Source organism: Bos mutus, chromosome 7 (assembly GCF_027580195.1).
Source record: "Bos mutus isolate GX-2022 chromosome 7, NWIPB_WYAK_1.1, whole genome shotgun sequence".
NCBI classification, from domain to species: domain Eukaryota; kingdom Metazoa; phylum Chordata; class Mammalia; order Artiodactyla; family Bovidae; genus Bos; species Bos mutus.
In genome coordinates, this window is record NC_091623.1 from 56,575,399 (window position 1) to 56,705,518 (window position 130,120).

At 54.5% G+C, this 130,120-nt stretch overlaps 9 protein-coding genes across 19 annotated transcripts; 5 read left to right on the plus strand and 4 right to left on the minus strand.

Moving 5' to 3' along the window:
* Positions 1-7,799: 7,799 nt before the first annotated feature.
* On the minus strand, positions 7,800-11,104 carry LOC102281680 (CD209 antigen-like protein C). Its single transcript, XM_005890744.3, has 8 exons — positions 10,956-11,104; positions 10,731-10,805; positions 10,525-10,614; positions 10,166-10,255; positions 9,827-9,904; positions 9,442-9,593; positions 8,845-8,957; positions 7,800-8,235 (listed from the first exon to the last, which is right to left on the minus strand). The coding sequence occupies exons 1-8, from the start codon at positions 10,993-10,995 to the stop codon at positions 8,094-8,096; spliced, it is 780 nt and encodes a 259-aa protein (XP_005890806.1). The 5' UTR covers positions 10,996-11,104; the 3' UTR covers positions 7,800-8,093.
* Positions 11,105-29,459: 18,355 nt separating this feature from the next.
* Positions 29,460-62,267, plus strand: EVI5L (ecotropic viral integration site 5 like). Of its 5 annotated transcripts, XM_070373759.1 has the most exons (21): positions 29,460-29,635; positions 42,396-42,575; positions 43,946-44,129; positions 45,391-45,580; positions 45,911-46,135; positions 46,217-46,291; positions 46,876-47,001; positions 48,143-48,286; positions 48,426-48,515; positions 49,656-49,753; positions 49,841-49,901; positions 52,881-52,934; positions 53,761-53,793; positions 54,811-54,951; positions 57,807-57,935; positions 59,222-59,362; positions 59,442-59,597; positions 59,684-59,830; positions 59,909-60,004; positions 60,088-60,183; positions 60,357-62,267. In XM_070373759.1, the coding sequence occupies exons 3-21, from the start codon at positions 43,993-43,995 to the stop codon at positions 60,639-60,641; spliced, it is 2,424 nt and encodes an 807-aa protein (XP_070229860.1). In that variant the 5' UTR covers positions 29,460-29,635; positions 42,396-42,575; positions 43,946-43,992; the 3' UTR covers positions 60,642-62,267. The 5 variants fall into 5 exon arrangements, with proteins under 5 accessions (XP_070229860.1, XP_070229861.1, XP_070229858.1 ...); XM_070373760.1 differs by lacking the exon at positions 42,396-42,575 and having other exon boundaries at positions 43,950-44,129; XM_070373757.1 differs by lacking the exon at positions 42,396-42,575 and having other exon boundaries at positions 60,357-62,265.
* A 2,531-nt stretch (positions 62,268-64,798) lies between these two features.
* On the minus strand, positions 64,799-77,975 carry PRR36 (proline rich 36). Its single transcript, XM_070374727.1, has 10 exons — positions 77,880-77,975; positions 77,665-77,710; positions 77,329-77,583; positions 75,238-75,319; positions 74,204-74,518; positions 68,651-68,925; positions 68,439-68,538; positions 68,091-68,203; positions 65,775-68,009; positions 64,799-65,609 (listed from the first exon to the last, which is right to left on the minus strand). The coding sequence occupies exons 1-10, from the start codon at positions 77,973-77,975 to the stop codon at positions 65,101-65,103; spliced, it is 4,026 nt and encodes a 1,341-aa protein (XP_070230828.1). The 3' UTR covers positions 64,799-65,100.
* LRRC8E (leucine rich repeat containing 8 VRAC subunit E) lies at positions 74,271-81,232 on the plus strand. Of its 2 annotated transcripts, none has more exons than XM_070373764.1 (3): positions 74,271-74,409; positions 78,027-78,169; positions 78,965-81,232. In XM_070373764.1, exons 2-3 carry the CDS (start codon positions 78,032-78,034, stop codon positions 81,215-81,217), a joined length of 2,391 nt encoding a protein of 796 aa, XP_070229865.1. In that variant the 5' UTR covers positions 74,271-74,409; positions 78,027-78,031; the 3' UTR covers positions 81,218-81,232. The 2 variants fall into 2 exon arrangements, with proteins under 2 accessions (XP_070229865.1, XP_070229864.1); XM_070373763.1 differs by lacking the exon at positions 74,271-74,409 and adding an exon at positions 77,518-77,781.
* A 2,539-nt stretch (positions 81,233-83,771) lies between these two features.
* MAP2K7 (mitogen-activated protein kinase kinase 7) lies at positions 83,772-93,499 on the plus strand. Of its 2 annotated transcripts, XM_070373765.1 has the most exons (12): positions 83,772-83,977; positions 85,845-85,892; positions 88,780-88,921; positions 89,080-89,146; positions 89,267-89,380; positions 89,483-89,602; positions 89,698-89,805; positions 89,900-90,079; positions 90,175-90,255; positions 90,379-90,521; positions 91,097-91,142; positions 91,256-93,499. In XM_070373765.1, the coding sequence occupies exons 1-12, from the start codon at positions 83,854-83,856 to the stop codon at positions 91,388-91,390; spliced, it is 1,308 nt and encodes a 435-aa protein (XP_070229866.1). In that variant the 5' UTR covers positions 83,772-83,853; the 3' UTR covers positions 91,391-93,499. The 2 variants fall into 2 exon arrangements, with proteins under 2 accessions (XP_070229866.1, XP_070229867.1); XM_070373766.1 differs by lacking the exon at positions 85,845-85,892.
* Positions 93,500-93,650: 151 nt separating this feature from the next.
* On the plus strand, positions 93,651-97,820 carry TGFBR3L (transforming growth factor beta receptor 3 like). 4 transcript variants are annotated; one of them, XM_070373770.1, is made up of 7 exons: positions 93,651-93,990; positions 94,922-95,058; positions 95,134-95,448; positions 95,783-95,909; positions 95,997-96,155; positions 96,337-96,409; positions 97,684-97,820. In XM_070373770.1, exons 1-6 carry the CDS (start codon positions 93,921-93,923, stop codon positions 96,402-96,404), a joined length of 876 nt encoding a protein of 291 aa, XP_070229871.1. In that variant the 5' UTR covers positions 93,651-93,920; the 3' UTR covers positions 96,405-96,409; positions 97,684-97,820. The 4 variants fall into 4 exon arrangements, with proteins under 4 accessions (XP_070229871.1, XP_070229868.1, XP_070229869.1 ...); XM_070373767.1 differs by lacking the exon at positions 97,684-97,820 and adding an exon at positions 97,251-97,387; XM_070373768.1 differs by lacking the exon at positions 97,684-97,820 and adding an exon at positions 96,868-97,023.
* Positions 97,267-100,616, plus strand: SNAPC2 (small nuclear RNA activating complex polypeptide 2). The gene is made up of 5 exons (XM_005890743.3): positions 97,267-98,014; positions 98,968-99,087; positions 99,239-99,307; positions 99,568-99,898; positions 99,988-100,616. The coding sequence occupies exons 1-5, from the start codon at positions 97,832-97,834 to the stop codon at positions 100,308-100,310; spliced, it is 1,026 nt and encodes a 341-aa protein (XP_005890805.1). The 5' UTR covers positions 97,267-97,831; the 3' UTR covers positions 100,311-100,616.
* A 1,147-nt stretch (positions 100,617-101,763) lies between these two features.
* On the minus strand, positions 101,764-104,836 carry CTXN1 (cortexin 1). Of its 2 annotated transcripts, none has more exons than XM_070373772.1 (2): positions 104,726-104,836; positions 101,764-102,823 (listed from the first exon to the last, which is right to left on the minus strand). In XM_070373772.1, the coding sequence occupies exon 2, from the start codon at positions 102,801-102,803 to the stop codon at positions 102,555-102,557; it is 249 nt and encodes an 82-aa protein (XP_070229873.1). In that variant the 5' UTR covers positions 102,804-102,823; positions 104,726-104,836; the 3' UTR covers positions 101,764-102,554. The 2 variants fall into 2 exon arrangements, with proteins under 2 accessions (XP_070229873.1, XP_070229872.1); XM_070373771.1 differs by lacking the exon at positions 104,726-104,836 and adding an exon at positions 103,185-103,371.
* TIMM44 (translocase of inner mitochondrial membrane 44) lies at positions 103,930-116,941 on the minus strand. Its single transcript, XM_005890742.2, has 13 exons — positions 116,790-116,941; positions 114,901-115,002; positions 112,884-113,054; positions 111,589-111,669; positions 110,513-110,662; positions 109,383-109,522; positions 108,996-109,081; positions 108,198-108,290; positions 107,979-108,103; positions 107,097-107,147; positions 105,353-105,442; positions 104,726-104,836; positions 103,930-104,420 (listed from the first exon to the last, which is right to left on the minus strand). Exons 1-13 carry the CDS (start codon positions 116,832-116,834, stop codon positions 104,301-104,303), a joined length of 1,365 nt encoding a protein of 454 aa, XP_005890804.1. The 5' UTR covers positions 116,835-116,941; the 3' UTR covers positions 103,930-104,300.
* Between the last annotated feature and the right edge of the window lie 13,179 nt (positions 116,942-130,120).

A 130,120-nucleotide genomic window follows, 5' to 3' on the forward strand; every position in this document is an offset into this window, starting at 1 on the left:
AGGCCAAGACCACTCTGATTTCCATTCTTGCCAAAGATGAGAAGCTCACTATTGACCAGGGTACCTGGTTTGGTGCAAAGCATATCTTGTGCTTTGGTCGCTGATGTTACTTTTGGCTTTGCCTTTTTATTATTAAAAAAACTAAGCATGTACAAAGGTTAAATATGAAAACCCCCTTGCCTTCTACTCAGCTTTATCAAGTACTGACTTCTTTGTGTTTTTGAGATCTTCTTAAAAGTAAATAAATTGTAGCTGATAGTCTCATATACCCACTCTGGTTTTATTTCTCTCCTTCCTTCCTCAAAGAAGATGCCCTCCCAAACTTTGTGTTTCTCATATTAAATCATATCTGAATCATGTGTGCATTTAAACAATTTATTGGATTGTTTCATACATCTGAAAACTTTGTCTAAACAGTACCATGTGGGATACATCCTTCCACAATTTATTTTTGACCTTTCCACATTGCAGTTACAAAATATATCTATTCAATGCTCATTCTTCTTAAAACACACACACACCCACACACACAAAACAAATGCTGAGATAAACAAAGAACGGGATAAAAATTTCTTCTTTTGATAAGTGAGAATTTCTGGGAACCCACAGAAATGGCTTACTTATGAATTAACACAACATTATAAAGCAGCTATGGGGCTTCCTCAGTGGCTCAGTGATAAAGAATACACCTGCAATGCAGGAGACTTAAGAGGCTTGGGTTCAGTCCCTGGGTTGGGAAGATCCCCTGCAGGAGGGCATGGCAACCCACTATAGCATTCTTGCCTGGAGAATCCCTTGTGGGTCTAAGTCCCAAGCTGAGTTACATAGTCAACTTATACCATGGGATGAAGCTGAGACCACAGAAGTGAGAAATGGAGTATTTCTTGCCATATCAATAAACAAGGGTGTCACAGTCATCAGCAATTGGAGCCTTCCAGGGCAACCGGGAAGAGAACAAAACCTGTGATCCGACAGCCATTAGACTGCAGCCACTCTCCATTGTGAGCCCCAAGGGAGTGCAAGATGTGAAAACACAGGATACTGGCTCCAGACAGCTGAGATGCATATGGAAGGAATGATTTTCAATGAGCCTAGACTCTTGCATCTTACCATGCATAGGTAAGCACTAAATTCCTTAACCTGGGATATCTGGTTTTCTTTAATTAACAATAATCTTCTGATGTTTAGACTACTGACCCTTTGTTGCAACACTTCTATATAACCTGGCTCCTCTTCTCACCTCCTTGGAGCAGCTCTTTCAAGCCTACTTGAGATGCTGCCTCCTGGCCTTGAAGTCCTAAAAATTCCCATGGAATAAAACATAACTCTTAACTTTTAGATTTTGACTAATTTTTAAGTCAACAGAAGGTAGAGATGGATGAGAATGGGGTCAGAAACAGCATCTCTGATCTGCCGAGGACCACTGTAAAAAAGAACTTACAGTGAGCCACACCAATTAATCACTCACTCATTCTTTCACTCGTATTTCTGCTGTTATTATGTTACTGCTGTTCAGTTGCTCAGCTGTGTCCGACTCTTGAGACCCCATGAACCGCAGCACACCAGGCTTCCTGTCCTTCACCATCTCCCAGAGCTTGCTCAAACTCATGTCCATTGAGTCAGTGATTCCATCCAACCATCTTGTCCTCTGTCACCCCCTTCTCCTCTTGTCTTCAATCTTCCCGAGCATCAGGGTCTTTTCTAATGAAAAAAAGGCTTCTGCACCCATGGGCCCCACAGGGTCCTGCTCAGTTTCAGTCCTGAACATGGAGATAATTTAAAAATACCTGCTTTATCTTGAGAAAGAATAACAGAGATGGGGCAATCAGGCTTCCTGAGCTTCAGGCTATATTACAAAGCTACAGTAATCAAAACAGTATGGTACTGGCACAAAAATAGAAATGTAGATCAATGGAACATAATAGAAAGTCCAGAGATAAACCCATGCACCTATGATCACCTAATCTATAACGAAGGAGATAAGAATATACAATGGAGAAAAGACAGTCTCTTCAATAAATGATGCTGAGAAAACTGGACAGCTACATGTAAAAAATGAAACTTAGAACACTCCCTAACACCATATGCAAAAGTAAACTCAAAATGAATTGAAGACCTAAATGCAAGATGGGACATTATAAAACTCTTAGAGAAAAACATAGGCAGAACACTCTGACATAAATTGCAGCAAGGTGTTATTGATATACTTTCTGGAGTGATGAAAATAAAAGCAAAAATAAACAAATGAGACCTAATTAAGCTTAAAAGCTTTGCACAGCACAGGAAACAGTAAACAAAATAAAAAGTAAGCCCTGGGAATGGGAAAAAATATTTGCAAAAGAAGCAACAGACATGAGATTAATCTCCAAAATATAATAATAGCTCAGGCAGCTCAATATTTAAAAAAAAAAACTCAATCAAAAAATAGCAAGGAACTTCCCTGATGGCACAGTGGGTAAAGAGTTAACCTACCAATACAGAGAACACAAGTTCCATCCCTGGTCCAGGAAGATCCCACATGCCATGGGACAGCTAAGCCCATGCACCACTACTACTGAGCCCACACTCTGGAGCCCATGCTCCACAACAAAGAGAAGCCACCACATATGAGAAGCCTGGGCACTGCAATTAGAGAGTAGTCCTTACTCACTGCAGCTAGAGAAAGCCCAAGTGCAGCAAAGAAGACCCAGCACAGCCAAAAATTAAAAACTTAAATAAAAACAAACTAATTAAAATTTTGAATTAAAAAAAATGATAGTTAAGAAAGACCTACTGTGCAGCACAGGGAACTCTATTCAGTAGTATGTAATGACCCATATGGGAAAAGAATCTTAAAAATAGTGGACGTACGTATGTGTATAACTGATTCACTTTGCTGTACACCTGAAACTAACACAACATTGTAAATCAATAATATTCCAATACATTTTTTAAAAATTCAGGTCTCCCCTCCTATTTCTGCCACAAACAGAACAAACAAAAACAAAATCCACTAAATTAAGTCGATTTTGCTGCATTGGCATAAGTGGGGACCATCGAGCTGCCCATCTGAACAAAAGGACAAAAGTAAATTCAGAGAGAGTAATTGGAAGCACCTCGAGAAAAAGGAAGGAAAAGAAAAAGATTTCTGACAGAGTTAAGGCTTTTATTGATATCCAGAAAGTTCTCAAATAGTATCTAATCAGATCGAGTAACAACCTGATTTGTTCTTGTAGACATTATATATGTGTTAGTGTGTGTGTGTGTTTAATTCAACTTTCTAAAATTTGGTTTTATGATGTCTATTGGGCTTCCCTGGTGACTCAGATGGTAAAGAATCTACCTGCAATGTGGGAGACATGGGTTTGATCCCTGGGTTGGGAAGATCCCCTGGAGAAGGGCATGGCTACCCACTCCAGTATTCTTGCCTGGAGAATCCCCATGGATAGAGGAGCCTGGCAGGCTACAGTCCATGGCATCACAGAGAATCAGACATGACTGAGCAACTAAGCACAGCACAGAATGAAAATACAGACAAAATTAACAAAGGAAAAAGTTCCTCTGAAGTGGAATCAGGAAGTAGAAGAAAACGGTAAGTCAACACTCCAAAGAGAATCAAATGTAATCCAACAAACATTTCAGATATGAAAAATCACTATACATCAAAAATTAAAAACTAGGGATTTCCCTGGTGGTCCAGTGTTTAAGACTTCACCTTCTGATGCAGGTCCAGTGTTTAAGACTTCACCTGACCAGGGATGAAACCCTGTCGGGTAACTGAGATCCCAATAGGGATCTGGCTGCATTCTGCAGCCAGATTTTTTTTTTTTTAATTCAAAAGCTAAAGAGCCAAGTACTGATGTGATGAAGAGATATTTGAATCAACTAGGGAAAGATATGGCAGAAAAAGACAAACTTATTTCAGAAATGCAGACTAAATAAGGTACCCAAGAGAGAATAAACGCAAATGAAAGTATAATAAAAAGACGTTGGAAAAAGACAGAAAAACAACAAAGAGAGTGACAATGACATAAAGAGGAAGAAATAGAAAAGCTTCGGAGGTGGGGAGAAATGAATGGCAATGGAATTTTGGACATTGAAGGAGAAATACACACTTTTGGGGATCCTTGAAGAAACAAAACAAAACAGCAAATATTTAAAGTCATAGGGAATCCCTTGGCAGTCCAGTGATTGGGACTCCACACTTCCCCTAGAGGGACCATAGATTCAATCCCTGGTGGGGGATCTAGGACCGTGCATGCCACACGGGCAAAAACAAAAATTAATCAATTTTTAAAAGGTAACATATGGGACTTCCCTGGTATGCCAGTGGTTAAGAATTCATTTTGTGATGCAAGGGATGTGGGTTTGATCCCTGGTCGAGGAATTGAGATTCTGCTGCTTTGGAGCAACTCTACCTGGGCACTACAACTACTGAGCCCACAAGCCATAGTTGGAGAGTCCGTGTGCTGCAATGAAAGACCCTGCCTGATACAAGAAAGACCCAACACAGCCAGATGAATGAAGTAAAATCATAATAAAATTTTTTCCTGAAATAGAAAATCACCTGAAATTACACATTGAGAGGGCTGACTAGGTACCTGGGAAAGTAGCCCAGAACGTCAACTCTGAGGCATATTCCTATGTCTATTTGACATAGGAAAAGCTACTTGATTTTGAAGATTAAGATAAAATTCTTAAGGTCTTCCAAATCAAGAAATTTATGAAGTCATAAGAATTATACTGGTATTAGACTTTTCAAAGCTAATATTCAAAGCAATACAACAATGGAGGAACATTAAAAATTACTCAGTGAATGAAAGTATGAACCAAGGATTTGATATCCAGCCCAGCTGTCTTTCAAACATGTACAAGAAATTAAGGAATTTAATCTATGTATGTGTGTGTGTGTGTGTGTATATATATATATATGTACACACGAACACACATGTGCTTAGTCACTCAGTGGTGTCCGACTCTTTGGGACCCCATGGACTGTAGCTCACCAGTCTCCTCTGTCCACGTGATTCTCTAGGCAAAAATAGTGGCCTGAATAGCCATACCCTTCTCTAGAGGATCTTCCCTATCTCCTGCAGCTCCTGATTGCAAGTGGATTCATTACCATATGAGCCACCTGGGAAGTCCCAATCCCAGGTGGCTAGGTGCTAAAGAATCTGCGGGTCAATGCAAGAGATGCAGGAAATGCAGTTTCAATTCCTTTATCAGGAAGATTCCCTGGAGGAGGAAATGGCAACCCACTCCAGTATTCCTCCCTAGAAAAATCCCATGGATGGAGGAGCCTGGCGGGCCAAAGTCCATAGGGTTGCAAAGAGCCAGACACACCTGAGCATGCATGAAATGCACAAACAGGAGGGTGGTGGGGAAACACCAGGCAAACTCAATCTGAGGAACAGTGTACAGAAACATTGACCAGCACTCATCAAAAATGACAAGAGCATGAAGGTCAGGACAAGATTAGACCATTACAGATTGGAGGAGACTAAGAAATGACAATTAAATGCGATTTGACGTCCTGAGCCAGGAAAAGAACCAAATAAGTTCTGTAGTTTGGTTAATAATAGTGTATCAACATGACATTTCCTGGGTTTGATTATTATACTATGGTTGGTAAGATGTTAACATTGGTGGAATGTGGATGAAGAGTATTTGGGAATTCATGTCTATTTCCCCAACTTTTCTTCTAAGTCTTAAAATCATTTCACAGTACAAAGTAAAATAAATAACTGCACTCCAGTGCTTATTTCACTCACAAATTTTATCTTAGCATAACGTTTCTATTGAGTTTGTGCCTTTAGTGGTTACCCACCAGCTGACCCCACACTCAGGCGTGGTTTATTTGGGAGATGAACCTGAGAGGCATGAGTAAGGCAGTGGGGATGTGAGAAATGGAAAAGTGGGAATTAAGATAACAGATAGAAATAAGGTCTTTAATTGACTTATCTGAAAATAGTGAGTTTAGACTGCTTATCCAGTGTGTGTGTGTTCTTAGTCGCTTCAGTCATGTTCAACTCTTTGCAATCTTAGGAATAGCCTGCCAGGCTGCTCTGTCCGTGGGATTGGAATGGACGCCCTCCTCCAGGGGATCTTCCCAACCCAAGGATCGAGACTACGTCTTCTGCATCTCCTACATTGCAGGCGGATTCTTTACTGCTGAGTCACCTGGGAATCCTATGCTTATCCAGTGGGACCAATGTAATCACAGGGTCTTTTAAATGTGGAACAGAAGAAGCAGTGTTTGAGCCACACAAGGTGAGAAAGACTGAGTCATGGCTGGCTCTGCAGATGGAGGGAAGGAGCCCCCAGCCGACAATTGCTGGCAGCCTCTAGAAACTGGAAAAGGCAAGAAAGCAGATTCTCCCCAGGAATATTCAGAAAGGAAGGCAGCCCTACTTGATTTCAAGCCCGCGAGACCCATTTTGGACTTCTGACTTCCAGAACCGTAAGATAACACATTTGTGTTGTCTGAAGCCACTAAGTTTGTGATAATTTGTTACAGCACCAATAGGAAGCCAATGTGTACTTAGTCACTCAGTCATGTCCAACTCTTTGGGACTCTATGGACTGTAGCCTGCCAGGCTCCTCTGTCCATGGGGATTCTCCAGGCAAGAATACTGGAGTGGGTTGCCATGCCCTCCTCCAGGAGATCTTTCCAACCCAGGGATCAAACCCAGGTCTCCCGCATTGCAGGCCAATTCTTTACCATCTGAGCCACTGGGGAAGCCAAAACACATGCCTAGAAATAGTGGGTTTTTTCAGATTCATATGAAGAAAATCATAAAACTTTACTAAAGGACATTTTTAAAGTACCTGAATAGGGGAGGGTAGGTGGGGAAGGGATAGACTGGGAGTTTGGGATTAGCAGATGCAAACTGTTATATACAGAATAGATAAACAACAAGATCCTACTGTATAGCACAGGGTAATATATTCAATATCCTGTAATGGATTATTATAAAAACATTATTATAAAAACCATAATGGAAAAGAATACAAAAAATATATATATGCATAAAATCACTTTGCTGTACACTAGAAACTAAGACAACATTGTAAATCAAGTATACATTAATAAAATAAATTTTTTAAACCAAAGTACCTGAATAATAATTGGTTCATGAATAAATGAACACATAGCTAGACAGACACATATAAACATATACATATTGTATATATGCATATTCCCAATCAAAATTACAAACTGATTCAAAACCCTATCTGGGGACTTCCCTGGTGGTCCAGTAGTTGGGAGTCTGCCTGCCAATGCAGGAGACAGGGCTTCAATTCCTGCTCTGGGAAGATCCCACATGCCGAAGCGCAGCTAAGCCCGTGTGCCACAACTTCTGAAGCCTGTGGGCCCTACAGCCCAAGCTCTGCAAAAAGAAGCCACTGCAATGAGAAGCCCTCGTATTGCAGTGAAGAGTAGCACCCCCCCATCCCATTCCCCACTTACCACAGCTAGAGAAAGCCTGCATGCAGCAACGAAGATCCAGCACAGCCAAACATAAATAATTTAACTAAATTCAATAAAAACTGTATCTGGGGGACTTCCCTGGCAGTCCAGTGGTTAAGACTCCATGCTTCCAATGCAGGGGGAGGGAAACACAGGTTCCATCCCTGGTCAGGAAACTAAGATCTCACACGCTACGTGGTGCAGTCAAAAAACAAAACAAAACGGTATCAACTACACAAAAAAGAAAAGCGTATTGAAAAAAGACAATGTCCTCCAGTACATCAAACAGATTATCAAACTACAGTGACTCAAACAGTGGCAAAGGAACAAAAATAAGTTCAATGGGACACATAATGCAAGGTATGACTTTATTAGGGGGATATCATGGTGGGACAGAGCGGGGAGCTGAGCCTATCGATAGATGAAGAAAAATGGTCTATAGCTTGTGGAGAGATTGGTCTTAGAGAATCTCAAAGTCTTCTGAATACTAAGGGGATGGGCATTCACCAAAGGGGAAAACAGAAAGGGGTGGGGCCCAAGAGGAACCTCGGAGTGCATGTTCCAGTTGGCTGATCTCTGCTAACCGGGCAGGATCGGGGGTGGGGCGGGGCGGGGCGAGGTGGGATGGTGGAGGCAGCAGCCCTCAGAGGACTGGGCAGGGAACCGAGGGCTTCTCACAGATCCAGGGGTTTTCTGTAACACATCTGCCATCATTCCAGCCATCGTTGTGCAGTTCCACACAGTCCTCATCTCCGTGGTTGTTGGGCTCCCCTTTTTTCCAGAAGCTGTGAACCGCATCAGTGCAATGAGACCCCTACTCCACCCAGTGCCCACCCCCAATTTTGGAGGGGCTGGTCCCTGGACTTTGACAGCAAATTGCCAAGTACCAGCCAGATGTTGGTGAGGAATTCGGAGGCAGGGTTTTTGAAATGTGGGTTCAAACACCACATCCACCAATCAGTTCTGGGAAAGTTAAATGTGGGCTTCCCTGGTGGCTCAGATGGTAAAGACTCTACCTGCAATGTGGGAGACCCAGGTTTAATCCCTGGAGTTGGAAAGATTCCCTGGAGAAGAAAATGGGTACCCATTCCAGTACTCTTGCCTGGAGAATTCCATGAACAGAGGAGCCTGGTGGGCTACAGTCCATGGGATTGCAAAGAGCCTGACACAATTGAGTGATGACACTAACACAAAATTAAATGCAGATTCCTGGGCCTGTACCTAGACGTATAGAATCAGACTCCCACCCAACTCCTACTCCCTACCCCCAGATGAAGGCAGCACTCTGCATCTTCACCAAGCTTCTCAGGTGATGCTTTCCAGTCCAGAGTCTGAGCACCCTTGGTCTGGAGTTCCTGCCCACCTCTCCTGGGACATTGTCACTGGGAGGTTACCTGAGTTGGACAGGACTGTCATCCACCCACCGCCAGGAACCCTCACTGTGGTGGTCACTGAGGCCGATCCAGGTGGGTTTATTATTTCTGGGATACCAAAAGTTCAGGAATTTCTGGAGGTGGGTGGGGAGAGGGGTATCAGGAGGAAGATCCCTGGACGCCACACATCCCATGTCTGCCCACATCTCCATGGACCCCTACCTCCCACAGAAGTTCTTCTCACAGTCTAGCCTAGAGGCCTTACTCAAGTTGTATGTGTTAACATGTGCATGGAGGCTGTGGATGTGTGTTAATGTAATACACATGTGGATATGACTTGTGTCTCAGTTAACATGCATTGTATATGGCCTCAAGGGCACTCTGAATTCCCTTCCTGTCCATACATGGGCTCCTCTCATCCATGTTCTTCTCTCACATGACCTTCCTGAGTCCATTATGATTCCTCCTCCCAGAAGCCTTCCCTGATTGTATCTCACCTCTCATCCCCCCGCCACACCCCCAGCTGCCCATCTCTCAGAGGGCAGAAGAGGGAAGCAGAAGGTTCTTTCTTGACCTGGCAATATGGCCCAGCCTCTCGGGGGACCTTGCCCAGCCCACCTCCTCCTCAGTACTCTCGATGATAACTAGGTGGGCCCCAATAAGCAGACAGGCAGAGACGGCAGATCTCCAGTCACTCTGGGTCCAGGAGAAGAAGTAGCAGCTTCCATCGAAAAACTCCCAATTCTGAGGACAAGGATGGCACAGGCCAGCTGGGGAAGAGGAGTGGAGTTGGGACAGAGACATTGCTTGGCTCCTAGGCTCCAGATCTTCGGAACCCAGGGCTAGGCCCTTCTCTTCAGCTGTCAGCTCAGTTCCTCAAGAAACCCATGAGGAACATTCCAGCTCTGCTCTGCCCTCCTCAGCCTGGCAGCTGCAGCAGGTGTGGCCCAGCCCCCACCCACCATCCTGTGACTTCCTCTTGACGTTGGTGTGGTTCCCTTACCCAGGGTGGCATTCATCTGGGTCAGGCGCTGTAGGATCTTCTCCAGGTTTGATTGCATCTGCTTCTCTGCAACTTCAGCTGGAGGGAGAGGACGTCAATTATTAAGCACCTACTGTGTATGTGGTGCAGAGAGCCCCATGAGAACATCGTGTGTGGATGTCAGGTGACCCAGAGAGCCCATCATACAGATGAGAAAACTGAGGCTTAGAGAGTGACTTGCCCGACATCGCCAGCTCACCAGGACCTCTTGCAGGGGTCCGATCCCCTCCCTGACTCCTGCCCTCTCTCCTCCACCCCTGGCAGTGGTGGCTTGTCCACAGCCATACAGCCCCTCCCTACTCAGACTCCGGAACCTGGTGTCCAGCCACTTATCCAGGCTGTTGTTCTCACGGTCTCCCGAATCTCTCTGCAGACACTGGATCCTGGAAACTACAACGGAGCAGAGAAATCCCTCTTTAAGCACTGACCCTGAGCCAAATCTGCTTTCAAGGTCTCCCCACCGGGAGGATGAACCACCTTTCAAATAAGGAAGCAGACTTAGAGAGGGAGAGTTACTGGCACATGGTCACACAGAAGGTGACACAGAGCCCGCACGACCCAGCCCTAGTAGGTCTAGGGACTGTGGAAAAGGGCAAAGACCATCTCAGAGAGAAAACCCAAAGGGACCGAGGACTCTAAGCCCCTAGATGCTCACTCACCTTGAACCAGAGTGGTCAGCTGGAGCGTGAAGAAGCCCAGTGAGATGAAGAGGAGCAGCAGGAGAAGCAGAGGGCCCCAGGTCAGACACTCTGCAGGACCAGCAGATGGCTGGGGCTTGGGGCTGGGGGCAGACTCTGCCCCCACTCCACCCCCTGCCTGCCCCCGTTCCCCTAGCTGCCTGCTCCTGAACCAAGCACTCCCGTACCTGACAAGCTCCTCAAACTGTGTAGTGGTCGAGGGTGTCTCTCAGCCAGTCTCTGGCCCCCAAATGTCTCCTCCTCTGGACAGAACAGAGCACATGCACTTGAACTTGGAAGTCGGCTGAGCCCTGCTCTCAGAGTTGCAAGCTGGCTGCCAGGCCCCAAGCACCATCAGGAGCCTGGGACCCTGTCATCCCCACTATCACCCCAGACTGGGGGCCCAGCCTCACCAGAGTCATCTGGCTCCTTGTGTTCATACATCTCTGCCATCCTTCTTCCCTTTCTGTTCCTCTTCCCAACACTTCTCTGGACTATGGTTTTTATAACCTCATGTATTTCCCTCTGTAGCCCCTCCTCAGACCTGTTCTTTCTCAACTCACAGAGAATGAGGAACACGATAGGGATAACACTTCCTCTCAGAAAAATCTGGGGACCCGTGAAGCGGCTGACACAACTAAAGAGAGGTCACTTCGGGCGGGGCAGAGGCTGGGCAGTCAACTTTGCAGCCAGAAGGCACTATTCCAACCCCTGTCCAACCCTGGTACCTTCAGCCTCATGTTTCCAGAGCCCCAGTTCCCTCACCTGGGAAATGGGACAATGAGCCTGCCTAAAGGAAACTGACCCTGAATATTCCTTGGAAGGACTGATGCAGAAGCTGAAGCTCCAACACTCTGGACACCTGATGCGAAGAACTGACTCACTGGGAAAGACCCTGATGCTGAGAAAGACTGAGAGCAGGAAAAGCAGGTGACAGAGGAGGAGATGGTTGCAGGGCATCATTGACTCAGTGGTCATGAGTTTGAGCAAAGTCTGGGAGAGAGTGAAGGACAAGGAAGCCTGGCGTGCTACAGTTCATGGGGTCACAAAGAGTTGGACAGGACTTAGTGATTGGATGATAGCAATCCTGCTTCACATTATAATTATGAGGTTGAATACAGTGCACTAGTAATGGATATAAACGGCTTATTCTAATGATAAGTACTCAGTAATAACAGCACTTGAGCATGTGCCAACCATTCTCCTTGGTGTGTGTTCTCCCTCACTGCCCCCAGTAATAAATCCAGACTCGTTAACCACAGTGGTCTAACAGTTCTCACAATAGCCCTATGAGAAAGGTAGTTACTATCCTTCTTTATAGATGAGGAAACCGAGAGGGCAAGGAACTGCCTGAGGTCACACAGCTCAAAAGCAGTGGGGCTGGGAGTTGACCCCTGAATCCCTGCTTAACCACTACACAGGGCAGTTACTTTTTCCCCCTTTGTAACTACTAAATATAATATAGATAATCACTTTGAAACTTTGTGTATCGAACTTCCAATTTATTTCTATACTGACCCTATCTGATTCAACTGAGTATATACAACTATCCTTTTCCCCTTAATCTTAAAGTGAGTCTTTTGTAGACAGCATATAATGGGATCATCTGTTTGATTCTTTCTGTCAATCTCTACCTTTTAGTTGGAGAATTTAACCCTTTTATATTTAACATAATTACTGATATGTTAGACTTTTTATCTGCCATTTTGCTATTTGTTTTTCATATGTCTTATTTCCTTTTTATTCCTCGGTTCCTTTGTTACTATCTTTTTCATGTTAAGTAATTTCTTCTTTTTTAAAAAAAAAAGAAGAAGAATTGATTTACAGTGTTAACTTTTATGTGAAATGGAAAACCAAAGAATTTATGTGGTTTGCTTCATTGCAGTATTTGCTTTATTGTGCTAGAACCAAAATTCACAGTACCTCCAAGGTATACCTTGTAATATAATATGGCAACTATGGATATCATATTCTACCTCCTTCTGAAGGTTTGTTGCCATTGTGATTTTCCATAGTAGTTGTTTCTTGTTGATTTAATGATTTTTCTGAATTAATTCTGCAAAGTCTCTATTCTCTGTCATGTACGATCACTTAAATCTCTACTTAGCTTGGTGTTTAGCAAGTGATTGAACAAACTTCCTTGAAAATCTGAAACTAAAAGTCTCCCAGTCTTCATCCAGGATCTCTGTATGTTTTGACACACAGTCAACACTCAGTCAGGAAACTTGCAACCCAGCCTTATCTGCCACTTCCCGCTTTCTTAGAGCCTTGAAGTCAGCCAGAATTAAGAGCTTAGGAACTTGTCAGATCTTTCCTGAGTATGCACACAGCCCTCCACATGCATGTAGCCTTCCAGATTCCCAGGAATATGTTGGAGCTTTTCAAAGCCTCTTATGTTCATGCTCAGTCTCTCAGTCATGTCCAACTCTGCAATCCCACGGACTATAGCCCACCAGGCTCCTCTGTCCATGGGATTTCCCAAATAAGGATACTAGAGTGAGTTGCCTTTCCTCCTCCAGGGGATTGCCCTGACCCTGGGATGGAACCCTTATTTTCTGCATCTCCTGCATTAGCAGGTGAATTCTTTACCACTGAGCCACCTGGAAAGCCCTTTCAAAGTCCCTAGGGACATCTCATTCCTTAACTTTTCTTTTTAAGACTGTTTGGTTAGGTTATTATTTGTCCCAGCTGTTATCCACCACCTCAGGGAGCTGTGATGTTAAAATATTTGACAGACACCCCCTGGGGAGAGGTTTTTAGCATTGGGCAAGTTCGAGTGAAGTCAATGAAAGATAATCTTTTCAAGGGTGGTCTTCCAGGGAACCACTAGATAGATCAGGTAATACTATTCCTTGGGAACAGGGCTTTATAAGAGCTCTGACTCCGTTTTTCTTCCTGTACCAGAAATGTGACCTGTTATTTTTTAAGGCTATCTTGTTTTTAAATTTTATTTTATCGAAGTATAGTCAATTTACAATGTTGTGTTAATTTCGGCTGTACAGCGAAGTGGTTCAGTTATTCACATATATACATTCTTTTTCATATTCTCTTTCATTATGGTTTGTCACAGGATATTGAATAAGGCTCCCTGTGCTCTACAGTAGGAACTTATTATTTACTCATTCTATATATAATAGTTTGCATCTGCTAATCCCAAATTCCCAATCCTCCCCACCCCCTTGGCAACCACAAATCTATTCTCTATGTCTGTGAGTCTGTAAAGCTATTTCTGTGTTGGAGAGTGAGGAATGGGACTAGGGTGAGTTAAAATTCCACCAAGCTCACTGTTCTTTATTGAGATTCAGCCGTATTTCTTGTCTAAATACTCCCTGAATTACTGTAAGCTTTTGGTTGATTGCCAGTGTTCTAAAAGTGTTGATTCTGACAAATTCTTCAGTTTTTCCATTGCTTTCATGGAAGGGCAAAATTTTTACTCTGCCATTTTTGCTGACATTTCTTTTTTTTTTTTTTTTCTTTCTTTCTGTTTTTTTGATGGTTAAAGTGTCTTTGATTTGGCTAGTGGGAGCCTTTCTCTCTGGCTCTGTGTCCATTCAACATGTGCTTATCAGTTTTTTGCTGATCAGGCTTTCCTTGCCCAAACCCTGGAATCACCCATTTTCCAAAAGAGACCCGGTTGCTTTTAAGTGGAGAATGACATTCAGAACCAAGACCTGAGTGTTGAGTGCATCGTTATTATTAGGGTGTCATTAATCCCAGGACCTCTGAGTAGACAGACAAGAAAACAGATACATGCACATTTATTTCTCTATCAGTTAGTTCAGTCGCTCAGTCATGTCAAACTCTTTTTCGACCCCATGGACTGCAGCACGCCAGGCCTCCCTGTCCACCACCAAGTCCCAGAGCCTGCTCAAACTCATGTCCATTGAGTCGGTGATGCCATCCAGCCATCTCATCCTCTGTTGGCCCCTTTTTCCCCTGCCTTCAGTCTTTCCCAGCATCAGGGTCTTTTCAAATGAATCCGCTCTTTGCATCAGGTCACCGAAGTATTGGAGTTTCAGCTTCAACATCAGTCCTTTCAATGAACACTCAGGACTGATCTCCTTTAGGATGGACTGGTTGGATCTCCTTGCAGTCCAAGGGACTCTCAAGAGTCTTCTCCAACACCACAGTTCAAAAGCATCAATTCTTCAACACTCAGCTTTCTTTATAGTCCAACTCTCACATCCATACATGACCACTGGAAAAACCATAGCCTTGACTAGAAGGACCTTTGTTGGCATATTTCTCTATATATATCACAGAGTTGGAAACAACTGAGTGACTAAGCACACACACACATATGTTGAAAACCATGAGTTCACACCAACACTAAATACAGTAGAGTTCATTTCTAATTTGCCCTCCATTCTTTTTTTTTTTTTTTTCGGTCACACAGTTTTCAGCATCTCAGTTTCCCAAGCAGAGACTGAACTGGGGCCATGATAGTGAAAGCCTGAAATCCTAACCACTAAGCCACAAGGGAATTCCCACTCCATTCATCTTTGTAACACTCTTCTCTGATGGTGGGAAACCTGGTTCTCATTATCCTGGGTGCATTTATTTACTCATTTCATCAATCCCACCATATGTATAGCCAACCTCATTTTCCCATCACCATCCCTTATACTATGTAGATGCACTGGGCACTCACCCGCTCCTGCCAGGTAGACAGGCCCTCCTGTTGTTGTCCTTCTTACCTCACTTGGGCTCTGACATCGCATACCACTCATCTCTCCACTAGGATGCTCTCCTCCCCAAGTCTGGACTCCAGCACTCTCAGATCAGATCAGCCGCCATTTTGAATGCTTCCTTCTGTCATCTAAGAACTGGCTGACTTACCTTGTCCCCAAAACACCTCTCCATCCATGTAAGCCTGTCCATACCCAGAGCTTGTGCCTGCCTGTCCTCTCGTATAGAAGCTGCAACTGCTGTTGGATCACCTACAAGGAGTTTTTGTTGTTGTTGTTAATTAAAAAAAGAAAAAGTCACACCACATGGCATGTGGGATCCCAGTTCCCTGGTCAGGGGTTGAACCTGTACTCCCTGCAGTGGAAGCACAGAGTCTTAACCACTGGACTGCCAGGGAAGTCCCTGAAGGGCTCATTTTTATTTCTGAAACCCAGCTCCTTGAGGCTTCCTTGCATTTACCACTTTGACTAGTCCTATTGAAAAGTGTGGAGTCTTCTAGTTATCACCGTAGAAAGGAGGGTCTTTGGGAAATTTCTGCATTCTCACCAGTGGAAATCCTGTCATCACTCTTTCAACACTTACTTTGTGCTAAATGCTTTTCAGACACGACCTCAGCAAATCTCCACAACACAGCTACTACTGCCCTCATTTTACCTATGAGCAAACAGATCCAAGGGCTTCCCGGGTGATGCAGTGGTAAAGAACCCGCCTGTCAATGCAGGAGGTGAAAGAGATGTGGGTTTGATCCCTGGGTTGGGAAGATCCCCTGGAGGAGGAAATGATAACCCACTCCAGTATTCTTGCCTGAGAATCCCATGGACAGAGGAGCCTGGCAGGCTACAGTCATAGGGTTGTAAAGAGTTGGACATGACTGAGCAACTGGGTATACACATACATACAGAGGTTCAAAGGTCACATCAAATGTCCATGATCCATCAGCTTATAAATGCTGGGGGTTAATCCATGAAAACACATCATTTTCTTTTCTTATGTAGGTTTTGTTGTTGTTGTTGTTATGTTTTATTTTTTTAGTTTTTGGTCATGCCCTGCTGCATATGGGATCTTAGTTCCCCCAGCAGGGATGGAACCCACACCCCCTGCATTGGAAGCACAGAGTCTTAACCACTGGATCACCAGTGAAATCCCAAGCACATCATTTCATTCATCGCTGTGTCCCTCAATTCAAACCAGCTCAAAAAATACCCATTGGAGTGCGGAGTGAGAATTGATAGCTTTGCATCTCTTAACTGAGAAGTCTAAGAGAAAGAGAGCTCCAAAGAATTGATGTTTTTGAAATGTGATGTTGGAGAAGACTCTTGAAAGTCCCTTGGACAGCAAGGAGATCAAACCAGTCAATCCTAAAGGAAATCAGTCCTGAATATTCACTGGAAGGACTGAAGCTGAAGTTAAAGCTCCAATATTTTGGCCTCCTGATTCAAAGAGCTGACTCATTGGAAAAGGCCCTGATACTGGGAAAGATTGAGAGCAGGAGGAGGAGTGGGTGACAGAGGATGAGATGGTTGGATGGCATCACCGACTTATTGGACATGAGTTTGAGTCAACTCCGGTAGATAGTGAAGGACAGGGAAGCCTGGTGTGCTGCAGTCTATGAAGTCACAAAGGGTCGTACACAACTGAGTGACTGAACAACAACAAGAAAAAGAGAGAAGAGGACAAAATTTGAACCTAGGTGTCTCACCCAGAAGGTAACCTTCTAGACCAAAAATTGGCAAATGTGTTTTCTGAAAAGGACCAAATATTCTGGGTGTCATTTCTGCCACAGTTACTCCCACTGTAACCCTGTAAAAACCGGGACAATATGTATCAGTGGCTGGGTGGGGCTGAGTTTCACTAAACTATTTATAAAAACAGCTGGAGCCAGCTGTTCAGAGGAAGGAGACCAACTCTGTTTTATTCACTACTACATCCCAGTGTTAGGAACACTGACTGGCAAGTAATGGGCAATTCAAAGATGATAATAAACGAATTATCACTTGTATATTCTTTTTTTCCCTTTATCTCTTTCTTTTTTTAAGTTTTTTTTTGGGGGGGGGGGAGGGGCACGCCATGTGGCTTGAAGGATCTTAGCTCCCTAAACAGGAATTGAATGCCCGCCCTTAGCAGCAAAAGCACAGATTCCTAACCACTTGTTGTTGTTCAGTTGCTAGGTTGCGTCCGACTCCACCACGCCAGGCTTCCTGTCCTTCACTATCTCCCAGAGTTTGCTCAAACTCATGTCCATTGAGTCGGTGATGCCATCCTGTCGCCCACCCTCCTCCTGCCCTCAATCTTTCCCAGCATCAGGGTCTTTTCCAACGAGTCAGCTCCTCGCATCAGGTGGCCAAAGTACTGGAGCTTCAGCTTCAGCATTGGTTCTTCCAATGAATATTACCTAACCACTGGACCACCAGGGAAATCCCATTGCTTGTATATTCTTGATGGAAAAGTAGTGATACAACCAGAGTGAGCAGTGCTGGTGGGATGGTTGGACAGAGCATGGGAGATATAGCTGTGCAACATGTTCAAGGTGTTTTGGAGGAGTTTTTGCTCTTTAAAAAAAGGAGCAGGAATGGGACTCCCATGGGGGTCCAGTAGCTGAGATTGTGCATTCCAATGCAGGGGACACAAGTTCGATCCCTAGCTGGGGAACTAAGATCCCACAGGCTATGGCCAAAAAAAAAAAAGTTTTTTTAAAGAAGAGAAAGAAATGAATTTTATTGGGCAATTGTTTGGTGCCAAGAGACCTAACTTTTCTCATGACAGACCTGTGAGGTGGGTCTGTATCATAGACTGAATGCTTGTGTCCAACATCCCCACCTTGGTATTCCTACTTTGAAACCTAATCCCCAATGAGATGATATTCAGAAGTGGGGTATTTGGGAAGTAATTAGATCAAGAATGGGATCAACACTCTTATAAAAGAGACCCCAGGGACTTCCCTGGTGGTCCAGTGGTTAAGATTCCAAACTCCCAAAGCAGAGGACTACATGGTTCAATCCCTGGTCAGGGAACTAGATCCCACATGTTGCAACCAAAGGTTCATACGTTGCAACTAAGACCCGCACAGCCAAATAAAATTTTTTAAAAATTTTATTTTAAAAGAAAGACACCAGAGAGCTCTCTCCCTGCTTCTGCCACCTGAGGACATAGCCAGAAGGAGATGGTCTTCCATGGATCTGGAGGCATATCCTCAGGTTGTGCTAGTGGTAAAGAATTTGCCTGCATTGCAGGAGGTGAAAGAGACATGGGTTCAGTCCCTGGGTTGGGAAGATCCCCTGGAGGAGGAAATGGCAACCCACTCCAGTATTCTTGCCTGGAGAATCCCATGGGCAGAGGAGCCTGATGGGCTACAGTCCATGGGGTCACAAAGAGTCAGACACGACTGAGCACACACACAGAAAAACACAAAATTCTCAGCAGACACCAAATTTCACCACATATTGATCTAATTTATTTTATTTTTTGGCTGCACTGGGTCTTTGCGGCAGCATGTGGGCTCTTTGTTGTATTGGGCAGGCTTTTTCTAACTTAGTTTCCAAGCTCAGTCTTAGTTGCTCCATGGCATGTGGGATCTTAGTTCCCTGACCAGGGATCGAACCCCCTGTCCCCTACATTGAAAGGTGAATTCTTAACCACTGGACTCCCAGGGCAGTCCCCTCACATGTTGATCTTAGATTTCCAGCCTTCAGAACTCTGAGAAATAAATGTTGGTTGCTTAAGCCCTTAGAAGTCTATGGTATTCTGTTATAGCAGTCTGAATGGACTAAGATGATCTGTGTCCCCATTTCTCATATGGGGAAAACTGAGGCTCAGGAGTTGAGGAGACACACCACTCATGGCCTCAGAGCTAGAGACACAGTTTGGAAGGTGGTGGCTTTCTCATATCCAAAGACACATCAGCAGAGTTGGAACACCAGCCTCTCAGAAAGGTGAGACAAGACACTCTATTGGATGGGCTGTTCCTACTACATTCATTACAAACCTCTCTGCCTTGTAGGGCTTCCTTGGTGGCTCAGCTGGTAAAGAATCTGCCTGTAATGCACGAGACCCAGGTTCGATCCATGGGTTGGGAAGATCCCCTGGAGAAGGAAATGGCAACCCACTCCAGTATTCTTGCCTGGAAAATCCCATGGACAGAAGAGCTTGGAGGGCTGCAGTCCATGGGGTCACAAAGAGTCAGACACAACTGAGCAACACACACACACTGCCTGGGGTTCAATATTTTGTGATGGGATCCTGAACTGGCCACCCCGTTTTTCTCTCCTGGGGCTGCAGATGCCTGCTGAAAAACTTTCTGTTCCTCTAGGAAGCCACATTCTCTTTCACTTCCCAGCCTCTGCACATGCTGATTGCCCTAACAGAAAACACCCATTCTCCAACCACCCTGTCCCATCTCCTCTTGAAAAATCAGTCCTTCAGGATGTAACCTTTCCCCTAGAACATGATCTTAAGAAAGCTCTAGAGTATTTTCCAGCATCCTCGAGCCATTCTCCAAGTCTCACTGGACTCCAGTGGGATGTCCTGCAGACTGAAGGCAGTTCTGACACCATCCACCTGGAGACCAAATGAGATCTGTTTAAAAAAAAAAAAAGCAACTGCGTATATGTTAAAGATCTCGTTGGCTTTATCCAATGATGCATGAATCAGGCAGCATCCAGTTTAGCAGACAGAAAGGAGCTCTGAAGGGCTGTACAAGGCTAGAGGTTTTCTAGGCAGACAGGAGCAGGGTCAAGGAAGTTGTACCTGAAAAAAAGTGGGTGGGTCATTGCAAAGTTACTTTCCAATAGAGGGATGGCAGGGGTCTATCAGATGATTCCTGATTGGCTGGTTTAAGATTTCATTTCTGAAACAGCTGAAACTGTCATGAAGGCTGAGTTAAGCTTTACTGAGGCTTTCACTGGCTAAGTCAAAGATCTCCCTTGGTATTAATAAATGTCACATTGCACTTGAAAATATGTGGGTTATTTTAAAATATTTTTGACATTGATTTCTGACATAATTCCACAATGATAAAAGAACAGACTCTGTATGGTTTCAATACCTTTAGACCACGAAATTTTTGCACCTGGTTTTATGTCCCTAGATATGTTCCAGTGTCTCCTAGTTTATAGTCTATGGGAACTTGAATAGAATTTGTATCCTACTGTTGTGTGAAAATTGTATAAATTTTAATTATGTTGGATTGGTTCATAGTGCTTTTCAGGTCTCCTATATCCGTCTACTTTTTTGTATATTCATTCTATTAATTTTTGAGAGTTTGATATTGAAACTCCAGCTAAAAATCTTAACTTATCTACTTTAAAAATTTGTAATATATGGTGGAACAATTGGAGAAGGAAGTGGCAACCCACTGCAGTATTCTTGCCTGGGAAATCCGATGGACAGAGGAGCCTGGCATGTTACAGTCCATGGAGTTGCAAGAATTGGACACAATTGAGTGACTAAACCACCACCACCAGGTATATGTAACTGTTCTGTATTTTCCAAGTCTCCTGTAAATGTGTTATCACACCTTCATAATTTAAAAAAAATTTTAAAAAGGAAAGAGAAAGAAAAGACTGAGTTATGTGTCATGAGACTTACCATAAGTAACTCCACTTTTGGTCTATTGTCTTATTATTTTTTAAATATTTATTTCTGTGCGTGCATGCTAAGTTGCTAAGTCATATCCGACTCTTTGTGACCGCATAGACTGTAACCCACCAGGCTCCTCTGTCCATGGGATTCTCCAGGCAAGAATTCTGGAGTGGGCTGCCATGCTCTCCTCCAGGGGATTTTCCCATCCCAAGGATCAAACCCACGTTTCTTACGTCTCCTACACTGGCAGGCAGGTCCACTAGCACCACCTGGGAAGCTCCAGTTATTTATGCACGTACCTTTATTTTTGGCTGTGTTGGGTCTTAGTTGTGGCAGCGGGCTCAGTAGTTGAGGCCCTCGGGCTTAGTTGCACCCCAAGCATGTGGGATCTTAGTTCCCTGACCAGAGATTGAACTCGTGACCTCTGTATTGGCAGATGGATTCTTAACCACTGGACCACCAGGGAAGTCCAGATATATTTCTTATTCTATCACAAACGCTGTCCAAGGTTCCCTCCAGGCTGGGTCAGGTGCCTCTTCTGGGCAATCCCAACCCCTTTTTCAGGTATCTCACAAAAGTTCTGTGCTTTCAGATCTGTGTCCCCCTCCAGATTGTGAGTTCCACAGAAGACCGTGTCCTTGGAATCAAAGCAGGTGTTCGACAAATGTCTAGTAAACAGATGAGATGAGTGAAGAAATGTCTCATTCTATTGCCTATTTCATCTTTACCGCCCAGACATGTGTAACTGCCCAGTCCTCCATTCCCACCCAGAATCTCACCTCTCTCTTCCACTGACAAATCACATCTTTTAATACCACCTCCTCCAGGAAGCCTTCCTTTCCCACCCACTCGGAGCCCCATCCAAAACCAGGTGAGGAGCAGACTCTGTCATCCCTTAGAAGGTCTCACCTGACAGCAGGAAGATTTCCCCAAAGACTTGCCCCAGGTTAGACCCCACCTTCCTCCACAACTCTCAGACGAGTGCCACCTGCTGCTTTAGAGGTGTCATTGAAATAGGGCTCAATGGGCTGGGCTGGCCTTACAGAAACTTGCCAGCACCAGAATTCCAGAACCTCAGCTAACATCCTAGACCAGGAGAAGACCTATTGGGTTTCTCTCCAGGCTGGACAGCGCCACCCAGTGGTCAAGAAGGCTTCGACATAGGTTAACAGAACAGACACCTTCCTGCCTCCTTGACTTCGCGTTGGCTGGTCCTTTTGCCTGGCATCCCGCCCTTCCTTCGTCTCTCAATGTCTTACTTGCTCTTTAGAGTGACATCACAGTCCTCCAGTTTGCTTGTTTCCTCACCTTGAGCCTTAGCTCCTCTAAAGCCCCAGGAAGGAAGGCATGCCCCACCACAAATTCTGCCCTGCAGTAAAATGTCCTGAGTCAGCTGTTCCTCCAGCCTCAACAGCTCCACTCCTGGTCATGTGGGTAAATTGTGCCCCACGTCTTGGAACAGGAATTCCGGGAACAGGACCACGCTTCCTCCATCTTTGGGGGAAAACCTCTGGGTATCATCACACTTCTTAGAAGAGGTGTTTTCATTCCTGCCTTCACCCCCTCCCCAAATCACCAGTGACGGTATCTACCTTTCCTTTGAGAAAAACAGCAGACCCATTTTTGTCTTGGTCCCCCCTGTGATAGAGGTGGCCACTTCTTCCTTCCTGCCTGAACTCCACTTTCCTGGGACTCCTCTGATAGCCTCACCTTCGGTGTCTCCTTCTTCCTCCTGGGCTGCTCCTGCTCCATCACCCTTCCTCTTCTTTCGCCTGACCTTGCAACTTGCCTGTCATTGATGAATCTTTGCTATCCAAATCCTCTTCTTCTGTTGGGAGGACAAGAAAGGAAGAATGCCAGGGATGGACTAATTGTCCAGTTTCTCCAGGATTGCAGCCAGCCTGAGGTTGTAGAGGGCAGCAAAGTCAGAGGGAGACACCAGGGCCAGAGCGTAGTAAGAAATCACCCAAGATCCAATAGGTCAAAAGTGAAAGCCCAGGGACTTCCCTGGTGGTCCAGACTTCACGCTTCCAGCCCAGGGACCTCCCTCCTGGCACTAGTGGTAAAGAATATGTCTGCTAATGCAGGAGATGCAAGAGACACGAGTACAATCCCTAGGTCAGGAAGGTCCCCTGAAATAATAGGAAATGGCACTCTGCTCCAGTATTCTTGCCTGGAGAATCCCATGGACAGAGGAGCCTGGCGGGCTACAGTCCATGGCATCATAAAGACTGAGGACACGCACACCTGTGCAAACACACACACACACACACACACACACACACTTTTCCAGTGCAGGGGGCATGGGTTTGATCCTTGGTCAGGAAACTAAGATCCCACATTCTGTGTGGTGTCACAAAAAAAGCAAGAATGCCCAAACTGGTTTTAAACACCAAATGAGAGTACTGGAGTGGGGTGCCATCGCCTTCTCCGTATAGGGAGACCAGGGTGAGGCTATAAAACCACCTTATCCTGATGCTGTTTCAGGTACTTGGTCTTTAATCATCTTCCTTTTTAGTGTCTCCTATGATGTTTAGTCTGCTCAGTTTTCAAACCTCTTCTTCTTGGATCCTTTCAGATATCTTGTGTCATTCTATGATCTATTTCCAAATTGTTCTTTGATTTGTTTGTTTCAACTCTGGCTCCTCTATATAAAAGTTATCTATCATTGTATAACTAATTGCTACAAACTGAGTGGATTAACACACATTTATTATTCCAGGTTTTTGTGAGTCAGGAATCTAGCCATGACTTAGTGGATCCCTTGCCTAGGATCTTTCTTGATGACTTGGGGGGTGGGATGGGGAGTTGGAGGGAGATTCAACAGGGAAGGGATGTATGTATATGTAGGAATAGGAAATGGCACTTTGTTCCACAAAGCTAAACCCAAGAATACTGGAGCAGGAAGCCTATCCTTTCTCCAGCAGATCTTCCTTACCCAGGAATCAAACTGGAGTCTCCTACATTGCAGGCGGATTCTTTACCAACTGAGCTATCAGGGAAGACCAAAAATATGTGAAAGTGAAAGTCACTCAGTTGTGTCCAACTCTTTGCAACCGCATGAACTATATATATATAGTCCATGGAATTCTCCAGGTCAAAATATGGGAATGGGTAGCCTTTCCCTTCTCCAGTGGATTTTCCTGACCCAGGGATTGAACCGGGGTCTCCTGCATTGCAGGCGGGTTCTTTACCAGTTGAGCCACAAGGGAAGCCCAAGTATACTGGAATAGGTAGCCTATCCCTTCTCCAGGGGATCTTCTGGACCCAGGAATTGTACCGGGGTCTCCTGCATTGCAGGTGGGTTCTTTACCAACTGAGCTATTAGGGAAGCCCACAACCATTGTAGAACAGTTATATTTCAGTAACAAAATAACTACCTTAAATATCAAGCTGGAGGACTCATACATTCTGATTTTAAACAATGCAAATCTATGGTAACAAAACAGTTCAAAACAGTGTAGTTCTGACCCAAGAAAAGATGTATTACCAATGGAAAAGAATTAAATGTCCAGAAATAAACCCATACATCAATGGCCAGTTGATTTTTCACAATGGTGCCAAGTCCATTCAAAGGGGGAAAAATAGTATCTTCAACAAATAGTACTGAGGCAACCGGATTTCCACAAGCAAATGAATGAAATTGGACACTTGGATCACATTGCACATAAACATTAACTCAACGTGGAACAACAGCCTAAATATAAGAGCTAAAACTATTAAACTCTTAAAAGAAAGCATAAGGGTAAACCTGTATGACATTGAATTTGGCAATAGATTTTTAGACATGACATGCAAAGCACAGGTGACCAAAAAAATAGATAAACTGGACTTCATCAAAATTTAAAACTTTCATGCATTAAAGGACATCTTCAAGAAGGCGAAAACAACCTACTGAGTGAGAGAAAATACTTGTAAATCGTATATCTGATAAGGGCTTGATATCCAGAACATATAAAGAAAATCTGCACCTCAATAACAACAAAAACATACAATTCAGTTAAAAAATGGGCAAAATACTTGAATAGACATTTACCCCAAGATGATGTACAAATGGCCAATAAGCACGTAAAAGGATACTCAATATTATTTGTCATTAGGTAAGTGCAAGTCAAAGCCACAATAAGATAACAATTCACACCTACTAGAATAACTATAATTTTTTTAAAAAATTAATAAATATTGGTAAGAAGGTAGAGAAATTGAAACCCTCAGACTTTGCTGCTGGGGATTTAAAATGGTGCAGCCACTGTAGAAAACACTTTGGTTGCTCCTCAAAAAGTCAAACATAGAATTGTCATATGGTCCAGCAATTTCACTCCTGTTGTTGTTCAGTCACTCAGTCGTGTCTGACTGTCTGCAACCCCATGGACTGCAGCATACCAGGCTTCCCTGTCCTTCACCATCTCCCAGAGTTTGCTCAAACTCACGTCCATTGAATCAGTGATGCTATCCAACCATCTTGTCCTCTGTTGTCCCCTTCTCCTTCTGCCCTCAATTTTCCCCAGCATCAGGGTCTTTTCTAATGAGTCAGCTCTTTGCATCAGGTGGCCAAAGTATTGGAGCTTTAGCTTCAGTGTCTGTCCTTCAAATGAACATTCAGGATTGATTTCCTTTAGGATTGACTGGTTTGATTGCCTTGCAGTCCAAGGGCCTCTCGAGAGTCTACTCCTGGGTATATATCAAAATAATTGAAAACAGGGACTGAAATAGACACTTGTATACCTGTGTTCATAGCAGCATTATTCACAGCAGCCAAAAGGTGGAAACGACTCAAGTGTCCATTCACAGATGAGTGGATAAGCAAAATACAGTTTATGCAAACATCAGAATATGACCTACATTTTAATAAAAAGGACAGAAGTTTTAACACAACATGAATGAACCTGAAAATATTTGCTAACTGAAATAAACCAAACACAAAAGGACAAATATTGTACGATTCCACTTAGATGAAATGCCTAGAATAAATTCATAGAGACAAAAGTGAAATAGAGGTTACCAGGGTCTGGGCAGGGTAGGGGGTGAGTAATGGGGAGTTTTAAAATAGGGATGGAGTTTCTACATGGGAATGATGAAAAAGTTTTGGAAGTAGGTAGTAATGATTGCACAGCATTGTGAATGCACCTAATGCCACTGGATTGTACATTTAAAATGGCAAATGTTAGGTTACATATATTTTACCACAATCAAATATTCTAAAAAAAAAAAAGGAGAAGAAGCTGCCATGTCTCTTAAGTTCTAGGCTCAGAACTAACTAGCCCAACATCACCTCTGATGTATTCTGTTGGTCAGAACAAGTAACAAAACCAGCTCAGATTCAAGTGATGGGAAAACAGACTCCACTTCTTCATAGGAGGAGCTATATGTATTATCCCCGTTTGCTCTTTATAAGACAAAGTATCAAGTCTGAGCCCACGGTGATCAATATTCACAACAAACAAATTTTGAGTTAAAATCTTAATCTCAAAACAAATTTTTTTGTGCTAAAACTTCTTATCCACTAAATACTGAGAGAAAAGTAACTTAATAAGTTGAAAGATGCAAAATTTGACTCTGAAGAAATGATAACCACCTCCCCCCCACTGAAAAAATCACAGAGGGAGAATTGACAGTTGGTAAAAAAAAAAAAAAAAAAATTGGACAAAAAGAACCCAATGAATCAAATGTTTACTGCAAAGATCACATGGAAAAAATGTTCCTGATAAAAATGATTTCAATCAAATAAAAGTAAACACTGAAAAAAAATTGGGGGCAGTTTTAAGTGCACTGAATAAAAGCAAAGTTATCCAGGAATCTAGTTGGCCAGATGCAGCTTAGGGTTCAAAATCTTTTCCAACAGAATGTGTTGGATTTTTTTTTTTCTCACTGAGCTTTTAAAAATGGAATCAAAGTGTCCCCAGAATAAAACCATCCTTTGTGTGAGCATGGCAGGGTGAGCAAGAGAGGGTCAGAAGCCCTGGGCATCTTTCTGGCATTTAATTTTATTCCCCAGACACCAATTATCTCCTAGGCAAATTCCCAGAAACAATCCAGTCCTTACGTCTTTCTGGGCTTCCCTGGACCCCACCCAGGTCTGTGTCTCTGCAGACCCCTGTCTCCCACCTCCCAACAGTCCAGGTATTTTGTTCCTTGGAAGTTGTAGGTCACACTAAACTGTTCTTTTCTGGGGGTGAACCCCAAGATTTGTCCTCACTCCTCCACACTGGGAGACCATGGGAAGCCAACTCAGAGATTATCCCTTGCTGGTTACGTGGCCCTCACCACATCCTGGGTATTATTCTTGCCCTCCTGACTTGAGACCATGTGTTCTATCTCTAGGGCTCACCTAGTGCTTCCCAGGTGGCACAGTGGTAAAGAATCCACGTGCCAATGCAGGAGATGCAGTTTCCATCCCTGACTTGGGAAGATCCCCTGGAGGAGGAAAGGCAACCCACTCCAGCATTCTTGCCTGAAGAATCCCACGGACAGAGGAGCCTGGTAGGCTACAGTCCATGGGATTGCAAAGAGTCGGACACAACTGAGCAACTGAGCACAGACGCACATTCCGTATCTAACTATGTCCACAGGGATCCTCCCCCCACCTCTTAAGTCTGCTAGGAATCAATGGACAATGTCCATGAGGTTCACTTCAGCTTCATATTCTGCAAATACAAGGCCACCTTGTGACTATGTCAGAACTGAAATGTCTAGCACATAAATTTTAAAGGAAGGGAGCAAATAGAGACTTCCCTGGTGGTCCAGTGGTTAAGGCTCCACCCTTCCACTTCAAGGAGCATGGCTTCAACCCTGGCCCAGGCAATAAGATCCTCCTCCCTAAAAGGAGCGGTAAGGCAAAGATATGCTTTTTTTGGCCATGTGGCATGCAGGATCTTAGTTCCCCAATCTGGAATCAAATCCCAGGCCCTCGACAGTGAAAGCACGGAGTCCTAACCATTGGACTGCCAGGGAATCAAAAATATGTTCTTTAAAAAAAAAAAGAGAAGTATGGGGGAATATGGGCATGTGCAGGAGAAGGAATTCATTATAATTATTTTTACCATTGAGTTTTTAGAAATATGCTTCAAAGCTTTTCTGAACAGTTCCAGAATTTTAATAGATGCAATGTACAATAGATAGTAAGAGAGAGGGGGAGAGAGAAGACACCCAATGAGGGAATATAGACAGTGGCAGAGAGGGTGTAGACAGATTCAGAGCGGGGACAGAGACAAAGAGAGAGAAGGCAGGCAAAATGTAGATTAGACAGAGTGTAGACAGAGGCGGAGACAAATGACAGGGGCAGGGAGCGTGGCCCGATGTCGTTCACTGCTCCCCAAACCAGAAGGTACCCCCTACCTACTATTTAGAAGACTGAGATCTCAGACCTCAGTAGGTCCTGACATGGCCCATCTTGGGTCCCAGGCTTCCCGTTCCCTTTTCTGTCTCTTTCCATTTTCAGCTCCCATTCTGAGCTGACGATGTCACCCTATCTTCTGTGACAGGGTCCTTCTTCCCTGCCCCAGCCCCTCCAGGACCCTTCCCTGCATCTTGGGGTGTAAGCGTGTCCTTTTTGCTAAGTCTTGCCCCCTGTCAGTAACTCCCCAGCCTGAATGCTCCTTCCACCCGTCCCTTCCCTGTTAATCATCTTGGGCCCGCCATTCATTCATTTATCAAATATTTTATAAGCAGTCCTATGTGCCGGGCCCCTACTCAGCAATGCTGGGGACCGCGGGAGGAAACCTGACCTAGGCCCTGCATCACTCCCACCCTGTCCCCGTGTGTCTAAGAGGTGTGGGGGGTGTGGGAGTCATGTAAGCAGTGATAACGGCATGCTCAGAGTTTGATGGAGGAACATTAGACACTTAAGAGAAGAAATTTAACCTGGCCTAGACTAGAGCAGGCCCTGAGTCCCCGGTGTGACACCCCAACCCCCCCAAAGCCCCGCCCCCAACACAAATTGGGCAGTGTGAAGATGCTGTCCCTCAGCCGCAGGGACTTCTGGTAACGCCCCTTCTCAGACCCAACCCTTTAGCCTCTACCTGCTCAGCCCCTGTCCCAGGGCTGATCTAGGCCACGCCCCTCTCAGCCCCGCCCCTATTTCATTCAGGCCTTTCATTCAGGCCTTAAGTCCCACCGCCCGGGAGGGCAACTGCACAACAATATCGCAATCTCATTGGCCAGAAAGCGTTACTTCACCGCCCTCCTTCAGTGTCATTGGCTCGCTAGATGTCAATTTTCTTTATAGCGGCCCAACAGTTGCCATGGCCGAGGTTTGAGGGACAGATAATAATGGACGACCCAGGACGCCTCGTTATTGGGCAAAAAGCCCGGCTGTGGGCGGGGCTTAGCGCCAAACGCTCGCCTGCCTCTGTCTGCGGTTCCTCAGGGACGCAGTCTTTCCTCAGAGACACACCCCTCTCTCCTCGCTATTGGTCCTGCCAAGTGTTGATCAACAGGGCGCCACATTTCGATAGGCAAAACTACCCGTCCTTCACTGCTTCCCTAACTTCAATTCGCTTCTCTCCTTAAAGGCGGCAACCTTCTGGCCGTAGCCAGGGCCCGCCTTACGGTATGACCACAGATTGGCCAAACACGCCATCACTCCTTGACAGTGGGCGGAGCCAGAACGGCTGGGGGCGGTGAATTGGCTGACTGGGCCTCGGGGGCGGGGCAGCGGCTCCTGTCAGCGGGTGAAATGGCAGCGGCGGAGCCGGCGGCGACCGCGGTCCCGGGGGGCGGCTGAGGGGGCCGGGCCGGGCCGGGGCTGCGGGGCGAGCGACACGGCGGGGATCCGGCGGCGCGGCCCGGGACGGCGACACTCGGCATGGCGATGGCGCGCTCTTTACAGGTAGGTAGGCGGCGCGGGCCGGGCCTCCCGGGCGCCTTCTCAGGCCCGCGGCTCCGCGTTGCGGCCCATGGGGGCCGGGCAAGACCGGGACTCCGGGCCTCTTGCCCCGGCACCCGCCCCGGGAGCCCTCGGCACTCCCAGCACGGACACAGGCCGTCAACCTCGGGCCCTGGCCCCTGCACATCCTCGTTCCTGGAGCTTCCCGACCCCTCTGGGCCCCTCCCAGGACCCTTCCAGGTGCCCTCCCCCCCAACACCGCCCCCTTCCCGGGAGCCCCCACTCAGGCCCGTGACCCCCGCTCACCCTCTTTACTGACCCTCAGGACCCCTTTCCAGGCCCTTCAAGGCTCCCCCAGTCACCACCCCACAGACCCGCCCCCTACAAGCGCCACCCCCCCCACCGCCGCAAGCCCAGGACCCACGTCCTCTCTCTCTCCGGATCCCCCAAGACTCCTTTCATCTGTAGACCCCTGGTCACGCCGTCCCTCTCCTCACTTCGTATCCCATCCCTGGGCCCAGACCTGCCCCCACCCCCTTAGATACCAGCCTTAGAGCCATACCCCTCCAGTCTGACCCCTCCTCAGCCTCTGTAAATCTGGATTCCTGCCCACAAGCCTCACTTCAGCCTGCTGGCCCATCTCCCACCCCCAGAAGCCCCATGCCCAAGGGCACCCCTGAAAACCACTCCTGGGATACTCCCCACACACACCCCTGATCCTGATTCCCCTCGATTCCAGCTTCCTGAAAATCCACCCTCACCTTGTGCTCGGGACAGCCCAACAGATAGTCTGAACCCCCTCCCCAACCAGTGACACCCACCCCTCTGAGGGCCCCACTCACTTGCACAGACACACACACACATACACACACACACCTGAGAGCCAACAGAGGGAAAGCTGTGAATCCTCAACAGCTCATACTAATATGAGTATGAGGGGCCCATGGTGGGTGTGATAGACAGACTGGACCCCTCATACACAGACATTCAGGAGCCCTTCACACAAACACACACACACAGAGTCTGACTCTTGGATCCCCAACACACACAGAAACACTTAAGACCTTCAACACAGACCCAGGCAGTTGGGAACCCCCCCAACTTGCCTCCCATACACACACACACACACACACACAACACACACACACACTTGCCTCCCATACACACACACACATGTGCATGCGCGTGCACACACACACACTTGCCTCCCATACACACACACGTGCATGCTTGTGCACGCACACACACACACACACTTACTTCCCATACACACATGTGCATGCACGCACGCACGCACACACACACACACACACACACACCTCCTCAGCACTTTAGCACTCCTCCTTGGAATTCATCTGCCCAAGTCCTCCTGGAAGCCGCCACCAGCTCCCAGCTCAGGCAGAGACTCGGATGTCAGCTGCCTGCCCTGCCCCAGGTGGCCAGCCTTTCCGTCCACACCAGCCTGCCTGAACTGGTGCCCCCACTGGGGCCTTGCAGGTGGCGGAGTGACCCAGAATCTCCCAGCATCCCTGTGGACACCTGCCCCAGACCTCTTCCCATTCATCCATCTCTCCCTATTTTTTACCCCTTCAGAGGAAAGGGTGCTCCCTCTTTCTCTCCCCTACCCCAGTCTCCCCCAAAGACCCAGTGCCTGCCCCCTGATTGATGCCACCCGTGGCAGAGGATGGGGTTGCCGGCTGCCCCTGGCCCCAGTCCTGAAGTCTGACCAGACTGGTAGGACCAGCATCCTGACCCCATCACGCCTGCTGGCCTCAGATGGCAGCAGCTACCCAGGTGCCGCCCCTGACTGACCCAGGAATTCCTTCCCCCATGGCCAGTGTGTCATGAGAAAATGAAACAGCTTCCACCCACCCTGGCATTTGGGACCCGGTGGGGCTGGGTTTGGGCCTGCCAGAAGCAGGCAGCTCTTTGTTAAGGAATATTTTCAGATGGAAAAATGTGCTGAAGAGGCTTGTGTGGAACACGAGTGAGGAGTCGGCTTGGTTTTTGTTGTTTTTTTCCCCCACCTTGGCCTGACTGGGATGGAGCTGGGGGACCTGTGTCCACATGTCTTTCTAGGTGCTCTGGCTCTTTCAGCCCAGCTGGCCCTGGCTGGCTGACCCACAGCCCACCCCGTCGTGTCCAACCTGTGGGTTCCCCTGGGCTTCAGCGGTCTCCCACAGGTGGTCCGGCCCTGGCACAGGAAGGGGGAAGTCACAGAGCGGTGCAGATCAGAGAACTGGGGAGACAGCGTGTCCAGGACCACAGGGTTGAGGAGGAGCCCCAGGTCCCCCCCAAGGGGAATCTGGATCAGTCCAGTGCTGCCTGCTGTCTCCTTCATCTGACCTGAGCCTGCCTGGAAAACCCCAGAGAAATAAGCCCAGCTTCTCTGTGGACATTCACCAGTGGTTTCTGGGTGGCTCTGGGGAAAACTGCATCTTGGCTTGAGGCCTTGACTTACTCATCTGGAAAATGGGGAGAGAAATCCCACGACCAAGACTGGGACTTCAGGGGAGCCAGCGAGATTAGGATGTGTCCCTCAGTGTCTCCCTGGGCACCATGTGGAAGAGGGATCCAAGGGGTCTGTGGTGCTAGTAGAGTCACTGGCCTTCTCGGTCCCCTGGTTGTAATTCGCTGATGCCTCGGTGAATAGTGGCTGTCCTTCCATGGCTGGGCTATGCTTAGGGCTGAGAGACAGTCTGTTATGGGATTTGTGGTCACACAGGAACCTCCCAGAGGGACAGAGGGCAGTCGGAGGCCCACTGGCTGGCAATGCCCACGCCCCATGGAGCCCTCTGACGTGGGGCAGAGCGAGGTTTGTTCTGTCCACGTGCTGAAGGGAGGAGAGAAGCGGAGACTCCTGAAGGTCACAAGGCACACAGGAAGCAAACTCCACAGCCTTGCTGGGGAGGGGGAGACTTTGTGCTGATGCACTGGAGTCAGGAGCCTCCCAGGACAGACTGTGAGCTCCTCAGGAAAAAACGAGAAGGCTCCCAAGGAGGGCTGGTGAGCCCTTTTACCCTGGTCTGGGGTCCGGGGTGGGTCTTTGTGTCTGTGCTGTTGACATAGGGTATAGGGGGCACAGAGGATCCTGATCTCAGTTTCCCCTTGCAGAATACAGGTGCTGGTTGTTCCAGGTGAGGCCCCCAACAGTGAACTGGGAATTGAGCCAGGGGTTAGGGTGTGAAGGAATGTCAGGTGTGGCCCATGCCCTGTGTCTAAAGCCCCTCTCTATTTCAGGAGGCCAGAGCTGAAACCAGTAGCTCATGCCAATCAGGCTGTGCCATGTGCCATGCCTGGTGCCAGCCCCATTTACATATCATCTCACTTAATCCCCCCAAACCACCCAGAAGAAGCGGCATTCCAGCCCCTGCCCTGACCACCACATCCCCTGTGGAAGCAGGAGACAGATTAATGGATGGCATGTGCTGGGAGCAGAGGGAAGGGCCCGGCGCATCCCAGAGGCATCAGGGAAGGGGGAGCAGGGATGACGTATGAGTTGGGAGAGGAGCTCTCTGGTTCTCCAGGCAGGCGTGGCTGGGAGGGGCATTCAGGCAGCCCGAACGCTTGGCCCAAGGCCTGGGCAGCAGGAGCAAGCGTGGCGAGTACAGGGAGGTGCGCCTCCTGGGTGGGTTTCATCCTATACACCTTCATGTCCTGCATGCAGTCCACGGGGCACATACTGGGGGACCCTCCCTGGTCAAAGGGGTCAGTATTTGGAACTGAACTTGGAACAGCAGTCAACCCTACCCTGCCCAGGGATGTCTACAGCACACATGCTGTAGAAGCCGAACACAGGGCAAAGGGGAGGTGAGTTAGGAGAGCTGACTGCCAGAGCCAAGGAAGAGATTGGGCCCTCCAGGGAGATCTCAAGGACCTCACTGGCACAGTTCACCTGCACTTCTATTTCATTTCTCATCATGATGTGTTGGTGAGATAATTTCTTTTCTTTTTCTTTAATCTTTTGGCTGTGCCATGCGGCATGTGGGAACTTAGTTCCCCAACCAGGGATCAAACCCATGCCTTCTGCATTGGACACATAGAGTCTTAACCACCGGACCTCCAGGGATGCCTCCATGAGATTGTTTCATTGGCGGCTGTTTTCCAGTCCACAAGTCCCACAAGGGCAAGGCACATGTCTGTTCATGGCTGAGTCCAAGGCGAGAACAGGGCATGCAGAAGATGTTCAGTAAACACTTGGTTGATTTCAGGAGCTGAGCATCCTCCCTATTCACTCACTTCTGCAAGAGGGCCTGGATCTCTTCTGCAGAAAGAGGTTGTGTCCATCTACTTGGAGAGCCCCCTAAGACAGGGAAGATGCACCCCACCCCAGCCCCCAGCCTAGCCAGCCTTCACAGCAGGAAAGCTACCATCTTGACTTGAAGAGCCAAGAACCTGCACAGGATGCCATTTCTCTTACTCACTTGTCCCTGGAGGGCTTCTGGGGGCTTTAAATTGTTTTCTTTGTCATCCTCAGGGACACTGAAATATAGAGAAATGAAGGATTTGCCTGGAAGGAACTTGTGACAGTGGCAGGAAGTATTAGCTGCTAACATGAAGGATAGTAAAGTTTTGGGGGTTTTTTAGGTCAGAAGAGATTCCAATGGTCATAATGGTCATCTGCCCCTCAGATTTTAGCCTGAGGTTGTTTATTGCTGCTGCTGTTACTACTAATAAAGATGATTATAGTTTTACTGCATTTAACATTTAAACAGAGCCACCACAGAAGGGATGGGCCTGCTGAGGAGGAGAAGTTTGTTTCTTCAGTCCACAAATGTCAGATGCCTGATGGTCCACTGGATGCTGGGGATCCAGTAGTGGGCAGGTCAGCCCCTGCCCTCATGGAACTTTCCAGCCAAGAGAATATTACAGGCCAGTTCCCCTCCTAGGCACTTGACAGGTTTTAGCTTGTACATTCCTCCCAACAAAACCCATGAAGTCGGTACTATCATCAGCCATGTTTTCAGATGAGGAAATTGGCATAAAGTGCATCATACCCAGATCAGAAAGCAAGAAACTGGGAGAAGAGGGATTTGAACCCAGGCTTCTGGCCCCAAAGTTCTCCTTGGAGACCAGGAGACCTGGGATCGTTATCTACACACATGACTGGGGTGGGAGGTACATGGACATGGAAACATTCTGTGTGGCACAGAGGAGAGGCTAGAACTGGGGATGAGAGGAGGGCTGGCAGTGACCCCTGGATTCCAGCAGCCATCCTTGTTACCCAAGGGGCAGCTCGCCCATCAAATGCCCACCCCATTGCCAAGGGAAAAGAGCCCAAGACATCAGAGTCAGGGTGGTCTGTGTGGCCCACCTGACAGTCCATCAGGCTGGGTAGATGGAGTCAGGTATCTTTGAAGACTTCAGGTTCAGAAATGGTTCTATGTCCCTATAATCATTAGAGGTAGAGCAGGGGACCTCCAGGCCAGGGACCAGTACTTCCTGTCAAATCAGTGGCAGCATTAGATTAGAAATAAAGTGCATGATAAGTGTACTGTGCTTGAATCATCTTGAAACCATCCCCCCGAACCCCCGGTCCATGGAAACACTGTCTTCCATGAAATCAGTCTCTGGTGCCAAAAAGGCTGGGGACTGCAGAGGTAAGAAGCTGGGGTGGGGGCTGGGGGCCAGAGGCAGAGCAGGTAGGGAAACAGAATTAAAGGGACTATGGGGTCTTTTTTCCTGCCTCAGAATGATGGAGCACACACACTCACTCTCCCGGGTGAAAAAGGGTAACTCATTTACAGAGTGCCCACTGCACTCCATGTTTTACGTGAGTTATTTCTAAAGTATGCAGAGAGTGGCAGCTCAGCAGATCAGCTTGGGGTCAAGACTCTAGAGTCAGAAATCCAAGTGAAGGGAATTCTCTGGTGGTCCGGTGGTTAAGACTCCGTGCTTTCAGTGCTGAGGGCTCAGGTTCGATCCCTGGTCAGGGAACTAAGATCCCTCAAGCCATGTGGCGTGGCATGAAAGAACAAAATGAAGTGATTTAAAAAAAAAAAAAGTACTTGAGTCACTCAGTATTTTAAAAAAGAAATTCCAAGTGTAAATCCTTCCCCTAGCGCCTCATCTGGAGACCCTGTGAGTGACACTCTACCCACAAGGGGGCCTCTCACTTATTACCACTGTCCTGGACTTTTCTGTCTACCCTGGTACAGAACCTTCTCTCTCTCTTTTTAAAAAATTTTTAAATAGGCTTTAGGGACTTCCCTGGTTGGTCCAGTGGTTAAGACTCCACAATTCCACTAGTTGTAGTGGAGGAGGCACTAGTTGTATCCCTAGTCTGGAAACTAAGATCCCACATGCCTCATGGTACAGTCAAAAAATAATAAAATTTTAAAATAAAGTAGACTTCGTTTTCAAAACAGTTTTAGATTTACAGAGAAATTAAGAGAGCACAAAGTGCTCACACAGAGCCCACACCCACACCCAGTTTCCGCATTAGTAACGTTATCTGCTATGTTTGTTATAATGAATGGACCAGTATTCAGTTCAGTTCACTTGCTCAGTTGTGTCTGACTCTTCGTGACCCCATGGACCACAGCACGCCAGGCCTCCCTGTTCATCACCAACTCCCGGAGTCTACTCAAACTCATATCCATCGAGTCTGTGATGCCATCCAACCATCTCATCCTCTGTCATCCCCTTTTCCTCCTGCCTTCAATCTTTTCAAATGAGTCAGCTCTTTGCATCAGGTCACCAAAGTATTGGAGTTTCAGCTTCAACATCAGTGCTTTCAATGAACACTAAGGACTGATTTCCTTTAGGATAGACTGGTTGGATCTCCTTGCAGTCCAAGGGACTCTCAGGAGTCTTCTCCAACACCACAGTTCAAAAGCATCAATTCTTCGGTGCTCAGCTTTCTTTACAGTCCAACTCTCACATCCATACCTGACTGCTGGAAAAACCATAGCCTGATTAGACAGACTTTTGTTGGCAAAGTAATGTCTCTGTTTTTTAATATGCTATCTAGGTTGATCATAACTTTCCTTCCAAGGAGTAAGCGTCTTTTAATTTCATGGCTGCAGTCACCATCTGCAGTGATTTTGGAGCCCTAAAAAATAAAGTCAGTCACTGTTACCACTGTTTCTCCATCTATTTGCCATGAAGTGATGGGACCAGATGCCATGATCTTCGTTTTCTGAATGTTGAGCTTTAAGCCAACTTATTCACTCTCTTTCACTTTCATCAAGAGGCTCTTTAGTTCTTCACTTTCTGCCATAAGGGTGGTGTCATCTGCATATCTGAGGTTATTGATATTTCTCCTGGAAATCTTGAGTCCAGCTTATGCTTCATCCAGCCCAGCATTTCTCATGATGTACTCTGCATATAAGTTAAATAAGCAGGGTGACAATATACAGGCTTGATGTACTCCTTTTCCTATCTGGAACCAGTCTGTTGTTCCATGTCCAGTTCTAACTGTTGCTTCCTGACCTGCATACAGATTTCTCAATAGGCAGGTCAGGTGGTCTGGTATTCCCATCTCTTGAAGAATTTTCCACAGTTTATTGTGATCCACACAGTCAAAGGCTTTGGCATAGTCAATAAAGCAGAAATAGATGTTTTTCTGGAACTCTCTTGCTTTTTTGATGATCCAGCGGATGTTGACAATTTGATCTCTGGTTCCTCTGCCTTTTCTAAAACCAGCTTGAACATCAGGAAGTTCATGGTTCATGTATTGCTGAAGCCTGGCTTGGAGAATTTTGAGCATCACTTTACTAGTGTGTGAGATGAGTGCAATTGTGTGGTAGTTTGGGCATTCTTTGGCATTGCCTTTCTTTGGGATTGGAATGAAAACGGACCTTTTCCAGTCCTGTGGCCGCTGCTGAGTTTTCCAAATTTGCTGGCATATTGAGTGCAGCACTTTAACAGCATCATCTTTTAGGATTTGAAATAGCTCAACTGGAATTCCATCACCTCTACTAGCTTTGTTCCTAGTGATGCTTCCTAGGGCCCACTTGACTTCACATTCCAGGATGTCTGGCTCTGAGTGAGTGATCACACCATTGTGATTATTTGGGTCATGAAGATCTTTTTTGTACAGTTTTTCTGTGTATTCTTGCCACCTCTTCTTAATATCTTCTGCTCTGTTAGGTCCATACCATTTCTGTCCTTTATTGTGCCCATCTTTGCATGAAATGTTTCCTTGGTATCTCTAATTTTCTTGAAGAGATCTCTAGTCTTTCCCATTCTATTGTTTTCCTGTATTTCTTTGCACTGATCACTGATGAAGGCTTTCTTATCTCTCCTTGCTATTCTTTGGAACTCTGCATTCAAATGGGTATATCTTTCCTTTTCTCCTTTGTTTTTGGCTTCTTCTTTTCACAGCTATTTGTAAGGCCTCCTCAGGCAGCCATTTTTCTTTTTGCATTTCTTTTTCTTGGGGATGGTGTTGATCCCTGTCTTCTGTACAATGTCACGAACCTCCATCCATAGTTCATCAGGCACTCTGTCTATCAGATCTAGTCCCTTAAATCTGTTTCTTATTTCCACTGTATAATCGTAAGGGATTTGATTTAGGTCATACCTGGATAGTCTTGTGGTTTTCTCTACTTTCTTCAATTTAAGTCTGAATTTGGCAATAAGGAGTTCATGATCTGAGCCACAGTCAGCTCCCAGTCTTGTTTTTGCTGACTGTATAGAGCTTTTCCATCTTTGGCTGTAAAGAATATAATCAGTCTGATTTCGGTGTCAGTCATCTCGATGTCCATGTATAGAGTCTTCTCTTGTGTTGTTGGACCAATATTGATACATTATAATTAACTAGATGGTAACATGGTAAAGAATTCACCTGCAAATGCAGGAGATTCAAGAAATGCAGTTTTCTATCCCTGAGCCCAAAACTTTCCCTGGAGTAGGAAACTGGCAACCTACTCTTAGTGTTCTTGCCTGAAAAATGGACAGAGGAGCCTGGAGGGCTGCAGTCCATGGGGTCACAAAGAGTCAGACACGACTGAGCGCCTGGGCACACACATGATTGACTAAAGTCCGTATTTTATTCAGATTTCCTTAGCTTTTCCCTTTTTCTGTCTTAGGACCACATCCTGGATCCCACAGGACATTTTGTCATCACATCTCCTGAAACTTCTCTTATCTGGGACAGCTTGCTTAGGCTTTCCTTGTCTTTGATGACTTTGACAGTTCAGGAGGACTAGTCAGCAATGCTCTAAAGCATCTCTTACTCTGGACTGGTCACATGATTTTCTCATAGTCTTGGGGAGGAAAACACAGAGATGAAGGGCCCTTCTCATGTCAGCATATTAAGTGCACATGCTCTCCACGTGACTTATCACTAATCCTGTTGACCTTGATCACCTGGCTGAGTGACAGAGGGACTTTTCTCTTGATTCATCCAGCAAAGACATGGAGTACCTGCTAACGGCCAGATGCTGCATTAGAGGCTTGGATTAAAACATTAAGAAGACAAGCTTTTGCCCCCAGTACGTTTATGACCCAGTAGGGCAGGCCGGTGGATATACAAAGAATTGCTGTAGAATGTGTCTTGGGGGACTTCCCTGGTACTGCAGTGGTTCAGAATCTGCCTCCCAGTGCAGGGGATGTGGGTTCAATCCCTGGTGGGGGAACTAAGATCCCACATGCCTGGTGCAGGTAAGCCCGTGCGCTGCAGCTACTGAGCCTGTCAGCCTCAACTAGAGAAACTCATGTGCCACAGCAAAGATCCAGTGCTGCCAAAAGAAACCCAAAAGTGTGTGTTGGGCTGGGGTGTACGGTTAGATATTTTCAGAGAGAGGGGAGAAAAGTGAGCCTGCATACTGGGGGCGGTGGGGTGGGGGGATTTACCAGGAAAGAGTTCACCAGAAAAAGTCTGTTCCTTTTTATGGGTGAATACTATTCCGTCATATAGATAGACCACATTTCACTTACCCATTCATCCACCAATGGACATTTGGGTTGTTTCCACTTTCTGGCTATTGTGAACAATTGTATACAGGTTTTCATGTGGATGTATATTTTCCGTTCTCTTGGGTAGAATTCCTAGAAGTGGAATTGCTGGGTCATATTGCTAACACTTTTTTTTTTTTTTAAGAGACAGCCTATTTATTTATTTGACTGCACTGGGTGGGCCTTAGTTGCAGCACACAGGATCTTTTCAGTTGCATCATAAAGGATCTTTAGTTGCAGCATGTGGGATCTAGTTCCCCAAATCGGGACCAAACCCCAGTCCCCTGCACTGGGAGCATGGAGTCTTAGTCACTGGACCACCAGGAAAGTCCCATATTGGTAACTGTCTACCTTTCTGAAGAACTGCCAGACTGTTTTCCACTCTTGTTGTTCAGTCGCTAAATCATGTCCTAATCTTTGCTACCCCAAGGACTGCAGCACACTAGGCTCCGCTGTCTTTCACTGTCTCCCAGAGTTTGCTCAAACTCATGTCCATTGAGTCGGTGATGCAATCCAACCATCTCATCCTCTGTTGTCCCCTTCTCCTCCTGCCCTCAATCTTTCCCAGCATCAGGGTCTTTTCCAATGAGTCAACTCTTTGCATCAGGTGGCCAAAGTATTGGAGCTTCAGCTTCAGCATCAGTCCTTCCAATAAATATTCAGGGTTGATTTCCTTTAGGATTAACTGGTTTGATCTCCTTACAGTCCAAGGGACTCTCAAGAGTCTTCTCCAGCACCACAATTTGAAAGCACCAATTCTTCAGTGCTCAGCCTTTGTTATGGTCCAACTCTCACATCCATCCATGACTACTGGAAAAACCATAGCTTTGACTAGGCGCACCTTTGTGGGCAATATGATATCTTTGCTTTTTATGCTGTCTAGGTTTGTCATAACTTTCCTTCCAAGGAGAAAGAGTCTTTTAATTTCCACTGTGCCTCATCTTTTATTCCATGGGTTTCTCTCAATCAGTCATAGTAAGCTCAGGTGATCATTTCTAAGTCTCTTCTCCTCCCTGTTCCACATGCTCTGGGCGGGCAGGGGGCTGTGTCTCTCTTTGCCCAGCAGTCTTCAGTCCTCACCTCGGTGAGGTGAGGAAAAAGAAGGGAAAAGCTAGGGACATGGGCGTCACAATCACAGACAAGCCTTTCTGTTCATTTAAGTCCTGAAAACACCACCACCAAGGGCCTGAAGGGATAAGGGCCAAGGCAAGGCCTGTGGAAGAAGGGGCCTCTCGCTGGGCTGAGACAGAGGGGGAGCCCTAGGAGGCCAAGGAGCCCAGTGTCTCAAAACTATATGGGAGTGGACTTTGAGAAGGAGAAAGTGTAGGGGATTTCCCTGGTGGCCCAGTGGTTAAGACTCCAAGCTCCTAGTATAGTGGGCACGGGTTCCATCCCTGGTCAGGGAACTAAGATCCCACAAGTCACATGGCATGGGAAAAAATTATATTAACAGAAAAAAAAAAGTATCGGGAGGAAGAAGCACGGTTGTCAGTGTCCAAACGCTCCTGCAAAGGAGGAGAAAAGAGAGGTAGAGGGACCCTGGCATCTGGACCTTTTTGTACCAGCCCCACCCCACCCCTGGCCCCAGCTCACCAGCAATCTCCTCCCACTCCTCTGGCTTGGCTCAGCCTCCAAAGCCATGCAGCCAGCGTTTGGGGGCATGGAGGGTAGTGGTGCCAGCAGAGGCTGTGTTAGGTGGCCCACCACCCACTCTTTAGGCCGGGACCCTGCTTTGGGTGGCCACAGTGGAGCAGAAACAAAGGGCATTGAAGTTGAAGCTCTTGAGAGGCTGGGACCCCAGACCTGGACGGTCTGTGTGTGGATCTCAGAAGCTAGTGGCTCCTCAGCACTCGAGGGGACCTGCCTTGTCTCTCTGTCTCTGTGCCCAGCCAGCAAAGGGTGGGACGGCTGCATATGCCCTGAGGAGGTGGGGGCTCATTCACCTTTCCACTCCACATCCCTGTCCCTAGGACAGTGCAGGCCCTCAGACAACACCCAGTAAGTGCCAGGGGAGGAGAGGCTGAGCCAATAAGAGTCCAGGTGCTCGGAATAGAGGGGGGTGGGAGACAGGCCTCCTCACAGAGCTCCGAGGGCAGAGAGCCCGCATCCATTCCTGTCTACTGGATTCAGGCATGGGGAGCCTTGATCAGTGCAGGAAGGGTGTGTGTGAGTGTGTATGTGTGCGTGTGTGGGCAAAGGGGTGTGTGGGTGTAAGATAGCGTGTGAATGTGTATCTGAGTGTGTAGGCGTGCGATTGTGTGTGTATCAGAGCATGTGTGCATGAGCATGCAAGACTGTGTATTAGTGTATCCGTGTATTGATATGTGAGATGGTTTGTGAGTGGGAATAGATCTGAGTGTGTGGGGTGTGAAGTGTGGGTAAATGTGAGTGTGTGAGTGTGAAGTAATGTGCGTGCATCAGCTTTCAGGCTGCACAGTGTTTAAAGAGTTGGGGGTGAGTCAAGAGAAAGTGCCTGAGGGATTGGAAGATCCCACCTCTCAGACCGCACATTTCAGCACTGGGTATGGGATCAGGTTTATTTCTTGTGTGAAATACACATTAATATGTGATAAGTATCTGAGCAAACTCTGCGAGCAGATGGCCCGAGTTGTTTCTTTTCATCAGAAACCCAGAGCTGAACCACTGGGCTCTTTTCAGGCCAGGGTGTTGGGTAGTGGGGGTAGGGTGGGGGAAGGCAATGCACTTCTGAGATTAGGGTTCCCCTGGGCACAGCAGGGAAACAGTGGGCCCCAGCCCCAGCCACATGTGGCCTTTGTCCCCGAGCCCCACATGCCTCCTCAAATCCAGCTGTGCTTCCAGGGCTCTGATCCTTCTCTCCACCTCTCCTCTCCCACCCCAGTCCTGATGTCAGGAAACCCACACAGCCTTTCCTGCCCCTGCCTGCCCACAGAGAGCCTTCCAAGTCAGCACTTCTTGTCCGCAGCCCATCTCTGTCCCGCAGCCACAGACTGACTCTGCGGGAAGCCCCAAGCGGCCCCCACGGTCCCTCTCTCAGGAATGATCAGCTCCTGGCTTGGAGGTGTGTGTGGCTTGGTCTTCAAGGCAGGTGGTCCCCGGGCCAGGCAATGGGAGGAAAAGTTCTTCCGGTTCTGAGGGGAGCCATCACCTCAAGTTTGTACTGCTCACTAAAGCTAGAGCCCTTGGTGCCCACCCAACTCGGGGGGCCCTCGGGGGCCAGAGGGAGAACCAGTTCCCTGGGGAGCCACAGAGTCCTGGGGTGAGAGAGTTCTGGGCACCCCTACGAGGTGAAAGAAAAATGGTGTCCCTCTTCCACCCCATGACAGCCCTGGGAAAGGAGACTAGAATCAAGTGCATGGCCAGGGTCAAGTCCCACCGACCTGTGGGCTTGCAGGTGTTGGTAGGGGGCTGAACTTGGGCTGTGGGAAGGTGCCCAGTGCCCTGAGGGTGCCAGGCAGCTATGTTTTTGTCCTGTCACTGTCCTGCTGCCACCTAGGGGACAAGATGCCCCTTCTCCAGAAACTGGCCAAGAGCCCCTCTGTGGTTGAGCTGTCTGAACCCTCACTGGGGTCCAAGGGAGCCTCACTTCAGACGCTGGTCCATTTGAGTCCAGAGCCTCTGTTTTTGGCATAGTGCTGAGCCACCTCTCCTGGGGCTGGCAGAGGGGAGATGCCAGTGTCCCTGAAGCTCCCAGGAGGGTGGGATCACACCCTCCACAGGCGGAACAGCAGAGATGGGCCAGCATCAACCTGGTACATGGCAGGCCAAGATCAGGACACTGACCAGAGCCTGTGCCTCGCTCTGCGGCCGCCAGAGCACAGATTCCCAGCACTTGGACGTGCCCCTGGCTTCCCAGCCCAGGAAGAGTTGGCTCTTCCGGCCATTGGCAGCACCAGACAATTAACAGTAGAGAATAATTGCTTTCTGGCTGTGCCAGCAGCCCACTCTGGTTGATGAGACAGGGCAGGTCGGATGCTGAGGCAGGGCTCTCAGGTCAGACCACAGCTGGGGACAGGGACCAAGGCTGACTAGAACAGGCACCAGAGCAGGGACGTCTGCAGGTCCTGGCAGGGGCCCTGAGTAACAAGCAGCCTTGGCCCCTGGCCCTGCTGAAGACTCAGGGGTGTCCGCTGAGAGTTGGTGTCCATGCCCAGGGAGAGCAGAATAGCACAGGCCCTGGCCGTGGCCCTCCTTACTCCTCGCTGGCGTCTGCACCATAAAAGTGGGGAGCCTAGTAGCCAGCACCTGGAGCAGAAGGAGCTAGCAACTGGACCGGGGTGCCTGGGACAAGGGGTGACCAAGTGGACAGACCCAAGGTGGGAAGCCTGGGGTGAGGAGATGTCTCAGGTGATCAGCAGGCTCACTGGTCCAGAGCCAGCAGGACAGGGCGGGCACCCCTCCCAGTGCTGACCACGCGTCTCTGGTCCCCAGACAGTTCTGTGACCTGACCCTGCTCACAGCTGAGGAGCCTGACCGCCATGGCGAGCCCCACTCTGAGCCCCGACTCCTCATCCCAGGAGGCCCTGTCAGCCCCCACCTGCTCCCCCACCTCTGACTCCGAGAACCTCAGCCCCGATGAGCTGGAGCTGCTGGCCAAGCTTGAAGAGCAGAACCGGTGAGTTGGTCCCTGGGGGACCAGGTGGGGCCCCAGGGTACAGCCTGGGCCCCAAACGGAAGCTCCTGGGTGCCCCCTGCACTCAGAGCCCTAGGCCAAGTAACACTTCCACTGAGGCTAGCATTTGCCATCACCTCCCAACAGACGTTCTCCCATTCAGATGAGAAGATCATGGGATCAGGGCCCAGTGAGCCCCGCCTGCACTTTCAGGCCTTTGTTGAAGGAAAGCGTAAAGCTTCTGACTCTGGAACTGGCCCTTCCCAACCTTCTTCTCTGGCTCAGCCCCTGTTTTAAAGTGTGGGTTTTATTATTATGCCAGGAAGTCGAGGCCAGCAGATCAGGAGATGACCCCAGGAAGTCTGGGGACTTCCCTGGTCAGCATTTAGAATGTTCAATCCCTGGTTGGGGAACTAAGATCCTGCATGCCATGTGGTGAGGCCAAAAAAAAAGACAGTTTGTTACTCACAGATTCCAAGAGGAGGGGCACAGCACACCATGAACCCTGTAGGGCCACCCGGGGAAGCACCAGGACCAGTCAGGAGGCAGAGGGAATGAGAAAAATGTAGGTGAGAGCTTTTATTGTGGTTTCCGCCAGGAGTGGTGAGGCAGTGTAATCAGGGTTAGGACTGGCTAGTCTGAGTAACTTCAGCAAGCTGGGGCGCAGGATCTGGGCCTATTAGTCTAGTATCCGGCCCTGGGTAATTAGGGCAGAGGACAGTGGCCCTGAGTGCTAGCACCTAACAGAGGTGGTTGGTTTGTGGACTCTGGATTGGTTGGTTTGCATATGATAGGTGCACTGACAAGCAAGTCTGTAACCATTTCTGCCGATCTGCTAGGCCCGGGAGGGGCTGTCCCTCCAGGGTCAGGGAGGCCCCAGATGTCAGAGCATCAGAAACAGCTGGTTAATGCAGCCTCTTGTGAGCCGTGGGCCCCCAGCTAGCCACTCACCCTCTCTGTACCTCATCTGTAAACACATCTTAACAAAGCCTGCCCCTCGGGACTAAATGAGCTGATCCCCAAGCTTCTCAGCCCAGGGCACAAAGTGGGACACATGCATGGCAGCCTCTCCAGGGACCCAGGATCAAAACCAGGGCTCAGAGAGGTTAGGGCACCAGCCAAGGTCACACAGCAAGTGCCATGCAGGAAGAACAACTAAGACCCAATCTGGGACCCTAGGGAGGAGGGGCTGGGCTCTCTGGGGTCCAAGGGCTGGGGCTGGAAGTACCTGCAGCCACCCCTCACCCCCTGCCTGCCCACCTAGGCTGCTGGAGGCCGACTCCAAGTCCATGCGCTCCATGAATGGCTCCCGGCGGAACAGTGGCTCCTCGCTGGTGTCCAGCTCCTCAGCCTCCTCCAACCTGAGCCACTTGGAGGAGGACACGTGGATTCTGTGGGGCCGGATCGCCAACGAGTGGGAGGAGTGGCGACGCCGGAAGGAGAAGCTGCTGAAGGTGGGGGGACTGTGGGCCCGGGGCAGGCTGGTCAGTGGCTGGGGGTGGGCAAGGTCCAGGGCTGGAGGTGTGCCTGGTGGAGGGTGGGGAGGAGGGAGAGTGGGCGGGGCTGGCCTCCCAGACACCCCCACCTGCTTCCCACCCGTGTGCTCCGTGACAGGCTGGAGCACTGTGGCACTCTGTGCCATGAGGTGGCTTAGCCAAGCTCTCTGGGCCTCCGGGGAGGCGTGGACAGGCCCCATCTCCAAGGCCCGGCTGGACGGCCCTGGGGAGGCCACTCTGGGACTGGATCCAGCCCGGTCTTCCGCTCCCCCTCTGACCGGTCTCCAGGAGCTGATCCGCAAGGGCATCCCACACCACTTCCGGGCCATCGTCTGGCAGCTCCTGTGCAGTGCCACAGACATGCCGGTTAAGAACCAGTACTCAGAGCTGCTCAAGATGTCGTCCCCCTGCGAGAAGCTCATCCGCAGGGACATCGCCCGCACCTACCCAGAGCACGAGTTCTTCAAGGGCCAGGACAGCCTAGGCCAGGAGGTCCTCTTCAATGTCATGAAGGTGAGCCCTGGCCCTGGAGAGATGCCCTGTGGTTGCCAGCCCGGTGGGACCCCGCCCTGACTCCCGTGCGTTCCCGTGCAGGCCTACTCGCTGGTGGACCGGGAGGTGGGCTACTGCCAGGGCAGTGCCTTCATCGTGGGCCTGCTGCTCATGCAGGTAGGTGGCCTGGGCTAGCCCAGCCCACTCTGTCGGTCCCCTGGAGGTGGACAGAAGCAAGTGTTCCCTCCATCAGTGTAGGCCTGGGGTCAGAGCTTCCCCCTGCCCGCCTGTGACCTCTGACAGTCTCCCAACCAAGCACAGAAGGCTGGCAGCTGGTCCTGACCACTATCCCATCCTGCTCGGTCACCTGCCAGGGTCAGATGAGGAACCCAGGTGGGAGACTTGGTTTGGCCAGTGCAGTGTTTATGGGGCTAGGGGTTTCCTGTGGAGGCTCTGGCAGGCTCAGGAGGGGAGAATGGTGGGGACTGGACGAGAGGCTGCCTCCACCGTGGGCTCTGGGGTTCAAGTCCCAGCTCCACTGTTTCTTGCCAGGCGGCCTTGGGCTCGCGACTTCAGCCTCTAGATGCTTCCCATCAGTGAAACGGGGACTTTATTGACCGGAGGTTTGCCATGGGGGTCCAGGCAGCCTGGCACCGTCTGTGTTCAGTCAAAGTAAACAGCAGAAACAAGCAAAGTCAGGAGAAGAGCAGCGGGCACCCCCTCCCATGCTACCCCCACTCACAGACACCCCCTGCCCCCAGATGCCCGAGGAGGAGGCCTTCTGTGTGTTCGTGCGGCTGATGCAGGAGTACCGCCTACGAGAGCTCTTCAAGCCCAGCATGGCCGAGCTGGGGCTCTGCATCTACCAATTTGAATACATGCTACAGGTGAGCAGGCCCAGGTGGTCATGCCTACCCACTCTGCCCCCCCATACCCTGCCAGCCCACACTCACGGGTGCTGACCTTGGCCCTCCCAGGGAGTCTCTTCGACTGAAAATTCCAGGCCTGAGAACCCACCCAGACATACCAGGGCAGAAAGGGGTCCTACTCCCCAGGGGGCTGTGGAGCACTGCCTGAAGGATGCTTCAGGGGCCAGTCCTTACAGTGGGGGCTTCTCAGAACTCAGGGTTCCCAGAGTCATTCAGGCCAGGATGGAGAGGTTGGCCTGCCTCAGACACACCCCCACACTGTCCCTTTCTATCTGCTCCCCAGTGTGGTGGAAGGGGGAAAGTGTTGTCTGCCTGCCTTTGCTGATTACTAGAGAGCTGTAGCCGCCTATTTATAAATAGTAGCCCCCGCAGGGCCCGCTCCTGGCTGGCAGACAGCACCGGTGTACACACACACACACACACACACACACACACACACGCACTCTGGCCTGCTCCGGAAGCCGGTTGCAGGTGGGGCTGTGTGGCTGGGCACCAGTGGGCAGGATGCCTCTGGTTGTGAAAGCCCGCTCCTCAGGCCTGGAGGACCAGGAGGTGCTGTCGGTCAAGGGGACCGGAAATGCCAGCCAGCAGGTGGCCCAGGGCCACAGAGAAAGAGCCGAGAGCTCCCATGGCAAAGTAGCTGGCCACCACCAGAGAGTCCCTGAGTCCAGAGGAGGCCCAGGGCAGGCCAGGGGACAGCCAAGGGTCCGTTCTTCCTGTGAAGGACCAGCAGGGCCTCCTAACATCTCCAGCCTCAGTTTCCCCAGTTTCTGTCACTTTCCAGCTGTTTAAAGTTCAGGCCAATCAAACATCCCTTAAGCATGTCTGGGCACAAAATGTAGAGCATTGTTGGGGGTGGTGGTGAGCCTCCCCGGGCAGCTGGGCCGCCTGCTGTCCCTGCCTGGGTCCCCCCTCGTGCTGCTCAGAGCTCTGGGGTGCTTCTGCCCCACCCAGGGACAGTGTGGCAGGGGGGCTGCCCAGGGTAAGTCAGGGAAGGCTCCCTGAAGATGCAGGCACTTCCGGGTAGAGAGAACCTGAGGGTGTGGACTGCTGTGCCCAGCGCCCTCCTCATGGTGTCTGGCCTCCTCCCTGACCCCAGGAGCAGCTCCCGGACCTGAACACCCACTTCCGCTCCCAGAGCTTCCACACGTCCATGTATGCCTCGTCCTGGTTCCTCACACTCTTCCTCACCACTTTCCCACTGCCCGTTGCCACCCGTGTCTTTGACATCTTCATGTACGAGGTAAGGACCCCTTCTTCTCCTGGGCACTCTGGATGGAGTGACTCAGGTCCCCACTGGAAATGATCCCAGGGCTCAGGGAGGGCTCAGAGGCCCCTGGGAAAGCAGAACTGGAGATGCACTGCCCCCGCTGCCTTTGCAGGGCCTGGAGATCATCTTCCGGGTGGGCCTCGCCCTGCTGCAGGTGAACCAGACGGAGCTGATGCAGCTGGACATGGAGGGGATGTCCCAGGTGGGCAGGGGTCCAGGGTGGTGGGTTTGCCCCCAGCAGGGGCACCTGGGCAAGTGAACCCTTCCTGAAAGATGGGGAGACCCTGGACTTCCTGAGTGCCCTGATCCTTTCCCATCATCTCTGCCCCCTAAGATCTCCCTGAAGGGCCAGGGCTGAGGCGGGGGCAGTGCCTGAGGAGCCCCCAGCTCTGCCAGAGTTGGGCCAGGGCCAGCAGCCTGGCAGCAGGGAGAGAAGAATGCCAAGCCCGGAAGTCCACCCCCCTTCACCTGCCCCCAGCTCCAGGTCCCCTAGAGCCTAATGTGACAAATAGCAATACTGCCCACACCTGGAGGCCTTGGGTGTGGTTTCAGCCCCAGCAACTAGGTCAGACGAGGGCCCAGGAGGGAGTGAGGGTCTGGGGCTGACCCTCCCCTTGCCTGCCCCGGCTAGCTGCCCTGCCTGCGGAGAGAGGCCAGCCTGCTTCTCACTGCCATGTCCCCATCATGCAGGCCCCTGCCCCCTCCCAGTGTTCTCCAGCTGGTGGTTTGGGGAAGAATGCACAAAGGCCACAGTTGTGTTCACGAACACGGGCACCCATTGTCCGCAGCTGCCAGAGGGGGCCAGCTGGGCTGTGGAGCCCAGCCCAGTCCCAAGCCACAGAAAGCTATGTCCACCGGCAGCGTGCGCTTAAACTCTGCGTGGAGGCCCCAGGGGCCCTGGGCGAGCAGGCAGGCCCCCAAGGGCTCCTTCTTTCAGCTTCCTCCCTGCCACCCTGATCCTTCAACCTCTTCCATCTCTTTTCACTGCCCTGGGTCAGCGGCATGGCTCCCCCTGCCCCCGCCATGAAGGCCCCTCTTCTCAGACCCCACCCCAGCCTTCCCCCTCAGGAGCTCCCGAACCCTGCTTCTCCTGCAGACAGAAGTCCTGGCCACAGGCAGCTCCTTCTCACAATTCCTGCTTCTCATACTTGCTCATTTGATCCACATACACTGATGGAGCGCCCACAGAGGGCCAGGCCATGCAAGGCCCCAGGCCAACGGGCTCTGGCTGACACTTCTGGCATGCCCAGGCCCCTCCTCCAGGGAAGCAGGGCCTCCCACGGGCTTGGGTGGCCCCAGGTGGTCAGGGCCCACATGTCAGTGACCACCCATGTCCCCACAGTACTTCCAGAGGGTGATCCCCCATCAGTTCGACAGCTGTCCAGATAAGCTGATCCTCAAGGCTTACCAGGTCAAGTACAACCCCAAGAAGATGAAGAGGTCAGTAGCGGGCATCCGGGGTGCAGGCAGTAGGGGGATCCCTGAGAGTGGGACAGTGAGCACATCGGCCCTCCCCTCTCTCTGCAGGCTGGAGAAGGAGTATGCGGCCATGAAGAGCAAGGAGATGGAGGAGCAGATTGAGATCAAGGTGAGTTCAGGTGGGATGGGCCAGGCTGGGGCAGGATGCCCCGGAAGCCCCCTGATGAGGGTGGCCCCACCCAGCATGGGCCACACAGCAGGGTGTCCCATGGCCTCAAGGGGTGATCCCTTGGCCCAGCTGCCCTTTCACTCACCACCAGGCCACACAGAGTGAGAGCCACCCCCACCCCCTGAACTGGGGACATGGTTTAACAGGTGGACAGTTCCCTGGGCCCGGAGATTCAACTCCCAGCCCTCTCCCTTCCCTGAGGTCAGGCAGAAAGTTCCAACCCTCTCATCACAGGATCTGGTCACCTGGCTACCAGCCCCATGCTTAGGTGACCTGGGGGATTTCCAAAAGTCACCTCATTAACATAACAAGTGACACTTTGATTCCTTTCTAAGAAAATTCCCAGGGTTTTAGGAGTGCTGTGCCAGGACCAGAGATGAAGACCAAATATATATTCCTGGTAGGTCACAATATCAGAGGGGCTTTCCTGGGCATGCAGAGCCTCTATACACAGACTCCCTTCCATCTCCTTCCCTCTGCTTTCAACCCTCCAGATGTGATCTTGGTTATCTCTCCACAGGGATCTAGCAGGCATCTACTATGTGCCAGAATCATGGCAGAGACTGAGGGCCCCCAGTCCAGTGGGGGTGGGGGTCAGACACAGATGCAAACCCCAACACAGCCTGGCTCTGTCTTCTTCAGGGACAGATTCCCACAGTGCCTGGGCCTGGCATCCCACAGACCAGAGTTCAAATCTCAGCTCTACTACAAACCAGCTGGGTGACCTGCCAGGAACGTGAATGCACCTCTCTGAGCCTCAGTGTCCCCTTCTGCAAAATGGGGATGACACTTGCTCTACTGTTCAAATTATTATTTTGAACCACCACCATCATCCCAGCTTCCTCTCAAAAGACAGAAACAGAACCTAGATTATAATCCAGGTTACCTGCTGCCCATATCTGAGTGGGGAAAGAGGACCTTATTGTCCTGGCCCTGTTGGTAGGTTTTCTGAGAAACAATTCTGTGTCCTAAACTTTTAAGCATCTCCCTTTCTCAGGAATGGCAGCATTACTGATGCACCAGTCCAAACATGTACATGTGTCTTGCTCATGCAGACAAGGGCATGCTCTCACCTGGTGGCCAGGAGGGCTCAGCAGTAGGGAGGGATGCAGCAGACCCTCAGACCACATGTCCAGCCTGGAAATGTCCCACAAGACAAGCCTGAGCACCCCCAAGGGCAGGGCAGGACAGATGCCTTCTCCCTTGTCCCTGCCCTGTGCTGTTTCACCTTTTGCCTGTTTTAAAGCAAACCTGAGATTTGTTTTCATCAAGTACAGTGAGGAGACAAACACAGACAACCGCCTTTAGAAGGACAGTTTGTTACTCACAGTTCCCAGAGGGGCGCACCTCTGCTGTGTGTGCAGGGCCACATGGGGAAGCATCAGGGCAGGGCAGGAGAAAAGCCTGGGCCAGAGCCCGTGCTGGGATTTCCATGGGAAGGGTTGGGTCAGGGTTCAAGAGGGTGTGTAGGCAGGTTCAAGAGAGTCAAGATTGGCTGGTTTGAATAATTTCCAGGGCTCTGGCCTATAGGAGTGGTCACCACCTGTCCTGGGACAATTGAGGGCATGGGAAATAATGGTTTGTGTGTGAGAGGTAAGGGAGGTAGGCAGGGGTGTGACCGCTTAGTGTGTAGAAGGCAGACCAGCAGGCATGCTGTCTACTGTCCCTAGGAATTAACTAGTCCTAGGAGCAACAGTATCACCGGGATTAGCAAGGCAGCAGGATATCAAAGTATCAAAAATACAGAACAAAAAACTTTTCAGTACTGTGATTAGTACGTAGGCCCCCACAGTCCTTGTTCACACCCTATCGGGTTTTCTCCTGGGAGGAAGAGGAGCAAGGTGAGGTGTGGTCAGCACACTCAGCTCCTCCAAGGAGGGCTGAGCTTGGCCATCCGTGCGTTGAGGCCAGAAAGTAGACAGAACCCAGGGGTCAGGGGTCAGGACTCTGGTTCTGGATTCCTGTGACGGACAGAGACCCAGGCCTGCAACAGCTCTGACTCCGGCAAGCCAGGAGCCTCCGGCAAGACCCTGCCTGCCTCCAACTCAGTTTCTCTTGACATGAGTCAGCGCCCATCAATCAAGTCTGTGATCCTCTCTGACATAGCTGCTTCCAGGGTGTGTTCTGCATGTTTCCATCACCTTCTTCTCTCCGGAAGAATGTCCTGTGTGATACACAGGGAAGCAGGACTCTCGCTGACCTGCTGATGGAAACGATTTCTGTACCCACTGCTTAAAGGACTCGGGGGTAGAAACTAGGGGTGAGGCGGATGTCAACCTCCCCCGCTTCCCAGAAGGCTGCGGGGAAACCTACAACCACGAGTACCCCCACCAAAACCACCAGCACAGCATGGAAGGCGGAAGGAAGACTGCCTTGAAAATTAGAGGGGGTGGGGGCAACGGTGACAACTGTCGGGCGCAGCTGGTTCTCAAAGGGACGCAGAAATGTAGTCATCAACAGCACGCACGTTCGCAAGACCCCTTTCCTTTCCTGGACCTAGACTCCAAGTCTGTCCTCTAAGCCCTGGGGCTCAAATCCAAGCCGTGAGGGGTGGGGACTGTCTGCCAGCAGCTTCCCCCAGAACACAGAAGGCTCTGCCCTTGACAGGCCCAAGGCGACTCCACAGGAGGACACGGGTGCTGACTGCCCCCTCCATACCCCCTCACACAGTGCATATCCACCCAAGCCATCACATTGGTTTTCCTGAACCAAGATTTGTTTGTTTTTTTTTTTAAATACCTAGTGGGCCATTCCAAATGAGAACTGGCCTTGACTGTTTTATGGAATCACTAACTTGGACCATTAAACGCTGGTGCCCTCCTGCCTGAAGATGGCCTGGCTCCAAGGGGACAGACTTCTGGGTGCACAGGAGCAGGACATGGGGCTCTGACGCACTCTTCCCTCTTCCCCCCACTACAGAGGCTTCGGACGGAGAACCGGCTCCTGAAGCAGCGGATCGAGACCCTGGAAAAGGTGAGGGGTGCAGCCGCCAGCCTGTAGCACCAAACCCTCCCAGTCCTGAGCAGGACCTAGCAGCCAGAGGGCCGGCCAGCCAGCCTCCCGCCCCAGGCGCGACCCCACCCTAAACTCCCACCATAAATCCCACGGGCCCCACCATGTGTTTCCCTGAGACTTCGGCTGCTGTGTAAATTGGGGACCAAGGGGAAGCTTTGCCTGAAGGGGGACTGAGTTATAACCCCATTAACTGCAAACACAGAAATCCATTTGGGTCTGGCGCCCTCCCGGGCTGCCTGGGTGTGGGCTGCTTATACAAAAGAAAGGAGAAGAGGGTGGCTGTGCACCATGGAGGGGGTGCCATAGCCTTGACCCTTGCCCCCAACCTGTTTTTAAATATGAGAGTAGAGACGGGGGCTCTCAACTTCCAGCTCCCTGCTCAGTCTCACTTGACCCACTACTGACCGCAGGTGGAATTTGTCCTTGGCCCAAAGCCTTGAGTCTTGTTCTGCCTCCAAATTAAAACTGCACTCACGGGGCCCAGGGCTCCCCCGCCAACCCTCTTCAGGTGAGGCCCCAGCCCCGCAGCTCCCATGGGTGACCCTGCCCCCACCCCCTATTCACACACAGACTCCTCCCCAGGACGGAGCTTGCTCTGGCTTTGGTCTTCCTCCCGGCCCTCTCCTGCTGGTTCTCTGGTTCTCCGGTCTCACTCCTCTCTCCCGCTTCTAGAGATAGCCCACCGCGTTAGTGACATGTGGTTCTTGTCTGTCTCCCCTCTCCTGTCCCCGCGCCTTCCGCTCTGCCTCCTCCCCCTGTCGCTCGGAACCCCTCCGCCGGGTAGGAGAGCGCTGCTCTGGCTGATAGGTTAATACAGGTACTGTAGCTTTTCCTCTCCCTCTCCCACTTCTTCCCAGTGCCCACACATGACCACCAGACACCTCTGCCCTGGCCGCTGCCATCCCTTGGGGGAGGAGGGGGGAGGGGGCAGACCTGGCGCTGTGCATGGGGGCGGCTGGGGACCGCTTCTCCAGGAGACAGAGGCTTCCCTCTGGGGGAGGGGGCATGCGTGTGAAGGCCTGGTGCCTGTGGGCGCGTGTGAGCGTGCACGCAATGCACAGGTTTCCTCTCTCCAGGGGACCCTGGTAGGGATAAGGGTGGGGACCCTGAGGCTACATTAGCAACAGGCCCTGGTTGGTGTGTGCACAGCTGAGCCACCCCAACACACACACACACACACACACACTCCCCTACCCCTTATGGCCCCTCACGCTCTTCTCTGCTCCAACCTGCAAGGCCTGTCCTCTTCTCTCACTCACCTGCTTCTGCTGCTGCCTTATCCTGAATGGCTTTCTCTGGAAGCTCCTGCCTCACCACCTGGTGGCTCTGAGCCTGGAATGGGGGGCCTAAATTGGGGGTTGAGGGGATGAGGCTGGGGAGTCTTAGTCTTGGGCAGGTGGAACTCTGGGGGCCAGGACTGAAGAAGATTGGGGGAGAGGTGTACCCCCCAGCCTGGCCCCCAGGAGCCCGTCCTGAGCCCCCTGGCCCTCGGCTGTCCCCAGATCCCCATCATTCCCAGCAGAGCCTGGCCTCTGCTGTGCTGTCCACCCTAAGTGGACAAGGACTTATTTCTCCTTACCTGGGACAGATGCTGCAAGCCAGAGCCTGGGTCCCGGGTGGGTCTGTTCCTCCAGGTTCCTCCTGGTTCCTGTTCCTGCCTGCCCCCCCAACATCCCCAGGCCCTAGGGGGCACCCCATCCCAGGCTCTTGAGTGTGGGAGGTCCTCCTCCTCCCACCCCGCCTCCACCCTCTCTGGGCCTCCCCACTGGCAGGCCCCAGGCAGAGCTGGGGGTGTGAGCAGAGAGTCACGGCACCTCATCCTCGCTGTCCTCAGGGGCAGGTGACACGCGCACAGGAGGCAGAGGAGAACTACGTCATCAAGCGGGAACTGGCTGTGGTGAGGCAGCAGTGTAGCTCGGCAGCCGAAGACCTGCAGAAGGCGCAGAGCACCATACGGCAGCTGCAGGAGCAGCAGGTACCAGGCCGGTGGGCGGGGCCCAGGGCCAGGCCACGCCCTATGCCTGGCTGCCTGCAGAGCTCTGGGGCACCTGGCCCCAATCAGCCCTGGCCCTCCTGTTCCTTCCTTGGGGACAGGGGACCCAGAGTCTCCTCCAGCCCCACACCCGGGGCGATCCTGTGGTTTCCCTTTCCCACCCCGCAGTGGGGCATCCGGCCTACCATATTACCACACTGAGGGCAAGACAGTCAGCCTCCACCCATCCCCCAACTGTCCCTGCAGGGACCCCGCCCTCCACTGATAGAGCTGTGATTCCTTGGGGGAGCCTTGATGTCTCCCCAGGGTCTGAAGGGCTGTTGGGCTGTTACCAAACCAAACCTAGGTCCACTCATCTGACATGCAGCAAAACCAGCTACCAACACGGCTTGTGGTGAAGGAAACCACAGCATCTTCTGCAAACAAGGAGAAAGGGCAGCTCATGCTCAAAAGAACCCAGAAAGTCCCTGATGCCTTTTCAGCAGGGGATTTTTTAGTATTTTCATTTGTTTATCTGGCTGAATCAGGTCTTGGTAGTGGCACTCGGGACCTTCCGTCTTCACTGCAGCACGTGGGATCTCTAGTTGCAGCATGTGAACTCTTAGTTGTGGAATGTGGCATCTGGGTCCCCAACCAGCGATCAAACCCAAGCCCCCTGCATTGGGAATGTGGAGTCTTAGCCACTGGACCCCCAGGGAAGCCTCTAGGCAGGGTCTTTTTTTAAGACAGTGCCAGAGGAAAGGGTCCAAGGACACAGGGTCAGCTCGTGGACCTTCTTCTGATTGGTTGGTGGTGAGGAAACAGGGTCATGTTTAGGGAACCTCAGTCATCATCAACCCTCTTGCTACAACCAGTCTGGGGTCTGGTGCTGGTGGTCAGTGTGTAGTCACCATGCTCCACCTGGCTGGGGCTCTTAATTTCTGCAGAAGAACTCAAAGACCCATGTCAAGTAGTTATCTCTACTCCTTCAGGAGGGCCTAGGCATCCTGGGACTCTATGATCCTTATCATTTACTGCCTGAGGCTGCTTTCTGGAACTCAGCAGAGGTCTTGGAGACTACAGCCTTTTTCTACAAACAAGAAACAGGGACACGGAAGGGCTTTTGTACCCAGGAGGGCCCACGGGATCCTGCTTGGTTTCAGCCCGCCATTTTCTTTGAAACTCAAGGGAGGCACAGGAAAGGCAATAAAGTTTTGGGGGATAGAGAGGTTAATCATACACTCGGGAGGGGAGCTCAGTTTCAGGGCTTCCTCAGGGGGTGGGTAGGCAGCCATGCATGGTAGGAGCTGGGGTGAGGGAGGGTAACCCCCTCCAGTGCCCAACACCTTGCCCTCAGAAGAGGGTCTGGTCTGTGCCCGCCACCCTGAGCTAATGGGTTGGAGATGAGGTGGGGGCAGCCCAAGTCTGTTTTGGAGTCATGAACTCAGGTGGGTGGTGGAGAGCCCATGAGCTGAAGCATGGCAGAGTCCACTTCTCCCAAAGAAGGCTTCCAGAACTCTCCTCCAGCCACACCCAGCAGCTGCCTTCCTGATGTGGTAACACACTGGCAGCTGTGGCCTCCAAACTCAGCAGGTATGACTGAGCACAGGCCCTGAGGGGCAGGGAAGGGCGCTGTCGGCTCCCCATACCCCAGGGCTGAACCAGCAGGGCCTGGCAGTGAGGTGAGGGTCCCTGATGTGGAGAAACCACAGGGTGCTTGAGAAAGGGTGAAGAGAAGGAATGGTCATTGGCTGAGGAGAATCCCTCCCCTACGTGTTGACCCTCTGCTCCTGGGGACAGAGGGGCAGAACTTCACTATTGCTGACCCGCATCCACCTCTGGCTCAAGTTCAAGTGCTGTAGCCCCACCTGGCTTTAAAGCAGCCAGGCCAGTGGGGAAGCTGAGGCTGGGCTAACCCTACCCATGGCACAATGCCCTCCATCAGGCCAGTTGGAGAGACATTCACCTGCCCCCTCGGGGCTCCTGCCCTTAGGCCTGCTGCAGAGCTGGGTGAGGCAGGGAGGTCACTGCAAGGCAGAGGGAGGCCGGGAGGGAGTGTGGGAGATGCTGGTGGGGCCCCTGGAAGAGATGCAGCTGGGCAGAGCTGCCACGGGGCCCAGAGCCCATCTGGGCCGAGAGAGAGCCACCCACACCCCTGGACTTCAGAGACCCCCAGTGGTCAAGGGTAGCAAGCAGACCTGGGCAGTTAGGCAGGAGGGCCCCATAAATAAGACCTGGTCAGTGGGGAAGCAGGGGGTGGGGCAGCTGAGGAGCAGGGTGGCTGGGGCAACTTGCCAGAGAACTGCCCTGCCAGGCCACCCAGGCAGCAAGATGCAGGCTGTGCTCCGACCCCAGGGGCTTCCTCCCTCACTGTCGAGGTCTTCTGTAGGGGGCCCACCCATCACCCCTGGGACTCCCAGGTACCTCTGAGAAGCCCCTGGACACTGACCAAGAAAGTGGTCTCAGCCAACTCTTTCCCCATCTGCCCCTCACAACCCCCATGGTGTGGTCAGGCCACAGACCACACAGCAGGAAGCAGCGCCCAGAGAACTCGTTCTGCATACTCACCCCAGTGATCCTGTGAACCAATCATTGGTGTACCTCAGGGGGCCTCCTGAGGCCATGTGTGGTGTCCCCAGGACCCCAAGACAAAGCATCAGGGCCCCCGTGGTGTTCTGCCCTTCCAGGGGATATGGGCTTTCTCCTTGCCCTCCTCTCCACCCACAACCTAAGCCCCCACTCCTGGCCATGGGGGTGGAAGAGGTGGGACCAGGCCTGGGCCCTCACCTGGCTGGCAGGAAAGCTGCCCACCTCTGGCCACAGCCTGTCGCCCAGCACAGCCCTCTGCCTGCCCCCAGGATAACCCGCGCCTCACCGAGGACTTTGTGGCCCACCTGGAGACGGAGCTGGAGCAGTCACGGCTTCGGGAGACCGAGACCCTGGGGGCCCTTCGGGAGATGCAGGACAAGGTTCTGGACATGGAGAAGGTGCGACTGGGTGGCCGCTGGGGGCACCCTGGAGACGGGGCAGTAAGGGCGCCCCTGGGAGGTGACCACCGGGCCCTTGCCAAGGATAAGGGGGGCAGCCCCAGGGACCTGAGGGCCAGGCCCTGGAGTCAGAGCCCTTCCCCTGCCTCCTCCCCCATAGTCTCCACAGCACGGTATGTACCACTCAAGCCCCGGAGGCGCGCACACACACACACACACGAACACACACACACACAGCAGCAGCACGACTCCGTGAGAGCCACGCCTGCCCTCATATGCCAGACATCAGGCCAGCAGCACAGTAGCTGTCATGGGCCCCCTGGACAGCCCATCCTGCCTGTGTATGTCCCCCTCAGGCCCTGAGCTCCAGGGGGAAGGGAAGGCGCAGGCCCATCAAGGCTGCTCCCCTCCACAGCCCCACCACCCAGGGGGCCGCCTTCTCCCACCTGCAGCCCTGCAGGGAGCACCAGGCCTCTTGGTACCTTCCCAGTTCCTTCTACCCTGGTTATTGTCTCAATTCCCTTGAGCCGCCAGAAGGGAAATGCCCTGGCCACCAGAGGGCAGTACTCACCCACTAGCAGAAGCCACGCCCCCCCCAGCTTCAAGCTGCAGTTTGGGGTGTCCTCCTAGGTGGGGTGTCTCTGCCACAGCCTTGCATGGGGCCATTGGCCTCACAGTCCCTGTTGACCCACCACCCAGACTGGGCTTTCCTCTCTCCTCTCTACATCAGAGGGAAATGTGGGCCCAGAAGTTCCACCACCCTCCCCCCAACTCCCAGACAAGAGGCAGCGAGAACCTCCTGCAGCGAGTTGGCTTTTGGTCCAAGAGGCTGGAGCACAAATCTCATCTCTGAGCCCTTGGGAGGCCAGGATAGGGCCTAGGCCGGCCCTCTGTCCCCAGGGACAAAGCCGAAACCTGCCATCTGCTCAGCTTCTGCTGGGCCAGGTCTGGGCTGGGAGGGCGAGGATCTCAGATTCCCAGGTGAGGAGCACCTGGCCTCGCTGCCCTCCTGGTGTTATCAACAATCACGTGTGGTGTGGGGGTTGCCCTGGACCAGCCCCCTGAGAGAGCAGGTGCTGTTACTACAGCCGGCTTTACAGACCAGGATTTCCAGCAGGGGCTGCGAGGGTGGGGTCTCCTCCCCTGGGGCCTCCTCCTCATTCCCCTGGGCATCCGGGCGTCCAGGGTGCACCCTCTCCCAGCCCGGCTGCCAGTGGTGAAGCCCAGAGGAGAGGGGGTGGGGGAGTGAGGCCTGCGGGCAGCTCTGAGCGCTCCTCTCCCCGCAGAGGAACAACTCGCTGCCCGACGAGAACAACGTGGCTCGGCTTCAGGAGGAGCTGAAGGCGCTCAAGGTTCGGGAGGGTGAGGCAATGGCCTCGGCACGGGAGCTGAAGCTGCAGCTGCAGGAGCTCTCGGACACCTGGCAGGTGAGGGCGGGCCTCGTTCCAGGGGGTCGAAGCGGCCTTGGGCCCCGGGCGCAGGCCGACCGCCGACCTCTCCCCGCAGGCCCACCTGTCCCGCGGTGGCCGCTGGAAGGAGTCCCCGCGGAAGCTGGTCCTGGGCGAGCTGCAGGACGAGCTGATGAGCGTGCGGCTGCGAGAGGCCCAGGCGCTGGCCGAGGGTCGAGAGCTGCGGCAGCGCGTAGTGGAGCTCGAGACGCAGGTGGGCCGAGGCCGGCCCAGGGAGGGAATCCGGCGCCCGGGGTCGGGCCCTCGGCAAGGCCTTGACCCCCGCCCATCCGCCCCCAGGACCACATCCACCGCAACCTGCTGAACCGTGTGGAGGCTGAGCGCGCGGCGCTGCAAGAGAAGCTACAGTACCTGGCGGCACAGAACAAGGGGCTGCAGACGCAGCTCAGCGAGAGCCGCCGCAAGCAGGCTGAGGCTGAGTGCAAGGTGCCCGCACCCCCACTCCCCCCATCCCCTAAGCCCTGCCGCGCCCCTTGACCCCTTTTCCCCCACCCCCGCCCCCAGAGCAAGGAGGAGGTGATGGCCGTGCGCCTGCGGGAGGCGGACAGCATGGCGGCGGTGGCCGAGATGCGGCAGCGCATTGCGGAGCTGGAGATCCAGGTGAGCGGTGAGGCCAGGGCGGGGCGCGCTGCGGACTGGCTCGGGGACCGGACCCCGTGCTGACTGGCACGGCCCGCCCTCAGAGAGAGGAGGGCCGCATCCAGGGCCAGCTGAACCACTCGGACTCGTCGCAGTACATCCGCGAGCTCAAGGACCAGATCGAGGAGCTGAAGGCCGAGGTGAGCGCGGGCGGGGCGTGAGAGCCCTGGTGGCCGCGACCAGTGATGGGCCGGGCGTCGGCGTTTCGGGGAGCGGGAGAGGAGGAGGGCCCGGCGGCCGGACTCCATCCATGGGGACATCGATGCACGCCTCCAGCGCGCGGGTCCCACCTCACCCCAACCCCCCGCCCCAGGTGCGGCTGCTGAAGGGCCCGCCGCCCTTTGAGGACCCGCTGGCCTTCGACGGGCTGGGCCTGGCGCGGCACCTGGACGAGGACTCGCTACCGTCGTCCGACGAGGAGCTGCTGGGCGTGGGCGTGGGCGTTGGCGCCGCGCTGCAGGACGCGCTCTACCCGCTGTCCCCGCGCGACGCGCGCTTCTTCCGCCGGCTGGAGCGGCCGGCCAAGGACAGTGAGGGCAGCTCCGACAGCGACGCCGATGAGCTGGCCGCGCCCTACAGCCAGGGCCTGGACAACTGAGGCCGTGCCACGCGTGCTCGGAGCCAGGGCGCGGGGGTAAGGGGGTAGGCCGCCGCCAGCCCGCTCCTGCGTCGGCGCCAGCTTTTCACAGACTCCACGCCCTCGGCAGTTTCACCCACCCAGAGGGCCAGGCCCAGCGCACAACCGGGCACAGAGGGCAGGGCCGGAGGCTGGGGATCCTCACAGTGCCCTGGCAGGCCCACCCTCCCCAGCAGTGTTTACCCATCTTGGTCTGTTCCCTTCTCGGCCCATTTACCTGGAAGGTCTGCCCCTCTTAACAGCCAGGGCCAGGACGACCCAAGGGTCCCAGGACTGCACCAACGGAAGCTGCCCCTCCTAGCCGGCCTCCTCCTGGGACAAGAGCGGCCCTGCTGGGAAGGGCCCAGGCTCTGGGGCAGGCCTGAGGAGGAAGGTGCCCCTGTAGGCCGGACTTTACCACCCATGAAGGCCCTGGGGATCCTTGGCCTCTGGAGACAGATGGCCAGGCAGGGCTTCCCTGCCTGGTTGCAGGCATTGTGGCCCCTGCAACAGAAACCAAAGTCCCTCCTACTGAGTGCAGGGCTGCCAGGGTGTGAGTGGCCAACTGGAACCAGCCAGGGCCTGGGCAGTATCTGTCCCTACTTCCTAGGGGCCAGAGCAGCTGTAAGGAAGTGGAGACACCTCCCCTTCCCCAGCACCCCACCTCTTCCTCTGTGGCAGTCCCATCACCCCAGCTTGGCCAGTGACGGGGGGAGAGGGGCTCCTCATGCAGGCTAGCCTCCTCTCCAGGGGGTCCCCAGCCTCCAAGTCCCTTCCTCCTCTGTATCCCTAGCCCCACCATCCAGCCCCAGGGGAGGAGGCCTCCTGGCTGAGTGCCCCCCCTACCTGCTCACAGTGGTCCCGTGGTCTCTGCTGAGTCAGAGCCAAGAACGGTGCCAAAGTCCAACGATGCCCCCAGACCCGACCCCCCCGGGACCTCATGACCCCCGGGCTGACCTTCTCGGTGCTCCTGGAGCCTAGAACAGCATCACAAAGAGTCCCCCTGGCGCTTCCTGGGGTGGGGATCCATGCTCAGTCCCCCCTTCCCGGTCGCCCACTCAGTGTTACAAAGCCTGGGGACCAGGGTGGGCATCCCAGGGGCTCACCCACATGCCCCCCGCACTGCCCACCACCATTTTGCACACTGCCTGTTCACACTCCACATGTCGCCCAGGCGGGAAAGATGGAAAATAAAGTGTATTTACACAGTCACGACAAGGGGCGCTGAGCGGGGCAGGCCTGGGGGTCCCTGGCCCCTTGTGAAGCAGCGGGGAAGGGAGGAGGCTGTCTATGCCCTTGGGAGCCTCCCACTGTCTAAGAGAACCAGAGGCACAGGTCACAGCAGGCCAGCAGGGGCCCAAAGAGGCTGCCCAGGACGGGGTGCAGAGTGGAAGAGCAAAGTTCACACCGTGCATGTGAACATTAAGTGTGGGGGTAGGAAGAGATAGGTTGGTATTGGAGGAACAGGTCAGATGCACCCTTAGAGCAGGCATTTTCAGGAGGATGGCTCTGGACATGGGGAGAGTGGGCCATGATTTTCCACCAGGGCAATTCAGCCAGGGCCTCCCTTCAGAGTCATGAAGAATGAAGGGGCTTGGGCTTGGGGCCTCAGGAGGATTCAGGATCTAGTTTCCTCCATTCGGCATGTACTTCCTGAGGCCTTTAGGGTTTTCTGCTCTGAGTCTGGTTCTGAGGGGTCCCAAGTGCAGTGGAGGAGACAGACACTGGGGGGGCGCGGTGAGGGATAAGTCTGCGCTAAGAATGGTGAGTGCCTAGATGAATGTGTAGGGAGATCAGGGAAGGTTTCTTGGAGGAGGTGGGGGTGGGGGGAGTGCATCTCCAAGGGCAGAAGCATAAGGGTGAGATGTGGAGGGATCAGCAGGAGACATGTGAGATCTGTGAAGAAGGAACAGGAGAAAGTGGGCATGGCCAGACTGGGAAGGGGGTTTTCAAGTCAGGAGAAGAAAGACTTTGCACTTTGAACTGAGGGTACTGGGGAGCCATGGAGGGCTTAGGTGAGAGGGGCACCATCAGAGGGACTACAGTCTTGGGGGTCAGCACAGAGACAAAACTGAGCCAGGCAGTGGGGACTGCCCTGGGGAAAGAAGACCCAGAAAGGCAGGTCTTTTGTAGGATTGCCCACAGAGCTGAGGCGTAGTCCCAGCTAGCACAGGGAGTCAGATCCAGGGATGGCAAAGAAGGCTTCCTGGGGGAGACATTTAACTGGGTCCAGCCAGATACCAGCCTGGCCCTGACCTCTACGCCCGGTGTGGACCCACAAAGTGTGCCCTGCTCTGCTGCATGATACCTGCGGAGCAGCGAGCAGGACACCTGTCATGCACCAGGACAGCTGAGCCCTTCTCACACCACAGCTCCTGTGGACCCATCATCATCCCCACCACACAGTTTGAACACTGAGACCTTGACCGTTGCTGCCTGCCTCTCCTGCTCCCACCAAGTAACTCCACCCGGTTAGCTCCCAGGATGGGGCAGGAAGTTGGGAGAACTGGGGCTCTGCCCTGCTCCTTCTCGAGGGCTGGCCTTGGGGTCTCAGCTACCCAACATGTCACGAGTCAGCCCCTACCCTCGGGATTGTCTCAGCATCTGGAAACAAGGACACCCGGGTCCTCACCAGGGCCCAGCTTAGAAAAGGAAGCTCTGTAGTTTGTCACCTTAACTGATTGGCTCCCAGGGATGGAGGTGACAGTATCCCATCAAGACTGGGCCAATTTCTCTTCAGATCCTAGGTTGGGAGGCAGTTGCTTCTGGAGTGGGGACCAGCAGGAACCCAGCTTCAGGGACTGGGTCTATAGACAGAGAAATAGCCCCACAGGGGGTCCTTCTCTGTCCATCTACCTGTCCTGAGGACTGTGGTTCCCCTCGGGCTGCCATCATTTTGGGTGTAAAGCAGGACACTCTTGGGGAGGAAAGGCCTAGGGGATCCATTTCCTGCACGGGTACTTGGGAAGAAAGAGGGCCTGGGCTGTGGCTTAAAGGAGCTAGAGTCAGGATGACTGGACTCTGGGAGGAAGGGCAAGGAATTCTGACTCGGGGAGATAAGCAAAGGCAGTGGTTGGCTCTGGCAAGGACCCTCGACACTGGTGCACAGGCAAGGATGCCCGGCTAGAGGGCTTGGGGGGACACCCTAAGTTGAGATGAAAGGCGAGGCCCATGGCTGGGAAGCAGGCCCAGAGGGGCATGGTGAGGGCTCCTGGAGAGGAGTGGGCAATGGAAGCATGCCCAGATCTCCCACCAGCCTTGGAGAGGCTGCTCCTTCCCTGTGCTGCTCAGTGCGGTCCACCCAGGAGGCAGTGACTCCCCTTCCCAAGCCCAGGGCTCAGCTGTGGGCCTGCCTTTTGCACTGCAGCCTCCTTGGTAAGCAGAGGGCAGTGTGCCCTCTTGGGAGGCCCTGGAGGGACCCGAGATGGCCATCAGTCTCAGGCCTCCCCTGTCTCCAACACCCCAGGGCGTGGAAAGTAAAGGGGTGCACACTGTGAGGAAGAACCTCAGGAAGTGGCTTGCGCCCTCTCCTGAGATTCAAGCAATCCCTCCCCAAGTGTCTTCCCTGACCCCCCAAGGAGTGCCTGCTCCTGTCTGTGGCAGAGTATGGGAAGAGCTTAGTCAACTGGCCACACCGCGCACACCTCGTTCATTCACTTGGTCGCGCAGTCCCACCTGGGCCCCTCCTGCACTTGATATTTCCATGAAAAGTTGGGCATAAGAATGCCTACATTAATGCACGCTGGTGGGTGCGCGGCGCTGGACCACGGGACTCTCAGCATTTCCTGATTCCACCAGCCCCTCCTTGTACGCCCCTACCCTCAGTGGAGGAACTTTGGGGAAAGCCTTCAACCAGAGCTACAACCTGCTGTGCACAGCCCCAAGGCCCACCTGGCCCCTCGCGCCGCCCTGCAGTTGGATGCGCCCAGGAGGCCCCCAGCCCTCGACTGCAAAGAGGAAAGTAAACAGGCCTCGGTCTCTGCTTTATTGCAAACTCGGGCTGCGTGGTAGACAATACACTGGACACCGGGAAGAGCCTAGGCCGAGGAAGGTACGGGGCTCGAGGGGTGCAGGAGTGCGTTCTAGGCCAAAGGCGAGGGGTTCAAGGGGAGGGCCTTGGCCAAAGGTGTGGTTGGGTCGCAAGAGTGAAGTCAAGTCGCTCAGTCGTGTCTGACTCTTAGCAACCCCATGGACTGCAGCCTACCAGGCTCCTCCGTCCATGGGATTTTCCAGGCAAGAGTACTGGAGTGGGGTGCCATTGCCTTCTCCAATGGGTCACAAGCCTGGACCAAAATTCTAGGGCTCTAAAGGGACTGAGACCAATTCACGGGAAGCCGGGCTCCTGGAGGAAGGGAGGAGGAGATCTAAGACCTTTGAAGTGTAACCTGAGGGGCAAATCCTAAGGCAGGGGTGGAGTGGGCGGGCGGGGACAGGGTGGGGCTCAGTGGAAGGTCTCCACCTCTACCACGGTCCAGTCACCCTGCGGGGAAGCCACGTCATCCGGGGAGAAGCTAGTGACTGAGGTGATGCTGGCGCGGGACTCGTCCAGTGGAGACAACAGTTCGGCCCAGCGACCCAGTTCGGCGTCGCTCAGCGCAGTGCGGGCGCCGCCCGCGCTGCCTCCACCCCCGGCGCCCCCTGGACCACCGCTGCCTCCCGCGGCCTCCTCGGTCGCAGCTAGCAGCAGCGTCCGGCTCAGCAGGTGCTGCACGACGCTCGCCTGCAGCGCTCCCAGCGGCAGCTCTCCCAAGCGCGCCGGCTTCGCGCCACGAGAAGCCGCACCAGCCGCAACTCCAGCCGCCGCTTTCCCACCTCCCGCGCCGGGCCCGGGCCCGGGATCCAGCGCGTCTGTGGCGGGGCTCGCCGACTCGGGACCTTCAGCCTCGTAGATGGTGCACAAGCCATCAGCAGAGCCCGATCCGGATGCAGGAGACCAAGGCAGGGGAGCTCCTGCGGGGAGAGGGGCCGGGATGCCCAGAGAGAGCGGGAAGCCGCAACCCCGCCACGAGACTCCGCCCCTCCCTTCAGCTCCGCCCTCAAACCCAACTGTCCTACCCCCGAGCCGAGCCTCCGACCCTGCCCTCTCACATCCCAGACCTCGCGAGGACTGCTTACCTGGGGTGCTGCGGATGGCCAGAGGCGGCGCGGAACCTCGGCTCCAAGCTGCCGGGTGGCAGGCGGCGAGCTCGGCATCAGCAGGCGGAGAGGCTGCGGCACCGCCCTCGGGCCCACTGTCGTAGCCGCGTAGCTCCTCGGGCGTGCTGGTGGCGCTGCTGCTGTGGCCCGCCAGGTCCGGGCCACTCAGCGTACTGGATGGGCTGCGCGACGGCGGCGGCGGTGGGCCTGGGGCCAGCGCCAGGGTCAGCCGTGGGCCCGAGATGGGGGCATCGGGACCCGGGGTTGGAGGGCGGCGTGGGGCCTGCTGAGGAGGTGAGGCAGGGGGAGAGGGAGGGGTCTGCAAAGTCGGCAAGGCCAGGGAAGGTGGAGCACGTGGTGGGGGCGTGATCAGAGGAGAGGGAGGGTCTTGCAGAGGGGGTGAAGCAGAGGGAGAGGGACCAGCCTGCAGAGGGAGCGAGGACAGAGAAGGTGGAGCCTGGAGAGGAGGCAGGCTCTGAGGAGGAGTGGCCTGTAAGGGGGGCGTGCTCAAAGAAGGCGGATCCCGCGGAGGGGGTGTGGCCAGGGGAGAGGGAGAGTCTTGCAGAGGGGGTGAAGCTCGGGGAGAAGGGGCCTGAAGAGGGGGCAAGGCCAGAGAAGGTGGAGCCTGCAGAGGAGGCAGGCTTTGAGGAGGAGGAGTGGCCTGTAAAGGGGGCGTGCTCAGGGAAGGTAGAGCCCGCGGAGGGGGTGTGGCCAGGGGAGAGGAAGAGTCTTGGAGAGAGGGTGAAGCAGGGGGAGAAGGGGGAGCCTGAAGAGGAGGCGAGGCCAGAGAAGGTGGACCCCTCTGTGGGGGCAGAGCCCGAAGAGAGGGAGGACCATGCAGAGGAGATGAAGCAAGGGGAGGAGAGGATAGGGCCTGCAAAGGAGGTGAGACCAAAGAAGGTGAAGCCAGCAGAGGAGGCAGGCTCTGAGGGGGAGTGGCCTGTAAAGAAGGCGTGGTCAGAGAAGGTGGAGAGAGCGGATGAGGCACGGCCAGCGGAGGAGGGGTCGCCCGCAAAGGTGGTGAGGCTAGAGATGGGGCCTGTATAGGAGTGGCCTGTCGAGGGGAAGTAGCCAGAGGAGGTGGAGTCTGTAGTAGAGGCCTGACCAGGGGAGAGGGAGACTCTGAACGGGGAGAACCCTGCAAAGAGAGTGTGGTCTGAGACGGTGAGGCCTGTGGAGTGGGTGTGGGAGGTGTGTCCAGTGTACAAGGCGTGGCCTGAAAAGGTGGAGACAGAGGACTGGCCTGCGGAGGGGGCGTGGCCAGAGCGGAAGGAGCCTGAGGAGGGGGTGTGGCTAGGGGAGAGGGCAGGTTCCTCACAGATGCTGCTTGAGACAGAGGGGCTTGTAGGGGGGCAGCGGCTGGTGGTAGAGGACCTGCCGAATGTGGTGTGGCTAAGGGAGAGGGGAGAGCTGGAAAAGGAGGTAAAGTGAAAGACGCCTCGGTGGGGAGTACACTATGCAGAGCGGGTGAAACTGGAGGGACTGATGCCAGAAGAGGGGCCATGGCCAAGGGAGAGGCGGACCCCTCCGGAAAGGATGTACCCAGGTGTGTGGGTGGAGCCTGCAAAGGAGGTGTGGCCGGAGCCTGCAAAGGAGGTGTGGCCGGCGGAGAGGGGAGGGTCAGCAGAGAGGGTGGAGCCGAAGAAGAGGGAGGGGCTAGTGAATGGGGCGTGGTCAAAGGCCGGCTGAGGGCCTGAGAAGGGGGCGTGGTCGGTGGAGAAGGAGGGAGCGCGTCCCGAGAGGTAGTGGCTGGGACACACGGAGGCGGTGCGGTAGGACAAGGAAGAGAGGATGTGGCCAGAGGAGGAGAAAGGCCCCTCACTGGGGCTGTGCCCTTCCTGGGGGATGTGGCCTGAGGGGCGCGAAGGGCCTGCAGTCCTTTCGACTTGGGCTGAACAACAAGAGCCCGGGGTGTTCCAGCCGGGGAGGCTCCAGAGCGGACTGGGGAGGATAGAGGGGTGATGCTAGAGCCCAGGGGGCGCGAGGTTGGCCTCTGGAGGCTCCCGCCGGCGCTGGGTCGCCTCCTGGCGGCAGGGCTCGGCTCCGCCGCGCTGCGCTCTGGGGCGCTGCTCACTGACTTCCTGGAAGCCTCAGTCGTTGGGGGCCGGAGCCGGGCACTTGGAGCTGCCCGGGGCACACCCACCTCAGCGCCCGCAGCCCGGGGCCGACGGGAATTGACCGGGGAGGGGATGGCTGGGGTAGACCCAGAAGAATCTGGGGACAAAACAGAAGGCCAAAGGTCACCAATACTTCACAGCTCAGGAACCCCGCCGGTTCCTCCCCCAGGTCACATACCTCTCCGGGCCCCGGTACTCAGGGTGCTCCTTCTGGGTGAATCTGTGGCTTTTCCTCTGGCCGCAGGTTCCTCAGCTGGGGGACGGAGCCCCTTCTGCCCAAGAGGGCCTGGTCTGAGGACAGGAGGGGCTGCGATCAGGGCAGAGCTCCAGTTCCTGTTTCCTCTCCCAAGTCTACATTTCCCCATCTGTAAAATGGGGCATATGCTCTCTCTGCCACCCAATAACAGCTTTCACCAATTTGTGCCCAGTGACCAGCAAGTGCTCCCACACACTTTAATTAAAGGCTTCCAGATGGAGACACTAACTCTTGCCTAAGGGACTAGGGGGGTGGGGGCGGGTGTGTTACCTGGTGGGCGCGCTGGCATGCCCGGGGCTAGAGATACAGCCTGAGCCTGGGGTCCTGGCAGGGGCCCGCTCCCCTCTCCCAGCCGCTGGGGGCCTGGAGGCTGTGAGGAGAAGGCCGAGTCAACGCAGGTGCCCCAGAAATCAAGGGGATGCTGGTGCCTCAGAGGAGGGGAGGCAAGATGGGGTCAGAATCAGGGAAAGAGGTTGAAGTACCTGGGCTCCGGGGGCCCGTCCCAGCGCTCCGCGTTGGCCCCAACTGGGGAGTAACCTCCGGGAGAGCGGTTCCCCGGATACCCCCGGTTCTCTCTGCCAGGGGCCCTCGCCCTGCGGCTGCTGCTGCTCCCAGAACTCGGAGAGCCGCGCTGGTTACTGGAGGAGGGGGTCGTGGAGACCCTGCGGGCTTGGGGATCTGAAGGCCTGGAGGGCGAGAAGCGGGCGGGCGACCGGCGGCCGCTGCCCTGGACTTGTCCCTCTTGTCCATCCAGCACCTGACGAAGAAACAGATTAATCAGCATCCCAGATCCTGGACCGCTATGCTGCCTGCAAGGCTCTGGGTCCTGGCACCTCTCTGCTCCTTCTCCTGCGTCACCACCCATGGGCGCCCAAATCTCTGCTTGGATCCACTTCCTTCCACCCACCCACCACTCACCAGCGCAGCTGCTCACGGTGGTCCCCAAGTCTCGTCCTTATCGCCTTTCCTCCAGGCCACACCTGCCTCTGCTCCCTCTCAGGACTAGAGATCAACCCACCTACCCCTCGCCCCTTCAGGGCCTTGACCACCAGCGTTGGACCAGGGGGCCTGCCACTGGTTCCAAATGAAGGGATGAGCATACACCCGGGTCCCCTCGCCAGCCCCCAGAGCAGTCCCGGGCCTCCGGGAGAGATGCCGGCACCTGCCGGGAGGAGGAGCGGTCCCGGCAGCCCGCGCAGGGGCTTGGGAGACAAAGAGCCGCGTTCTGAGCCCGTCCGCCTGCGCCAGCTGGGCCCTGGTCCGCGCCGCCCTTCCACCTGCTCGCGCCACTGCTCACCTTGGGCTTCGGTCTCCCTCCGCTCCACGCTGGGTCGCCTTGGGTGCGGCCGGGTGGGAGCGCCGCGGCGGTGGCTGCGGCGAGCAGAGGGCAGGCGAGGGGAGGGGGCGGCGGGCGGCGGCGCAGTGAGGCGGGCCCGGCCCTTGGCGGCGGGCGGGGGAGAAGGGGGCGCGTGCGCTGGATGCAGACCGGGAAGGCGCAGGCGGGAGCGCGCGGAATTGAGTGGGGAGGGGGGAGCGCGTGGGAGGCACAGGCGGCTTCTCTGCGGCTGCGCCTGAGGACCTCAGACACCCAACCGGAGGGGCTTCGGGGAGGGGGTAATCCCTTGGGGTCTGCGATCCAGTCTAACCCCCTCTTCCCCACCCGCTGCCACACACACACCTGCCCAGGCCCCCACCCAACCACCTGGAGACCCGAGGCCCGCCTGACCGCGGATAGGCTGGGCCCTGGCAACCAGGGAGGGGGGCGGGACCATCGCCCCTCGAGCCCAGTTCGCCAATCCGGCCTCTCGATGTCCCTGGCCCAGTCTTCGCCTTCGCGACCGCAGAGGCTGCCCCCGGACCCAGGTTTCCTGGGGCTTCCACCACTCTTTTACCCTAAGCTTTTTCACAGACCTAAGGAAACCTCCTATCTCGTTGAGCTCGGGGGACTGGTGGGAGAATGAAGCCCTGGGAAAGTAGGGGTAGACCCCGATTTGGGGGAAGAGAGGAAAAAAGAACGAGGGGGAGAGAGAGACCGAGGCTGGTGAGAAGTGACCCAACCTTCTACAGGGCAGCGCAGCCCCACTCTCCACACCCTCCCAGGTCACATAAAGTCAAGTCAGCAAAGGCTTCCGGATAGAGCCAGGCTTTGGGGAGTTGAGATTATTGGAGGCGTGGGGGGGGGGGGCGCTGGAGGTGTCAAAACCAGTGCATGAAGGAGCTGAAGAAATCCCGTTCGAGGTTTCCCAGCCCAGCCTGAGGTAGTAGGGGTGTCATTTTGGTGACTTGCCAACTGGTACAGGGGCCACCTGGAGTACCTTGATCGGGGATTGTGGCATGGAGGGGATGGAAGCATGAAGAGGGACATGGCCATCTTCCACCTCCCTGAGCTGGGGGACAGTGCCAAGCACCCTCTTGCACCTCTGCTTATACTCAAAACCACATTGGGGACTTCCCTGGTGGTTCAGTGGCTACCCTCCCAACACAGGGAACTAGACCCCACATGCTGCGAGTTTGCCTGCTGCAACTAAAGATCCCGTGTGTCGCAACACAGACTGAATGAAGATCCTGTGTGCTGCAGCTGAGACCCAGTGCAGCCAAATCAATTAATTAAAAAATAAAAGACCACATCGACCCCACAGAAACACTGGGCTCTCTGCTCCCAAGCCTAATCTCTCCAGACTCTTAGCTACCCACTATCCCATCCCAAAGAACCAGCTCCCTCTGCCCCACCTCCTCCCCATCACATTTGTTCATACAGAGAACTTGAGAATGCCCTGCGTGGTCCCATTCATACAACCTTCTGGAAATTGCAAGCTAATCTATAGACAGTGACAGAAAGCAACTCAATGGTTGTTGGGGTCCAGGGAAGGGAAACTTGAATAGCCACTCTAACTGATTCCTGACCCTGAGAAACTGCATGTGTGCTCAGGTTCCTCAGTGATCCTATGGACTATAGCCCACCAGATTTCTGTCCATGGGATTTCCTAGGGAAGAATACTGGAGTGAGTGGCCATTTCTTCCTCTGGGGATCTTCCCAACCCAGAGATAGAACCCTTTTTCTCCTCTGTCTCCTGCATTGCAGGTAGATTCTTTATTGCTGAGCCACCAGGGAAGTCCTGAGAAACTGTCAGACAGTAAATTCTTGCTGTCTTAAGGAGCTAGGGTTTGGGGCAGTTTGTTACACAGCAATAGATAGCTACCTCAGGTTCACAAAACCTTAAAACTGGTTATAAACAATCAAGTACTGGTGAGAATATGGAGAAATAAGAACACGTGTGTACCATTAGTGGGAATGTAAAACGATATAGCCACTGTGCAGAGAAGGCAATGGCACCCACTCCAGTACTCTTGCCTGGAAAATCCCACGGACAGAGGAGCCTGGTAGGCTGCAGTCCATGGGGTCGCTGGGAGCCGGACACGACTGAGTGACTTTACTTTCACTTTTCACTTTCATGCATTGGAGAAGGAAATGGCAGCCCACTCCAGTGTTCTTGCCTGGAGAATCCCAGGGACGGGGGAGCCTGGCGGGCTTCCATCTGTGGGGTCGCACAGAGTCAGACACGACTGACGAGACTTAGCAGCAGCAGCAGCAGCATAGCCACTGGACCCACTAATATGAGGCCCCCAGAGGATTCAGATTCATTGAGATGGACGGTATAATGCTGAGTGCCAGGGGCTGGGGGAGAGGAATAGTGAATTTGTGTTCCATGAGGACAGAGTTTCAGTTTTTGCAAAATAAAAAAAGTTCTGAAGATGGATGGTGGGGATGGTTGCCCAACACTGTGAAATTACTTAATGCCACTGAAGTGAGAGTATTGGTTGCTCAGTCATGTCTGACTCTTTGGTGACCCCAAGGACTATAGCCCTCCAGGCTCCTCTTGTCCATGGGATTCTCCAGGCAAAAATATTGGAGTGGGTTGTCATTTCCTTCTCCAGAGGATCTTCCTGACCCAGGGATCAAACCTGAATTGCAGGGATCAATCTGCATTGCAGGCAGATTCTTTACCTCTGAGCCACCAGGGAAGCCCTTAATGCCAGTGAGCTGTACCCTTAAAAATAGTTAGGATGGCAAATTATGTGTGTGTACGTTACCACAATCGTTTAAAACCCTGGATAGTGTGCATGTGGGGAAACTCATGAACTACTAATGGGAATGTAAAGTAGGGGATCTTTCTGGAGGACCGCTGGGAAGCATTGCATGATGTCATATGGCTAAGACATCCCACTCAAGCATTTGTACCTGTGACAGATCCCGTACAGTCCCTCCCATATCCTCTGAGCACCCAGTCCCCACGTGCAGGGAAAGTCAGGAGTCCCAAGGCATGGAGTCCCTCCACTCCCGTCTCCAGAGAAGCCCTCAGCCACAACAGACAGAAGCTGGTGCAACAATACTTCCACTCCTCCGCCACTTGGGTGGGTACACCTTGGAGGTGCATCTGCCAGAGCTACCCTCATTAACACTTACTGGCTTACTGGCTTCCTTCTCTTCCCCACTGGCTCACCATTAATGCTTCCTGAGTTCACCTTCCAGAGAAACTATTGCCATCTAATTCCTTGCCTCAGGGTCTGCATCAAGAAGAGCCTGAACTAAGCATCCATCCATCATTTACTGAATGCCCACTGTGTGCCAGGCACCATCTGAAGTGTCAGAAAAGATATGTGTCTAGGGCTCATGGGGCTTCAGTTCCGATGACTGCAGAGACTATTGCACAAGAGTGTAAAGCAGTGTGTAACAAGACACGCATCCCAGCATATAGCTGAGAACAAACCCTCAGGACATGGATCTCAAGGAGCTACTCCAGAGGCTAGGAGGAAAAGGAGAAACTATTCATCTCAAAAGGCCCCTTTGCTACCACTTCACCTCACCCTGTTTTGCTATATACACAGCATAAGTGTATGCTCAATCGCTCAGTCATGTCTGACTCTTTGAGACACCATGGGCTGTAGTCCGCCAGACTCTTCTGTTCATGGGATTATCCAGGCAAGAATACTGGAGAGGGTTGCCATTTCCTTCTACAAGGGTCCTTCCCCACCCAGGGATCATACCTGCATCTCCTGCACTGGCAGGCAGATTCTTTATGACTGCACCACCTGGGAAGCCCCTATATACACAATCATTTGTCACAAATTGACATTATCTTGTTCCTTAATTATACACATCCTTACCCTCTCCCTGTCCCCACCCCCATCCACACACAGACACAGACACACACACACACACACACACACACACACACCAATAGAGCAGAAGCTCTGAGAGAGAGAGAGAAGATAGCCTCACTTATCTTGTCCACGCAAAGATTAATCTTTGGGTGGCCCATGGCCAAGCCAACAGGGACTTCTGCAAGGGGGTCACGCCCATTGCCAGATTTCACAGAGGAACCTAAGCTTAGGGGGTCCCAACCCTCGAGGTTTCAGAGTATCTCTAATCTGGTGAACTTGTGGGCTTCTTTTCCCCATGAAAGATGGGGTATCACTCTCCCATCTTCTCAGGTCTCCTCTCCCTTGAGTCTAGCAGACAGAGCAGATCAAGGTAAAAGTCTTGTCTGAGATCTAGGGCAGGCCTCCCAAAGTGGGGAGGAAATCGTGGGGGTTGGGGCAGCAAGGTCTCCCTTTGAGAAGCAGACCTCCCAGATTGGATTCCATCCTTGGCTCCCAGAGCCCTCTGACCCCGGACTCTGTCTCCTCCCCAGTGAAGAGCCTCCCTTGGTTGGGTGGTCAGAGCAGGAAGGAGAAAGCGCCCCGCCCTCCCTTGGGCCCCCGATCACTGATTCCCTGTTTGAGTTTCAAAGCCAAGTAGCTGCACCTGGAAGTGAAGGGAGGAGGAGGGCTTCCACCTGTTCCTGACTGGTCTATATAGCTTAGCTCCTAGAAAAGTACTCTCAGGTTGGCTTTGGGCGTCCAACGCCTTCAGCCCCTCTCAGTGTCCCCCATGTCAGCTCCGCCCCACTGCAGCGGAGCGCAGAATTCTACCGTTCCTGCTCCTCCGACGAGCTCCTCCCCCTCCCGGGGACTCCAGGGTTAGAATCGCCTACCTCCGGCTCTCCGGCGGTACCGGGAGTCCGGGAGCGTCCGAAGGGAGGCGGGACCGAGACGGCTGGTGGGCGGGACGGGGCAGGGCAGCCCGCGGCTCCGGTCCCGCCCGCCCTGACTCACCCAGTCCGGCCCGCGAACTCCGCGGGAGTCCCGGCCGCTCAGTTCCCCGGGACACAGGAGTTGGAAACAGCGTCTGGCCCGTGAGGTGAGTAGATGGCTCTCCGCGCTTGGGGACCGGGTGGCGGGGTGAGGACCTGGCCCACAGGAGGACCGCCCGAGGTGCGGCTGGCCCTGCGACCTGAGCCCTAAGCCGTCTGGGGCACAGAAGGAGCTGGGCGTTGGGGGGTGGGGGCGGGGGGTGGTGAGAGGGGCGGTGCAGAGAGAGGCCCGGCCCTGGCCAGCCCAAGGGCGTCTATCCAGGGAGCCCGGCAGGCCTGACCAAGGACAGAGTGAAGATCGAACAGCTAGAGTCCACCCTGGGCATCTTGATACCTTGTTCCCCTCTCCTCTTGCCAGTGACAGCTCATCCCAACGAGTCCCTCACCTCCCAGAGCCCTAACACGTGGGGGCCTCCCCAGGCTGTCCCTTCCGGGTCCCTTGAACCTAAAGACTCCCCAGAACCCCCAGTTCTGGAAAGGCAGCTTGGAAAAATACTAGGTTGGGACTCCCCAGGCCTAAGGCCCAGAACTGGCTCTGCTGCTACTGCTCCCCCCACCCCCGACCATAATTTCTCCCTCGTGTAAAAGTCAAAGGTTAAACCGAGTGCCCTCCAAGGCCCGTTTCGGGGCTGACAACTGTCACTCTTTCTTCTTTGCCGCTTAGCTTGGGTGGTGGGTGGAAATGGAGGGTGGGGGGATCAGGGGCACCCGCTGCCAATGTTTAGAGGCAAGGTGGAGGCCTGAGAGAGAAGCAAGGGTGAGGCATGGGTAGGCGGAGCTAAGGCTACCTAGGGGGCAATTTCCCGTTCAGAGGCTGACAAAGACAACTTAGCCTGGTAGGCAGAGCAGCCATCCTCCCGCCATCTCTTCTCTACCGGAAGGAGCCCCCTTCTGAGGCTCCCTGGCAAAGATGCTTCATCTCAGTGAGATGTTCTTGCTCAACCTGGAACAGAGTGCCTGTGATCAGACGGACAAGACTCAGGGGGTCTCCCTCAAATGCTGCTTGTCACAAGCTGGGACACCTTGAATGAGTTATTTCACTTCCCCGAGTCTGGGAAATAAGGGTCTCCACATCCGTGCTCCCAGAATTGGGATCAAACAAGACACTGAAAGCATTTGGTGGCCTTAAGTTCTCTGTCCCCACACCCTCATGATGCTTTCCCCCCTAGCCCTCCCACCGGCCTGGTTCAGACAAAGGGGGGCCAGTCTTGTGTCTGGGGAAACTTAATGGCAGGTTCCAAACAATCAAGATTGAGTCATGGAGACAGATAATGATAACCCCATGTCTGCCTTTGGGGCTGCTGTGTATACACCTTGCTCCGTGGGAGCCTCTGACCCATCCGTTGGGGACCCTGGGTGTCTCTGCCTTCTTGCTTTTGATTGTGGGTCTGGGATGGCCAATGGCAGAGCTTCCACAATTGTGAGATATGTCCTGAAGGGTGGCAGGGCCTCGGGGGCAGGAAGTTGATCCTCCCTGCCTGTCTGTGTGGCATTTCTGCTAAGAGTCACCATTCTTAATTGAAGCAGTGTCCCATGCAGGGGCAGGTGGCCAGGGCAGGGAGAATAGTGGGTGGCCAGAACTGGAAGAGAGAGAGTATATGGCTGTGTCTCTGGTCCTGAATCTCCCTTCAGCTTGTACACACGTGCACTGGTGTGTACACACTAGAATGCCCCCAGGGTTGTCCCACTTGGTGGCTGCAATTGGCCCCTGGGGGCTGTGGAGTTGCCCTGGGTGTGTTTCTATCAGATTCCCTGGTGTCTGAAGCCTGTGATGCACTGAGGGGTGGGGGTGGGGGATGGGGGGGCACCTTTACTAGGCTTGTTGTTGAGGACAGGTTGTGAAACTGAGCGCAAGGGCTGGGTCACTGGGTGAGGGATCCTGTGTTCTATGTACCCCCTTGTGTGTGCCTGGTGCTGGGTGAGTCAGGGCCTGAGTCAGGGGCCCCTGGAGACCGGGTGTAGGCAGGTGTGTCCCTTTGCGTGCCATCCCTGGTGGGATTAAGTGGTGTGGCGGACTGCCCTGACTTCAGCCTGCTGGGCGGGGCCTGCATCCTATAGCCCCGCCCACTTCCACCTTGTCCTCATTCAGTAGTAATGGAAGGCCTTCCAGGGTTATGGGGACCAAAGAGGGAGGCACGGAGGTATCAGAGCGATTGGCTGAGGTGTGGGACAGAGGCCAGGCCCTGCCCCCACAGGAGATGGGTGGGAGACTGGAGGATGATCAGAAGACCCAGACGTCTCCCTTCCTTGCCCAGCCAGTGACAAGCTATGAGGATAAGGACCACAGGGCCCAGGAAACCTACATGAGAAACAGGCGTCGGTGCTCAGTCATGTCCGATTCTTTGCGACCCCATGGACTATAGCCCCCCAGGCTCCACTGTCCATGGGATTCTCCAGGCAAGAATAATGAAGTGGGTAGCCATTTCCTCCTCCAGGGGATCTTCCCCACTCAGGGATCAAACCCACGTCTCTTGCATCTCCTGCATCGGCAAGCGGGTTCTTGACCACTTGCCATCTGGGAAGCATGAGAAGGATGAGAAACAGGGGCTTTATATTGGGGAGCATGGGTGCTGGGGAGGGGGGACGGACCGGCCTAGGAGCCCCCTCGGAGACAGTGAGGGCCTTGCTGCCTCCCTTTCTTTCTCCTTCTAGACCTGGGAAGAGAGGCTCCAGGGCTGCCTGTCTGGGAGGGTGCTGTACCAGCTTGTGATCCACGCCCCCGAGTGACTTGCGCCTGGCTGTCTGTATCTGAAATAATGATACCTTGGTCTAAAATGAAACCCAGGGACAGACAGAGTAGGCTAGCCGCCCAGGAGCCTGGCAGCCCAGCCCTGTCCTAGACGTTGTAGTCGTAGGTGTCACCCTGGTTCTCTCCCTGTGAGTTTTCCATTTCCTGATTCTTTGCCCCTCAGCCCTTGCCTTTCGGGTATCGGTTTTCCGCAGCAGATCCTAAACACTGGCCCCACCAGAAACCCAGGTGTCCTCGTCACTGCCACCCCCCACCCCCCAGGGCGGCCAAGCCTTCAGCTCCGCCACTCCCTGCCCCTGGGGCCCGTAACCAGAGCCAGGCTCCAGCCGGCTTTTCCGGTTGGAGGTTGGAGGTGGTGCCCGGAGCGCCCCTGAAGGGGGTGGGGGTCCACGCCCCGGAAGTCCCGAGTCTCGGGACTCTCTGTGGTCCAGTGACGGAGGGATCCGGGGCTGGCCGCCTGGGTACCGGGTGTCTGGAGTCAAGGAAGCAGAGCGAAGTGTTTGGGACTGGCGTCAAGGGTGGGAGATGCCTGGGCTCGGGAAAAAGGCCACACCGACGAGTGGTGGAGCAGCGGCCTCGTGGAATGCCTCTCCTGAACTCTGAGTGGGCAAGCCCAGTCCCATCGGGGCAGGGGTCCCTGGGAACAGAGGTGGTGAGGACTTACCGAGCAGTAAGTACTTACCACCTTAAGCCAAGCGTTCAGTCTTAGGCGCTTGGCTCCAGGAGGGAGGTGAGGTCTAGGGGGCGGGGGAGGGGAAGGGAGCGTACAGCTGTGGGTTCTGCCGGAGTTCCGCGGGGCGGAACGCGGATACGGGGAGCAGAGGCGTGTTTCTGGCTCTTCTGGGGGCCTGGCTCACAAGGCATCCTTTCCTGAGGGTCTCTCTCTGCACCCTCCGCTTCCTGCTCTCCTCATAGGAAGGATGATTCCGGTGGCGGAGTTCAAGCAGTTCACGGAGCAGCAACCCGCCTTCAAGGTGCTCAAACCTTGGTGGGACGTGCTGGCCGAGTACCTCACCGTGGCCATGCTCATGATCGGGGTCTTCGGCTGCACCCTCCAGGTAAGGGGCGGGGCGGGGTGTGGCCTGGATGGGGCGTGGCCTCCTAGGGGCGGGGTCTGGGAGATTCCGGAAGTCTTCCTTTATCCTATCATAGTTCTAGAGACTGGACATCCGAAATCAAAGTGTTGACAGGGCTGGTTTCTTTCGAAGGCTGTGCCTCTTGGCTAGACTCTGGTGGCCTCAGGCATTCCTTGGTTGATAGAGGACATTCTCCCTGTATCTTCACAGCATTTTCCCTCAGTGTGAGTGTGTGTGTGTGTCCAAATTTCTCCATCTTAACTTGATTACATCTGCTCTGCAAACACTATTTCCAGACAAGGCATCAATCACAGGTTAGGTATTTGGGGCTTAGGACTTCAACATCTTTTTTGTTTGTTTAATATTTATTTGCCTGCACCAGTTCTTAGTTGCCTCATGTGGCATTTTTACTTGCATCCTGGAAGATCTTTTTTTTTTTTTAAGTTGGAGCATGAACCCTTAGGTGTGGCATGTGGGATCTAGTTCCCTGACCAGGGATCAAACCCAGGCCTCCTGCCCAGTCTTAGCCACTGGGCCAGCAGGGAAGTCCCTAAGTCTTTAACATATTTTCGAGGAACACAAATCAACCCAGCTCTTTTATTTCCAGACAAAGTCCCATGCTCAAAGGTTTAGTGACTCTTCCAAAGTTACAGCCAGCTTAGGACAGCTGGGGATCAACACAGACCTCTCCTGCTTGCAGCCTGCTTCCTCTCTCTATAACTTCCCAGGCCGCCCCAGATCCTTCACCCTCTTTCATACCCTCTCCCCCATCCCCAGGTGACGCAGGACAAGATCATCTGTCTGCCCAGTCATGAACCCCGGGAGAATTTATCTGAAGCCCCATGCCAACAGCTGCTGCCGCGGGGGATCTCAGAGCCCATGGGGGACCTTCGGGAGTTGAGCGGCCTCAAGAACAACCTGGACCTACAGCAGTACAGCTTCATCAACCAGCTCTGCTACGAGACGGCCCTCCACTGGTATGCCAAGTACTTTCCCTACTTGGTTGTCATCCACACGCTCATCTTCATGGTCTGCACCAGCTTCTGGTTCAAGTTCCCCGGCACCAGCTCCAAGATCGAGCACTTCATCTCCATTCTGGGCAAGTGTTTTGACTCGCCATGGACTACTCGGGCGCTGTCCGAGGTCTCCGGGGAGAACCACAAGGGCCCTGCTGCCACCACAGCTGGGCGGGCGACAGTGACCGTGACCACAACTGCAGGGCCGGGGAAGGCAGGGGAGGGCGAGAAGGAGAAGGTATTGCCAGAGCCCGAGAAGGTGGTGACAGAGCCCCCTGCTGTCACCCTGCTGGACAAGAAGGAGGGAGAGCAGGCCAAAGCCCTGTTTGAAAAGGTCAAGAAATTCCGCGTGCACGTGGAGGAGGGCGACATCCTGTACACCATGTACATCCGGCAGATGGTGCTCAAGGTCTGCAAATTCTTGGCCATCCTGGTCTACAACCTGGTCTACGTGGGAAAGATCAGCTTCCTGGTGGCCTGCAGGGTGGAGACCTCGGAGGTGACGGGCTACGCCAGCTTCTGCTGCAACCACACCAAGGCCCACCTCTTCTCCAAGCTGGCTTTCTGCTACATCTCCTTCGTGTGCGTCTACGGGATCACCTGTCTCTATACCCTCTACTGGCTCTTCCACCGGCCCCTCAAGGAGTACTCCTTCCGGTCAGTGCGGGAGGAAACTGGCATGGGCGACATCCCCGATGTCAAGAACGACTTCGCCTTTATGCTGCACCTCATCGACCAGTACGACTCGCTCTACTCCAAGCGCTTTGCTGTCTTCCTCTCTGAGGTCAGCGAGAGCCGCCTGAAGCAGCTCAACCTCAACCACGAGTGGACTGCCGAGAAGCTGCGACAGAAGCTGCAGCGCAACGCCCGGGGCCGGCTGGAACTGGCCCTCTGCATGCTCCCGGGGCTGCCGGACACGGTCTTCGAGCTCAGCGAGGTGGAAGCGCTGCGGCTGGAGGCCATTGGCGACATCACCTTCCCCCCGGGCCTCTCGCAGCTGGTGCACTTGCAGGAGCTGAGCCTGCTCCACTCGCCCGCCAGGCTTCCATTCTCCTCGCAGATCTTCCTGCGGGACCGCCTGAAGGTCATCCGAATCAAGTGCGAGGAGCTGCGGGAGGTGCCCCTCTGGGTGTTTGGGTTGCGTGGTCTGGAGGAGCTGCATCTAGAGGGGCTCTTTCCCCCAGAGCTGGCCCGGGCGGCCACCCTCGAGAGCCTCCGGGAGCTGAAGCAGCTGAAGGTGCTGTCTCTGCGGAGCAACGCTGGCAAGGTTCCCGCCAGTGTGACTGATGTGGCCGGCCACCTGCAGCGGCTCAGCCTGCACAACGACGGGGCACGTCTGTTGGCACTGAACAGCCTCAAGAAGCTGGCAGCGCTGCGGGAGCTGGAGCTGGTGGCCTGCGGACTGGAGCGCATCCCCCACGCTGTCTTCAGCCTAGGCGCGCTGCAGGAGCTTGACCTCCGGGACAACCACCTGCGTTCCATCGAGGAGATCCTCAGCTTCCAGCACTGCCGCAAGCTGCTCACACTCCGACTGTGGCACAACCAGATTGCCTATGTCCCCGAGCATGTGCGGAAGCTCCGGGGCCTCGAGCAGCTCTATCTGAGCCACAACAAGCTGGAGACGCTGCCCACCCAGCTTGGCATGTGCTCCAGCCTCCGCCTGCTGGACGTTTCGCACAATGGGCTGCATTCCCTGCCAGCCGAGCTGGGTCTCCTGCAGAATCTTCAGCACTTGGCTCTCTCCTACAATGCCCTGGAGTTTCTACCCGATGAGCTCTTCTTCTGCCGCAAGCTGCGGACGCTGCTCCTAGGTTACAACCACCTGAGCCAGCTTGCGCCCCAGGTGGGGGCCCTCAGGGCCCTCAGCCGCCTGGAGCTCAAGGGCAACCGGCTGGAAGCACTGCCGGAAGAGCTCGGCAACTGTGGGGGGCTCAAGAAGTCGGGGCTCCTGGTGGAGGACACCCTTTATGATGGGCTTCCGGCCGAGGTACGGGACCGGATGGAGGCGGAGTGAAGCCGGGGAGGGAGGACAGGTTGAGGTCAACGCCTCCTGGATGCTACCGCCCCGGAATCTCTACCATTATCTTCGAGGGAGGTGGCCAAGTGGGCCCCAGCCAGGAGACAAGGAACAAACATGTCAGTTTGATGGAGCCCAGGCAAGATCCTGGGACTGGTTTGTCTGGGAGGCTGTGGATTTGGGGTGGAACATCCTGGAGAGATTAACTCAGTCAGAAGACTCTCAGACCAAAACCACACCCGTGTTTTTGGCTTGGCTGACCTGCCCCTAGCCCTGGGCCAGAGATGCTGCCATCCCCCAGACAGCAGCCACAGTACCGCAGATGGGGGGTGGGGTGGGGGAGGCTCATCCTAGTGGGATTTCAACCCTCTCCCCTGACCAAAACAGCTTACATCTGGGGTTTTCTCCCAACGAGGGGACACAGACACAAGGGACCAACCTCCCCCGCCAATTTTGATATTAATCCCCTATTTATAAGTTGCTTGCTATGGACACCTGAACTCAGAAAGCAATGGTTCTCATATTTGGCTGAAATCAACATCTCCAAAACAAAACATCCGAGGCCCCACCCTTGAAAGGCTGACTCAGGATGTTGGCTGGAGGCCAGGAACTTGCTGGTAAACAGAATCACCCCAGGTAATTCTGATTTGGACCATCCCAGGCCTGAATGTTGGGAAATGCTGACCTACAGAGTAGATATCTGGGTGTTAACAGCAGGGATTCTGAACTTGGTTTTAGATCTCTAGATGCTTTGAGAAATCTGATGAAAGCTGGGCACCTCCTTCCTTAGGAAAATGCTCATGTTCACATAAGTTAAAAGCTCTGCAGACAACTTCAAGCAATCAACATTCCCCCAGACCCCCCAGGGGGCTATTCATGGATGTGCTAAGGATTGGAACACCTGCAGGGGAGGTACATTTTTCTGTAGGCTGGGACTTTGTCTTTCAATGTTCCCTATGTGAGGGAGTGTTTATCAGTGGGTGCTTAATAAATAACACTATGAGAACCATATATAAATTTTTTGGCTGAGCTGGGCCTTCCTCGTTGCACTCAGGCTTTCTCTAGCTGTGGTGCATGGGTTTCTCATTGTGGTCACTTCTCTTTTGCAGAGCACAGGCTCAGTAGTTGCGGCACAAGGTCTTAGTGGCTCCGTGGCATGTGGAATCTCCCCAGACAGGAATCGAACCCAAGTCCCCTGCTTTGGCAGGTGGATTCTTAACCACTGGGCCATCAGGGAAGTCTGAGAATAAGTTTGATCCCTTGTGTCCACTCCTGCCGTTGTCTAAGGCTTCTATTTCACCAGACCAAGTACAGGCAAGTGGCAAGAGTCAGGTTCCAGAATCAAGGCTATAAGCCTCTTCCCTGGGAGCAGAGGCAGAGAGAGACCTTAGTTAACCAGGAGACATCAGGTGGTCGTCTACATAGCCTTTTCCCGTAGAAGTGCCTGTCCTTTACATTCCGTTATTCTCATGGCTCCACAGTTTTGGATCTGCTTCACCTGTAAGTTGTCACCAGGAGAGTCATCAGAAACCTTCAACACCAATCAGTTTTCTCATGCTAGAGTGGGCAGGGCCTTGGCACAGCCTGCCCAACCCTGACCTCCTGGGCTTCACCACCTCCATGGTGTCTCCAACATGTGAGCCTCCTCCAGGCACCAGAGAGCAGAAGCAAGCTGCTTACCTGGGCGCCCCAGGGTTCCAGATGGGGACATTTTCCCAGCACTCTTCAGACCAGCTGAAGAAAATGTGTAGGTGGTGAAGGCATCAGGTGGAGGAACCAAACCCCAGGTCCTAACTTCTGCATTGTCCAGGAGCTAAACAGATGAGGGATGCCTTCAAATTTCCCACAGCCAATCTGACTTGGAACTCTCTATCCTTGACCTTGGCCCCACGTCGCTGAGGGCAGGGATCACGCCGCTAGATTCTCACCGTCCAGACAGTGGCCCAAACCCTACCCCGCCCATCCTTCAAGTCCTCGTGGCCAACCCTGACCCCGCTGAAATGGAAAGGGCTTCCCACAGGTGCCTAATTATGGTGAGTAGGCAGCAATTAAGCACTACAGGGACCGTAACGAAGCACTGTCCGAGATGAGAAAGACAGTTTTGGAAGGCGTGGGTGCCAGCTAGGGCCGGCCGGGAAGAGAAAGAACGAGGCTGAGGATACAGCCTGGCGACCACCGGGGACAGCGGCAGTAAATTTAAAAAAATAAAAAAAGAGCGAGAAACCAAGAGTGCGCATGCGCAGCAGACGGCACGCGCGTACCCACCCCCTCCGTCTCACCTTCTGTACGCCTGCGCACTGCTTTCTCCGCCCACCGCTCTTAACGGAATGGTGAGTGGGTTTTCAAACAGCGCCTCCTGCCGGAGTTCTAGGGGATTTGCACATGCGCATCACACTGGGAGGATGTGTACGCTGCTACTCGCGAGCTCTAGGAGGCGTCATCCCTCCGGCTGGGATGAAGCACGCACGCGCGGAGGTTCGCACGCGGGGAGGGCGGGTGCGCGCCCCGGGCATGCGCCTTGCAGAGCGAGACGGCGGCTCGGCGGGGTCATCCAAGCGCAGGCGCAGTGCGGTGTTTGTCTGCCGGACTGACGGGCGGCCGGGCGGTGCGCGGCGGCGGCGGCGGCGGGGAAGATGGCGGCGTCCTCCCTGGAGCAGAAGCTGTCCCGCCTGGAAGCAAAGCTAAAGCAGGAGAACCGCGAGGCCCGGCGGAGGATCGACCTCAACCTGGATATCAGCCCCCAGCGGCCCAGGCCCAGTAAGCACGGCGGCGTGGGGGAGGGGGCGGGCGGGGCGGGGCGCGCGCCGCGGGAGGCCCCGCCCCCGCCACCAGGCCCCGCCCCCGCTTCCGGGGCGCTCTTGCTCCTCCTCTCCGCCCGGCTCCCCGCTGTCGGCCCGCGGGGAGAGGGTCACGGTGACCCGGGGGGCGTGGGGCCCGTGAGCTCCCCGTCAGTCCTCACCCTGCCTCGGGGTTCCCCCTAATGGGGCCTGGGAACCTAGTTACCGGCTCCAGGGCGAGGCCCTCCATCTGATGACCCGCCCCCAATCACCGGGAACCTCGGAGCCTCTGTCACCTGCTCTAAGCCTTGGTGCGCCTACTCCATGCAGCCGTGACCACATCCAGCTCCTCCGTATACGTGTACACATCCCTTTTCACCAACTGATTCCACTGTCGCCATCTCAGAGACTGTCAAGAGGTCCCCTCCCCCGCCACCTGGTCCTTGTCAGCCGGGTTCAGCAGCTGACACAAGTGCAGCTGACCTGGGGACACCTGACGTCGCTGGACCATATATAACTGCCCCTGTGATTGTGTCTAGTGCTCCCTTCTCCCCGCTTCAGGATCTTGTCACTAGTTCAGCAGGCTCCCTCCTACCTACCTTTTTACCCACCTAAGCCAGGCTCCCTCCTCATACTCCGCGGACTAGTTTCACTGCCACCATCTTTCTGGATTCTCCAGAAATAAATACGCAGCTTCCAAGCGTGGCAACGTTGTCATCTTGAATCAAGTGACTCCCCCTTCCACACATAGCCCAGGGACACCTGAGGCCAGTCTGAGGCTATCTGGGCATCCCAGGCTGTACACGTACCGCTACTTTGTGATCCCATGATCTCAGTGCCTGTCTCTCCGGAATCCTGTCCTCTGGCGTCAAGAGCTGCCCCTCAACACCCGCACTTGGCCCGGGATCACCATGCAACATCTAGTCTGCTCGTAACGTCCTACGGAACCCTTCCCCATATCCTCGAAGCTCACAGGGAGTCAGATTTTCCCCCTTCCTACTGACCTGATGAAGAGCATTCCCCACACATACTTTCTTTTCTTTACATTACTTTTTGGCCACTTCTTGTGGTATTCGGGATCTTAGTTCCACAACCAGGGATGGAACCCGTGCCCCCTGCCTGCATTGGAAGTGCAGAATATAAACCACTGGACCACCAGGGAAGTCCCCTCCCACACGTGCTTTCTGTGTCCCTCTTGACCCAGCAAATTCCCCTTCTTGTTAACCTCTCTGATATGACTCTTGTGGATTATGTAGCTCCCTGTCGGGTCATCTTGAGAGGTAGGGAAGATATCTCTTCATCTGGGTACTCCCACCACTCCCTCGTCACCCCCCATTCTCATGTATGGCCCACTCCCTACCCTCCCTTTTCTGCCCTTGGTCCGTGTGGGTTCCTGACTGGAGTGGGGAGGGGTCTCTAGGGTCCCAGGAAGAACCCTGAGGCAGCAGTGCTGTGTTAGACTCTGCCTGGGGTAGGAAGCCCAGCCAGGACTGGAGGGTCCCCACCAGGCTCTTCAGTGCTGCTCCCCCTCCAGCCCCAGCGTGGATGAGACAGGCCTGGGCAGGGCCTGGGATGCCTGGTGGGGTGGCTGTCCCAGATGGGCAGGAGGCACAGGGAGGCCCACGGAGAACATGCCCCGGGGAGCCCCCTCCTGGCGCCTGTGTCTGTCAGCTCCATCCCATCCTCTCAGCCCTCCCATCTGTTGTTCTCTGCACTTTGGTGCCGCGTGCCTCCCCCTTCCTCCTTGTTATGATTTGATTTTCCTTTCTTTTGGACAAATCAGTTGCTTCTGTTGTGATTTATCGTGGTGTTGTTTTTCTTTTTTTTTCTTCCTTTTCCCCATCCAGTTATTGTGATCACTCTAAGCCCTGCTCCTGCCCCGTCCCAACGAGCAGGTACCAGCCTTTTTATCATCGCTGCTTGGATCTCTGCACCATTGACCTAACCGCTGCCCCAGCCGCAGAATGCCATCCCTCCTCCCCACCCCCTCATGCTCCGTGTGTGCGTGTGCATCCCCCCATCCCACCCTCACTCTCTCCAGCCACGTGGTCAGTGTCTGGCCCACCCGGCCACTTCCTCCGTATCCTGTCACCTCCCGCTCCTCTGTTCCTCTCGGGCTCAGGTTTGGACTCCCCACAGGAGGAAACAGACTCCCTCACCTGCCAGGAGTCTGTCGCCTGCTGAGGGGGTCCCGAGTGTCCGTGCGTGTGCCTGCAGGCGTGTGTGTGTGTGTGCGTGTGCATGTACATGTATGTGAGTGGAGGGAGGGAAGGTTGGGCTCCCTACCTGCCGATCCACTTCATCAGCTCAGCGGACCCATGTCACCCCCCACCCTGTGCTGAGCAGTGCTAGGCCTGGACTGAGCGTGTCTGTTCCAGGGGCTGGTGCTCCCCTGGGGGTGGGAGGCCGTGGGGGTTGGGGGGTCCTCCGGGCAGGGAGAAGTGGAAGAGGCCCCGTGCCTTGGAGGAAAGGCCCAGTGAAGCAGGGTCATGGATTCTGCAGGGTTGGGGGATGGGGGTGCGGTGGTCGGGAAGCCTGGGGAGAAGGTGGCATTTGAGCAAAGTCTCCTGGGAGGTGGGGAGCACAGGAGTGGAAGTAGAGGAAACAGCCCCTCAGGGCCCAAGAGGCAGCCAGATGTGCCTGTGGGGAAGGTGGGGGATGGGGGGGCCGGCTGGCCTCATTGATCCTTGTGTGTGGAATAGGACTGGGTTGGGAAGTGTGTGTGTGTGTGTGTGTGTGTAAGAACATGAGGGAGAGTTGGCTCTGTTGGGGGCCCTGTGGCGTGTGTGTGTGTGTGTAAGAACATGAGGGAGAGTTGGCTCTATTGGGGGTCCCGTGGCGTGTTGTCTGCACGTGTTTGTGGGTTTGTGTCATGTCCTGTGTGTGTACGTGTGTGTGCTCACTGACAGCCTGGCAGGCTGCATGCTCCACCCCACCCCACCGCCCTGTGTCTTCTCTCATCCTTGCTCATTCATCCTCTTTTTTCTCTCCCCTTCAGTCTCTTGCTCTCATTTGGCCTTCCTGACCTGCCGTGGGCCCGGCACCACCTGTGTGATCTCTGTTCTCAGGGCCTTTGTATACCTCCCCCGGCCTTACCCCCCTTAGCCATCCTGCACCGGCCCCTCTTAAACACCTGCCGTGTTTCAGTTTGTGGGACCGGCTGGAAGCCTCTCTCCCCCCACAAGCTGCCTTGGCCCCGGGCTCTGGGGGAGCCTTCAGAGGGCCCGGTGGACTGTGTGAGGGGTTGGGGGTGGGGGCGACAGGGCACAGAGAGGCCTGGGGAGGGGAGGGACGTGGTCCTCACCCAGGGAGCCTGCCAGGGATGCAGGGTCCCAGAGCTTGAGGGTCTTTGGGAGCCCTGGAGGGTGTCCAGCCAGAGAGGGAGGGTTTAGGACCAGACTTCTGGCCGTGGTAGAGCAGGGAGGGCACTGGAGGAGAGGCCTCTGGGCCAGTGGAGGGGACTGGGCTCAGCCACGTCCTCAGGCTCCCAGAGCTCTTCCATCACTCTCGCCATGCCCTCCTGGGACTGGCAGGCCAGCCTCATAGGTCTGCTCCTCGCTTTGGCTGCGACCAAGATCGTAGGCCAGCAGGGCACGAAAAGTGCCTGGGCGCCAAGAGCCACACTGCATCTGTCTGTACCCATTGGCCACTGGGCCCACGCCACCGGGCGCCTGGAGAACTTGCAGGGGAGAAGCTCCGCCCCCCGGCCCAGCTCCCAGCCCTCTCTCCAAGGGGAGGTGGACCTGGGGGCTGCTTGTAGCCTTCGGCCTCCCCAGCCAGGGGCTCCCTTCTGGAGGCCAAGTGCCGGGGTCTCTGAGGTTCCTGGGTTCTCTGGAGGGCCGTCCATCTTTTCCAGGGCCACTCTGGCCTCTGCTCCCACTCTGTGGCCTGCCTGGCCAGGAGGCTTCTGTCCATCAGGGGCCTGCTCTCCTGTCCCTAGCCCCTCTCCGGCCTGTCTCTGCAGCGCCTCTTCTGGGCAGCTGGGCCCCAAGTCTCAGCTCCCATCTGTCTGTCTCCCACCCCCCCATCCCCTAACGCCGCCTGCCCATCCTGGGGTGCCCGCTGCCTGCCCGCTGCCTGCCCGCCTGCCTGTAGCATGCCCAAGCTGTCCGCATGCAGGCTTCTGGAAAGAACCAACCTCCCCACCTGGCCTGGCCTGTCCCTGGAGCCCTGCCGGCCCCTGGAGGGGCTGGGTCACCTGGCTCCCTTCACCTGAAGGACACAGGTCCAGCCTGGGCTCCTGCCCTGGCCTCATTGGCCCCACCTCTGCAGGCCGGGCCGGAGGCTCACAGAGTCTGCTGGCCAGAGGGCAGCCCTCCCTGACCCTGAAACAGAACAGGCAAGGCAGCTGGAAGCCTGGGTTCCTCACCCACTCTCTCCCCAGTTTAGCATTGCCACTTTGTGGGGGTGGTGGCCCTGAGCCTCTTCCTGGGCAGAGTGGGGAGGAAGGGGCCCCAGGGTAGGGGCGGCCTACCTGCCTGAGATCCACTAGCAGCCTCAGGGCCTCCTTTCTCTATCAGGGAATACTTGGGGTGAACCCTCAGCCTCTGGGGACCACTCTTCCCCCACCAGCCCACTGCAAGCTCTTCCCAGTCAGGGGGGCTGGGAGAAAGCACCCCGAGAGTGGTCTAGGAGCGGGGCACTCCCTGTCCGCCAGGGCTGGGGGCTGTGCTGGCCCACCTGAGGGATACCGGGGAGGGAAGGATAGGGGCGCCAGGGCCTGCAGCTGGGGCCAGCCGGGAGCTAACCCCCTCCCCACCCCTGGTTCTCACCACCCCCCAGCCCTGCAGCTCCCACTGGCCAACGATGGGGGCAGCCGCTCACCGTCCTCCGAGAGCTCCCCACAGCACCCCACGCCCCCCGCCCGGCCCCGCCACATGCTGGGGCTGCCTTCAACCTTGTTCACACCCCGCAGCATGGAGAGGTGAGCCGCCTGGGGGATGGTCAGGAGGTCAGGGGGCGCAGGGCCAGCCTCAGGGTGGTGCTGGTGAGCTCTGTGGAACCCCCTGCGTGTTGGGGGCTGGGGTCACCTCACGTTGGTCAGGACCCCCCTCCACCGGCACCCACTCCCTCTCCCTTCAGCATCGAGATTGACCAGAAGCTGCAGGAGATCATGAAACAGACGGGCTACCTGACCATCGGGGGCCAGGTAACCTAACGCACTTCCCTTGGCGGCCCCAGGGAGGGCGGGCGGGACACAGCTGGGAGATGTGGGCCGGGGGTGAGGTCAGAGGCCCGCTGGATCCCCAGCCCTGACTCTCCTTGCCAGCGCTACCAGGCGGAGATCAATGACCTGGAGAACCTGGGGGAGATGGGCAGCGGCACTTGCGGCCAGGTGTGGAAGATGCGCTTCCGGAAGACGGGGCACGTCATCGCTGTCAAGGTGAGCCCACCCCGCCCTGCCCATGGGAGCGCAACCCCCTCCATGTCCCATGGCGGCCCTGTGCCCCAGGCTCAGCACTGAGCCCTCGGCTGTCCCATGCAGCAAATGCGGCGCTCGGGGAATAAGGAGGAGAACAAGAGGATCCTCATGGATTTGGACGTGGTGCTCAAGAGCCACGACTGCCCCTACATTGTGCAGTGCTTCGGGACTTTCATCACCAACGTGAGATGAGGGCTTCCCCCAATCCTCCCATCTCCTCCCCCGGGCCCTGAGCCTGTCGGGTGGGCAGAGGGGTACAGCCACTGCTGTCCCTGCAGACGGACGTCTTCATCGCCATGGAGCTCATGGGCACGTGCGCGGAGAAGCTCAAGAAGCGGATGCAGGGCCCCATCCCCGAGCGGATCCTGGGCAAGATGACGGTGGCAGTGAGTGGCCTGGAGGGCGCAGGTGGGCAGGCAGGTGCCCCCCAGCCTCGGCCTCCACGTCACCGATCGGTGTCCTCCGCTGCCCACACTGCAGATTGTGAAGGCGCTCTACTACCTGAAGGAGAAGCATGGCGTGATCCACCGTGACGTCAAGCCCTCCAACATCCTGCTGGACGAGCGGGGCCAGATCAAGCTCTGTGACTTCGGCATCAGCGGCCGCCTGGTCGACTCCAAAGCCAAAACGCGGAGTGCGGGCTGTGCCGCCTACATGGCAGTAAGTAGGGGGCCCGGGGGTGCCGGCGGGAGGGGTGGTGCACCCACCCCGGCCCCAGGGCTCGTCCATCACCCTCTCCCACCTCCCACCGGCAGCCTGAGCGCATCGACCCCCCGGATCCCACCAAGCCCGACTACGACATCCGGGCCGATGTGTGGAGCCTGGGCATCTCCTTGGTGAGTTGGGGCCCCGGCTTTTGGAGGCTGGGTTTTCTCGGGGCCCGGAGGCAGGCAGTGGCAGCAGAAAGGGCAGGGCCCTGTCCTCCCTGGCCGGCCCAGCCCTGCCCGTTTCTCTCCCAGGTGGAGCTGGCGACAGGACAGTTCCCCTACAAGAACTGCAAGACAGACTTTGAGGTCCTCACCAAAGTCCTCCAAGAGGAGCCCCCGCTCCTGCCCGGACACATGGGCTTCTCGGGGGACTTCCAGTCCTTCGTCAAAGACTGGTGAGCACCCCCAGCCCTGCCCTCCAGTCTGGAAGGCAGGGCGAGGTCAGATGTGACCCTGAGCTTAGGCCACTGGGGTGGGGCAAAGGGCCCCTTGGGATGGGGGTTGGGGGCTGCAGACTGGAGCCAGAGCCCAAGCCCTAGGGGCTAAGAGTTGCGTCCAAACTCAGCCACAGGGAACCCCTAGCCCTGGGGTATTTGGCAAGGTGGTCCTTGGCCTTCACCAGGGAACTGTGAATGAGCACAGGTGTCCCAGGACTGAGAGCTCAGAGGGTCCCACACCATTGAGCAGGGTGTCCACACAGGAGCTTTCTGGGTGGGAGTGGGTAGGAAGCCCACCCATCTACCTATCCCCCCACCTACCTACTTCTCCCGTGGGCGTCTCACTGTGTGTGTCAGGGTTTTGTCAGAGATAAGGGGCCTGAGTGCAACCCTGGCCTCTCTGTCAGCACAAGGCTTGGGGGAGCGAGGAAATGGGCTCCGGCCTGCAGATCCAGCAGCCCTGATTCAGTGGGGTGGGCAGCCAGGCCCCTCCTCCCGGCTCTCATTTCTCTCCTTTCTCTGTCTCTCTTTAGCCTTACTAAAGATCACAGGAAGAGACCAAAGTATAATAAGCTACTTGTGAGTACCCAGGACCCCTCCCAGCCCCCATCCGAAAACCCCTGCCCCACTGGAGGCCAGGCGGCCAGGGAACAGACACCCTGGTCCTGAGCCCCACCCGCTTGGGCCCCCAGGAACACAGCTTCATCAAGCGCTACGAGACGCTGGAGGTGGATGTGGCGTCCTGGTTCAAGGATGTCATGGCGAAGACCGAGTCACCGAGGACAAGCGGGGTCCTGAGCCAGCACCACCTGCCCTTCTTCAGGTAGCCGCACGGTGGCGGCCGGCCCGCTGGGGGACGCGGCCTCAGGCCCCCCCTTCCCTGCACAGTCCCCCAGCTGCCCACCAGGGGAGCCTTGGGACCCGGATGGCCAACGAGGGCTGAGGACAGATAGTAGGGGGCGCCGACCCACCCCCGACTCCCTGCCCACCAGCCGTGGACAGATGGGCCTGCCAGGCCCCAGCCCTTTCCCGTCCTGGGATCAGCCGGCCGTACACGTCCCCCGACAGACACTGTGAACGGAAGACAGCAGGCCGCGAGCAGTCTCGCTATTTATTCAGTTGTAACCTCTGGGCTGGGGCGGCCCCCAGGGGTCGGGAGAGAGCCGCCATTCCCTGCACCCTCCCACACCGCGCTGTCCCCACCGCCCCCTCCATGCACACATGCACCCTGGCTCCATCTCCCTCTCTGCCACTTCCCTCTCTACCTCTCTGGCTTTCCCCGTCTCCCTCCCCACCTCTGCCTCTCTCCTGGCCCAGGCCCTGCCACCCCTGGCGGGGACCCCTGGGTCCACTTAGGTCTCTGGCCAGTGATGAGCCAGTTGGCGGGCGCCCTTCCCCCGGCAGGCGGGCTGGACATTGTGACTGCAGCCGGACCCGGGCTGGTCTCTCTCTCTCTCTTTGATCTCAGGGGGTCCTTTTTGGAGTTTATTGTATTTTATTGTACTTGGTGGGGTGTTTGGGGGTGGGGGGAGGAGAAGAGCTTGTTCTCATGGGCTTTGTTGGTACCTTCAGAAACTTTTACCAAAGTCGTGTTTAGCTGCTTGTGGCGGCAGCCCCCCGAACCGCTGTGGGTACTGGGGGGCTGGGCTGGGGGCTGAGCCGTGGGGGCTCATGCTACCACCCGGGAGAGACTAGTCCCAAAGGTGGGCTCTGGGGGTGGGGGGTTGCTCCTCCCTCAGGGCTGGAGACTGGCCAAGTTTGCAGGGGTGAGCGGAGGACCTCAGGGGGTATGGAGGAAGCCCAAGGGGCCGTGGCCACACAGGGTGGCCTTCAGGGACAGTAGGCGCGGGGCGTGGTGGAAGGCAGCCGGCGCTGGTGTGGCAGGGAGGTGGCGGAGGGAACGGGTGACAGGAGGGGGTCCATGGGGCCCCGGGAGGCAGGGATGAGGGTGCACAGATTGGATGTGGGGGTTCGAGGATGTGTTGACAGGGACAGAGGTGGGAGCAGGCCAAGGGCTGGGCGTGTGCAGGCAGTCACGCCCTCGTAGTGGCCCACGAGTGCCCCTCGACTCACCCGGAGCTGGCCAGTCCCCAGCCCACCCTGAGGCCCTGGCGTCCATGGGGCCCTGGGCAGCAAGCAGCCAGAGCAAGAGGGACTGTGTTTCCTTGTTGGTGGTGATGCATGCGAATCAAGTGGACAGTAGAACAAAATAACGTTAACAGGAAAAAAAAAAAAAAGGAAAAAACAAAACCCCAGAAAAACCACAAAAATCAACCAACACCAAAGGTGAGGAACCTCGCTGGATGTAGCTGAAGCAATCTAGACTAGGCATCACTGTACCTCCATTTATCTCACCGAATCTAGTTACTACTAGGATAGTCACAAAACGCCGCATGTTTAAAAAGTACTCAAAGTCATCTTTGTCCCCTGCCCCAGGGGGTGGCCACCTTTTCTTGCTCCTGTCCCCTTTGTGAGGGGAGGGGGGCAGGGTGTGGGGCCAGTAGGCATGGCCTCCGCCCTCCCTTGCCAGGGGCCTTTCTGGGTAGCCAGGAAGGTTGCGTGGCCAGCCCGAGGGCCCGCACAGGCCTGAGGCCAGCTGCCTGGGTTTAACTTTTATTTAACTTTATTTTCTGTTTTGTGTGTGAGTGTCCACCTGTGTCCCCCTTCCCCTTCAGTGTTAAATGGGAGCCTCTCCTTCCCCTCTTCCTCTCCCATGTCTCCCTTCCCCCGCCCCCCAGTCACCAGCCACCAGCCACCCCCTCTCAACCAGGCAGAGGGCAGAGTGGGCAGCCAGGGGCCTGGGGCGGCCTGGCCTAGCCCATCGGCCCACCACCGCTCCTCAGGCCGCCAGTATTGCCCCATCCCTTTTTAAAACAAAATGCCCTCGTTTGTAAATCCTTAGACGCTTGAGAATAAAACCCCTCCCTTTTCTTCCACTGAGTCTGTGGCGTGTGTCCTGAGCCTGGCAGCAAGGTGGGAAAAGGGGAAGGGATCCTGAGGCCTGACCTTGGAAGTGGGCTGGGGGCCATCTAAGTGGAGGAGGCCTATGCAGTGAGGGGAGGCAGGGCTGGGGGCCAGAGGGGTAGTTTGTAGTGACTTGCTGCATATTTAATGTCCAGTGTGTGGGACCTCCCCCTAATCTGATAGCCACAGGTCCGGTGGGAGAGCCCTTAATCCCTGGCAGGCCTTGGGCGCCAGCTCCGATGTCGACCCAACAGTCTGCCGCCCCCGCTCCTTGCCTCCGGAAGTGGCCACCCAGCCAAGGACAGGGCCGCCTGCCCACCTCCTGGGTGTGGGTGCTGCCTGGCTGGTGCCTCTGCCACCAGCCCTGTACGCTGTCACCTCAGCCAGGCCAGCATGCTGAGCACCGTGCTCCTGCTGCTGGCCCTGCTCTCAGGGACCACCGCCTTGCCCAGCGAGCCAGCTGGTATGTACAGGCAAGGGGACATGGCCCAGCACACCCCCATTCCTGTGCTGCCCTATCTCAAGCAGCCTCTCATCTACCCTGCCTGGGGGAATGGGAGTGGGAGGGTGGAAGGTGGGGTCTCCCCACCCCCCATTCCAGGTTGTCTTGGATCCCCAACTTCAAAGTCCCCAGCAGCCATGGTGAGGCCAAGGGCTGTGGGAGGGGAGTGGTCTGTACAAATGATCTTAGGAACGGTGCGCGTTTAGATACCATCCTTTGAGAACACAGTTGAGTGCCTCCTGAAGGCAGATGGGGGTAGCAGGGTGATCACACACCCCAGTAGGGGCTCCCCGGTGCCTATTTCCTTTGCTGCTGCTGCCCTCAGTCCAGAAGTGAGGAACCAGACATGGGGAAAAGCCCCAGACCCTGGTGGCCAGGCTAGGCTTCCATGGTGCCGAAACGGCTGGAGGAAGACCACCTTGCTGTTCTCCCCAACTCGTAGAAAGGAAAGGGTGGGGTCAGCATCGTCCCCCTTAGACAGCCCTGCTATGACCCCAAAGCAGTCCCTGGTCCTGGGTGGGTGGGGGTAGGGGAGGACCTTTGCGCTCACCCAGACCATCCACTGCCAGGCGCCCTTCAGCTCCCCTTCCCCGCCAGGGATCCTTTGCCCACTGCAGGTGAAGAAGACGGGGTCTGGGAAAAGGGGTGCCTCCCCAGGAAGGTGCAGCTTTGCGTCCAGGCTCAGGGGCTGGGCTGGAACGCCCTGGGGGTCTCCAGGGGGTACATCACGGCAGCTTTATGGCTGAAGGCATGAGGCACAGAGCCGAGCGCAGGTGAATCCTCCACAACCGCATCCGTCTTCCAAAGAAGGCAGGGGAGGCGGGGAGGTTGGCTGGGGGAACCAAGAGACAGCGCGTCCTCCCTGTCCTGTGCCGCCCTTTCTCCCCGCCAGAGCCCCCGTTCCCTGCGGCGCCCGGGCCCTGGCTGCGCCGACCCCTTTTCACTCTGGAGCTGTCAGACGCGGAGGACGCCTTCCCGCGCCGTGCGGGGCCGCTCGAGGTCCCAGGGGACAGCCGCGTGTTTGTGCAGGTAGACGCGGGACGCACGGAGGCCGGGTGAGGGCCGGTGAGGGCTGCCGATCCTGACGGCGACCCCGCCCCCCAGGCGGCCCTGGCCCGTCCCTCCCCACGCTGGGGCCTGGCCCTGCACGGCTGCTCCGTAACACCTTCCTCGCGCCCGGCCCTGGGCCCCGCCCTGGCGCTGCTGCGCGGGGGCTGCTCCGCCGACTCCTCGGTCACCTTCCCGCCACCGCGGCCGCTCCTCGGTGCCGCCCGTCCTGCGCGTTTCAGCTTCCGCCTGCGCCCGGTCTTCAACGCCTCTGTGCAGTTCCTGCACTGCCAACTGAGTCGCTGCCGCCGCCGCCGCCTCCGCCAAGCCCGCTGGACGCCTGCGCCTTTGACGCTGCCTCCACTGTCCCCGGTGCGCGGGCGCAGGAGCGCAGGACCGGGAACGTGGGCTCCCGGGCCCATCAGGGGTCGGGCGAGTGCCTCTGACATCCGAGGGAGAAACTCCTTAGGGTTTGGGCATCTGGGCGCTTTTGGACCTGGGGGCGGTGGTATCTCGAAACTGGGAGTAGGTACTGGGTCTCAGGCAGGGGTTGGGGGCAGAGACTTCCGAAGGGGCCAGATTTCCAGGGTTCTAGTGATGCGATCCCTGGTTGCAACAGAGTGCTAGACACTTAGATCTGCCTGCGGCCCAGTCCATGGAGTCCGGCCCCTGACATTCCCGTCTCTTGTGCCCCCTCTCCTTGCAGTGTCTGCCTCAGGATGAGGCGTGCGCAGGCGCCGGCAGTGGCAGCGATGAGAGCCTGGGTGCTGACAGCCCCCACCTGCACACATTGACGCAGCCCATCGTGGTGACCGTGCCACGGCTGCCCCCCAGTGAGCGGGGAGATCTCTGGGGTCCAGAAGAGGGGTGGGGAGGACATCTGAGGCCTGATTCCAGTCTTAGCGTTGTACTTCTCACAGGGCTACCCAAGGGCTTCCCCGGCAGAGCTGTGCGCCCCGAGTCTCCCGCGCCGGCGCCGGAGGCCCTGGAGCCCGCGCCGGTGGTAGCGCTAGTGTTGGCCGCTTTCGCGCTGGGCGCCGCTGTGGCCGCCGGCCTCAGCCTCGTGTGCGCGCACTCAGGTACCAATCTCCACCCTCCGGGATCTCCGCCTGGCCCCCAGTCTATTCCAGCGCGTCGGCCTGCTTAGCCCTGAACATCCCTAGACCGGCCTCCGCTACGCCCGCAGCAGCCTCCAGGGGTCGCCCTAGCTCCGGCCCTGCGCACCGCAGCCCCTATTTCTCAGCTTCCTCTCTTCTCCAGCGCCCCAACTCCCCGGTCAGCCCCCGAGAGCCTCGCCCAGCGGCCGCCCGCCCAGGAGGCCCCAGTGAGGCAGGTAAGTGTTGGGGCGCAGGAAGGAGGGGGAGTGTAACGTGGGGCCGGTTAGCACAGATGGAGGAGGGAGGGGATGATAATGATCTTCATAGCCCGTTCTTTCTGCCAGGCGGAGTTCCAAATGATTAACGCATATTAATCCTTGTAACAACTTTCTACTATTATCTCCATATTAAAAGGAAAATGAGGCACTCTCTGAAATGGACTTGCTAAAGGTCACAAAAATTTAGTGGAACTGGGATTCGAACTCAGGTAGTGGGTGACCCGTAGCCGACTGCGGCTTTAGTGTCATAAGAAAGGTTCTCAACACCTCACACAGGCAGTAGGCAAAGAGAATTCGGGTTTCAGACTTAGCATCCTCTCTCACCCAGCCATGATGGGGCGGCCGGCGATGGGTTGAGAAGAGGGTGACCAGCCTTAGTGTCCTCTCCCCACTCAGCCTGAGTCGCCTCTTTCCAGAGATGGCGCGCCCCCAGCAGGGTCCAAAGACAAACCAGCCACGGCCTCGTATCAGGCCCGCCTCGGGGGACTACGTTACTCGTTGAGACTACGATCGCTGCGCCCCGCCCTCCTTGCTTCTCCCACCCTCCCACCTGGGCCCAAAATAAACCTCTGGTCTGGACTGCGGCTTTCTGAAGTCCGCGCGTGCGCGTGTGCGTGGAGCGGGGGTGGGGATTCCGGGCAGGAAGAGGTTCAGATTGGAGGGGTGGGGCTTTGAGGCGGGGCTTTGAGGCCCTTATACACGTGTGCAGATACCGCCCACGGGCATTTTATCCCTAACAAAAGGGAACACCCAATCCCACCAGCTTAAATAGCCTCGTCTCCTCCTCCAAACCTGCCAGCTCACCGGCCTTCTCAAAGTCTCTCCGCGCTCCACTCCCACCGCCCGGACCCTGCCCTTCCTAAGACCTCGAGCTCAAGTCTCTGCTCCAAGCTCCTCTCCGTCTTGCCTCAAGGTCCTTAAATCCCTCCTGCCTGACCTCACCCTCCTCAGAGCATAGACAAAGGCGGGATTTTAGCTCCATTTTACGGCTGAGGAAACAGGCTCGGCAAGGCCACATCACTTAAATCACCAATCTGGGCTATCCGACCCCACAGCTGAGGTTCTTGGCTACAAAGCACATAACAGGAGTTTCACAAGACTTATTCCTGGAATGGAGGGAAGGGATGAGATCTAAGGTCTCGGCTCCAGTTCACGAATGAGAGAATGCGGGCGGTGGGGTCTCGTTTGCCTTAGCTTCAGTTAGATACCAGTCCCCATCGCTTCCGGGGTAGGCCGTTCCTTACGGCCTGCAAACGCAGAGCCACGCCCCCATCCAAGTCTGCTTCCGCGCGGAGTCTTTTGGACCCAGAGGCCGCCGTAACCCCGCCCACCAAGGAAACACTCCGGAACGACGCCGAGGCCCTCACCCGGCTCACCGGCATGAAGCCACCGCAGCGGCGGCGAGCGATCCCGAGGCGCTATCTGGTGGAGGTGACTGGCCCCGCGGCCTGGAGAGCCAGCGAGAAGCGGCAGTTGTTACGACTACTGCAGGCGCGACAGGGCCAACCAGAGCTGGACGCCGCCGAGCTGGCCCGAGAGTTACCGGGCCGGAGCAATACGGAGGTGAGAAGAGTCCCGAGATGGGAGCAGGGCTGGAGGCGGGGCTAGGATGTGTCCGGGGCTGGCATAGGGGCGGGGCCTGAGGGTGGGCTGAACGAAAGTGAGGCTTGGGGGCGGGGCCGTGGAGTGGGCCGGTCGAGGGTGAGGCGGGGACGAGGCCGAGGTTGAGGAACCGGAAGAACGCCGGAGAAGGCGGGACTAGTGCAAGGCTGGGCCTTGTGTGGCTGCGAGAAGCTGAGGGCGGGGTGAGGGCGGGACAGAGTGAGTCGAGGGGCGGGGCGAGGAGGAGGCCGTGTCGCCGAAGTCTGAGAGGCGGAGCGAAGGCAAAATTTAGGGGCGGGGCGAGCTCCGAGTTTGAAAGAAGGCCCCAGAATGGGTCTTCCCTGCTGGCTCAAATGGTGAAGAAATCTGCCTGCAATGCAGACGGTGCCGATTCGATCCCTGGGTCGGGAAGATCCCCTGGAGAAGGGAATGGCTACCCACTCTAGTATTCTTGCCCGGAGAACTCCATGGACAGAGGAGCCTGAAGGGCTGCAGTCCATGGGGTCGCTAAGAGTCGGCAACGACTGAGCGACGAACACTTTCCTTCACTTCCCAGAATGGGTGGCAGGTCGCAGCGGGACTGGACGGGAATGAATGAGATTGAAATGGGAGTCAAGAAGTGAGAGTCAGGGAAATAGAGCGTAGTGGAAGAAGCGGGTAGGTGACTAGGATAGTACTTAACCATGGATGTGGGCTGTGGCTGCGGGGAGGAGCCAGAACCGGCCAGGGCCTTATATCTTTGTCAGGTAGCTGGTCATGCCTAGGGCCTTGGCCCGAGAACCCTGGGCACAGTCCCTATGACCCTCAACCCCTGGCCAGTGGGAGGCTAGGGAGCAGTGGCTAGCCCTGGAACAGGCAGGACTGCCTAGCCCTGGGCTTCTAGAAGGTCCATTTGGCCTCTTCTTACTTCGCAGATCCAGGACTTTATCCGGCAGCTCAAGGGCCGAGTGGCCCGGGAGGCCATTCAGAGGATACATCCAGGTGGCCCAAAGGGTCCAAGGCGTTGGGAAACACAGACCCCAGCTCCCATCGAGGTGAGATGGGGCAAGGTTCCCCAGGGCTGGCCCCTGGGGAATGAGGTGGGAGTTCCGGGGGATAATCTGGACAGGGGAGCTCCAGGGAGGGGTAGGGTATGGGGGACTCCTGAGAATTGATCCCTAAGTATCTTCTGCTTGTTCCACCCAGGTGTGGATGGATCTGGCTGAGAAGATAACAGGCCCACTGGAGGAGGCGCTTACTGTGGCTTTCTCACAGGTATAGCCATCCCCCCCCAGGCAGGATGGGGGTGTCCCGGAGGACAGGATCGTATATATGAGTCTACGCTGGACCTGGATCCCTTCCCTTTGCCAGCTCTGTGATTCTGGCCTGTTACTGGTCACCCTAGCCTCCATGTCCACCCTCTCAGCCTTCCTCAGGGTGGGAGGGAGGATTTGAAGGTTGTCTCCTGCAGGGCAGGGGAGCAACCCATGGGGACACTTCTGCCCTTCCTTCCCTGATCTTTCTCTGCCTGCCAGGTGCTCGCCATCGCTGCCACGGAGCCCGTCAGCCTCCTGCACTCAGTGCCCTCCAAGCCCACGCAGGCTTGTGGAAAGCCACTGCTCCTCAGAGCCCCTGGAGGACAGGAGGACCTGGGTCCTGAGGCTTCCAGCCCCGCCCCCAAGGCCCCCGGAGGGGGTGAGGTTCCTGGCTCCACTCCCAAGACACCAGGCCCTGCTCCTGAGGCATCCTCCGAGTCCCTGGCTGGCCAGTCTGCTGAGGGAGACTTTTCTGTGGACTTCGAAAAGATCTACACGTACCTATCATCCGTCTCCCGCGGTGGCCAGGGCCCTGAGCTTTCCGCAGCTGGTGAGGAGGGCAGGGCCGGCACTCTGGGGGTGGGTTCTTTGGTGGCCAGCACCCCTCTCCCGACTCATCCCCTTTCCATCCCTCACCAGAGTCCGCTGTGGTCCTTGACCTGCTCATGGCGCTTCCTGAGGAGTTGTCCCGTCTGCCCTGCGCCACCCTGGTTCAACACATGTCGGGTATGTACCGACATCTGACGGCCCCCCAGCGCGACCTTGCCAGTGGGGGCCTGGCGTCGGGAACTGAGGATAGCGGGGCAGGTTCCAGGGGTCAGGAGGAGACTGGCCAGGCCAGCCCTCAGGCCCCTGAGAATGCTGGCTCCAGCCAGCCCATATCCTCTTGGCAAGCGGCTGGGGTGTGCCCCCTGAACCCGTTCCTGGTACCCTTGGAGCTTCTGCGCCAGGTGGCAAGGTAGAGGCCTGGCAGGCAGGGGACACGCCAGACCTCGGTGAGCCCCCAGACTCTCAATCCTGCTTGGTCTGGCCCTGTATTGTCATGAGGATCTTGCCACGGTGGAAGGTCCCTGAGCCAATGTGCAGTGGCCTTAACATGCTTGATACAGTGGGGGTCTCATAGACGAAGCCCAACTGTACAAGGAGGGGTTCAGCCATAGAACTGGCTGGGCTAACACCGCCGTCAAATATTTCCCCCACTGGTTCTTCATCCCTTCCAAAGCCCAGTATCCTGTCCTGTAACGGTAAATAAAGTTCTTGTCAACCCCCCTGAATGACTCTCTTTCTCCTGTGAGTTAGAGGTGGGAGAGGGCTCAAAATGCTGGAGGGAAAATCTGAGCTAGAGAACCATAGCTTAGAGTTCCTGGGGTCTGAGTGGGGTATGCCAAGCAGGAGGGTGCGGTGGGCAGTGAAGCAACCCTTGGTGATTGTTTGGAGGGTCTTGGTCTGAGCCTGACTGAGGTGGGGGAGTCAGGTCCCCGGCTAGGGGAGGGTGAGGGGTGGGCTGCCCATGTGTCAGGAAGTTGGAGGGAGGGGAGTGAGTCTCTGAGGTGGCCTTGGGGAGGCAAGGAGAGCTGGAGGGGGAGCAGAGGAGCAGAGAAGGGAGCAGAGCTGGGTAGAGGGTGGGGCTGGGCTCCCAGCTGCTGTCAAAGGCCTCATGTTCCCAGGGGTGCTCTCGGGCCTCTCTCCCTGCTCGGCCCCCTCCATCAGCCTCCCTGGAGGTGCGGAGGCAGGGACAGGCTGGTTTGGGCTGGGCGGGGGCACCAGGTGTCCTCCCACAGTACCGCCTTCTCCCAGATCTTACCAGTCCTCTAAGAGCTGGCGAAATTTCTGTTCACGGAGCCTGTGCATTCACACAACCTTCCTTTTATAGCAACGCTCAGTTTCTCCCCACACACACTGCACATGGCTCCCCCGGGGCGCACAACACTTCTCCTAGGCGGGTCGTGGAACGGAGCCAGCCCACTCCGTGACCACGGCCCCACCACACCAGACCTGAGGTTTCTGAAGTTGATGGTGGGATGGAGGGATCAGGTCAGAGTGGTCTGGGGCTGCAGGTATGGTCACAGTGTCAGGAGGCCACGTCAGGTCTCGGAGACAACCTCCAGGGCTGGCTGAGGGTGCCCCATCCCAGCTCCCTACCAGGCTAAGTCGCCCCAAGTTAAGGGAAGGAAGGGTGGTCCTGGCTCCTTCTAGAATGGGGGGAATTAGAGACGGTTAGCCTCAGTTCCCCAGAGCATGCATCTGGGTGTTTCTCAGCCCTGGGCAGCTCTTAAGAGTGTGCAAAAGTCAGCCCTGGGTTCAGATTCTAGCTCTGGCAAGTCACTGAACCTGTCTGGACCCGAGTCCCCAGGCCTGTAGAATGACGATGCTAACAAGATCCTGAAAATACAAGAGGCCGAAGTGCAGAGTCTCTACCTCAGCACACTGCTTGGCATGCAGTAAGCGCTCAATAATAGCTTTTATTAACAGCATGGGCTCAGAGGCAAGGAGGAGTGAGAGGCCAGAGGAGGGTCTGGGGAGGGGGTGTGGCAGAGGGATCAGGGGGAGGTAGCAGGCGAGCCAAAGAAGGGTGGAGGTGGTAACAGAGGGAGGGGCGCGCTGACCTGAACTGGGGCCTGGGCTGGGGGCACGAGGGAACCTGTCTGCCCTCTCCTCCCGTGGAAGGAGCCACCCATCCTGGATACAGCAGCCATTGTCGCTCTTCAGGCTCTGTCTCCGGGGCAGGCCGCGCAGGGCATATTGGTCTGCAGTATCCCACCCCGTGAGCCCAGGAGAGCCTGCCTCGCAAGCCGGAGCCCGAGGAGGGGCTCAGCGCTTACGGGCGGGGTTGCGCGCGGTGGGGAGTGAGGATGGTCACAGAACAAGGAGAAAGGGAAAGGATACGGGGGTCTCTGAATACAGGAGTGGACAGGACACTCATGCTGCTAGGCGGCAGGACAACAGCAAAGAAACACCTACACGCTGGGGGCGGAGGGGTGGGACAGGGCAGGATAAAGGCACGAAGTGGGGCTCCGGCCTGGCCAGGAGGGAAGATGGGAGGGGTCTGAGGGGGGAGGGCTTGGACTTCTCCTCATGCCCTCCCCACTCGGGCTGCGGGCTCGCGGGGCAGGATCCCGAGCGCGGTCCAGGCCTGGCGGCGCCCCTCGTCAAATCTGCCCTGGGAGAGAGACCCCGCCGAGGGCCGGCCAGGGGCGCCGCACAGCTCAGACCAGCGCGTAGTCGAACTGCCCGCGCTCGAGCGCCTCCTTGTGGTCGGTCCAGGACGAGGCGGGCATGCGGCTGTAGGGGTCGAGCAGGATACGCACGCAGCGCACCATCAGCAGCACCAGCACCACGAGCAGGCACAGCACGAAGGCGAACACGGTGCGCTGCTCCGCGTCCAGGCCCGCACCCACCGGGGGCCCCGTAGACGGTGGCAGCGGCTCGGGGGACAGCGTCCACGTCGCGCTCATGGCTCACATCGCCGCGCGCCCTGGGGAGGAGAGGCCCGCCCGGGATGCGGGGATGAAGCTGCGACCTCCCTCGCCCCCGCATCGTCCCCTCCCGCCACCGCCCCCCCACTCCCTGCGGAGCCCCAGCCCCCGCCTGCGCCTCAGTCCCGGGGCTACGCCCATGCCCGGCCCGCGAGCACCCAACTCCGGGCGTGCTCGCAGGTGGGGACGCTATGAACAAGGAGAGAAAACCCCGACCCGGCCGGTCCGCGCACAACAGGTGCGAACGCGCGGTCTGGGGAGGTGGCGGGGGCTAGACCCGGCTCCCCCGCCCCACTCCCTTTGTTCTTGCGTCCCGGGGACCCCCCTCCCCCACCACCCCCGTCCCGCCGCGCCCCTCACCCTGGCCTGAACCGGGACCGGGACCCAACGCCCGGCAGCCTCGCTGTCTTCCGGGACCCGCACCCTGTCCGCTCTTGGCCTCTCCGCGGCGGCGACCCCGGCTCTGCCCACCCCACCCGCCCCTGGAGCCGCGGAGACCGAGGCAGGCGAGCAGCGCGCGAGCCGGGCCGCCGCGGCTGTTCCCATGGCGACGGGGGGGGCGGGGCCGCCGCGGGGGGCGGAGGCTGCGCAGGGAGCGGCGCTCGCGCCCGCGACCCCGCCCCGCCCACCGGGAAAACCCGGCCCCGCCCCGAGCCGCTCGAGGCATAGACCACCAGCCCCAAAGAACCGTGAGCACCAAGGACTTCACCCTCCCACCCCAACCAGTACTCCTAAACCTCCCAGCCCGACTTCAGCTCCCACACTCCCATTCTCCTCTGCAACTGACCTCTCAGTTTCCCTGTTTGGAGGATCCCAGTGCCCCCAAAACTCATTCCAGCGCTAAAGGTCCCCTGGCCCCAGGGACCCCAACCTTCAAGAGACCCCACCCAGGTCACCGAAAACCTCCATAGCTTTCCTTGTCATTGTCCCCCCTCACCCCCACACATAGCTAGGGTGGGCAGGGTCTTGCCCAGGTAAAGCCACCCCCTCTTCTGTTGCAGCTTCTTTAGTCACCATGACCGCCTCCTCATCACCACTGGGCTGGCCACCTCCTCCTCAGTCCCAGCTCCCCCACCCCAGTGACAGACACCCTGGACAACCCAAGTTGTTCTCTTGCACTTTGGTGATTTATTATTTCCAAATCTCCACTTATATACAGGATAACAAGGGCACTGTTTAAAAAAAAAAAAAAGGAGCTAAAATGGCCTGGCTGATGTGGCCAGTGGGCCCAGGCCCCACTGCTCAGTCCTGGGAGGGAGTGCCTGGTCTGAGGCCCGCAGGCCAGCAGCCACCAGGGGGCCGATGCAGCCCCCTACCCTCCCCGCCCCATCCAGCCGGTGTTGCAGCTGGCCTGGCAGAGCAGGGGCAGAGCTGACAGTCCTGTCCCCAGAGCTCTGGCTGCTGCAGGTGGACGCCAGTTCCCTGCATGTCCACAGTGAGGGTCAGCCCTGGAGGGCCCGGGCATGGCCGCCATGCTCAGAGGACCTGCTCTGTGCTGGAGGCTGAGATGTCCAGGAGCCGCCAGGCTGCATAGGGGTTCAGCTCGTCCTGGTCTCGGCAGAGAGCCCACACATACAGCATTCGCAGTACCTTGTCCTGCGGAACCCGGGAAGGGTGAGGGCTGGAGGCAGGGAGCACCCGGTACCCACACCAGAAGGAGGGCAGGGTGATGCTGCAGCCAGGTCAGGGCTGGGAGGGAGCAGGGAGCGGGTCTGGGGTGTTGGCCTGGGTCTGGGATCCAGAGTAAAGGCTGGGGCAGAGGCTGGGACTCAGGACTTGGTCAAACCAGACAGACCAGTGGCCCTCTGACCTCCACCAGGCCCAGAGCAACATGCCGTCCTGGTGCCCTGCACTGCAGGGAACTCAGTGTGTGCCCTGCCCCTCCCTTCCTGCCCACTTACCGGGTCACCCTCGACCACTTCGCCTTTGGGGTTCTTGATCACCATCACCATCTGGGCCTGGAAGGTGATGATCAGCACTGGCCCCTGCTCCATCATCTTGCCCATGGCCAGCTGCAGGGGGTGGGGACAAGGTGGATGGGCCTCAGAGAGTGGTCCCTGGTGCCTTCCTTGCAGCCCCCATCCAGGGGCAGACCCGAGCTTCAGCACCCCAGGCCTACCGCCTCCCACTGGTCTGTTTCCAGTGGGAACTTCCCAACTGTAAGCAGAATCGGACAGGATCCCTGGACTGAAGCTTTGTGGACACACAGAGGCCTCTCAGAGCCACCCGTCTTCCATATGGGTGTGGGCTCCCCACAGAGTCGTGGCAGAGAGACCAGTGGGGGCCTGAGTGGTCCCAAAAGAGCCCCCACCTTTCTCAGTGAGAGTCCTGGCCTCAGGAGTCCCTGGATCTGGGCAGCAGCACCCCTGGGCCACCACTTGCTTGAGAATTCCCAACTCCAGGACTATGGAAACCCTTCAGTGAAAGCGACCCTACTCCTCCAGGGACAAGGAACTCACCCTTCCCAGCTGAGCACAATTCAGAGAAGCACCCCTGCCCCTCCCCCCCACCCTGGAAGAGGCACTCACATCGATGTGGTCAATGTCCAGGATGCGGGAGTGGAACTGGAGGCCCAGAGCCTTGGCCTGCTGGATTGGGTGGGCCAGTTGGCTGTAGGTCTGCAACAAGAAGCCGAACATGCCCATGGGACCGGTTACCCTCGAGCAAGCCATGCCAAGGCACCTAGGAGCCGGGGGCACCACACACCCCAGGCCAGTAGTGGGCTCACAGGCAGGGTTTCAAGCTTTCAGCTTGTGTACCTCCCAAAAAGGGCTCTCGCGCCAGGAGTGACAGATGCCAGGATCAGGCAGGCTGGTGCCACCCTCTTGCTGGCGCGAGTCACACACTTCCCTCTCATTACCAAGACAACACCGTATCACCACTATTGAAAGCGGTATTAATCAGTGAGGTCGGGAATGCTCCTGGAACGCAAACAGGAACATGCTCCCAGAGAGGTAAGTTGAGGCCTCTCTGGCTGATGCAGAACATTCTCCTGTGGATCCTGGCCTGGAACCAAACGCTTTTTTCTAGGATTCATCCTGCCCCACGGCTGCGCTGAGGTGAGCTGCCTGGGTCTGCCTGCTTCTCCCTGACCAGCGCCTGTGGGTGGCTTTCGGCCGCAGGCAGCCTGTTTCTCCTATGGGGGCAAAGACACCATAGCCCTCTTGTGCCTGCTCCCAAGCCTGGGATATGGCAATCTCGCATCTCAATGGAAGACATTCCAACAGCACCCACTTTTTATGCAACTAACGGACCCACCAAATGAAAAGAAAAAAAAAGGTGCCAATCTGAGTTCTGGTGTGCTTTCTTAAAGATGACATTCTCAGAACGCCCTGGGGTGAGTGGCTTCAACTTCAGCTGTGTTTCTAGGGGCACCAGCAGCAGCTCGCGGGTAGAGATAACCAGTCACATCTTAACAGTCCCAAAGTTAAAAAAAAAAAAAAAACCAACCCACTCATAAACGCCTGCTGGATTAGTCACCGTGCAGGGGAGTATTTAAAAAGAAAACCTGACATCTTCTCCTCTGCTTTTCCCAACTTGTTCGTGAGCTGGGTACAGCAGAGAATCAGCCAAAAGAGATTCTGGATTATTTAGTATCAAGAAGCTGGGGGTGAAGAAAAACAAACTCCCAGAAGACACAGGTCAGGGAGCCAGAAGGATGGGGCAAGGTGGCCCCGTGGGGCCAAGCAGGCTGCCAGGAAGGGACGGGGCAGATGGGGTGCTCCCAAGGCCGCCTGACCCGTCACCACGCAGCCCAGCCCTTCCTGTGGCCTGGGACCTGGAGTTGGAGCTCCAGCTAGGCCTCCTTAAGACACGCAGCTCTTACCCACGCAGAAATATATCAATGTCTGCTTGGATCTATGTTTGAGGATCTCGTGATGAGAAAAACAGCTAATGAATCCATCCAATGCCACCTGTGTGGGAGCTCTGCTTTGGTGTCCCCAAAGCACCCTCTTGATTCCCAAGGGATGAGCCCAGTGATGTAACCCTGGCCTTGGGAAGGGGGGCCATGGGGCCTCACACCCCACTTGCTGGCCAGCACCTGTGACCCCCATGCACAGAGTGAACATCTGATGCACCCCAGGGTTCTCCAGTATCCCTTTCCACCCACTTCCCTGACCCCTGGATCCCCAGCCTGCAGCCACCCCCAGCCCCGACACCCCCATCCCCATCGAGCTCTTCCTGGATGGAGCCACCCAAGCAGATCTCCTCCAAATTGTTATTTCTTCTTAGGCCTAAACAGGAAAAAAAAAAAAGCCAGCAAGCACTCACAGCTTCATAGCACCAGTCTTTGAGAATGTCGAGTTCCCCAGAAATCATGGCCTAAAAAGGGAAAGACAAAAAATCAAGTATGAGAATGAGTGGGCTTTGGAGGCAGGGAGATACTGCTGGAGAATGTTCTCCAGGGAGACCCTTTCCTTGCAGCCTCCCAGCCCCACCCTGGGGTCCAAGTCTGGGGAGGGGAGACCTGGCCAGGCTGGGGCAGTGGGAGGGGAGCTCCCACAGCTAACAGTGGGGCAGCCCAGAGTGGGTCCCCAGGGTCTGCAGGAAGGAAGGGAAGGTGGCAGTGGTCGGAGGTCTGGTCCCAGCTTGGAAACTGAGCCAAGGTGGCCATGCAGGGGCAGCCTGCCTGCCCTGGGGACAAAGCTCTAGATGGCCTGGCCCAGGAGGGACGGGGCAGAGCGGGGGCAGAGGGGGAGTGTGGGGGAGGGCTCTCAGGGTGCAAGGAGAGAAGCTGCCACAGGAACAGGATGTGGTGAGGGTCCTGGGGGGTGGGGGACGCTGTGGGGGAACCACAGAGCATGGTGGGGGTGGGGGCTGAGATTACTTCACCCCAGAGGATCCTGCCTGGGCTCGGGCTGCTGCTTTTGGGAGATGCTACCTTTTCACCTCCTCCCAGCCCTGCCCTGAGTGTCCTGAGGAAGCTGAGAACACGGAGGAGGGAGAAGGGCCCCAGGAGGAGGGATCAGATGTTTACAGAGGACTGGGGGGCAGGAGGTGGGGGGACGCTCCCTGCAGTCCCACTAGGCCACGCCACAGGCCTCTGTATGCACTGGGCTGCAGGACTCCCAGGCTCTAGCCAGGGCTTGTGGCCATGGAGGGGCAGGGACGTGGCAGGGAAAAGGCAGAACACCTAGCCAGGTGCACACCCACCTCCAGGACGTTGGGGATGATGTCGTTCTCGCACTGCTGCAGGAAGCGGTCCTTGTCAAAGGCGGGGTCCACACGCAGGATCTCTGTGAGCACCTCTGACATCTCTGTCTTCGAGAACAGGCCCCCTGGGATGGCCGAGCCGGCAGGGCAATGAGGGCCTGAGACTCTGCCCCCTTGCTGGCTCAGGGTGAGGGGATGGTCTTGGGGCAGCCCACTCACCCAGCAAGTCCGTGATCTTGTCTGTTAGCACACGGGATGCCCGGATGAAGGCGTTGTCGCTCTCGTCATACTTCATCTTCATCTCAAAGAACCCTGTGGCAGGTGGCAGGTAGGGTCAGGGCCCTTCCAGAAAGACACCCCCACTCCATCACAGCCCCCTCCCCGAGCAGACTGGGTAACTGAGGGGGCCTCTCCGAGGCTGCTTCTTCCTCAAGAGACCAGGGCCTGTGGGTCAACCTCAGGGTGGGGGTGTGGAGACCCTGCCACCATGAGCTTGGGGGGCTGTGTGAACCGTGGGGGGGCCACCTCCATTGGCAGCTGCTTTCACTGCAAAGGAAACACAGGCTTCTGGGAATCACCATGGGATGACGGACAGGGCTCCCTGTCAGTGCGAGGGAAGCCAGGTGCCCCAGAGTGGGCAGAGCATGCTGGGCCTTGAGCTGGTTCCTGGCTTGTGAGGCGGGGTGTGTAAGGGCCAAATCCACAGCTGCACCATCGGGTGGGGATGGGGGGGTGGGGGACACTCATACCTGCCTGCCCCACAGCCACGCTGGCTCTAGTCAAGATGGTGACCCAGCCCCGACGGCAGAGCCCCTGCCGCCCAAGATGTACTGGGTGCTTCCCCTCGGGCCTCCTGAGGCCCACACTCCACTGCTCACACGCTGGGTGACTCTGCTGCAGTGCCTGGCCCCCTCAGACCCCAGCCTCCTCCTCTGTGTGGTGTCCGCCCCCGGGGAGCGCTCAGTGAGTGTCTCTCACCGCCCTGCCGTTGGGCCATTCTGAGATGGGGACACTCACGATTGAATACCACATTGTTGTCCCTGAAGTCCTTCCACTGCTGGTACCACTTGGAATCCTTGTGCAGCACGACCCCCAGTGCCTCTCTGGGGAAGACCAGGGAAGCCAGTGAGCGCAGTGCGGGGGCCGCTCCCACGGGGAGAGGGACCAGTCAGATAGTGTGATGACCCTGGCCTCACCTCCCGGCCTCCTGCCTTCTCATTTCCCCTGCCCATCCCTCCCCACCTCCATTCTCTCAGGGAGCCAGGGAACCCTGGGGAGAAAGAAACCCCACAAGCAGACTCGGGTCGGAACCCTGTGTGGTCCTCAGAGACAGACAACACTGCAGGTGGCTAAAAAGGGAGGTGGAGAAGGGGCAGGAAGGCCCCTGACCGGTCTGGTACCTACTCATTGGCCTCAAACACTTTCTCTTCCTTGAATTTCTCTCCAGCAAACTCCTTCCTTTTCCGGAGCCGCTCGGGTCGCCGATAGGGCCCGGTCTGTCCCAGGACACTCTCATCGATCTCCTTCTTGACAGACTCCACGCCCTGCAGAGCACAGCCGGGCATGTGGGAGTTGGGCGACCCCCGACCAGAAGCTGTACACCCACCCTAGCTCCAGGTCTCAAGGTCACCTGCCTTGCAGGTTCAGGCCAAGGATTTGTCGGAGCCTCGGGGGGGAGGCAGACGCTCGCTGCCGGGAGAAGACCCTGGCTATCTGACTTCTGCCCCTGACTCCCCCCGATCCCCACCAACCCCTGCTCTAAGAGCAGCCCCCAGACGACCCTCACATTCTGAGGTCGATTCCCCGTCTCCCTGGAAACCTCCCTTCAGCTGGGGAGAAACCAGCAACTGGAGGGGCATCCTGAGTGGCCCCTGCCCCATGACCCCTATCCAGGCTGACCCAGTCTGTGGATCCCGACTTCCCAAACCTCTGGAACCCATTTCCCTCCCGGCCCCAACACCCCAGACACTCTCCAGCCACCTCTGAGCCGCTGCCCGAGTCCTCGCTGGCGGCTGTGCTTTCAGGATAAAACCTGAACTCTTCCGTGTGACCCCCAGGCCCCTGCAGTGGCTCTGGTCACAGCCAGTTTGCCCCGGTGCCCCGAGCTGGCTATGCCTGCTCCCCTGGCCTGGAGCAGCCCCCGGATGCTCCTGTTGTTACTCAGGACTGCCTGCCCCTTCCCTGTCCCCATGCCTGCCCTGCGATCCTTTGAGAGCAGCAACTCAGACCTTCTCTCCTGTGGCCCTGTGGCCAGCAGAGGGCCCAGTGTGAGGTAAGGTCTTCACAGAAGGAATTCAGGACCTCAAGTGACCGGGAGTGATAGTCTCGGGGTTCTGGGCCAGACCTAAGGGTGTCAGCCACTGACTACGGGCTGGAGCTCTTGGTCTGGTAACCCGTAGCTCCCTAGGGGCCACAATTTGCCCAAGACCACCCAGCTGGGAGGGGCTGAGCCCAGAGATGGGAACTCGGCTCCTGGGGGCTGGGAGCAGGACAGAGTCTAGAGTGCCCACAGGCACGAGCGCAGCCCAGCTTACCTGGGAGAGGGCTTTGAAGGCAGCAGTCCGGCCAAGCCTCTCCCCGCCTTTGGACACTGACTCGGCAGACTGCTTGGCGGTCTTGGCTGCTTCTTCCACACCTTCCTTGATTTTCCGGCCAAGGTCACTTTTACTGACTTCGTCAAGACTCTACTGAGACAGAGAAAGGGGAGGTGTCAATGTGGCACAGGCTGGGGGCTGGCAGGAGCTCCCCCAGGGCTAAGGGTCAACCAGGCCAAAGAGGGGTGGGAGCAGGCAGCCTGAGTTTGTCTGGCTGATGGAGCTGTGACGGGTATGTGCATGCTCGAGAAGGGTGCCTATGACCTCTGGGGCACTGGGCCTGGGGCTGCAGGCACGGAGCAGACAGGAGCCCCAGTTCTCCCAGGATACATAGGAGTGGCACCCACAGGTGGCAGGGAGGCAGGAAGAAGGTGAGGAGGTGTACATGGAGCTGGGCTGGCCTCAAAGCCCTGCCCCTCTCTCCTGGAGATGCAGGAGACTCGAGTTCGATCCCTGGGTTGGAAGGATCCCCTGGAAAAGGGCATGGCCACCCACTCCAGTATTCTTGCCTGGAGAATCCCATGGACAGGGAGCCTGGACAGAGGGCTACAGTCCATGGGTCACAAGACTGAAGTGACTTAGCAGGCAGGTCCCTCTCTCCAGCCCAGGAGAACAGAAAAACCAAAGAGAAGCAACAAAGAAGAAAGCCCTCCAGGAAAGTCACTCCCACCTCCACCCTTGGAGGCAAAGTACTCCCCTCCTATCCTAAGGAGGGAAGAAAAACATCCTCATTTGACCCTCCTGATTGTAGCACAGAGGCTTCTAACTTAAGCAGGCCAGTGAACTACAGGCCAGTGGGCTGGTCTGACGTCGCCCTCCTTCCTGAGGGCATCCTGGACTCTGGAAAGCTTCTGGAGTGAACAGGCTGCTCACCACCCCAGCCTACACAGTGCTGGCTGCCAGTTCCTCCTGAGGCTCCCAGCACCGCCCCCGCCCCCCAACTCCTCTGCCAGAGGTGGGAACAAACAGGCCCTGCAGCCTCGGGTAAGAGGCCCTGGGAGCCCTGAGGCCATTACCTCCTTGACGGTGCCTGTGATCTCCCCCAGCTTCTTCCTGATCACCTCGCTTGTCCGCAGGGTTTCCGATTCAATGGTTCTCTAGGGGGAAGGACATTGTGTCTCTGTGTTGTGATGCACAGTCCAAAGCAGCATTTTCTCAGCAGTCCCTTCCTCCCCAGACACCTCTGTTTCTCTTGCCCCTCCCCCTCAGCCTGCCCAACGGGTCCCTCCCTTCTGCCCAGGGTCCCTGGCTGCCCCTCAGCCTGGCATGAATCCTGGACAGGGACCCTCCTGAGCACAAAGCCCCAGGCCCCGAATCTCTCTCTGGGTGGCAGCAGGTGAACTCTTCTACCTGCTCATCAGTGATATGTTGAGGGCGGTGGTGGTGGGGTGCTGTTCCCACTCTGCCCCCACCCAGGCACCCTGCCTCAACCTCAGCCTCCTCTGCCCCCAGGTGGCCCCTCAGCCCACTCCTCTTCCTTCATGACAAGGAAGGGCGCTCTCCCATAGGGTGGAATCCCCCACAGAGAGTTTAGCGGAGACTCGGAGGGAACAGGCCTCACTGCGCCAGCAGCCCGGGATCGGGGGTCAACACAGCAAAACATCGAGGGACCTGGGGCATCCGGGGCAAGCGCCCACACTCTAGGCTCAGCCGCCCACAGGGGAGATGGCAGGGCTCACAGAGCCCTCGCGGGCAGACAGATAAAGGGCTACAGGCCCATTCACAGGCAGCTGAAAGTTGTTTGGGTGTTTCCGTACGCTCTAATGGAAAAATTCAAGTTTTTGGCCAAATGACCATGTAACAATTACACTAGCCCTGGAACCCACTTTCTACCCATTTCACTCAGAGGTCCTCCGGAGTACACATCTCAAACCTAGTGCCTGAGAGATCTATGGAGATGCAGATTCTTCTTTTTTTTTTCCTTTTTTATTTATTTTTAATTGGAGATGGCTGCTTTACAATGTTGTGTTGGTTTCTCCTGTAGAGCAGTGCGAGTCAGCCGTAAGTATACACATGTCCCCCTCTCTTGAGCCTCCCCCACAATGCAGAGTCTGACGCAGGAGGTCCAGAAAGCCCCCCATGTGCTGGTCTGTGTGCAGAGGATGCTGCAGGCTCACCACAGACCTGACAGGCTGAGTGGCTCCCCCGGCCCCCTTACTCCCCATCATCAGGGACCCTGACAGCCAGGGCACTGTGCTACAGGAATTCCTGGCTCCAGGGAGCAAGTAAGAGGTGAGAGAGGTTAATCAGTGATTAACATACTGGGTTGGCCAATAAGTTTGTTCAGAGACGAGTCGCGAAGGGGACTCACGTATTTCCTCCTGGCTTCCTGGAGTGCATCTGACTCTTCCAGCTTCTTGGCCTCATCTCGGAACTTTTTTATACTTTCTTTCATTTCTTTGTTTTTGGCTAATTCCTGTTTGATGTTATCGAGCAAGCCAGAGAGAAAGCCTTTTCTGCTTCCAGAGGAATAGGATTTGGACTAGAAAGAATGTAGAAAGAGACAAAGGATGTTTTTTTTTTTTTAATTTTCTATTTTCTGTTGATACAGGTTTAACAATGAAGAGCTCTCTCTTTGCAGAAGAGTAGAAGAGGCACACTAAAAAACTATTAGGTGATAAACTGTGGGGCACCCAGACAACAAGACATTATTCAGCAATAAAAAGAAATGAAGCCACCACTTCCCTGGTGGCACAGAAGATAAGAATCTGCCTGCCAGTGCAGGGGACATGGGTTTGATCCCTGGTCCAGGAAGATCCCACATGCGGCCCCACTCCATGCACTGCCCTGCCCAATTCATGGGCTTTGGGGTCAGACACAGCTGGGTTTAGATCCTGGCTTCTCCTCCTTCACAGGCTCAGGAAAGAGAAAGCTTCAGAAATGATTGTGAGCGAGTGACTCAGGTCACGGGGACATGGCCACGTGTGCTTGGTTGCTCCCACTTCTGAGGGTGTGCGGGGTCCCCACCAGGCCTGGGGACTCACCCTACCAGTTTCGGGGCAACAGCCCCCCTGGCTGCTATCAAGCCCCAGCAAAAGAGGCAGAAAATCTGGGTGCTGCCCCAGAGGTGGGGTGGCCAGGCCTGGTGCTGGCAGGCAGCTGTCTGGTCCAGATGGGTCCCGGCCAGCCCTTCGCTAGGGGAAATCCAGGTTCCAAGAGTGTCAGGGACTGCATCAGCTCACAGCAGCCCCACCATTCACCCCAGGACTGGGGACTGGGTGGTAGTGGGGGGCAGGGCAGATCAGAGATGTGGACAACTAATGGGAAAGACGTCCCACACCTACAACAGCCCCAGGACACGGCTGGGGAGACAGGCTGGCACAGGTAACTAGAGGGCTGTGCTGAGACTCAAAAGGAAGGGAGGGTGTGAGCTGCTCAAGGATGTGGAAGTGGAGTCAGTGTGAGGTTTGGGGCTTTCCTCCCCATGGCGGTGAAACACCAGCAGAAGCATGGTTGAGGAGGAGTGACGGGGAGGGCAAAAGCTCTAGAAAATGCTGTTTCTGACAAACAACGTCAAGAGTAAGAGAGATATCGGGGCTTCCCTGGTGCTCCAGTGGTTTAGAATCCACCTGCCAATGCAGGGGACATGGATTCGATCCCTGATCCAGGAAGATCCCACCTGCTGTGGGGCAACTAAACCCTGGTGCCACAATTACCGCAGCCTCCGAGCCCTAGAGGCTATGCTCTGCAACGAGAAAAGCCGACACAACGAGAAGCCCGCGCACGGCAACTGGAGAGTAGCCCCCACTCGCTGCAACCAGAGAAAGCCCCAAGCATAGCAACCAAGACCCAGGACAGCTATAAATAAAATTATGCAAATTATATATATAAATTTTATAAAAATATAAAAACATTATATAAATAAAATTACATAAAAACAAAATTACAGAAATTTTGTATAAAAATATAAATGTAAAAGTTTTATAAATAAATACAATAAAAAAAATAAAGGTAAGGATGGTCTAGCCTGGGGAAACCCAGCTCCAGAAGATGTGTGACTCTATGAATGCAAATGCCCATGGGGCCGTCTCCCAGAAGCAAGGCCCAGCTTTGCTTGAAGGACCCAGACGTACGACCCAGTAGGTGGTGCATTTCAGCTCCGCTACAGGGATCCCAGTCCACTCTGGGAGGCAGGAGCCCCACCCACAGTGTGCTGAGCACTTCCAGATACCAAAAGCACCAGGCCCACTGGGCTCTGTGACTCCAGAAGGCCTGCCCATCAGAGGCCCCAGCAGTGTGGGCAGCATCCTGCAGGCCTCTTCTGTCACCTATGCCTGACCCTCACATGTCCCCTTCCAGCCAGCTGGCTCACATCTTGAGTCACTCACCAGGGTCAGCTCTCCACTAGGCCGGGGCAGCTGGTAGGAACCATGGGGCAGTGGCACTAGATTGTGGCTGGACAGTAGATGGACTCCGCTGCCAACACATCTCTAATCGAAGGAGAAGAGATAAAGATCCGTTTAGACCAGAGGGTGATGAGGAAGGAATGAAATAGGCCACCTAAAAGAGCAAAGATTGCTAAGACTCATCTGACGATTTTTATCCCATCCCACCTGCATGCTTGATGCTCGACCATCTTCTCAAATTCTGAGAAGCCAGTGGAATCTGGTAGAAAGAGAAAATCTTGGAACTGTACCTGCAGGGCCTACATGTACCGTCCCGACTCTGAACCTAGGGGAAACCAGATGGGTCCTATGCCAACCTATGGTGGAAGAACGCTAAAGGCTAAATGTGCCAGTCTGATTTAAGGCCTTAGTCTGAGAATGGGCATGCGGAGCCTTGATGCTGGTAGCAACCAGCCTTCTCTACTTCTGCGGCCTCGGAGGACCAGAGGCCTGGGCTTTCAGAGGCACACACTGATAACTTACTGTCCCAGGCACGACCCTGCAATAAACCTACGATGTCCTGATCCAGGCTTGGGATGTGAGCAGAGCAACTTACGGGAGTCACCTGGGCAGAGAGATGCTGCTAACCTCATGTGAAAGGCATTTCTTCTCTGACCAAATGATGAACTTAAGCTCCAGGAGGGAAGCTCCATGTAGGTCCTGTTCAATGCTGCATCCTAGCACCCAGCATGGAGCCAGTAACATGGATGTCAATGACCTGACAAAATCACATTTCCATTTCTACAATCCCTGCGCCTCTCCTCATCCTGTTCCATGCTTCCTGTCTCCAGGAACTCTAAGCAACATACAGACTTACACAGATGCCATGATCTCCTATAGCTACTCAAGAGTAACTCCTGTGAGTTATCGAAACTTTTGTTTTAATTGCTTTGTTGTTTTCTTCTTTTAAATGCCTACAGCCATTGATCCTAGAGCCACCGACGTCAGCAGCAGTCTGAAGTTGAAGCGGATCACTCTCTAATTGGGAAGGAAAACCCCACAGGAGGACGGAACCCGAAGGTGGCTCCTCTTTTGTCTTGTGCCCAAATCAAACACCTGTACACGCAGCCTTCAAACCCTGACTCAAAAGACAATCAGTCCAGAAGAAAAGCTCTGCCCTGAGTCAGAAACACCTTGTTTCTCCTGACACTCAGATTCCTGTGAGATAACTTTCCTTCCTGACCTGAGCTTTGGGCCAGGTCAACCACCCTGCTAGCTCTGAGACTGTGGGCAGCTTGCTTAGCACGACTGAGCTCCCAGTTTCCTAACCTGTTGAGATAGCATCAAATAGTAGCAACGTGAGTACTATTGTCCCAATGCACTTTATACGCCTTGACCCCCAAGGCATCTGTGAGCCCAGATTCTCAGCCAGGGCGACAACTACCTCCCGTACTTTCAGAGGATTAGGAGGAGAGACGGAAAGTGCTCCCGGTTGCGGACGAAGAGTATTAAGCCGAGCCGTGACTGTCACGGTTTTCTGCCTTTTCCTCGCCACTGCTTCTCCATGGAGCGCCACGGTCACCATTCACTCCTCGGTACACGTGGGGTCAGCCAGAAATGAGGGGCGATCATACATTACTGCCCCCGGCGGCTCCATGCATTACTGCCCCCGGCCGGACAGTCTCGGCTCCCCCGCCCTCAGGCCTAGCTCCAGGCCCCACGTTACCGGGCCCCCGCCCCAGCCTCGGCTGACCCAGTGACCAAACTCTGAGTCTCTCGCGGAGTCCAGGGAAGGGGGCAAAGAGGTCAAAGAACTCGGGACAACGAGATCCTGGAGGTCGCCAGTCCGGAGCTCCCTAGTCCCGCCCTCCTGGCCCCGCATATCTGCTCACCCGCGGGCAGCGGCACCAGCCTGCCCGCAGCGCCGCCGCCGCCATGCTGGAGGATCCCGTGTGACCTTCTCGGGGCGCGACTCGATACCGTCATCCGCCGCGTCTGCCTGGTAGGGTCTGGGCCTGGGAAAAGCAAGACCTGGGGGCGGGGTTTGTGAAAGGAAGGGCGTATCATTGGACAGGACTCCTAAGGAAGGAGGGGCCGTGGAGGGAGGTCCATAATGGGGGCGTGGCCTCACAGAGGGCGGGAGAGTCCTGGAGAGCTAGGCCTCTGATAGGGCAGAGTTTCGGAAGAGCGGGGCCTGTGACTGGATGTGACCTGGGGGGCGTGTACTCCTGTGTGGCAGAGACCTATGGTTGGATAAGAAAGCGAAGAGGCGGAGCCTGAGGATGTGGAGTCTGTCACGAGCGAAGATTTTCCTACAGACAACCCAGGGTTCGCGTGGCCGGAAAGACCGGTACAGAGCGACCTACCATAAGAACCGATTCAACTGGGTTCTGACTGATTGACCGATGGGCCTGCCCTTTGCCACTGACTCTGACTCACTGACAGTGACTGACATTGACTAACAGACGAGCAAGTGAGTTGCTTCAAGAGCAAGAGCGAATGAGCCCACATTTGTACAGCACTTTCGGGAGGCACCTGTTGGTTTTGGTCCAGAAAAGGAACGGGAAGCTGAGACCTGGCTGAGTGTGAGCCACTCTTCCCTCCATCCATTTAGTGTAAATTGATACACCTGGACCGGAAGAAGGTCATGCCTCTGTCACATCAGCACCCAGATGCTATTTTCCATTTAGAGAATCCACCAAGTGGCGGTACCTGGACATGGTCGTGCAGCTGGGAAGAGATGGTGTGTTGGTAGCGTTGTTGTTCAACCTCTCAGTCATATCCGACTCTTCCTAACCCTATGGGCTGCAGCACGCCAGGCTTCCCTGTCCTTCACTATTTCCCAGAGTTTGCTCCAACTCCTGTCCATTTGTTGATAATGCTATCCAACCATCTAATCCTCTGTCGGCCCCCTTCTCTTGCACTCAACTTTTCCCACCACGAGGGTCTTTTCCAGTGAGTCAGCTCTTAGCGTCAAGTGGCCAAAATATTGGAGCTTCAGCTTCAGCATCAGTCCTTCCAATGAATATTTAGGGTTGATTTCCTTTAGGACTGACTGGTTTGATCTCCATGCTGTCCAAGGGACTCTCAAGAGTTCTCCTGCAACACAATTCAAAAGCATCAATTCTTTGGCGCACAACCTTCTTTATAGTCCAACTCTCACATCTGTACATGACTATTGGAAAAACCATAGCTTTGACTATATGGACCTCTGTGGGGAAAATGTCTCTGCTTTTTAATACGCTGTCTAGGCTTCCTTGGTAGCTCAGTTGGTAAAGAATCCACCTGCAATACAGGAGACCTGGGTTCAATCCCTGGCTTGGGAAAATCCCCTGAAAGAGGGCACAGCAACCCAGTCCAGTACTCTTGCCTGGAGAATTCCCATGGACAGAGGAGCTTGGTGGGCTACAGTCCATGGGGTCTCAAACAGTTGGACACAACTGATTGACTAGGCACAGCACAGGGGTGTCATAGCCTTTTTTCCAAGGAGCAAGCATCTTTTAATTTCATGGCTGCAGTCACCATCCGCAGTGATTTTGGAGACCTAGAAAAGATCAGTCACTGTTTCCACTTTTCCCCCATCTATTTGCCATGAATTGATAGGACTGGATGCCATGATCTTAGATTTTGAGTGTTGAATTTAAGCCAGTTTTTTTCACTCTCTTCCTTCACCTTCATGAAGAGGCTGTTTAGTTCCTCTTTGCTTTTTGCCATTAGGTATCATCTAGATATCTAAGGCTGTTGATATTTCTCCTGGCAGTCTTGATTCCAGTTTGTGTTTCATTCAGCCCAGCATTTCACATGGTGTACTCGCTGGTACCATGGGGAGAGTTAATAATGTATGTTGCCTTTGCCCTATTGAAACCTTTGCCATTACTAAAACTGTGATAAGGTCTATGGGACTTGGAAGGGAGGCAGCATACACTCCCTGGCTTCAGAGTTGGACACATCTGCGTTCTCTGTCCCTCAGGAGCGCCACCTGGAGGTGATAAGAAGTGTTGAGGGCTTCCACTCTGGCTTTGTTGGAAATGCCATGTATGGATGTGAGAGTTGGACTGTGAAGAAAGCTGAGCGCCGAAGAATTGATGCTTTTGAACTGTGGTGTTGGAGAAGACTCTTGAGAGTCCCTTGGACTGCAAGGAGATCCAACCAGTCCATTCTAAAGGAGATCAGCCCTGGGTGTTCTTTGGAAGGAATGATGCTAAAGTTGAAACTCATGCGAAGAGTTGACTCATTGGAAAAGTCTCAGACGCTGGGAGGGATTGGAGGCAGGAGGAAAAGGGGACGACAGAGGATGAGATGGCTGGATGGCATCACCGACTCCATGGACATGAGTTTGAGTGAACTCCGGGAGTTGTTAAACACAACACTCCGGGAGTTGGTGATGGACAGGGAGGCCTGGCGTGCTGCGATTCATGGGGTCGTAAAGAGTCGGACACGACTGAGCAACTGAACTGAACTGAAACTAGTTAAGAGGTTGGGATATACAGGTTTGCTGCTGAGAAGAAGGTCTAAGGGTTTCTTAGTTGTAGTTGAAATCATGGAGTTAGACAAGGGCACCCAGAGAGAATATGTCAGGTGGGCACATCAAAACCCTGTAGTCAGATGGAGGAAGAAGAGCCCTTAAAAGAGACTGGGCAGGACTGGTCAACAGGTCATAAGAGGACCTGGAGTCGCTTGGAGAAGACAGGTGGAGTAAGCGGTGCTGAATGCAGTAGAGAACTCAGGCCAGGCACACCAGGTCAGAATGGTATCCATTGGCCCTTGTACTTTGTAATATGGAGGTCCCTGAGGAGAGAAACTAGAAGATTTTGGTTGAATGGTGGCTGTGGAAGCCAGATTTCAATTGGCTGAGCTTTCGTTTTTTTACAGAGGTGTGCTGGAACCAGCTTGGACTGCCTGGCAAGAGCCAATTGTCAAATTTTTAGGAATTTTGGAGCTAGTTATTAAACACAGTCATTATTTTAAAATTGATTGTATAAACTTACAATCAACTGGATTATATTAAAATAATGGTAATAAATTCTCAAAACTCAACACTTCTTATTATGCCCCTGTCTATGCTACTGAAGTTATTTACATATGTCTCTTCTGTAGGCTGGAAATACCATGTTAGATATGCTATACCTCTTACTAATTCTGTCTTTTTTTGTCTAAAGTAATGGTTTATTTGCAGGGTGCCACACAGGGAAATGGGAGACAAGTCACAGGTCCACTTCATCTCGGTCACTGAGTTAGGGATTCTTTTTCCTATTTATTTTTATTTATTTAATTTGGCTGAGCCAGGTCTTCATTGCGACATGTGGGATCTAGTTCCCTGATCTGGGATCGAACCTGGGCTTCCAGCATTGGGAGCACCGAGTCTTTGCCACTGGACCACCAGGGAAGTCCCCACCAATTCTGCCTCTAATGCACCACATTAGTAGCCTGAAATTGGCCCTGGTGGGGTATTTATGCCGTAGGAATTGACAAACGCTACAGATCGAGAACTTTCTGGCATGTTTGGAGAGTCCGTTATTAAATGTTTAATAGGCACATAGAGAAGGAGAACAGAGATGCCTCTGAGGAATCTTTGCAGTGCTTAGAAAGTGAAATGATGACAGCTGGAGGTACATATGGGGTAGAGTGAGGGTGGTTTATGTTTTCCCTACCTTTTCATTTTGAAAATATTCAAAGCTGCAAAAAAGTTGCAAGAATAGTATAATGAACACTCATACACCCTTTACCTACATCTGTTTTGCCACAGGTGCTTTAGCAGGTGCTATGTACCTGCGAGGGTTTCCCAGGTGGTGCTAGAGGTAAAGAACCTGCCTGACAATGCAGGAGACATAAAAGATCCTGGTTCAAGCCCTGGGTCAGGAAGACCCCCTGGAGGAAGGCATGGCAACCCAGTCCAGGATTCTTGCCTAGAAAATCCCATGAACAGAGGAGCCTGATGGGCTACAATCCATGGGGTCACAGACTCGGATATAACTGAGCATCTGAGAACTGATAGTTGATTTACAATATTGTGTTAGTTCATTCGACTATATACATATATATATAATTATTTTTTAACAATTCTTTTCCATTATAGTTTGGTACAAGACACTGAATATAGTTCCCTGTGCTATACAGTAGGCCCTTGTTGTTTACTTATTCTATATATGTTCTCAGATGCTCAGTTGTGTCTGACTCTTTGTAACCCCATGGACTATAGCCCACCAGGCTCCTCTCTCCATGGAATTTTCCAGGCAAGAATACTGGAGTAGCATTATGTGTATGGAAAAAAAAAAAAAAAAAATACTGGAGTAGGGTGCCATTTCCTTCTCCAGGGGATCTTTCCAACCCAGGGATTGAACCCACATCTCTTACAATTCTTGCATTGGCAGGTAGATTCTCTACCACTAGCTCCACCTGGGAAGCCGGTTTTATATAGTGGTATGTATCTATTAAGTCAATACTTCCAATTTATCCCCCCACCCAGTGCTCTTGCCTGGAAAATCCCATGGACAGAGGAGCCTGGAAGACTGCAGTCCATGGGGTTGCGAAGAGTCGGACACGACTGAGCGACTTCCCTTTCACTTTTCACTTTCATGCATTGGAGAAGGAAATGGCAACCCACTCCAGTGTTCTTGCCTGGAGAATCCCAGGGACGGCAGAGCCTGGTGGGCTTCCGTCTATGGGGTCACACAGAGTCGGACACGACTGAAGCGACTTAGCAGCAGCAGCATCCCCTTTGGTAAGTGAAGTTTGTTTTCTATGTCGATGAGTCTGTTTCAGTTTTGTAAATAAGTTCATTTGTACTGTTTTTTAGATCCCACATATGTAGTATCATATGGTATTTGTCTTTCTCTGTCTGACTTACTTCACTTAGTAAGCTATTCTCCAGGTCCATCCATGTTGCTGCAAATGGTATTATTCCCACTCTTTTTATGACTAATATTCCATTACTTATTATACATATCTTCTTTTTCCATTCACCTGTTGATGGGCACTTAGCTTGTTTCCATGTCTTGGCTATTGTAAATAGTACTGCTCTGAACATTGGGATGCATGTGTATTTTCAAATTAGAGCTTTTGTCTTTTCTGGATATATGCCCAGGATGGGGATTGCTGGATATATGGCTACTCTATTTTTAGTTTTCTTAAGGAATCTCTATAGTTTTTCCATAGTAACTGCACTGATTTACAATCCTACTAACGTTTAGATTTGTACCTACTTTTTCTCCACATCCTCTCCAGCATTTATTATTTGTAGACTTTCTAATGATGGCCATTCTGACCAGTATGAGGTGGTACCTCATTGTGGCTTTGTTTTGCATTTCTCTAATAGCGATATTGAGCATCTTTTCATGTGCATCTGTTTGTTTTCTTTGGAGAAAAGTCTGTTTAGGTCTTCTGTAGCCCAGGCATAAGGTTAACAAAGGCAGAAAAGGTAAAAGGGAAGGGATCTTTGTGATTTCAGCTCCTTGAGTAGACCTCGGTTACAGGGTCGCCTGCCTTGTCTTGTAACTTGGTGTGTCACTGGTGATTGTGCCTGATCTACGTGTTCCTACAAAGCAAACCAGCAAATCGTGGTCTGTTGTCTAAGCCAACCAGTGGGTGGTATTTTGTTACAGCTGCCCCAGCTGACTAAGACAGTCAGTTCCCCCAGGTGGTAGGCAAACCCCAGGCTGCCTGGAAACTTTCCCAGTGCTGTCAGGTGAGTGTGTGTTAAGGCCGACCGGCGCGGTCCACGGTGAAGCCAGGGAACAGGGACCAAGACGCCGGGGAGTCACCCTCTGAGGGGAGCATCCAGAAAACCCATACTGCGTCCTGTGTGCACTGAGACCCCAGGAAGGGTGAGTTGGCGCTAAGATGATCACAGAAAGGACTCTGTGTATTATTCATCTACTGCTCTGCAACAAATTACCCAAAATGTTACGGCTTAACAAAGAGAAGGGTGGTTGCCAGGGGCTGGGTGTAGATAAGCAAGATACATGAATTCTAGAACTCTGGTATACAGCCAGCTCAATGCCTACAGTTAATCGTCCTGTACTGGGCACTTACACGTTTCTTAATGTCCCTGCTGGTCCAGTGGTTAAGAAGCCACCTTGCAATGCAGGGGACACTAGTTCCATCCCTGGCCCGGGATCTAAGATTCCACGCCCAGCTCCTGCTGCCCACGGACCTGCGCCATCTGTTTGCCTTCTGTCTGGCCTTCTTCCCACTTCTGCTCCCCCTCTACCCGGCTGACTCTCCTCTCCATCTCCTGTTCTCCTTCCCCAGAAATAATAATAGCTGCTGGCACTGACGGCACGCCTCCCCTGTTCCAGACAGCGCGCTAGGCTCCAGGAAGCAGCTTCTGATCTGGCGCCAGCCCACAAGCCCCCAAGGCGGATGCTATCATTAGTCCTCTACAGACAGGCGCCCACAGCTCGCAGGCAGGCAGGAAGCACCCACATCAACCACGTCTACAGAGAGAATCTAGCTGGAGAGTTAGGGCCAAGCCCCAGGCCCAGGTCACAGTGTAGACCCCCACCCGGCGGCCATGGCCAGGCTGGGTGATGTGAAAAGCAAGGGCTGTCGGTAAGGTAGCATTTGAATCCTCCTTAAAATCTGTGAAACTGGCACTATCATTCCCTTCTCTATCAAGGAAGCAAAGGCCTCCAGAAGTTGATCCACTCAAGGGCTGGGATGGGGAAGTCGAAGGTGTTTGAAAGAAGCCATAAAGGGCAGTTAGAGACTTCCCTGGGGGTCCAGTGGCTAAGACTCCCTACTCCCAACGCAGGGGGTGCTGGGTTGATCCTTGGTCAGGGAACTAGATGCCACACGCCACGACTAAGAGTTCGGATGCTGCAACTAGCGATCCTGAGTGCCGCAACAAAGACCGGGTTCAACCAAAACAAGATAAATAAATAAAGGAGCGGCTAGACAGGAAAGCTTGCTGTGGGGACAGTGCCAGCAGGGGTTGGAGACAGATCATGGAAATGTCAGGGGGAGCAGGAGAGCCTGGCTGGAGAGGATAGGTGGGGACCAGATCACGAGGGTTGCCTAAGTAGGTGCACTGGGGAGTTTTAAAGAGGGCATGGCGGGGTGCCGTGTGAGCCATCCGATCAGCTCTGTTTTGTGGAGAGATCCTGAGGCCACTGTGGTCGCTAGGAGACCACAGCATCCCAAACAGGGGGACCAGCAGATGGACCTGTGGAAGAGCCAGGGGTCAGAACGCTCAGGACTCCGGGTCACGGAAGCCTGTCTTTTATGGTGCAGGTTGGGGGCAGGGGCACACCTGGCTGTCAGCTTCCAGGCACTGTGCAGGGCGGAGCCTTTGGCTGTGCTGTGCAGGGCCCTCAGCAGGTAGTTGATCGGGAGGGGCTTCTAGCATCTCCAGTGGTCCTTAGGGTCCTTCATCCTCTCTCTTTGGAACCTCATTTCTCTTCTCATGATTATTTGCACCAATCAGATTCCATGTAGACTGTGGGTGGAACAGTCAAGTAGCAGATGCAGAGCTTATAAGGCAATCAGACCTTTCAAAGAACGAGAACTGGGATTTCTCAAATGGTCCCTGGGACTTCCCAAATGGTCCCTGGGACTTCCCTGGGACTTCCAAGACGGTCCAGCAGTTAAGACTCCATGCTCCCAGTGCAGGGGGCGTGGGTTCCATCCCTGGTCAGGGAACTAAGATCCTGCATGCCGTGTGGACAAAAACAAACAAAAACACAACCACCCCCACCCAAAACCAAATACACTTCCAGGGTAAACAAAAGGAAAAAAAGAAAAAAGAACCAGTCTTGACCTCTTAGCAGGGGTGACCTTCCTCTCAGGTGACTAGGGCCTACCATACTTGGGGGCTTTTTGCAAAGGTTTTGCTTTCTTTTAAAATAAGAAGAAAAAATATATAATCTAGCTGGAATTTCAGTCATATTTATGCCAACAGTGTTGTAAAACATATATTTTTTTTCCTTTTTCCATGGGGGATAGAACCTATGAAGGCAAAATTGTGTGGGGCTAATGAAAGTCACAACGGGGCGATTTTGGCATATTTCTTGGGCCTTATCATGCTAGGGTCTGTCTCTTCCATCTTAAGGACCATTATCAATCCCTCTTTTGTTACCATGATCCAGGAAGGGGAGGTGGAGAGGGGAAAAGGGAAAAAGAGACCAAAAAAAAAACCAAAACCCAGTGGAACCAGAGGTATTTGCAGACCCATGTTCAGAGCAGCATTAGTCCTCTTCACCCAAAGGTAGAAGCAAGTGTCCATCAACAGGTGAGTGGATAAACACAATGTGATCCATCCGTATGATGGAATATTACTCAGCTTTCAAAAGGAATGAAGTTCTGATACATGCTACAGCATGGATGAAGCTGAAAACACTTGTTAAATAAGCTTGCAGTTTCTGAAATGCAGGACACTCTACAAGCAGTAAAACACGCCCCTCTCAGCATTTTGGTGGGTTTAAAACACAGACCTGGTGGCTTGGCCACCCACCTATTTAAAATGCAACATCAACACATAGTTGACTGGAAAGTGCCTGCGCACACAGGCAGCTCAAGAGAGGAAAGCCGGGTGGCAAGGAAAGCAGAGAGAGGGGGAGTTTTCATTCAATCATCTTTGGACATTGCATGCTTTGAATGGTGAACATTACCTGTTAAGAATAAACAGAGGCTTCCAAAGAAGACATACAGATGGGCAATGGTCACGTGAAAAGATGCTCATGTACTCAGTCATGTCTGACTCTGTGACACCATGAACCCAGGAGGCTCTTCTGTTGATGGGATTTTTCAGGCGAGAATACTGGAGTGGGTTGCCATTTCCTTCTCCATGGTATCTTCCCGACCCAGAGAGTGAACCTGCGTCTCCTGTGTCTCTTACATTGCAGGTGTATTCTTTATCCGCTGAGCCTATTTTATTCTGCCTTATTTTAGTTTTATTTTGCCTTACTCTGTTTTATTTGCCATGTTGCGTGGCTTGTGGGATCTGAGTTTCCCCACCAGGGATGAAACCCATGCCCTTGGCAATGAAAACAGAGTCCTAACTACTGAAGAGCTAGGAAGTCCCAGAAAACCCTCCATTTTAAATTGAACAACTCAGTGGATTTCCCTGTATTCACAAGGTTGCGGCAACCACCACCTCCATCTAGTTCCAAAACATTTTCTTCACCCCAAAAGGAAGCCCTATGCCCAGCAAGCAGTAGGTCTCATTCCCACTCCACCCCACCAGGCCCCTGGCAATAACTGACCTACTTTCTGTGGATCTGCCTGTTCCGGACATTTCTTATCAATGGAATCACACACTGTGTGGCCTTTTGCGTCTGGCTTCTTTCTCCAATCATCGTATTCTCTGGGTTCATCCATGTTGTCTCAGGTGTCTCAGAGACCCATTCCCTTTTACGGCTGAATGCTGGGAAAGACTAAGGCAAAAAGAGAAGGGGGGCAGCAGAGATGAGATGGTTTGATTGCATCACCCACTCAGTGGACATGAACATGAGCAAACTCCAGGAGATAGTGGAGGACAGAGGAGCCTGGTGTGCTGCAGTCCATGGGGTCGCAAAGAGCCAGACATGACTGAGCAACTGAAGAACAACAATATTCCATCATATGGATGGACTATATTGTGCTTTTTGCTTGTGTGTGGGTGGTCCTGCAGTGTTTGACCTGATGGATATGTGTGGATTGAATATAAGAATGGTTAGAAGGATATTGAGATAAGCAAGCTGTAGGCACAGAGGCATCAGTGGCAGGTCCTACTACCCCCCGTCTCAGGACCAGGAGTCCAGTGGGGACCCCTAACTCAGCTGTGGGAGCGTGGGTAAGGGGGGATTTGAGGTAAGTGATGGGGGGAGGGGAGCAAACTTTGTCCTGGCTCAGATGGGGCTGACGCACTCCCTTTTCCATGTGACCACAGCAGGGAAGACCCTCCTTGGGGTCCTTGGGTTGGGACCCCAGAAAGGGCAAGTCATGTGCCTGCAACACCCAGACCTTGTCAGGAGGGAAACCAGAATTCTGCCCTTAGAAGTTTGTCGCCACCCAGCTTGCCTTTTATTGTACCAATTACGTCTGCCAGCAAGGGCGTGCTGTGTGAGTTTTCATAGAGAGACCTGGACTGTATTCCTCCAGGTGATGAGAACACCAGCTGTGAGCAGGTTTCTCCCCATCTGGGCACAGAGAGCGAGGGAGTCCTGGCTGCACGGGGAGGTCTGCTGGCTGCAGGTGGCGCAAGATGTAGGCAGCCAGCTGGGGCAACATCTGATCCATGGGGTAGCACATGCTGTTTCACGCTTTGCGGTTGCCATCTTGAAATTCTTTTTTTTAAAGATAACTTTATTTTTGGCTGTGCTAGGACTTTGTTGCTACGTGCAGGCTTTCTCTAGTTGCGGCGAGTGGGGGCTACTCTCTAGTTGCGGTGCGTGGGCTTCTCATTGCTGTGGCTTCTCTTGTTATGGAGCGTGGGCTCTAGGGCGTGTGGGTTTCAGTAGTTGCTGCACTCGGGCTCAACAGTTGTGGTGTGTGGGCTTAGTTGTCCAGTGGCATGTGGGCTCTTAGTTTCTGGGCCAGGGATTGAACCCGTGTCCCCTGCATTCACAAACAGATCTTAACATCTAGACCACCAGGGAAGTACATTACCCACCCTTTTTTTTAACGATTATTTTTGGTGTGGACCATTTTTAAAGTCTTTATTGAATTTTCTATGTTATGTCTTTTTTTTTTTAATTTCTATTTTTTCAGTTTTTTTTTGGCCATGAGGCATGTGGATTCTTAGCTCCCCGATCAGGGATCAAACCTGTATCCCATGCATTGGAAGGCAAAGTCTTAACCACTGAACCACCGGGGAAGTCCCGTCATCTTGAAATTCCTAATACATTTTTTTAAAACTTTATTTTTTAAGTGTGGTAAACTACACATAACCTAAAATTCACTTAAAAGAGTGCACAGCTCAGCAGCATTAAGTACATTCACACTGTCCTGCAATCACCCATTGCCTGGACTTTTTCATCTTCAGTGGAAACTGTCTGCACTAAACGCTGACTCCCCATCCCCTCCCCAGCCCCCGGCCCCCACCATCCTACCTTGTCTCCATGGACTTGACTTCTCCAGGGCTCTCACGTAAATGGAATCTTACCACGTTCGTCCTTTTGTGACTGGTTTATTTCACTTACCATGGTTCACTTGTGTTGTAGCATGTGTTAGAATTTCCTTCCTTTTAAAGGATGAATAATGTTCCATTTTACGGATACACTGCATTTTGTGTATCTGAAATTCTGGATAATTTTTAAAGAGGGGGCTCTGCATTTTCATGCTACACTAGGCCCCCAAATTACATAGCTCATCCTGTTAGCCCCTGTCACACTGAATCCAGCAGGAGGAATCCTTCCAGCTTACTCAGTCCCCTCTTCCATGGAAGTCCCAGAAGCAAACTCAGCAGTGGCAGTCGACTAACCACCCCCAACCCCCTACCCTGACTGCTTTGGGGAAGAACTCAGAAAAGACCCAGTGACACATTTAAAAATATATACGTTTATTTTTTCGGCTGTGTTGGGTCTTAGTTGTGGCACTCTGGATCTTTAGTTGCAGCATAAACTCTTAGTTGAGGCACGTGGGATTTATTCCCTGACCAGGGATTGAACACAGGCCCCCTGCATTGGGAGCATGGAGTCTTAGCCACTGGACCACCAGGGCAGATTTTGAAAGGCTTTTCATGGGCTGAACTGTCCCCCCAAAAGGTATGTTGAAATCCTAAACCCCAGGACCTCAGAATGTGACCTTCTTTGGAGGTAGGGTCTTGGGAGAGATGATAAAATTAATACGTGGTCATCATCGTGGGCCCTGATCCAGTAGGACTCATGTCCTTATAAAAAGCAGAGGTTTGGACACAGAGTCAGATGTGCACAGAGCGGAAACGATGTGAAGAGATACAGCGAGACAGGCACACGAGTGGAGGATTGCACCCCTTCCTCCAAGAGGCACACATAGAGCAGGTAGGGAGAACCCAGGCCCCTGTGAATCGGCCTGCCTACGGAGGCTCGGGGATGGCTGGGCTTGGCCTCCCCCTTCCCCATCGGCTTCCTCCATTGTCACCCTGGACGTGCCGCCCACACCTTCCTGTCTGATGCCTGGCTTCTTGTTCCCGCCTCCCCCTCCCCCACCCCACCCCGTCCACCCCTGCCCTGCCACAGGCACAGCTTACAGGATCTTAGTTCCCTGACCAGGAATCAAACCCGAGGGCCCAGGCAGTGAAAATGCTGAGTCCTAAACACTGGACCACCTGGCAATTCCCTGATGCCTTGATGCCTGGCTTATTTATTTGGTTTTGTAGCTCAGTCGGTAAAGAATCTGCCTGTAATGCAGGAGAGCCAGGTTCGATTTCTGTGTGGGAAAGATCCCCTGGAGAAGGAAACAGCAACCCAGTCCAATATTCTTGCCTAGGGAATCCCATGGACAGAGGAGCCTGGTGGGCTACATAGTCCATGGGGTCGCCGAGTCGGACGCAACTTAACGACTAAACCACGCACACCAGGTCTTAGCTGCGGCGTGTGGAATCTAGTTCCCTGACCGGGGATCAGACCCAAGCCCGCTGCACTGGGAACACGGAGTCTTAATTACTGGACTGCCAGGGAATTCCCTGATGTCTGGCTTTTTAAGGCTCTAATCTGCACTGGGCATGGGGCAGGGTACTCAAAGCGGCTGCAAAGGGAGAAATCCAGGAAGTGGGTGCTTTACACACATCTTAAATTGTAAACGTTTACAGGTTGCATCTTCACGTGGCCAAAAGCGTTTGAAAATAATACATTTTAATGTTCTTCTTTGGTCATGAAAGCAGATGAATCTTTTCAGATTTTAAGAAATTAGAAAAAAAAATTAAAAAGTGCAAGCCTTTTGAAAAAGTGTATTTAAGGTTTATACTTTGGTTTTTCTGTGAGTCTGGGGCCTGATGCCTCCATGGTCAGTTGCCCTCCTTCCGTCTCTGCAAAGCACTTTGCAACCTCTGTCTTGGACACATTCCTTTCTTTTTAAAAAATATTTATTTAGCTGCACTGGGTCTGACTTTACGGACATGGAGGAAAGAGAAAGCTCACATGTATTTATTTGTAAATCAGGACTGGTTTTAGTTTTGGAGTCCCTGGAGTCTCTCCTGTGGGGCCCTGGTGGTCCTGGAGCTCCACCACCGCAGACTGCTTCTGGGGACTTGTTCTGCCCCGTCTCTTGGTGCTCCCAGGGGTTGGCTGCTTGGTGTGGGTCGGGCAGTGGGTGGTTCACACGGTTG

What these genes read in the sequence shown, in the direction of transcription:
- TIMM44 (XM_005890742.2), bottom strand. Translation starts at nt 116,834, where the DNA reads ATGGCGGCGGCGGCGCTGCGGGCAGGCTGGTGCCGCTGCCCGCGG. An exon ending in AAAGTGTTTGAGGCCAATGA is followed by an intron (nt 109,082 to 109,382) that starts GTAGGTACCAGA and finishes GGTCTTCCCCAG; the next exon opens with AGAGGCACTGGGGGTCGTGC. An exon ending in TGGACATTGACCACATCGAT is followed by an intron (nt 104,837 to 105,352) that starts GTGAGTGCCTCT and finishes CACCCCCTGCAG; the next exon opens with CTGGCCATGGGCAAGATGAT.
- CTXN1 (XM_070373772.1), bottom strand. Translation starts at nt 102,803, where the DNA reads ATGAGCGCGACGTGGACGCTGTCCCCCGAGCCGCTGCCACCGTCTACG.
- MAP2K7 (XM_070373765.1), top strand. Translation starts at nt 83,854, where the DNA reads ATGGCGGCGTCCTCCCTGGAGCAGAAGCTGTCCCGCCTGGAAGCAAAG. An exon ending in CCCCCAGCGGCCCAGGCCCA is followed by an intron (nt 83,978 to 85,844) that starts GTAAGCACGGCG and finishes TTCCCCATCCAG; the next exon opens with TTATTGTGATCACTCTAAGC. An exon ending in GGAGCCTGGGCATCTCCTTG is followed by an intron (nt 90,256 to 90,378) that starts GTGAGTTGGGGC and finishes TTTCTCTCCCAG; the next exon opens with GTGGAGCTGGCGACAGGACA.
- PRR36 (XM_070374727.1), bottom strand. Translation starts at nt 77,975, where the DNA reads ATGCCTTGTGAGCCAGGCCCCCAGAAGAGCCAGAAACACGCCTCTGCT. An exon ending in GTACCGCCGGAGAGCCGGAG is followed by an intron (nt 68,926 to 74,203) that starts GTAGGCGATTCT and finishes TTTCTTCGTCAG; the next exon opens with GTGCTGGATGGACAAGAGGG. An exon ending in CATGCCAGCGCGCCCACCAG is followed by an intron (nt 68,204 to 68,438) that starts GTAACACACCCG and finishes TCCTGTCCTCAG; the next exon opens with ACCAGGCCCTCTTGGGCAGA.
- EVI5L (XM_070373759.1), top strand. Translation starts at nt 43,993, where the DNA reads ATGGCGAGCCCCACTCTGAGCCCCGACTCCTCATCCCAGGAGGCCCTG. An exon ending in TCCTCTTCAATGTCATGAAG is followed by an intron (nt 46,136 to 46,216) that starts GTGAGCCCTGGC and finishes GTTCCCGTGCAG; the next exon opens with GCCTACTCGCTGGTGGACCG. An exon ending in AGCTCTCGGACACCTGGCAG is followed by an intron (nt 59,363 to 59,441) that starts GTGAGGGCGGGC and finishes CTCTCCCCGCAG; the next exon opens with GCCCACCTGTCCCGCGGTGG.
- LOC102281680 (XM_005890744.3), bottom strand. Translation starts at nt 10,995, where the DNA reads ATGGCAGAGATGTATGAACACAAGGAGCCAGATGACTCTG. An exon ending in TCGAGAGTACTGAGGAGGAG is followed by an intron (nt 8,958 to 9,441) that starts GTGGGCTGGGCA and finishes ACCCACCTCCAG; the next exon opens with AAATTCCTGAACTTTTGGTA. An exon ending in GACAGTCCTGTCCAACTCAG is followed by an intron (nt 8,236 to 8,844) that starts GTAACCTCCCAG and finishes TGCGGTTCACAG; the next exon opens with CTTCTGGAAAAAAGGGGAGC.
- LRRC8E (XM_070373764.1), top strand. Translation starts at nt 78,032, where the DNA reads ATGATTCCGGTGGCGGAGTTCAAGCAGTTCACGGAGCAGCAACCCGCC. An exon ending in TCTTCGGCTGCACCCTCCAG is followed by an intron (nt 78,170 to 78,964) that starts GTAAGGGGCGGG and finishes CCCCATCCCCAG; the next exon opens with GTGACGCAGGACAAGATCAT.
- SNAPC2 (XM_005890743.3), top strand. Translation starts at nt 97,832, where the DNA reads ATGAAGCCACCGCAGCGGCGGCGAGCGATCCCGAGGCGCTATCTGGTG. An exon ending in TTACTGTGGCTTTCTCACAG is followed by an intron (nt 99,308 to 99,567) that starts GTATAGCCATCC and finishes TCTGCCTGCCAG; the next exon opens with GTGCTCGCCATCGCTGCCAC. An exon ending in CCCTGAGCTTTCCGCAGCTG is followed by an intron (nt 99,899 to 99,987) that starts GTGAGGAGGGCA and finishes ATCCCTCACCAG; the next exon opens with AGTCCGCTGTGGTCCTTGAC.
- TGFBR3L (XM_070373770.1), top strand. Translation starts at nt 93,921, where the DNA reads ATGCTGAGCACCGTGCTCCTGCTGCTGGCCCTGCTCTCAGGGACCACC. An exon ending in ACAGCCGCGTGTTTGTGCAG is followed by an intron (nt 95,059 to 95,133) that starts GTAGACGCGGGA and finishes CCCGCCCCCCAG; the next exon opens with GCGGCCCTGGCCCGTCCCTC. An exon ending in CCTCGTGTGCGCGCACTCAG is followed by an intron (nt 96,156 to 96,336) that starts GTACCAATCTCC and finishes TCTCTTCTCCAG; the next exon opens with CGCCCCAACTCCCCGGTCAG.